The sequence below is a fragment of the Nelumbo nucifera genome, chromosome 4 (genome assembly GCF_055504915.1).
Source record: "Nelumbo nucifera cultivar China Antique chromosome 4, China Antique-T2T, whole genome shotgun sequence".
Taxonomy (NCBI): domain Eukaryota; kingdom Viridiplantae; phylum Streptophyta; class Magnoliopsida; order Proteales; family Nelumbonaceae; genus Nelumbo; species Nelumbo nucifera.
The window spans coordinates 27,319,425-27,462,992 of NC_142652.1; the positions used below are offsets into that span (position 1 = coordinate 27,319,425).

General features: G+C 40.4%; 6 protein-coding genes and 1 pseudogene across 11 annotated transcripts; 4 read left to right on the plus strand and 3 right to left on the minus strand.

Moving 5' to 3' along the window:
• The first annotated feature begins 19,704 nt into the window (after positions 1-19,704).
• On the plus strand, positions 19,705-22,509 carry LOC104602941 (adenylate isopentenyltransferase-like). Its single transcript, XM_010266816.3, has one exon. The coding sequence runs from the start codon at positions 19,873-19,875 to the stop codon at positions 20,887-20,889; it is 1,017 nt and encodes a 338-aa protein (XP_010265118.1). The 5' UTR covers positions 19,705-19,872; the 3' UTR covers positions 20,890-22,509.
• An 18,132-nt stretch (positions 22,510-40,641) lies between these two features.
• LOC104602939 (uncharacterized) lies at positions 40,642-41,705 on the plus strand. Its single transcript, XM_010266815.3, has one exon. The coding sequence runs from the start codon at positions 40,815-40,817 to the stop codon at positions 41,475-41,477; it is 663 nt and encodes a 220-aa protein (XP_010265117.1). The 5' UTR covers positions 40,642-40,814; the 3' UTR covers positions 41,478-41,705.
• A 9,299-nt stretch (positions 41,706-51,004) lies between these two features.
• Positions 51,005-51,976, minus strand: LOC104603107 (uncharacterized). The gene has a single exon (XM_010267053.1). The coding sequence runs from the start codon at positions 51,974-51,976 to the stop codon at positions 51,005-51,007; it is 972 nt and encodes a 323-aa protein (XP_010265355.1).
• An 11,071-nt stretch (positions 51,977-63,047) lies between these two features.
• On the plus strand, positions 63,048-81,665 carry LOC104603106 (MDIS1-interacting receptor like kinase 2-like; annotated as a pseudogene).
• A 246-nt stretch (positions 81,666-81,911) lies between these two features.
• On the minus strand, positions 81,912-89,839 carry LOC104602938 (uncharacterized). Of its 5 annotated transcripts, XR_736131.3 has the most exons (10): positions 88,988-89,838; positions 88,458-88,692; positions 87,967-88,136; positions 86,833-86,975; positions 86,547-86,724; positions 85,849-86,428; positions 85,443-85,555; positions 83,306-83,549; positions 82,282-82,363; positions 82,043-82,179 (listed from the first exon to the last, which is right to left on the minus strand). XR_736131.3 is itself a non-coding variant. In XM_010266814.3 (9 exons), the coding sequence occupies exons 1-9, from the start codon at positions 89,149-89,151 to the stop codon at positions 81,952-81,954; spliced, it is 2,055 nt and encodes a 684-aa protein (XP_010265116.1). In that variant the 5' UTR covers positions 89,152-89,837; the 3' UTR covers positions 81,912-81,951. The 5 variants fall into 5 exon arrangements, 4 of the variants coding, with proteins under 4 accessions (XP_010265116.1, XP_088742653.1, XP_088742652.1 ...); XM_010266814.3 differs by lacking the exon at positions 82,282-82,363 and having other exon boundaries at positions 81,912-82,179; positions 88,988-89,837; XM_088886526.1 differs by lacking the exon at positions 82,043-82,179 and having other exon boundaries at positions 82,186-82,363.
• A 25,392-nt stretch (positions 89,840-115,231) lies between these two features.
• Positions 115,232-116,690, minus strand: LOC104602937 (uncharacterized). The gene is made up of 4 exons (XM_010266812.3): positions 116,341-116,690; positions 115,986-116,259; positions 115,700-115,899; positions 115,232-115,615 (listed from the first exon to the last, which is right to left on the minus strand). The coding sequence occupies exons 1-4, from the start codon at positions 116,679-116,681 to the stop codon at positions 115,294-115,296; spliced, it is 1,137 nt and encodes a 378-aa protein (XP_010265114.1). The 5' UTR covers positions 116,682-116,690; the 3' UTR covers positions 115,232-115,293.
• Positions 116,691-117,695: 1,005 nt separating this feature from the next.
• LOC104602935 (protein DETOXIFICATION 24-like) lies at positions 117,696-121,715 on the plus strand. Of its 2 annotated transcripts, none has more exons than XM_088904161.1 (7): positions 117,696-117,836; positions 119,237-119,323; positions 119,418-119,474; positions 119,619-119,857; positions 119,978-120,095; positions 120,207-120,293; positions 121,176-121,715. In XM_088904161.1, exons 2-6 carry the CDS (start codon positions 119,283-119,285, stop codon positions 120,223-120,225), a joined length of 474 nt encoding a protein of 157 aa, XP_088760287.1. In that variant the 5' UTR covers positions 117,696-117,836; positions 119,237-119,282; the 3' UTR covers positions 120,226-120,293; positions 121,176-121,715. The 2 variants fall into 2 exon arrangements, with proteins under 2 accessions (XP_088760287.1, XP_088760288.1); XM_088904162.1 differs by having other exon boundaries at positions 117,706-117,836; positions 119,242-119,323.
• The last annotated feature ends 21,853 nt before the right edge of the window (positions 121,716-143,568 follow it).

Below are 143,568 nucleotides of genomic sequence, written 5' to 3' on the forward strand. Positions count from 1 at the left end.
GTCTTGATGTAACACAACTATTTCCGTCAACTTGATATCTTGCTACAGTCTAACGATATCTTTAGTCATGAATCACGGCAGCTGGCTAGCTGGGGCAGAAATTCATTCCTCTTAAGTGATGAGACTAAACAATTTCATCCCTCTTATTCATTGGATTTAGATTAGTTTTGGATCAATTTTGGTATCAAATTTGGTTTGGTACCGAATATGAAATAATATAATTAATAAGTTACATTAAAATGGTCGAGATATTATATATTATATATTAATAGAATGAATTAAAAATGATTTTGATATTACATATATGAATAAAATGACTTGAAAACAACTTCTATAAGACTTGGATTTATGAGTTTTTTAATAAACATAAAGTATGTAGATATAGGCACATATTTAAATATGTGAATCCATATTCAATCCAATTCTAAATGAACAAAAATAAATTAAATCACCTATAACTGGATCAAATTCAAAGTTGAATCCATGCAAATAAATAGTGTTTGTAGTCTTAATGGATTGGTTGGATGTGTGATTTATATTCCTCAAAATAGGGCAGAAAATGGTCACTCATACCATCCAGAAGTGGGTCGACATGAATTCATCTAAAAGCCTTTAATATGTAGTTTGTAGGGGTGGTTTTCTCACACACAGCACGTACCCCGGCCTAGACTAATAAGAGGTACATCTACATATACTAGTAGTAATAAGAGGTTTGGGAGGTTAATCAAACCTCTACTAATTCAAGCTTAACCTAATACTAATGGTTGTTGTAGCTATTGAAGATTGTTGTGCAGCGGCTTAAGACTTTTAAGTGATAAATTGTAGGTTTGAGTTTAGGATAACGCTTCTATCATGGTATCATCTCTATCGGCCTGCTGTTAACACAAGTGGGCTATAACATTGGTTACTTTGGGAGGGTTGAAGGTGCAGCGGCTTTTGGCTTTTTTAAGTGAATGGGCTTCACATGGAGAGCTTAGATCAGCTATCATTCCAGTAGCTTAGACTCAGTTTGGAAGCAGTACAAATGCAAATATGAACAACGTAAATAGATACAAAATATAAGGTTTTATACTCTACATATTTACATTTATACTCCTTCCAAACTCAGCCTTATTATCTATTTGAGAGGACTAAGGTGCAATGGCTTCTGACTTTTTTAACTGAATGGGCATTACATGGAGAGCCTAAATCAGCTATCATTGAAAAAGCTTAGTGTCTGTTTGGAAGCACTTTCATGCAGTGGTTTTGGCATTGCAGGGTAGGCCTTAATTACATGCATGGAAAGCTGTAAGTTATGCTCACTGAAAAAATTGAAAAATCCAAATAAACTTACATTTAGCTGAATCTTCAGCTCAGACCACCCAAATGGGGCCTTCTTTGAGTGGGTTAAACCATAATATACCACAGTACCACTAACCCATACTGGAAGGTTCAAAAATTCATTTTCTGTAACTTTCCGAACGATGCATTGATAATAGATGGAAATACGTATTCATGCTTCTAAGCTCAGTTTTATTATTATTATTATTTTGCTACCGGGGTTTGTGGCAATATATCAAGGATGAAAGCATTAGACACCCAACATGCATGTAGTCTACCTATATGAATGAAATGTTTAAATATTGCTTGTAAGATATACAAGGGACAATAATCTATGATTGCCAAGATCAGAGGGTTCACAAGGTCTCAAGCATTGCCAATTTTGTATGCTGATTGCTGATATGGCAGTGTGGGTATGTCAACATTATCATCCATGCCTTATCCTAACCCCAATCATGCATTTGGGATTGGCTACAGTAATTCTGTTCTGCCATTCTAATCTATCTAATGCTGTACTCCTTGTTTTATAGCAGCGCATCTCTCGGCGAATGTTGTATTATGAGCACAAAAAGACAATTCAGGATGTATAATCATTAGAGTGACAAATGTTTTAAATATTGGCTGCCAATCTGATGCAACTCATACAACCTTCCTTGGAACCGGCATTGTAAGACAAGCTCACACATGGCAAAAAGAAAGAAGAAATCTTGTAATTTTATGGACTATTTTGTATATTTAATATTATCTTTTCACCGTCCAAGTGAATACATTGAAATAGAGGCTATTCACTTCACTGTAGTGTCCATCTTTCAGAAAAGAGACAAATAGTGGTTTTGGAGGACAACTAACACTCTTATCTCTCTTGTTTACCATTAATTAATTAATTGCACATCCACAGTTCCGATAAATCATCAAATGACATTTGTCATTTCAAGTTTATTTTATATTTAGGTTGCAGGGCAAATTTATTTGCGCTGATGCAAGATTATATATGATAGTGCATATGGTTTTAGATGTAAATTAATTCTGATTTATATCTAAAATGAAGTAAACTAACACCTGACGCAGAATAAAGTAAAATCAAAACGAAATAAAATTAGAATTCGTGATCTTTTCATTTACACTCCCATGCATTTATATTAATATAAAATAAAATTACATTTCAACCGAACACAACCTTAACTTTACAGGGAGGTAAAAGTCAAAGCTCAACCTTAGATAGCGATTTAAAGAATAATAAATTCAAGAAAAAAAAAAAATTGACAAAAGATTTATAAAAAAATGAAGATTTTATATTTCTTATTTTCCACATAAAGTTGGTTTAAAACACTATAAATCCGACATGAAGAGAAGTTGTGAAAGTCTTCAAAAAGGAGCTGCCCAAAGTCCCTTGAAGTGTTATAGATGGATGTGTATTGGGTATATCTCTTGGTCAATAATACCTTTGTTGGCCAAAAAATCCGCACATTTATTACTTCTCTTAATGTGTGAGAAAATTGAACATTTTAGGCCATCAAAATTAAATCAGCACATTTATTACTTTCTCCTAATTAATGATATAAATTGCTGCCCAGGGATGCTGGCACTACCTTTCATAAAAGAGCCATGAATTCACCAAGCATGACAGTTTTTTGGCCATAGTAGTTATGAAATGCTAAAAGGAAAACACCTCCACCTCCGCTTTGTCCAGGATTACCTCCACTAGTCCCATCCACATTTAGTTTATAGAGAAAAACCTGTGGATTCTTCCAAGAGACCCAAATTAATTGGGTTTTTAGAAAAGGTGTTTTTAATTTATAGGAATATTTAGCAAGTGGAGGATATCATGGGGTTACTAGCTTTGGATAGGGGTTTTCTGTGATGGCATCAATGTTCCTCAACCATTTTTTGACTTTGTTTATCAAGGAGGTAGCAGGTTCACCTTTCCCTTCAAACCCATAAGATTAATTGATGGAATGATATGGTTAACTTGATTTATTTCTAGCAATACTCCACCAATATTTTTATCCTCTCCCAAATCAATTGAGTATGGTATATGGAAATATCTAGGAGAGAGCTGAAATGGTTCCAAACCTTGCTAGCCATGACCCCAGAAGCAAAGAGATGATGAAAACTCTCGACTTTATGATCACCACAGCAACAACATTTTGAAACAAGAGTGACACCTTTCTTAATGATAATCTCATCAATAGGAATAGCTGCATGCATAAATAAATCTCTCAATTCTGGTGATTGAGAGATTAGAGTTCCAAACAAAGGTATGCCAATTTACTGTTGGCAACCGATCCCCAAGGTAAAAGAAAAATCGCCACTTGAGTTAGGCTTCCAAATTAATTTATCATCTTCAGCACTGGGGGAGCAATGAGAGTTAAGAGGTAGATATTTTATGTTCTCAAGGATTGTCTCTAGAAATTGGGTATTCCAAATACCATCTTGCAAAATAACTTCAGGCATTGTGTTAGATTCATAGTAAAGGGGTTCGTACGTACCCGTTCCAGTTGTCGTACCAAAAATAGATATTTCCCTTCCCAAAGATCCATTGATTTTGAGTGATGGCGATTTGTTTGAGGCGTAACATGTCTTTCCAAACCTTTGAACATGAAGGCGGATTTTCAATGAGAGGAATGGGAGTTGATTTAATAAATTTGGATGATATGAATTCCGCCCAAACACATTGACATTGGAGGAGATTGAACCATGATTTGATCCTGAAAGCTTGAACGACTTCATAAATAGATTTGATACCAAGGCCACGGTTTTCAAATTTTTGACCAGCTAACCCGGTGACTAGACCCCTGACCAGTTCAGTCTCCGGGTCGATTTTAAAAACCATGGGTAGTGGAGCACACATTTTGATGAACAATGAAGCAAGACATTTCCTTGTTTATCAAATTGACTAGAGGCCTTTTTCATAGGCAAGAATAAATTCCAAGAGAAATGTTATTAAATCCAAACCTTCGTTGTACCTTGAAAATAAAGTTTCAGTCCATTCTATCAAAAGCTTTTTCTATGTCTAGTTTGAAAATGATGTTTCTTTCTCGACTTTTTCTGTTACGTTCACAAGTCATCTCTTAAACCAGACTTATATTGTCACATATACTTCTCCCTTTTACAAAAATTCCTTGTTCAGGAGAGATGATTTTAGGGAGCAGAATAGATAATCTGTCTGCCATAATTTTGGAAAAAATTTTGTAACAGTAGTTGCACAAACTTATAGGATCTGTAATCAGCAAAAGAAGAGAGGTTTTCTTTCTTTGGGATTAAAACTATGAATGTACAAGTGTAGTATTTTGGTAGTGATTTAGTGCAAAAAATTTCCTTTATAGCTTTGCAAACATCACCACCAATGATATCCCAGCAAAAGGTAAAGAACGTATGAGAGTTGGTTTCACGCATCAACTTAATGTTGGATTCTGAATTTTCGTTTTCCACCTTAGCTTCAGCCTCTAGAACATTTTTGTTCAACAATTTTTACATTTTCGAAGATATCACCAAAGATATTAGAGTTCCAGTCCTTCAAGTTTTGCTTTAATTAATTGCTTCAGCTTTTCAGAAAAAAAAAATGTAGAGAGTGTTCCTTGAATATTCACTTGCCAGGAATTTTTAACTTGTACAAAATCAGGATGTAGAGTCCACATTTTTTTTTGGAATTTAAAGTATTTTAGACCATAGGAGCAGCCATTTATTTATCACCATAAGAAGAGGACAATGATCCGAACATGAGCGGTTGAGGTGGGAAATTTCAGTGTGTTGAAACATAGTCTACCATTGGATATTACTGAAGCAACAATCAAGTATAGCAGTGGAGGAATTCCCATTAGTCCAAGTTTACCTACTTCCATTATAACCCAAGTCAATTAGACCTTGGTCCATGACAAAATCATTAAACTCATTTATTGGAACTATTTGAAGTGAACGACCCCTTCGCTTAGAGGGACTCTTCACCGCATTAAAATCTCCTCCAAGGATCCAGGGTGGTTCCAAAGATCACGACGCTCGATGTAGTTACAACTAGCATAAATGGCAGAGAGATAACAGGAAGACAATAAACCAATGTCTCTAATAGTGATCGTTATGCATGAGAGAAACCTGTTATTAAATTGATCTCTAGTTGTTGAGACCAAAACAACCCAATTTTGCAATTAAAATCTTCCCCATTAAGAGAGTTGGGTAACCCAATTTGGTTAGCAATCTCTCTCACTTTTGGGCATCTACTAACGGTTTCATGATGATAACTGATGAGGGGTAATTTGGCCTGACCTGTCAACACTCGGACATGTGGATCGACCTGATGACATAGGCGATGACTCAGCATTCCCCGTCTCCTTAACATAGCAAATCAGCTCAGATACTTCGGGCGCCACGGCCCAGACCGAGGTCCGAGCAGCTTGTGAGGGCCCGACCTACTGAGGTGACATGTAGACAACTTCTATAAGCAAGCCAATTGTTTCTTACCTCTCCGGGATCGTGCCGCATGTTTGCAAGCCTTACCCTTATCTTGCTCAGATCGGACGGACGCGATAAGCCTCATCAGCTCACACAAAGTTCACCTCCGGGTGCGAAATAGACTCCTGGTAATGTGGGTCGGGGATCTTAGGGGTGTTCCATAAGACCTATGGCAGCTCGCCTATATAAGGGCTTTAACACCAATGCTACAAGGTACATGGATTATTTGCTCACTAGCCTTCTAGTTTATAAACCTTCATCTCACAAATAGTTAATAACGTAAGCATCGAAGCACTCACACCAGATAAGCCACCTCGGGTCCTCTAACCTCGCTTTCTTATAAATCGACCAGCCAGCCTAGCGGACCGACGTTTAAGCTGCCCTCCAGCTAAAAACATCCGGATCGTGCACCATCAATAACCAAGGAGATATTATGGATTTTTATGAGATTCTTGAGCCGCCGAACAGATTTACAATTGCCTATTCCAGGAATATTCCAAAATAGGCTAGAAATCATAATTTAAAAGATGGAGAAAATTGGGCCTGATCCTCCATACCTTTTAATAGGTTTCTAGTTTCTTTTTGGTCTACCGTCAGCAACTATTGGTTCGGCCTCTGGTTGGTTCATTTGTTGAGAGAGTGGGGTGTTTGCAGTATATCTTCTGCAGATTTGGGCATGTTCATCGTTAGTTCAGGAAAAGAAAACCCATTTAAGTTGTCATCTTTTGATTGAAACATAACCGAAGGGCTACTGAAAACACTTTGGAGTGCTTCATCTATGGCCAACCACACTTCGTTGCTTACCTTTTCATTGTTGCAAGTAATGTTAATGCCATTTTCTATGGAATGAATTTCAACCATAGAAGAGTTGGTTGTTCCAGGAGAAAGTTTTCCATATTTGCTTATGGCTCCGGTGGGATGCCATTCTTGTCTGATAACTCTTTTTTTCTTGTTTGCTTGAGGGATAAAGTTTCTGAACATCTCTTCTTTTGAATCTGAAGCTTGTTCCATTGTCTTGTTTGGATCTTGATCCAAAGGATTTCAGCCTGATGTCTAGCTTCTTTAAGCCTTTTTTTTTTTTTGGCAAACCATGGCTTTGTGACCTATCTTGTGGCAATTTTCACAAAAAATGGGGGTGTTTTCATATATGACTCTTTGAAAAAAAAAAAAAACCATCTCTGCCTAAGCCAATCCAAACTTTCTCTACAAGAGGTCTAGTGATTTCTACTTCCACACAAATGCGAGCATATTTGGCCTCAATACATTGAAGAGTAGCAATGTGGATTTTCATAACTTTGCCGACGTTGCCAGCAATGGAGCGTATAAAATCTTCACCAAATAAATAGATTGGAAGCTTTGGAAAAGTAATCCAAATAGGCAGTATTGGGTTGAAAAAACTAAAGAGAAAACCCTTTAAGTAGATTACATCTTTGAGCCAAACCAATAAGAGTTCACATTGAAAGCACAGAAGAAAATGAGTATAGTTGATGACGGAAATAACAACTTCTTTTTGTAGCTTGAAACGGTTCAGAAGAAAGGGAACAAATTTCAGGGATAGGTGGTCGGCCAGAAGAGCATTTGGCAACGAGAGCAAACTCGAAAGGTTCACAAGCCTTTTGAACTTCTTCACCAGAAAAAATATCGTGGGTTCCCCAAACTGCGTAAACGCAGGAGCTTTGACATCGATCTTGACTTTTTCAAGGGCACAGGACTCCGCAACCATGGCAACAAAAGATTTTCGAACAGAGGAATCCATGAGGAAACACCGGTTTTGCTAGCTACCGTGAAAGGAGCTCTCTCCAACCCTAGAAAGACTCCGAAAGCTCATCAGGGATTCATTACTCCTTTTTGTCAAAGGCAGGGGTGTTTATGGGTCGGTTTGAGTCATTTTCTTCAACTGATCCAACTTAGTCGGTTTACCTATTGACTAAACTGAAAGTGGCCGACCCTGAAGTAAAACTGACCTAAACATGAAGGTTCAGTTTAGATCGGTTTATCGGTTTAGTTGGTTTTTATATATATTTTAAACTAAAATATCTATTTATATTTAAGTTTATTTCTTTTTAGTTTTTATGCGGGATCAAAATATATATTTAAATCAATTAATTTTTTATACAAAACTGATTATTTTTGTCAATATATATTTAAGTGTATACAAAACTGAATTAAATGCATGAGATGTAATATAAATTAAGACATAATCTTACAAATAAAAAATAATTAGGAAATTGTCTAATACTCACCATCAAGATTTTAAAAAACGAACCGGAAATAGAATCGGTCAGGGATCGGTTTTCAGTTAAGCGATTCAACCATTTGGGTCAAACAGTTTGATCCGTGACATCATAAATAAATTAAAAATAAAAATATATTTACAAATAATAAAAAATAACATAAGATTAAATAAAAGCAGAAAAATACAGAAAACAAAACTATCTAAATACAAAAGTTATACAGTACAAAATACATAAAAAATATAAAAATAAAATACAGAAAAATTCTAAAAAATACAGAAAAAACACAAAAAAATTAAAAAAAATATAGAAAAATAAAACTTTTTAAGTAATTAACAATTAAGGAAACCGATATAAATAAAATTTAAAACCAACAGATTATTAGATGTCTATGGCATTGTTGGAGGGCCTTAGTAGAACACTAAATCTTATATCCATAAATTGAGAATCTGAGACTGAATTCAATTAGCTTGAAATCCTCATCATCATCTCTAACTCCAAAGACTGCATGAAAAAGAACTAGAGGTAATCCGATGCCAAGTGACAAAAGAAGGTGAATCACAGCATGTGTGCGGATGAGCTCAACAATGGTCACGATGACCAAGATTCTAATGCCAAGGACTAAGCGTTCAATTAAATCGGCGATGGCAACCAACGGGGCAGTGACAGGAAGTCAGGAAGCAACAGAAACTCAGTCAAGCTTGTAATTTGTATCACCGGAAGAACCAGAATATATCCAGTTTTGGAATTGCCACCACCGTCAATAAGGTCCCAAACACCAAAGGTCTTTGCAAGAGGCTCTGAAAGATCATGGCCCAGACACTGAGAGCGTAAGATAACCCCGCCGAATCCTGAAAAATGGGTTCTTGGGGAAGCGTGGTAGGGAAGGGTAGAGGCTGTCGCCGCTTGATAGAGGCAGAAGACAGGGCCACCGGAGCTATCTACGTCGAGTGTGTCGATTGAAAGAGGAGGGGAGACAATTCAAATGCCAGTGCAGACAGAGTCGTGCCATTCAAAGCTTCTAAGATCCATTGCTCGATTTTGCATGCTCTGCTCCCAAAATGCACAGAGACTTGCGAGGGCAGATCCGGATTGGTTGGTCCGGAAAGTCATGGGAGAGGCGGGCTAAGTGAAATAATATACTGGAAACTACGCAAGTTTCTGATGGTTCGCACTGCGGCAGCTTCTGGGTTAATTGGGGCTGCAAATTTTCTGTGTTTTTGAGCTATGAATTCCTTGACATGCTCAAGCTTGGCTATCACTGCCCCCGCCATGGCACTAGCAACAAAGATTGTCACCGCTAGACTTGTTCATAGGTCAGGCCGGGCCGGGCTTTCATTCTGTATTAACAGATTTTTCTAAGGCCCGAGCCCGAGCCCAGCCCAACCATCGGGCCTACAACTTAGGCCTGAGCCCGATCCTCATAAAAAGCCCGAAGCTCGGGCCTGGGACCGAGTCCGAAATTTAGCCCATACTGTTACTACTGCTGAATAGAGAGAGAGAGAGAGAGAGAAATTAAATTATAAAGAAAAGAATAAAAAATGTATATATTATATTATAATATATAAATATTATATTATATTTTATATAATATATAAAATACATATTATATATTTTATAAAATATATAATGCTGAGTCGAGCCGGGCTTTTTTGACAAATCCTGAGCCCGGCCCGAAACACAGTCGGGCTTACTATATTAGGCCCGAGGTCAGGCCCGCGGGCCTAATTACAAGACCAAGCCCGACTGGGGTGCGGGCCGGGCCATCAGGCTACCCGGCCCATGAACATGTCTAGTCACCGCCGATAATGGTGGTGTGACTGTGACGGTGGGCTTGAGCTTAGTCGTAGGTGATTGTCGGACTTGTTACTACCGTAACTATTACTACTAGATGGCTGGACCTGCTGCAAAATCAATGTTGGCCGCCGTAGATGAAGCTGATTGCCGTCGCCGATCATCGTGAATCATCGTCCTCGTTGTGTGTCGCCATCAGACGCCGTAGGTCGTGGTCGGTTGGGTGTGAGGGCTGAGTTCGTTTAACCCTAAGCATTCGTAATATTTGGGGTCAAGGATATAGGAGTCATTTTATTTTTTGTTTCTAAAATCAATGAAAATAAAAAATATAACCCGTGAACCACTGCCCTGGTTCAACGGTTTAGCGGTTCGACTGCTCGGATCAGCGGTTTTTTAACTTTTTCAACAGTTTTTAAGGAATTGCCAGTTTATAGTATAACCGAACCTAGGGAACTGACCGGTTATCAGTTTTTTCGATCCGACCGTCCGATCCGGTCCGGTTTTAAAACTTACCATAACTTTTCAACATTTCTCTTAAACCCACCATAACTTTTCAAAATGTCTAAACCTCACGTGATATCACTAATTTGACATTAAACACACTAACGGTTGTTAATATATTACCATTTTACCCATCGTAGACTACTACAACTGTAGTTTATCCGAATCAAAGAACTTTCCTTGCTCAAGCGGTAATTACGTAGGTTAAGCAACGACCTCTCAGGGTCTGGGTGCAATGTAGATCCAGACACCATTGCTTATCCATCACTTTCCCCACAACCCACCACCACCACTACTATTGTTCCGCTGCTTTTTGCTTGCTCTCATTTGATTTCTAGGGGTTCTAGTTTCATGGGGGTGTTATTAATCTCAACACCATCACCGACGATGAGGAAGCCGCTTTGATAGTAGTGGTTGAGAGTGGACCTGCTTTGCTCTCGTCACCTTCATTGTCATCGGCGTCTTCCACGTCAACTTCATTATGTTCATCATCGTCAGCGGCAGGTGTCTATTTTGGAGCTATTGGAAAATGGGGTCACTGTAACTTTGGAGGATAAACTCTGAGGCGCGTATGAAGATACTGTCTTTAGAACGTTATTTGCCCCCACTCAATTTCACTGAGTTTGTTGTTGGGTATCAAGCAAATCTGTTCCCAGGATACAATAGAGCCTTGGGTAAGAACCTGTAACTAGCAAAGTTGAAGAATCTCCGGAGAAACCTTCTATAAGACTGTAGCAGACCAGACTGAGAGAGAGAGAGAGAAAGTGGATTTTGAAAATTTGTGTTTTTGAAGTCTGATTCATGCTCCTTAAATAGTTTATGAAGAAGTATGAAGAAAATGTAGGTGTTGGTTTAGAGAAGGCACCTTGAACAGTCACAATTTCAAACATTGTGACTATTTAAAAAGTACTTAACAGTTAGTGACTGTTTAAAAAGTAGTTAACAGTTGATCACACCCGATCAAATTGTGACCGTTGATCTCATCAACGGTCAGTATCGCACCAAAACCAAAGTCGTCGTTCGCGAGCCACGCGAAGTGCGCCTCTAAAGCACCTCATTGTGCTGCACATGCGTGTATGCGCGTTGTGTGGTATCAAACCCCCATACTTTCCTCTACTATTTCTAAGGAGTGTAAATTAGCTCCTATTAAAATACTGAAAACAAAACTTATAATTTTCCAATGTGGGACAAGTTCAAAACTGGGTTTTGTAAGAAAAAAGCTAAATTTTCAATCAAGTGTGCAGGTGCAATTTTTCATGTAATTGACCAATCAAACCCATTGGATTTAATCTTTTATGAGATTAAAATCCAACAATCCCCCACATTGATTAATCAATTATATAGTTCTCTCTCAATCCAAACTACTATGACATAGTTATGCATACAAAAAGTGTTTATCAACTTAAACCTTTTGTTAGTATAGATATCTCAAAGCCTTGTTAAAATTATTGGTGGTAAGACCTTAAACTAATTACTCTCAAGATAGATCGGAAACACCTTATACACACAAAAATATTCAGTCTCTGCAAGAATTTCAAGTTTTGCTTAGCATTGTTATGGCCATGTGCTTCTTTCCTAGTTTCATGAATAATCCCGAGAGCAAACCCAAACTTTCATGAGAAATGGCACCACCTCTATGTTCACATAGGTGAAGCTCCACTATGTGCTCTGTTATTTGACACATTTCAGAACTTCATTAAGAGTTTAACTCAACCTCTCATCATAACGAACAATATTGTTTATGTTGTGATGGGAAATTTCTCAATGTCAGCGCTAACAATCACATTGTGTAACTTGTTGTTACCTATTAAACCTAATATTGATGGTTTTTCAATTCAGGTTGGGTTACCATTATATGTGACTAAGTAAAGGGTTTTAATCTCATATCTTTGGTTGTCATTCTTACCAATTCTCTGGCCAATCCTTTGGTAAGAGGATCAACCAAATTTTTACTTGACTTAGTGATGACTCCATCTTGAATTAGTTGCCTAATAAATTCATGTCTCAGACTTATATGTCTGGACTTACCATTGTATGTACCACTGCAGGCTCTTGACAGAGTTGTCTCACTATCATAGTAAATGGAAATTGGAGGCATAAGACTAAGCCAAAGTTTTATATCCAATAATAAATTCCTAATCCATTTGGCATCTTTTCCAGTAGCCGCTAAGGCTATGAATTCGGATTCCATGGTCGAGTGAGATATACAAGTTTGTCTCTTGGATGCCCAAGAGATCGCACCCCCACCAAGGACGCAAATCCATCCAGGGGTGGACTTGTTATCTCCATTACCGATAATCCAACTTGCACCAGTGTACCATTCTAGTACAGTTGGATAATCACAGTAAAATAAGCTAAGTTTCAAGGTTCTCTTGAGATACTCAAGAACTCTCCCAAATGCAATATCAGGTATGGTACAGAGCATATCATACATCAAGCTTCCTACTGCACTAGCATACTTAAGTTGTGCAATTGCTCTACCAGTATTTTCTACTAGCTTTATACTAGAATCATATGGTGTGCTATATTCTTTAAACCCTAAATGCTTAAATTTCTCAAGTACTTTCTCAATATAATTTGATTGGCTTACTGCATAGCTGTTACTATGCTTTTTAACTTTTATTCCCAAGATGGTATCTACTCCTAAATCTTTCATCTTGAAGACAGAGGATAAGTAGTTTTTAGTTTTGTTTATGCCAACCATATTTGTACCCATAATAAGAATATCATCAACATAAAGACATACAATTACTCCATAATTTTTAGTGAATTTTGAGTAGATGCATTTATCAGCACTATTATGTTTAAAACCAAAAGCTAGAATGCAAGAATCAAATTTCTCATGCCACTCTTTAGGTGCTTGTTTTAATCCATATAGTGATTTAACCAGTTTACAAACTTTCTTCTCATTTCCAGGAAGAACAAATCATTCTGGTTGTTTCATATAAACCTCTTCATTTAAATCACTATTTAAGAAAGCAGTTTTAACATCCATTTGGTGAACAGATAAGTGATAAATGGATGCTAATGCTATGAGTGTTCTAATAGAAGTTGTTCAGCTACGGGTGCATAGGTGTCAAAGTAATCAATCCATTCCTTTTGACTAAATCCTTTGGCTACCAATCTAGCATTAAAAGTTTGGACAGTGTCATCAGTGTTGTATTTTCTTTTAAAGACCCATTTACATTTTATTGGTTTTGATCCTGGAGGCAGGTCTACTAATACCCATTTTATTGGTTTTAACAACATGCAGTTTATCATTTTTATAAGTGTTATATTTTCCTTTCGGCCAGGCCATTCTGTTGAGGGGTATAGGGAGCAGAACACTGATGTATTATTCCAAATTCTTCACAGAAAGAATTAAACTCATTTTTAAAGTATTCAACACCCCTATCGCTTCTAAGGATTTTAATTTTCTTTTCTAGTCGATTTTCAACTTTAGTCTTATATAGTTTAAACATGTCAAAGGCTTTATCCTTAGTTCTCATAAAGTACACATAAGTGTACATAGAAAAGTCATCTATAAATGTTATGAAGTATCTTTTATCTCCTCTAGTTAATACACCATTGAGTTCACAGATGTTAGAATGAATTAGTTCTAGAAGTTGAAAATTTCTCTCAACACTAGGGAAATGTTTCATAGCCTTTTTAGATTTTACACGTATCTCACATTTTTCAGTTGATTCATTACTATAACCAATTATACCAAGTTTGCTCATGTTCTTTATGGATTTAAAATTCAAGTGTGCTAATCTATCATGCCATTAAGAGAAAGAATCAACAATATAAGCAGAAATGTTTCCTTAATTAATACTCAATTTGAACATACCATTACAACCATATATCTTCCCAACAAACATCCCATTCTTGGATTGGATAAGTTTATTGGATTCAAAGACAACTTTGAATCCCCTCTTACAAACAAGATTTACTGAGACCAAGTTCTTTATAATGTCAAGAACATGGAGAACATTCTAGAGAGTCAGTGTCTTTTTGGAGGTGAAGTTCAACTCTACGCTGCCTCTTCCAGCAATTTTGGCACATGTTTGGTTTCCCATCTGTACCTCTTGGCCATCAGTCACTTCTTCATATGTATTGAACAAGGACTTGTCTTTGCAAACATGGACTGTGGTGCACGAATCAAACCACCATCCAGAAAGACGATTCTGCCATGTTAGATTCAGTAATCATGGCCACTGGATTGTCTTCTACCATGTTTGCAAGCTTGGTTCCGCCTTTCCGATGTCGGCAGACTCGAGCATAATGCCCATTCTTTCCACAAACATAACAGAATCCTTTCTTATTGTTTCTCTTCTTGAAGTTCTCATCCTTCTTCTTTACTTGTAATATAGGGTTGGTCTTCTTTGATCCGTTTTCCACAAAATTGACCTTAGAGTTCAGCATACCGGTCAGGGCCTTATCCCTACTGTCTCTAATCCGAGACTCTTCTTCAATACGAAGGTGTTGCTGAATTTGCTCCAAGGTAAGTTTTTTAGCCTTGTGTAGAAGCTTCTTTCTGCAATGCTTCCAAGAGGGTGGAAGTTTGGCAATGATTGCTCCCACTTGGAAAGATTCAGGAAGGGTGATGTCAAGGGATCAAATTTTGTTGACTATCACCTGTAGTTCATGAACTTGCTCCAGTATGGGTTTATGGTCGTTCATTGTGAAGTCAAAGTATTCTGTAATAAGATACTTACTCGTACCTGCTTCTTGCACCTTGTATTTGAATTCCAGGGCCTTCCAGATTTCTTTTGGAGATGTAAGTTCCTTGTAGAAGTTGTAGAGCTGGTCTGATAAGGCATTCAGTATGTGTCCTTGGTAGAGAAGTGGGTCTTCTTCTCATTTTGCTCTTTCCTTCTTTAGTTTTTCTGAGTCTTTGCCAATGGGTTCAGGAAGTGATTGCAGATTCGGGTCCAGCAGATAGTATAGTTTTAGTGTGGTTAGAAAGAAGATCATCTTGTCTTGCCATCGGCTGAAGTTTGCTCCATCGAACTGGTCTAGTTGAACAAGATCTTGGTTCATCATCTTGATCGAAGTCATGCTTACTTCCGCCTTCATTGTAGAATAACGTTCTAAAATTGTTGGAAAATGGGGTCACTATAACTTTGGATGAGAAGCTCTGAGGCGCGTCTGAAGACACTGTCTTTAGAACGTTATTTGCCCCCACTCAGTTTCACTGAATTTGCTGTTGGGTTACAGGCAAATCCGTTCCCATGATACAATAGAGCCTTGGGCGAGAATCTGCAACCAGCAAAGTTGAAGAATCTCCGGATAAACCTTATGTGATACTGTAGCAGACCGGACTGAGAGAGAGAGAGAGAGAGAGAGAGAAAGTGGATTTTGAAAATGTGTGTTTTTGAAGTCTGATTCATGCTCCTTAAATAGTTTATGAAGAGGTATGAACAAAAGGTAGGTGCTGGTTCAGAGAAGGCACCTTGAACAGTTACAATTTCAAACATTGTGATATGAGCACAGGTCTCCTTGCTTCCTAAAACTGAGATTGAGAAGAAACTGTTGAGAGGAGATATGGAAGTTGATGGTGAAGACAAAGAAATTGAAGGTTCGGCCTAGCTGACAACGCCTCACATGTTCTGCAAAACCCTCACTGCTTCTGATATGAGCACTAATTGAGGGTTCTCCATTCCTCGACAAGCTACCGAAGACTACTTCCCCCTCTAGATTATAAGCAACAAAGGCCATCCCAATAGCTTCTAGCAAAAGATTTACATGGTCTAGAGTGGAAGTTTTGGCACATCTACAGGCGTCAGCCACGGAGACATTTACTTATAATTGGATGGAGTGCATTTGTCAATAAGAAGAAGCTACTCTTTAGGGAATTGAGATTGGGAATCCGGAGAGTTGCTCAAGTGAAAGGTGGTATTCCTTTTGCAGTTCTCTGTAACCAGATCATGAATGGGGGACTCTTACGGTTGTGGCCAGTGCTATGTCCACAAAGAGTGTATTCAACATTTATTATAACCCAAGGAAAAGCCAGCCTGAGTTCATAGTTCCTTTCCGTAAATATCAAAAAAGCCTTAATCAACCATTTTCTATTGGAAAGAAGTTAAAAATGAGGTTTGAAACTGAAGATATTGGTCTGGTAAAATGATATGGATCCTATTAGATGGCCTTGCTCAAAATGGAGATGCCTATTGGTGAGGTGGGATTATGATCTTGAGACAAATCGGCATAATAGGGTTTCTCCATGGAAGATTGAGCCATTGGGTCTACTTTCAATTTGTAGCAGTTTGTTTGCACTTAGTTAAAAAAAAGGGTAAATTTCTTAAACTACCCTTATGGTTTAGTTAATTGACTAAGTGTACCCTTACTGTTTGAAAATTGACTAACACTACCCTTACTATTTCTAACAATTGACTAACTCTACCCTTGTTTTAAGGTCCATTAACAGAAAGGCAAAAAGACTATTTCACCTTTTATTCGTCTTCAAATTTTCAAAATAAAACAGAAAAGGGGAAAGAAATCTTGTCTTTTTTGATGATTTCTTTAGCATTCGAACAGAAAAATTGATGAGGTCTTAGTATTCGTGACAAAAAAACCTAGAAAATAGAGCAAAAGAATTTTGGAATTTTTGTTCATGTGTTCGGTTTAAAATCTAAGGTAGAAGTTTGATTCTTGAAAATTTTGGTCACATGATTTTAAATAGAGAGCAGAAACCTTGAAATCTTTGTCGTTGTAATAGGAAAAATTGGATTAACACTACGTCGGCAGTTGGGCTGCAGAAAATAGGGATTTTGATCTTCCATCACGAGTAGGAAAGAAGAATAAATAAGCTTAGAGATCAAAGTTTATTAGTGGTTGAAGTGGGTGAGTTGGAGAGATGGGATCATTCAAGGGTCACATTTTGCCAGGGACGTTGTTTCTTCTGGTTGGGATCTGGCACATATGGAGCTCGATGGTGAGGTATGTAAAGAACCCAAAAGGGTTCAAGGTTAGGGTTTGGAACCCTGTACCAAGATTCGACGGGAGGCTCAAGTACACGGAGCTTTATGTGGTTGAAATTGGAGCTTTCATTGACATGTGCATCAAGCTCCTATACTCGACCCACCTCAAGTTCTTCATTAATGGCGTCCTGAGAGAGACAGAGGCAGAGGTGAAGATACAACTGCACACTGCGGCGAACCAGCGGCACCCCCTTCTTACTCCGGCAGTGGCGATGAGCCCTCTTCGAACGAAAACAGAGAGACAGTGGGGAGAGAGAGATGAGAGGTTGAGAATGGAGAGAGAGACCAGAGAGAGACAGAAGCAGAGGTGAAGACGCAACTGCACACTGTGGCAAACTAGTGGCACCCCCTTCTCGCTTCGGCGGCGGCGATGAGCCCTCTTTGAACGAAAACAGAGGGGCAGAGGGGAGAGAGAGACGAAAGGTTGAGAATGGAGAGAGAGAGAGAGAGACCAGAGAGAGAAGAGGTGGAGATGAAGACACAACTGCACACAGCGGCAAACCAGCGGCACACCCTTCTCGCTTTGGCGACGGTGATGAACCCTCTTCAAACGAAAACAGAAGGGCAAAGGGGAGAGAGAAATGAGATGTTGAGAATGGAGAGAGAGACTAGAGAGAGATAGAGGCAAAGGGGGAGGTCTTACAAGAGAGAGGGTGGGGGCTCAGGGTAAGAGGGCAATATTGGGTTTTAAAAAAATTGTATAGGTCACGTGGGATCACATGTGCATAGATTGTGATAGAGCATTAATGGACGTTAATAATAGGGGTAGAGTTAGTCAATTGTCAAAAACAGTAAGGGTAGTGTTAGTCAATTTTCAAACAGTAAGGGTACACTTAGTCAATTAACTAAACCATAAGGGTAGTTTAAGAAATTTACCCTTAAAAAAAAGCGAGGATGACTTTGCCTTAATCCAAAATAGATTTTCCAATTCCTATTGTAACATGATTTTTAGACTTTGGGGAATCCTTAAGGCTCCAAAAGGTCTTGCAAGGTCAAGAAATTCTTGTTCTTTGAAGAAAAAACACTGAAATCCTTCGCTAGGATATATTACCAGAGCTATTGAGATTCAACATCTGATTGATAGTGACAATTTCAGACGCCTGTTGGAGAGAGAGAGAAGCTACCCAAAATGAACCATTCTTTCTCTAATTCGCCAGTTAGGGGTAATTTGATCATGAGAATTGTATTATGCTGATGTAGACAATTTCTATTAGTGAATATTAATAGTGCTTTAACGGAAGGTGAGCTTTGGAAAATAAAAAGTCACTAACATGGTGAGTTTTGTCAGTGAGTTTTAGACATATTTGAAAAGTTATGGTGAGCTTAAGAGAAATACTGAAAAGGTCATGGTGAGTTTTAAACAATTACCCAAATAATTATATATGATATATGATATTCAGATTTAATTTTTTATAACGATTATAGAATCCAACGCAAATACTATTTGATATACATGATTAGATAGATGTGTAGATATTTGTTAGAGATTATTTGGAGTGATAGAGAGAAGTGACTTAACTGCTATCAACTCACCATTAGTAGAGAGAAAAATTATTCTGGTTTTCCATTCATAAATCAGCTTTGATAAGCAACCTTAGTAGCAACTCCTCAACCCATTTTTGGGAGGGCTTGGATTTCAGTTAGAAATGTTTGATTGAAAATCCCAAAAACCCTTATACGCTCTATTTTAACTGAAACTAATTTTAATAGCTTATTCAGAGCAGCTTCTCTACTCAATGAAAGCTGAAGCCCTTCCCTCTAATCAATCAAAACTGATGAGGGGTGATTTGGCCTGACCTAGTAAGTAAAGGTCACGTGGACACGACCTACCAGCAGGATGACAACTTGATAAGGGGAGCCTAGTCAGCAGTTCGGGAGCTTGGGTGTTCGGGCACCTTGGCATAGAGCCACCTCAGCACCATAGCTAGTTCGACACCCAAGTACCGAAGTGACACGTAATCAACTCCAGAAGCTTCTTAGCGGACTTCGAATCTCTTGAGATCATGCCGCATAACGACAAGTTTTATCTTCTCCCTGCTCGAATCGGATGGTAACGATAGGCTTCATTGACTGATACGTTACTCTCCTTCTAAAGCGGAAACAGATCTCATCTGCACGAGTCGAGGATCCTGGAGTTGTTTCGTGAGACCCACGATAACTTAACTATATAAGGGCATCAACCCCTCCAAGACCCAGGTACACACGATTTAGTACATTCTATCTTTCCTTGTTCTCAAACTCTCAACTCGCATATATTATTATTGACTTAACCAACGTGGTTCTCTAATACCTCCCTTTCCTTGTAATTCAAACAACCTACTCGGCAACAGGCATCCGAACTGCCCTATAACTAGAAGCATCCAGGTCGCATACCATCAAAAACAACTGCTGATATAGTGATATTTGCATTTTCTCTTTATTGTTTTCGTTCATAAATAAATAACTCATCAATAATTTATGGTTTGAAAAATAAAATTAATTTAATTTCTATTCAACTTCGCTATTTCTAAGGCCCATCTCTCCAATTCACATCGCAATTCCGTTTCTCTCTAGAAGTGCATAGTTTCCTACTCTCTCCCCCTCTTGCGTATTCGAAGCTCAGCTAGTTTCTTCCTATGAAACTTGTAATTCCCACGGGATACTGCACTAAAGCTCGGTCCCTCGGTCTCTTCCCGGCGATCAAACCCGTGGGACCGAGATACAGGTGGGCCCGCATGGAGTCCACCAACCGTCAACAGTGGCGAAAGGACAAGGGAAAGATGGTTGTCATCATGGGCGTAACCGGTTCGGGCAAATCTCGCCTCTCCATCGACCTTGCTACTCGATTCCCCGCCGAGGTCATCAACTCCGACAAAATGCAAGTCTACAAAGGTCTCGACATTACCACCAACAAGATGCCAATGCACGAGCGTCTCGGCGTTCCCCACCACCTCCTCGGGGTGGTCGACTCGTCCTATGGGGAGTTCTCGCCTTCCGACTATCGCCTATTCGGCGCCTCTGTCATATCTTCTATCTGTGCTCGCCGCCGATTACCCCTAGTTGTGGGTGGCTCGAATTCGTTCATTTACGCACTACTCTCGGATCGATTCAATCCAGATTCAGATGGATTAAACTCGGTCTCCGCCGATTTACGTTACAACTGCTGCTTTCTTTGGGTGGATGTGTCATTAACAGTTCTATACGAGTACCTGTCCCAGCGGGTGGACGACATGCTCGCCGCAGGTATGGTTGAGGAGTTAGCCGAGTTTTACGATCCGGAGGCGGAGTCAGACCCAAAGCGCGACCAGGTGGGGATAAGGAAGGCAATCGGCGTACCGGAGTTCGACAGATATTTTCGGAAGTTCCCGCCGGGAGGACATTTTAGAAGCACGGACATCGAGAGAGATGGGGCTAGGCGGGAGCTTTTCGAGGAGGCGGTAAAAGCAATCAAGGACAACACAAATCAGCTAGCGAAGAGACAGTTGAAAAAGATCATGCGGCTGAGATCGGCCGGGTGGGACTTACGGCGGTTAGACGCCACGGAGGCGTTCCGGGCGGTATTAGCGTCAGATACCGGCAAGTCGTCAGAAATTTGGGAGGAGGAGTTATTGGGACCGAGCGTGAAGATCGTGAATCGCTTCTTGGAGGAGTAGTTTTCCTTCCCCAACTTCTTCCCCACTCTTCAAACTTGATTTCTTGCGCTTCCTTTCTCTCTCCACCCTAACCCAACCCACTATTTTTTCATTTTTCGTTTTTTTCTTTTGTTAATTTTCATCCTACTCAGCTGTCAGAATCATCAGCCCTTTCCTCCTGAGTCCTGGCCGCCACACCACCCCAAAAGCCACTTGGCCCTCCCAAATGGGAGTCCGGATCTGCTCCTCACAATGGGGCGCCTCAGACCGTCCTCACATCGGCTGGTTGAGCCACGCGTCCTGGGTTCGTGTGAGAGCAAAACACGAGCGGAGGGTTGCATTTGGCGCCCAAAACATTCATACCCTTCTTCGTCTAAAGCTTCGATGTTCAAATAGTACTTTAATCCCGACATCATTTGTCTCTCTTCTCATAACCTCTCTAAGAACACTAGATAGACATTGTCTCTGATTCGCTCTTCTTTTTTTGACTTCTGTTAAATTCCTTCACATCTTAGATTTCAATTCTTCCTCCAACCTTTCTTTCAAACCCAATAGCTACCGTCAAAAACAACACAAACCCACAAACAACAACGCCTACAACAAAGCTGGAAGGTCTTTACATCCACGGTGCCAACATGACTGAGAGAAATAGCTTAATAATCGAGAGAAAAAGCAATACGGAAGAGAAGACACTGTATTGGGTTAAGTGGGTTGCCTGAAATCTCAATTCTTATATGAATGTGTGCTTTGGTGTGGCTACATAGAAGTGCAACAGGATAGGTGTGCTGCGTCTTTGAAAGGTGATGGGTAATAAAGTTTCTACTTCTTAATATCAGGACTAAAGTCCTCCCTCCCTCCGTCCGTCCCTCCACTGGTTGCAATCATATTTTCGGCGGTCATTTGCGAGATGAGATTCTGGAAATAGTAGTCAATGGGAGTACTCTATAGTTGAAAAAGAGAAAAACAAAAAACCCCAACGTGAGAGAGATTTCTCAACTGCCTTTTATTCTTAGGATTTTGGGAGAGATTTACGTAGATTTGATTCGTCGGTGTCTATTCTCGCCGGTGAGACTAATTCCTGCCGGAGAGATGAGAGGTTTGGGTCATGACCTGAAGAAAAAAAGGGTTTGAATCCTTCGTGAAGAGAAAAGAACAGGGGTGAGAGATTTGGACAGGTAAAAAAAGAAAATAAAAAACAGAACCGCACGAGTCTCGTCTCATTGGTGACCGCCGGAGATGTGATTGCAACCGGTGGAGGGAGGGACGAGGGCTTTCAGTCTTTACCTGAACAGAGCAGATGCGAGATGCGGGGGTGAATGTGATTGCTACAGTTAATGACGCATGCTCCCCCCTCCGCTCGTGTTTTGCTCCCACACGACCCCGGAGATGCGTGGCGCAACCAACTCTTGTGAGGACGGTTTGAGGCGCTCCGTTGTGAGGAGCAGATCCAGACTTTCCAAATGGACCTTTGGCTTCGGTCCAGTTTAGATCCGGTTCAATCCGCATGCCAAAACCAAACCAGATAATTTCCTTTAGGCTGCGTTTGTTTGCGATACAAATGCTGAACGGGGGTATTTATGCACCTGGAGCATTTGTTTTAAATGTAAAAAAGTATTATCAAAGTAAAATTGCATTTTCTGACATTTTTGTAAAAGACCATTATTGTACCTATTTTTTGGATACAAATTTATATTTATTTGATAATTAATTTTTTGATTAAAGTTGAAATATTAAAGAATAAGATAGTTGGAACAGTTAATGATAAACTCACATCTTTACACCCATTTTAAACAAACAACATGAATGCAAAAACAATTTAAAATATGAATCGTATTTATATTCATGAACCAAAAAATGGATAAATATATAATGTACATGTTTACATTTGCATTGCAACCAAACGCAGCCTATGGGTCTAGATTTGGATGTGAGTGGAGCTGTGGAATGGTGTTACTTACAGCTAAGCAATGGTACCGGAAAATGAGGGGAGCGAAACGGTGTCAGTATGTAGCAAGTGTTGGCTTGGAATAGAAGGTGTCCAAAAGTGGCCTTTTTGTGATTTAGTTCTTTTTTGTAGAGGCGAATTTCGAGGATCATAACATCCTGACGCCGGTTCAGCGCTGAAGATGTCAGTGGGAGTGGGACCACATACTGGATGTCAGACTCAGACACACAGAAAGAGAGAGAGTGTGTGAAGAGATCGTTGGTTAGTACAGTTGGAATCATTGCATTTATTATGTAGAAAAGAAAACAGAAGAAATAGACTTGATTGGGCTGGGCTTTTATACGAGGGATGGAGACGTATGGGAGATGTGATGGGCCTCTTCTTCAACTCGTAAAAGCTTACCCTTCGTACAGATGACGAGTGCTTCTTCGTTTGGGGATGGAGACAGCACGAAGGAAGGAGTAGAGAAGAGAAGAGAAGAGATGCTGTTTCTTGATTGTTGTTTATTCCAGGCTTGCCGACGACGTCCAGTTAATTAAACAGCTTGAATTGGTATGGATGTCCTGGATATGATTTAATGGCCTTCAGAGTTCAAATTCTGAAAATTTGCAGACATGCTACCTGGTATAATCAATCTTCAATTTCCCCACCACAACTAAAGATTACAATCCAATGAATTAATCCTTTCTTTTCAAATCTCATTTATTCCCATATGAGCCAATTCCACCAGAAGAAAATAAATAAATAAATCTTTTTATTTGGTTGGAAACAATTTGATTAAAGGGAGAATGACTGATACCCCCTGTATCAAAATTTGTAAGTTTAATGTACGGTTGGGATAGGTGCCAGATGGGAATTGATACTAATTTACGGGCCAGCATTGATACATAAGAGTGTATAGAATCGGTCCATTTGATGTAAATCAGAAATCTGCATTGGATAAATCCATACTTTTCCGTTGATTTAAATGGGTACCAGAAGCTAAATTTAAATATTTAATTCTCTCTCCCTCTCTATCTGATTGGTACCTGGCAAGTGGCAGCATCATTCAAATGGCAGGTATGAGAAAGTTGGTGAGGCACTGTTTATTTCAGAATCAAACTGTACATATGGCAGGCACTAGAAATGCCTAAGCTTGTTCATTTGTTTGAGACTGACTGCATTGAGTTTGTGGGTATGGATTAGATAAGCCACAAGTTTATATTAAAATTTTGACCTAATTCTATTCTAATCCCTTATATGTTCTGAACTTCTGATAGCTACAGCCTACAGCTCATAAATATATCATGTCTTCATCTTGTAAAATGAAAACTACTCATTGTATGTATTCTCATTTATGATTCTATAAACAATACAACAGTCCAATTGGTGCCAGCTAGCTTTGGGGAATTGAAGATGGATTACAACATTCAATGGTTGTAATGGAGACTTCTGATCAAATTCTGCCATCAGCAAGATTGGAGAGTTTCAGGGTGGTAGAGGATTGTCACATTGTATGACCCATTTGCCTAGCCAAAAAGATATATACTGCAATCCTTCTCAAATGTTACAACGCAAAAGAGTTGATTCAATAATGAATAATCAATTCAATTAATTTCAAAAAATGGTACCAAAAACACGGTATATACAAGACATTAAGCTCAAGCCCATATTTTCTCTTTTAGCATAAACTAGCTCTTATTAACCCCCTCCCTTCTCTCTCTCTCTATCAATCTTTCTCAATGTGAAACTGTGAATCCTCTGTAGCTATTAGGCCACTGATCCTCAAATTTTTTACCTCTTGGGTATGCTGGTCCAATGTAAAGTGTAAGCAGATAGTAAATAAAGGTCTTTGCTCAATGTTGATCCCAGCCATATGAGGTCTTGGGAGGGGTAGATATATATTGGGTACGTATATGGTCCTGACCTTTGGCATTTGTATGCACAAAGAAACTGCGCCTATAAATTTGAACCCATGTTCTCATGCTTTTCAAGCCATGGTTTTACTCGTTAGGTTGTGTTTGGTTGCAATGCAAATAAATTTATACTGCTGCAAAATTATGGCAGTGTAAATGATTTGAGTGTAAATTCTGACCTATTTTTGTTTCAAAGTTTAATTTATTTTGTTTGATTATAGTACAAATGAAGTAAATTAAGATATGGAACAGAATAAAGTAAAACCCAAAACAAAATTAAATAAGAATTTACATATTTTTTCATTTATATTCTCATACATTTGTACTAATGCAAATAAATTTGTACTGCAACCAAACACAGCCATAATATTTTGTGATTTCATTTGCTAAAATGCATGCAATGCATAAAAGTTAAATATGCATTTTCTCAAACATTTGATTTGAATTGTTCAATTTACACTGCCTCTTAATAATCACAAAAGCTTATTTACACATGAGCATGGTACGTGGATGTTTGATTGCAAATTGAGGAAAGCTCATTTGCACATGAGCATGTGCTTGCTGAATCATCATTCAAAGGGAGCCACTGCAAGTAAGAATTGGCTGGGACCAACCACCCCTTCTGAAGGCAAATAGAGAGATGACGTGGTCAACATCCAGAATTCCAGACCATTATAGCCCATGTGTTAAAACTCTGCAAGTCCACATCAGCTTCATTCTTCATTTGGAAGTCTAGAAAACACTTTTAAGAGCTGCTTTTGACTTTGTGCACATGGTGGAGTCTATGGAGCTTTTGGGGTAAATCAATGCAGCTAATTAATACCATAGTAATATGCCATGCACATGTTATATAAGACAGTCATTTCCAAACTGTTTAGACTTGGGGTAGGGTTGATTTGAAGCATTATCCATTTTTAGTTGTGTTTGCCAATTCAAACACATAATTACTTCTTTGGAAAATAGAGCCGCTTTTGTTTTATTTGTTTATTTATTTTTTCTCTCCAAAAGTGTAAGCAACCAAAACCTCCTTTTGGCTGTTGCTTTTAGCGGAAAATAAGATTTAAGAACATTGGGCACAAATTCAAACTTTAAGATTCCTTAATTATAACTATCTAAACAATAAACATACACTTGTAATCCTTCTAATAAATTGCTTGAATATGACTAAGTCCTCATGTCGTCATTGGTTATGTTCAAAAGCTACTTTTTACATTAAAAGAAAACACCAGAATTTTTACTTTTTAACAAGTTGTCATTGGGATTTACACTAGCTAGATAAACCATGAAAATAGTTGAAGCAATGTAAATCAAAATCCATTGAAGAAGATGCTGTTTGTTGTTCATGCCTCATGGGCCAAGCCTAGTAGTACTCTCGCCCAAAACCCATCTTTTCCTTCCTCTTAAGTAGAGACAACGGAGTTGGACTGGGTTACTAATAATAATATCAGAGCAGAACAGGGTGGTTCAGTTTTATTAGTTAAAAACTTGAGTTTCTAAGGCAAAACAGGTCATGGGTCATGGCCTAAAATTTAGGCCCATTACCCTACCAGCCAATGCGAATGTCTACTTTTATAAGAGAGCCTGACTGAAGCAGCCGAAGGCAAGCCCCCAGGCCCAGGAGCACGCGGCGCTTGGGGGTACGCACCTGTCTAGCATTTGCGACACCAAATGTCCTTGACAGTATGACAAATTGAACACTTTAAGCCTTACATTACTTACATGTCCTTCATGCATGAATGTGGGTATGTTGGGTTTAGTGAGGCTGCTCCAGGAATGTTTAATTCTTAGAAAAAAAAAAAAATGAAGAACTCTGTGAATCATGATGGACGCATGAGATGAGAGAGATCCAAGAAGGCCTGACTGAAAGACAACAGCATCGAGAAGGGACTCGGCTGGGTATCCACTCTCCACTCTCCACACATACTTTAATACCAACCCCCAACTTCTTAATAATCAAGTCTTTGTGTCCTAATAAAGGTGAGTGGGTGTGTGTGTGTACAGAGTCAGAGTCTCTGTCTTCCATGCGCGTGCGGCTCCTACGCATGATCCTATACTAGTTTATTTTATGCATTTAAACAAACACATTGGGTAGATACACAGTCTTGAACAGTTGCAGACGTGAAGCTGGAGGTACTTAGAGTGGAACAACTAGTGGACAAGGGAGAATACTCCTGTTTTGTTTATTGATTTCCTATTTCTTAATATGCAAGGGTTGAGAGGCCTGAGGCCCCCACTTCAGGAACTGGACCCCCATTACTCCATTTGATTTGATGATTCCGAAGCGTTTGGTCAAACAATCTGACCATGGCAGCTCGAATTCAGGGACGACTAATGGTTTGCAACTTTGAGTAGAATGACTGAGAAGCTGGGCTTGCCGCTTGCATCCCCCCAACTTGTACAGATTTCGATTCTCGAGGGGCTTGGAATTCAATTGCTAAGCAAACTAGCAATGGCTCCCACGTTCAAGCAAGCGCAGCCAGCCTCACCCTACAGGATTTTATGAGGTTCATGCACTGGTTCCTGGTTTGGGCCTCTAAAGCCCATTATGTTGTTGAAAATTGAAATCAATTCAAATATCTATTTCTTTTGAATTTCAGATGATTAATGCTGTTAGTCCATGTCTACCTGGGAATGTTGCAGAGATGATTACACTGTGTGACGCTTTACAGCCTATTGATATTAATCATTCAATCACGTTGAGTTGTGAATGAACGCATGGAATTGGCCTCTCGAGTGGGACTTTGATGGTGGGTGGGTGCTAGTCTACTCCGTTTGTAGTAGTTATAGTACTACGGACTGTCTTGGGTAATGGGCTGCAGATGCAGAACCTATCTATAGCTTTTACTTGGGAGCACTTGAACATGTTCTGGATCAACAAAAGTTAAATCAAGGCCCATGGTATGGTAGTTCAACTCAACTTTTCACAACAGGCCCATGGGTCGACTAGCAATTGGAGAGGTGTATAAATTTTCTTTGACCTTCAAAAAGTTTAATAGCATTCACGTACTACTCATTAGCTTGTTTTAAATCTTTTCTTCATCTTATAATCTCCCATTTGATTTCCAGAGCAAAGAGAGTATGTATGGGTCTCATACAATCCTAGAAGCCAACTTCTCTGCTGATTGGCTTGCCAATGTGAGGATTAGATCTTGAGATACTTCCTTTGGTCCAGCTTCAATCCCCGTCCTCTTGATAAGTTGTTGGTTTAGATGATAGTCTAGCCATTTGTTTTTTCCGGCCCTGTTAGTTCCCTCTTATTGTACCAAAAAAATAGATAGAGAGAGAGAGAGAATATGAGAGAGTACATGGGTCAGAATTTGCCTCAAAGAAAACCTTAACTAGGGACTAATAGGATACAACACTAAATAGATCTGTCATCTGCGGAGGATTGAACAACATTACTTAAACACAACCCAAGACAGTAACAAACATTGTCGTAGTTTTTTCTTTTTTTTTTTTTTTTATGGGCCATTTCTTAATATATAAAATAGGCTTGTCCCATGTCTCAAAATGTGAGATTATCATATAGTCTAGGCTTTCCCCTAGCTAGGTGTGCAGGTCGAGCCAGTTAGGTCAGGTTGAGGTCACTCTAACAACTCGAGGGATGCGAACTTTTCGGCTTGTCCCAACGTTTCTATTTTCTGTTTTCCAAAACTCAATGGTGAGTTTAAGATTAATGCATTTTAGCATTGGTATATTATATGTAAAAGGACTTAATTATCATGGTTTTGAAAATTTTTTACTTTAAACTTGTTGAACGTCTATATATACACACATACATTTATGAATGTATGCATAAATAAACGTTTGTTATAATATTTATAAAGTTAAATCTGATTTGGGTTTGTTTGTATTATTTCATTGGGTCGGTTTTAAGCTTGTCTATCCCGTAAAAGTGGCCTAATTCCGAAACACTCCTTATTTGAGGTTTTAGAGAACTACCGATAGGATATGATATGATACATACATTCCATATGAATGCATAGCATTGAAATTTTAAACCTTAGGTGGAACGAATCAGCTAACATACTAACTGAGTCATCCCTCAATTAGCGATGTAAATGTTTATGTATAGGGATGTGTTTTATTAAGAATATATTATAGCGATTTGTTGGAATGGTCGGTTATTTATGCTTCATTTAACTTTGACACTAGAGAGCGAGGAGCAAAGTGATGAAAAAGTCTAATATTTTATATAGGGTTTTTAAAATCAAATTGGACAATAAACTGTTTAGGGTCCGGTTTTTAGGTCGAACAGTCTAATCGTTTGAATCGAATAGATAGCCTATTTTGACTAAAAAATTAAAAGAATAATAAAAAACAACCAAAAACCGTTTAATAGTTCAAACAGTTTGAATGTCTAAATCAGTGGTTTGCTGACCAAATTAATACGATTCTAAAGTAAAATGGAATCAGTCAGATTTTTCCAGTTCTTGATTTTTTCTGGTCCGACCGTCCAGTCCAATCCAATTTTAAAAACCATGATTTTGTATATGCAACAGCTAATAAACAACCCCAACTACGTGATTATGCCCAATTAATTTGTTTGGAGGATATGTTTCAGCTGCTTGTTTTGCCTTGTATTGATAATTTCATAGAGCTTGGTCAAAGTTCAAGCTGCTCTTCGTCAAGTCTAAAAACTGGACATACGAAATTAATTAATAAGATTCAATAATCAGTGCCTGAGCCTTGAAAGAAATAGAAAATGGTCAAGCCCAATCTTCTTGTCTTCTTGAGCCAGGTGGTGGTCAAGCCCAACGTTCTTGAACCAGGTGGTGGTCAAGCCCAACCTTCTTGAACCAGGTTATGCAATTCTGGGTCAGGCGGGAAATCAGAGGAAGCGTAACGAGGAATTCTAATAAAGGTGTTTATGCATGCAACACTCGGCAGCTTTACCCAAATATAAAGCAGAGTTGGACATAAATTTTCAGAACTCAGAAGTCTCAAGGAACTTATACAAGGTAAAACTTTAAGCTGTTAGTTGAGGCTCCTAAACCGAGCCCAGATCCCCTGCCAAAAAAACTCTTGTTTATATTACATCTAGCTATCTTAAATTCATGGGAAGATGTTATTAATGTGGGACTGGACTTTCATACTGTTTTTTTATAGTGTGTTTTGTTTGCAAGGAATCTATTTTGCATAAGGTTTTTAAAACTGACCCGGAGAATGAACCGATCAAGGGTCTAGTTCTTGGATTGAATGGTCTGACCGTTCTAATTGATTGGGTCAGAAATTTGCTGACCAAAATCAATAGTTTTGGGGAAAAACGGAACCGGTCACCTGACCAGTTCCCAGTTTTTCTGGTCCGACCATTCGGTCTGGTCCAGTTTTGAAAACTATGGTTTTGCATGAATAGGATTTTATTCTTTAAAATGCCCTCTCATGTACACCAATACCTTGTACAGAAATTTAATTAATTATAATGGGACAAAGGATACACTAGACTAGTGGCATCAATTGGATTGGATTTGGTCCAATCTGATATAGTCCAATGTGAGTCCATTATTAACGAATGAGGTCAAATTCAATGTCTGGACCGTCCAATCTGTTCAAATTCATTTTGATTTAGATTGGTTTCAACCTAAACCCGGTCCATTTATACCTATATTGTTATCTTATATCAATAGATTAGATATTGGCTAATCGAACACAATCCAATGTAAATTTATTACGGACAGACCAGGTCCAATCCAATCTAATAAATATTTTGGACCGGATTGGTCCAATCCAATATGTCTTGTTGGTCCGTCCAATCTGTCCAAAATGATTTTGAACTGAACGGTCCCATCCAAAATCGGTCCATTGACACCCTTACACTAGACCATTTTGTCTAATACCATCTCAATAAACTATTCAACCTAAAATCTTAAGTTGTTAGTGAGGGCAATTCTTCGAAGGCTCAAAATGTTATAAAAAAGTTTTTTTTTTTTTTTGCCTTTGATATTCAAGATGACAGGGAATACTAACACCCCAGAAAAGAGTAGACATTATAAGCCCACATTAAGGGGCATTGTTTTTGAACCGCTATAGACCCGGATGGTTGGACTGTTCGTCCCATAAACCGTCTAGGCAATCGGTTTCGTTTTATCCTAAACCCGATTCTTGGCCAAAAACCGTTGAATTGATCAGGAACCCACTGATCCAGGTGGTCGAACTGCCAATCCATTTGAGTCGTTCAACGATTTTTGACCATTTTTATTTTTTAACTTGGAACACTGTCTGTTTGAACTGGATGGTTGAACCATGAATACAGACACTGGTGGCCAGAATGGTTCTGATTCCATGTCGATTTTCAAAACCTTGTTAAGGGGGTATAAGGACTCATAAGAAGTAAAAATAAAAGGCCTGATTCAATAAGCATGAGAGGGGTCAGAACCATGGTTTTAAAAAATGACTTGGAAATGGAATCATTCTGGCCACCGGTTTGGGTCGACGGTTTGATTGTCCATTTTGAACGGATGGCCCGTTTTGACAAAAAAAAAATAAAAATAATTAAAAATAAAAAACAGTCAAAAACTGTTGAATGGGTCAACAGTTCAATTACCTGAATCAACGAATCATTGACTGATCTAACGGTTTTTGGACAGAAACCAGATTTGAGATAAAATGAAACCGATTGCCTGAACAATTCCCGGCCGAACGATCCATCCATCCGAATCAACTGCGGTTCAAAAGCCATGGTCAGAACAACAGCAGAAAAGCTATCTCGTCAGAGAAACGTACATAGCAATAGAACGGGGCAGCAACAGTTGCAGACCGAGGGGAGAAAGAGTAGTCAACCTTCTGAAACTTAATTAAAGGCCAAATTAAGCATCCACATCAATAATAATTGGGTGAAGAAGATGAAAGCAAATGGAAACTTGACGAGCATCGAGTTTAGCAGTTTCTTTCAACCCCATACGGAAAGCCTCCCTTTCTGCTTCTACGACATAATTGCTGAAGATTGATTCACCATAACCCAACAGAAATCTAGTATTCAAACATGCATGCTTCTTATATTTGGTGACAGTTACCAAATTTTCTACTACAACAAGAAAAAACAATTTTGCACGTAGATACGGCGAAGTCTAGCCTAGCTAGGCCGGAAATGCCAAAATAGTTAGTCGTTGAAGAAAATTAACTAAAAAGTCAAATAAACTGTAAATGTCTACAAAAACAAAATTAATATAAAATGACATTTCATAATGTTAATTAACATTAAGAAATAGGGTGCAGTGCAATTTTCAAAACACTTTTTATTTTGAAGAAAAAACAATTCACCGACTCTGCCCTTTTATATACATGGGGCAAATAACAATCCAGGCTGCATTTGGACCGGTGCAGTGCAATTTTATTTGTATTAGTATAAATACACAGGAGTGCAAATAAATAAAATGCAAATTTTAGTTTAAATTTGTTTTCGGTTTTACTTTATCAAATCATTTGTGCAACCATACTAGCATAGATTTATATCAATACAAATGAATTTGTATTGCAACCAAAACTCAACCTTAAGGCATCTAATTGAGTTGCTATAACAGAACACCATCACGCGGAACTTCTATCTGTAGTCTTATCATGTGAACTGTCAATACAAGCAACTGTTTTATTTATAGATATATACTAGCAGCTAATATAGCCCCGTATGATGTACGGGATGGGGCATTCCTCCCTGTACCTTGCCGCCGTAGTCAACACATTATATCTCATGGTTTTTAAAATCGGATCGGATCAGACGGTTGGACCGGAAAAATCAGGAACCAGTCAGGTGACCGATTCCATTTTCCCCTAAAACCGTTGATTTTGGTTAGCAAACCGTTGAACCGGGTGGTTAACCGTTTGAACCTTTCGAATGGTTTTGACCATTTTTTACTTTTTTGAATTTTTTTTATTTTCTTGTCAGAATGGGTTGAGTGTTCAGTTCGAATGGTCGAACCGTTCGACCTGGTAACCGGATCCCTAACCAGTCCGATCACCAGGTCGGTTTTAAAAACCATGCTATATCTCATTCCTGCTCCGTCCTCGGTGGTGAGGCAGGCTAGAGGCGAGGCACCCATTCCTTAGTGGGGATGGGGAATCCCCAAATTTTCCCCACTTCAAGGCAACCACCTAAAAATGATCTAATTTGTGGATATTTTACAAATAGGATTATGGGAATTTGGAGGTATTTTAGGAATTGGATTATGACGATTTAGGAGTATTTTATAAATGGAATTGTGGGATCCTACGATATAAGAATATGAGGAAAACTTAGAGATATTTTAAAAATCAATATTAAATCTATTGATATTTTACTAATTTACCATTGGATTTGGGGAATTATATGCAAACCCCGTCCCTGATTTGGAGCAAAAATATTTTCTCCATCCCCACCCTGTCTGTTCCCCATCCCTATTTAAAATTTGAGAAAACTTGCCCCATTTAGGGTGGGGCAGGGTACGATCCTAGTTTTACAGGGAAAATTCCCATCCCTACAATTCTAATAATTTTCTATAATTAATTAGTAAATAGTAAATTAAATAACAATAAATTACAATATTTTATGATAATTTCCAAAAAATATTGAAATTGTTGTTGATTAGCAAAAATGATTAGTAAATTAGTTATTTGCAATAACAATAAATTAATGTAAATTCATTACTATTAATCAGTGTGATGTAATTATAGTAAATTAATGTAATTATGGTAAATTACATTAATTTTAATTAAAAGTAAATCATTTTTTGTTAATTAATGTAAAACCAAGTATGGTTTAAGTCAACCAAGTGGTCTAGACTGGTGTGTATAGATTTAATAATTTTCTCAAATTATTTCATAATTATTTACTAAAATAATAATAATGGATTGCTATTTAAATAAATATGAAAAAAATTACTGATAAATTAATTTTCCTAAAATTTTTAATAATTATTTAGTTGAATAATAATAATAATGGACTATTATTTAAATAGTTTTGGAGAATATTTTTTCGTAAATTAATTTCCTAATATTTTAATTGTTATTTATTTATCATAAAATTATGGATTATTAGTTAAAGAGTTTCCCTGAGTTATTTGATAATTGTTAACTATAATTATTGATTTTATAGAAATTAGTAAAATCTTTTATGAATAAATAATTGTTGCAAAAATTTATTAAATTACAATGGTTAATGTAAATTTCGCTAAACATTAAAAATTTGAACATTTATTAATTAACCAATGGTTAGTTTTCACTAACGGTTGGTAAGTTTCGAGTGACCAACTCCCTAACCCAATCAAATCAGTTTGGCTAGCCAAACAATTTCCAACCAAACTGAAATGCATAGTGAATACTCCTAATTTCAAGTAAATTAATAGTCTAATCTCTAAAAAATAATAATAGTTTAATCTCCAAAAATTATTGAAAATTTATAACGAAAATACACAATTGTTGAAAATATATTTATAACAAAAATACAATAAATAATTAATAAAAAGTTTTAATACCTCTAAGTCAATTAATCTACTTCCACTATATCAATAATATTTGCTTTTTCATTTATTTATATCTTATATTCTTATTAATGTTACTATAGAATTTTGTTATTTAATCTATTTTTGTTTTTAAATACTATTTAGAATATGATTTAGTATTCAATTTTTTATATTGAAAACATTTAAATTTTATTTAAAAGTAGTATATAAAACATAAATAATTATTAAAAAATAGTATATAAAACATAAATAATACCTTGCCCCACCCCGAATAATCAAGTTTTCTCGAATCTTAAATAGGGATGGGGAAGAGATAGGGTGGGGATGGGGAAAATATTTTTGCTCCAAATCAATGACAGGGTTTGCATATAATTCTTCAAACCCGATGGTAAATTAGTAAAATATCAGTAGATTTAATATTGACTTTTAAAATATCTTTAAGTTTTTTCTCATATTCTTATAATTTTAGGATCCCACAATTCCATTTATAAAATACCCCCAAATTGTCATAATCCAATTTCTAAAATACCCCCAAATTACCATAATCATATTTGTAAAATATTGATAAATTAGATTATTTTTAGGTGGATTCCTCAGGGTGGGGAAAATTTGGGGATTCCCCGTCCCCAATAAGGATTAGATGCCTCGCCTCCAACCTGCCCCGCCACTATGGCTGAGGCGAGGATGGGGTAGAATGTCTTGACTACATAAGCGAGGGACAGGGTGGGGTGCCATATCCTGTGTAGACCTACTTGTTCATGGGCCGGGTGGCCCGAATGGCCGGCCCGGCCCCCAGACGGGCTTGAACATGCAAATGAGCCCGCGGGCTTAACCTCGAGCCAAAAAGCCCGGCCCGCAATAAATTCGAGCCGGGCTCAGGATTTGCCAAAATAGCCCGGCCTGACCTATAGACTAAACTTAAAAAACCCTAAGCCAAACATCTCTTCTCTTGAATCTCTTTCACCTCTTTCCCCTTAGTCGAACCTCTCTTCTCTTCACATCCTCCTCAGTCCTCACACTCTCAGGCAGCCACACAACCAACGAGGCGGCGAACATTCACCAGCGGTGAGTCCTCTCCTTCTCTCTCTCTCTCTCTCTCTCTCTCTCTCTCTCTTTCTTTCTCTCTCTCGTTCCTCTTCTCACTTCTCTTTCAAATCTCAGACACCAGCGAGGCGGCGAATATAGGCACTAGTGGCGGCAGTGAGTTCTCTCTCTCTCTCTCTCTCTCTCTCTCTCAGACGCGAACTGACACACTTTTCACTGTTGAAATCGTAGCTCACCGCGAACTCAGCTCCGGTGAACACAGTCACCGGCGGTGAGTAAAAGCCCGGGCTCGGGCTTCGGGCTTTTTATCAAGGCCGGGCTCAGGCCCAAGTTGTAGTCCTGTTGGTTGGGCCGGGCTCGGGCTCAAGCCAAACAAATTTCTATTCATGAAGAGTAAAAGCCCGGCCCATGAATAGGTCTAATCCTGTGCATCGCATGGTGTGCCGCTAGTTATAATTACTTTTGTGCTTTTGATAATTTTTTTAAAGTTATAACATAATTTTGTTATTTAATCTATTTTTGTTTTTGAAATAATATATAAGATATGATTTAGTTATTAATATTTTGATATTTATATTATTTAAAAAATTAGTTATTTATAATATTATTTAATTACTTAAATAATACCATCATTTAAAATTTTAAAATATAAAAATATTAATTATTTATTAAATTTACTAATCCATGAAATTATAATTTATACTCTTATTACATAATTTCGTTATTAATTTTGTAAAATATAAAATTTTTATTAATTCAAAATTTTTGAAATCTATTATAATGATTATTCTACTCTTAAGATTTTTTTAAAATTTATTGCATAATTTTGTTATTTTAACTATATAAAATTTAGTTATGTTAAATATTTCATTATGTAAATATTTAAATAATATATAAAATATTCATCTTTTTTGTTTTTGAAATTTTATTTCATTAAAGTTATAGTGTAATTTTAAATATTTTGTTACATAATTATTTAGATATTTTTAATATTTTGTTATTTAAATAGTTTTTATTTATGTTTTTTAAATATTATTTAGTTAATAAATTGAATAATCCATAAAATTATAATTTATATTGTTATTACATAATTTCGTTATTAATTTTGTAAAATATAAAATTATTATTTAATATATTAATATTGTTTAAATCAAGGTTTTTAGAAACGACCTAGAAACAGAACTAGTCAGGGGACTGGTTTCCAATTAAGCAGTTCAACCGTCTGGGCTGAACGGTTTGACCCGTGATGTCATAAATAAATTAAAAATAAAAATATATTTTTAAATAATAAAAAGCAGCATAAAAATAAATAAAATATAGAAAAAAATACAGACAAATACAAAAAATAAAACTATCTAAATACAAAAATAATACACTACAAAACACATAGAAAATATAAAAATAAAATACAGAAAAATTTTAAAAATATAGAAAAAACACAAAATTTTCAAAAAATACAGGGAAAAAAACAGAAAAATTCTACTGCCATGGTGCATGTTGAGGATGCTAGGTAGGTGGTGTTGGTTTATGGGTGCAATTCAGCCAGCACAAGAAGTTAATATGGAAACACGTTGCCCTACTCAAGCCGGTATTCCTCAAACACTATAACAGTATAACAAGTTCTTCGGTTTACAACACAAACGGATGAAAACAAAAAAAGAGGCACAAAAAACTAATGAACTAAAAAAAAGTTCTTTAGTAGAAATAGGGCAGAGAAGAAACTTCTACCCCAAAAAAAGGAGAGGATAAATGGATGATTACATTACAAAGACAAAAAGAAACACTTCACCGGCCGAATAAAATTGAAATAATCAACCTTAGACAATAATGGTTGAGAGAAAGATAAGAGAAGAGAGTTTCATCGACCTTGACAAAACTAGGAGGAGGCAACAGAGAAGCGGCCAAGCAAAACAAAAATGAAGGAAGAACAAAAAACAAAAGTGCATAGGAAAAACTGGTATGCGACCAAACTCACCACCGGTCGCCGCTGTTTCTTGTTGCTCCTGTTGATTAAAAAAAGAAATCCGCCGTAGATGAAACTCACCACCGTCGCCGGTCGTCGTGATTCACCGTCGATCGCCATCGGTCATGGCCGCCGCAGATCGTCTGAAAGGAAGGAACTCAAGGAAGGTTTAGAAGTTAGAATGAAAATGAACTTTCGTTCTGAACTTCTAACGCTAACTCGTAAGATTTGGGAATCGGGGAAATGAGTATCGTTTTTTTTGTTTTTTGTTTTTTAATCTAATGAAAAATAATTTCGTAACCCGTGAACCGCTGCCCGGGTCGAACGGTTTATCGGTTCGACCCTTGGGTCAGCGGATTTTTGACCTTTTCAACGGTTTATTAGGCATTAACGATTTAAGGTATAACTGGACCCGGGGGGCTAAACGATTACCGGTTTTTCCGGTCCAACCGTCCAGTCTAGTCCAGTTTTGAAAACCATGGTTTAAATAATTCCATTATTTAAAATTTTAAAGTATTAACTATTATTAGTTTAATAACCCATGAAATTATAATTTATACTATTATTACATAGTTTCCTTAATAATTTTGTAAAATATAATAATATTATTAATTCAAAAGTTATGAAATCTATTATAATTATTATTCTACACTTATAAATTTATTTTTAAAATTTATTACATAATTTTGTTATTTTAATTATTTAAAATTTAATTATGTTAAGTGTTTCATTATTCAAATATTTAAATAATATGTAAAATATTTAATCTTTTTTGTTATTTAAATTTTATTTCTATAATGTTATTTTGTAATTTTAAATATTTTGTTACATAATTATTTAGGTATTTTTTATATTTTGTTAATTATGTTTTTAAAATGTTATTTAGTTATTAAATTAATTGAATAATCCATAAAATTATAATTGATATTGTTATTAGATAATTTTATTATGAATTTTATAAATATATAAAATTATTAATACTATGAATATTGTTAAACGTATTATAATTATTTTTTGTGTTTTTAATAAATATTTTAAAGTCATTAACATAATTTCATTATAATATTTAAGTAATTGTTAAATGTTTTAATTGAAACTTTCTTTATATAGATAGGGGTTCGACTATGATATGGAAAACATATGATATCCGAAAATCAACTGACCAATAAACCAAAATCATAAACATGGTAGGGAATATGGTGTTATTTATCAAAATTCATGGGTGGGTTTTCATTGGTCAAAACTCTTTCCATACCGTATCTTTTATATCATATAATAGATGACAACTCTCAAACAACATAGAATAGATGACAAATGCAAAAAGGAAATAACCATTTTATGGCTGGGGTGTAAATTGGATTAGATTTGGTCCAATCCGATCTAGTCCAATATGAGTCCAGTATAGATGGATAGACAGACTAGATCCAATCTAATTTTCTGAATACTTTGGACCATTTTGGACCGGTCCAATTCAATGTTTGGATTGTTCAATTTGTTCAAATTGGTTTAATTTAGTTTGGTTCCAACCCAAACCTGGTCCATTGGCACATGTTATCTTATCTTCTATCAATGGATCAAACATTGGTTCAATCCAACCCAATATAAATCATTATGAAACGAACGAAGTCCAATCCAATCCAATAAATACTTTGGACCATTAAATCTAGACTGGTTCAATTCAATATGTCTTATTGGTCCGTCCAATTCATCTAAATTAATTTTGGTTTGGACGAAGTCCAACCCAAAGCCGGTCCATTGACACCCCTACTTAGTAGGATTTCAATAATCAATTTCTTAAATTTGTTAGTTATGTATCATGCCTTCTCTTCTGATATCACTGGACTCATTTGTTAAATTTATAAAATTAAAGGTCATTTACTAAAACACTCCCTATAGCTCACGGATTTACTAAAACCTACCTGTTTTAATTAAAAACTCCTCTTATAATTTGCAATCAATTTGACCACCTGTAAATGTTCAAGGGCATGGGCGTATGTTTATTTTATTTCGAAATAACCTATAATACATTGTATTGAACTTTTAAAATGAATCATTGTTAAATTTTCAGATTTACCACATGATGTTTGATTTCAGTAGAATGAAAAAGAGAGCACAATGTATATCAGATTTAATAAAAATAAAATTTTCCATATTTTATTAAGGGCAAGAGTGACATTTTCATTTACATTTTCTGTGGATTATATTTGCCCAAATAGATTCTAAGGTCAAAACAATCACTAAATAGACCACAATTATTGCAGGAAAAGTTAGCGACCGGCGGGACCTATCAATTACTCACGTGGGTGTTTTGAATTCCAATTCCAAATACATGGAGTCATCGAGATTGGGTGGTCAACGTTTCCCCGATTCTTGTTCAGCTTCGCAATTATGAAATCACAACTGATGTGAGCAGAGCAGGTTGAACCCGTAATGATGTAATATCTATTAATTTATATACCTTTATTAAAAATATATAATGTATTTTGTTATAATACATATTTTTATTTGAAAAAAAAAATAGTGAAACTTATATTAGCGCCTAGATCTCAAAAAATTAGCCACGATAAGAAAAAGATCAAACCATTTGAACAAAAGTTATGTGGCCTTCAAAAGCTTGCATTTATGTAAGTTTCAAAAACAATTGAAAAATGTCGGTTTGTTTGCAATGCGATTTTATTTGCAGTGGTGTTAAAGTAAAGAAGTGCAAATGAGAAGAATGTAAATTTTGGTTTGTTTTTGTTTTACTATGCACTGCAATCAAAGAAAATTAATTTAAGTAGAAACAAAAATTAATTAGAATTTGCACTAAAATCATTTTCACCTAAAAATGGCAATGGGGAGGGGATCATATTCTCCATCCCAATCTCAAATTTGAAACAAATCCCCATCTCCTACCCTGGTTGGGGATAAAATCGGATCCTCCATCCATAATCCCCAACAGAGTTGGGTTATTAATCGAGGACCTGATTCGGTTGGGAAAGCCAAGTACCCAGTAGAGATGGAGAAAATTGTCATCTCAATTTTTACACCACAAATTTTGCACAAGTGCAAATGAATTTGCATTTCCAATTAACCAAGAAAAATTTTGTGTGGTCTAAATTTCTCCACCTACTTTACAACTGCACTACATACTTAAAAGCAGTGTCCAATTATGATTAATTAGTCAGTAATCCTGTCACTGAACACGATAATCATTGAAAATAGTTTCCCAAAAAAGAGAAAATTAAAACTAAAACTCTGGCAGATACACTGCAAATGTAAATGTAAATGCAAACGCAAATGCAAAGCTTGCTCTCCACAGCCACAAAAGGCCAAAACTGAGACGGCATTGTCCAGCCGACAAATGCGCTCAAAAATACAAATGGGACGGGGCTCCATCTCACGTCCCAACCGCTTTTCCGCTAAATCCCATACTTTCAACCCCGCAGCGTCTTCATGTCAACGGTCAGAATTGCTGGCGCTTCCTCCATCAAATAATCGAGATCAGCCAGCCCCGATCGACTCACTTCCCTAAACAAACCTCCCTATCTCTCTCTCTCTCTCTCTCCCTCACCAGTCACCAACTTCTCTCACCAACCCAATTCATAAAAACCCGGCCATCACTACTCTCTTCTATCTCCTTCTTCATTCTTTTAATTAATTTCTTCTCAACAAGAACAATAATCATGAGCCCTGCCCAATCATCTCACCATGATCAACAGCTGAAGAGGGAGATCAATGGCTCACGCCCATCTCCTTTGAAGATCAACAAGGATTCTCATTTCATTCAAAAACCATCTTCCTCCGCCCATTCACCATCTTCAACTTCATCGTCCTCTTGTTTTAGTGGCGTAGCGGCTGCGGCCTCCAATAAACAACAACAGCGGCACCCTCCGGTTATCATTTACACCCATTCCCCTAAGATCATTCATACACAAGCTCGTGATTTCATGGCTCTGGTTCAAAAGCTCACCGGACTATCACGTTCTGAAGATCAGTCGGTGCAATCTCATCAAGACACTGCGGGACAAGTTTCTTCCTCGAAAACTAATAACAATAACATAAAACCAGGTGGTCACGATGACACCGAGTCATCTTCGGTTGTTACTGATGAGAACTGTGTTGGTGGTGGAGATGTTCAGGTCAGCTCATCATCTATTTCTCCGGTCTCTGAAGCGCCCCAATCTTACTTCTCCGACATTCCACTCTTTACACCAAATGCAGCGGAATTATTCTGTGCACCTCGACCGCTTTATAGATATCCTGATACAGTACTCACACCTTCCAATATCGGTAGTTCTATCTCCCCTTCACCTCTGGAGGTTATGAAGGGATTGCAGGAATATTGAGGTCCAATTTATTTGATTTTTTCTTCAGAAAAGAGATATGCTACGTACCGATCGAGTTAGAATCTCTTCTGTTTACATTTTTTTTTTTCGTTTCTTTGATTTTTTTTTTGTTAATTTTTTGGGAGGAGCCAATAACCAATGCTAAATTATATATGATTAATAATTGATCAAATTCATTTTTTTTTGTATGTTCATCAAGACGAGTTCAACATCTTAATTAGCTTCTATCACGTAATGCAATTATTCAAAATTATGTCAGGTTGTTTTTCCTTTTTTTTTTTCTTTTATTCAAAATTAACGGAGCAAGCATCTAAAATATACTAATTTGTTCTAATTATCTCCAGAAAGATATTTATATTTGCGTTGCAAATAAATATACAGAAGTTTTATTGCAACAACATTGAAGTTTATCACATTTAACAAATCAAATTTAACTCGGCTGATGAAAATTTCAATTGGATGGTTAAAATCGGAACCGTACAGAATCGTTTCACTTGAAGAAATATATTCATGAGCCATGAAGTAAAATGCCAAAATTGTTTGCATCTAGAAAAAGGCTTGAGCCTGCTAAAAAAACAGGCAAAACAGTTTGAAAACTGCAACAAATAGATCACCGATGACTAATTTTGACAATGACGGAAGTCCCTAATTTTGACAATGTTTCCTTCAATGGAATCATCATTGTGCATCTTAAAAAAAAAACAAAGAATATATTTCTTTGCCATTTTGGGACTTCACTCGTGGAAAGCACCGCATATAAATATGGTACTGTTTATAACTACACGAATGTGCAAAATAAATAAAAAGGGAGAGGTACAGGCCTAATGCAGATTTCTGATTTCCAATTCAAGTTATAAACATTTAAAAGGACCCACATTCTATGCACATATCCGTCAGTGAATTGACATTAATTCCGAGTTGACACCTACCCCAAATATATTTTGAACCTACAAATCATGACAGTGGGTTGAACAGTTATTCTCCCATGTATAATATAAAATCCTTCCCCTCCCACAATCATATAAACCTTCCTTGTATTTTGACTGTAACAAAAACCTCCACTATCATTTGAAAAAAAAAATGTATAATTGCTTCCCTTCGGTCACTTTTCTGATAATAAAGGCATTGAAATTACAAAATTATCCTTAACTTTAAGATTTCATTGATTGTTTCAGTAAGCAGGAGGGAAACAATGGCCGGTCTCACCCCATTCTCCCCAAAAAAAGTAAGACGGTTCATTTTAAGACAAATTTCTTAAACTATCCTTATGGACAATATGTAAACAGGTAGAGTTAGTCAATTAACTAAATCATAAGAGTAGTTTAAGAAATTTGCCCTTTATTTTATCTTTGAAATCCATCCCTTTCTTCAATAGACTCATGAGAAATAACCTCTTCCTCTAGTTTTTGCTATTCAATTTAAATCTGTCACTGTAAATAATATAGCCCTAGTTCTCATAGCTCAGAAAGTTTCAATACGTCAAATTCTGATCACGTTTTCACGATTAGATTTTTGAGAAACTCCGATTTTTCTAAAACTGACGATAGAGATAGTATTTTGAATTTCTTGTGAAATTGTCCAACTTTGTTTGATACGATTATCATTTTGTAATAGAAGCATCGATCTGATTACGTTCAGGGAGGCTTCCTTCCTTCTGGTTCTAAAATGGAAGGTGATGATACCAGGATGAGGCTGAGGACCCAAGGACATTATAGTTGAAGGAATATTGGGGCTTCGATTGTAGTTGCGTTGGGCGTGCAATTTAGAGCAAACTTATCTCTCTCTCTCTCTCTATATATATATTGTTTCTTTGCAAGCTTCTCTCTCTATATATATATTGTTTCTTTGCCTGTGTTTGGATAGAAAGCTACTTCCGCTAAGCAATTCAAAATGAACCATTACAATTCCTCATCTTTTACCCACACAATTAGTATTCGCTGAAACCAATTCCGATAAATCATTATAATTTCTTTCAATCCTGGTACCCTTTCTAGTGATTTATAGCCTCTTTGTTTTGGTGATCTTGTGGTGTAGCATCTTTTGTTTCTATTATTAATAATAATAATAATAATAATAATAATAATAATAATAATGCAGATGCTTTGACAAAATCACCTCATGCACGAAGTAGTGATCTTAGTCAAAAAAAAAAATGATGGAATCGCCCTTCGAAGAGAAACCATACATAAAAAGGGTGTCTTGATAAGTGATAACCTAATAGTGCGAATTTGAAGAGAAGTGGAGGCACGGAAACACCAAGGTTGGCATGACCGATTTGAGGCCAGAAACCGAGAAAGTTCTCCCACTGGATAAGAAGAATGAATCCAATCTGCTCATTTCCCCATTTTGTGATGTTGGTTTTGGAGTCCCATCTCCTGTTACATGCAGAAAATCATAGCTTGCTGTCGAACAATATGAAGGGTAAATTTGATATTTTGAAAAATAAATATATTTATGTCAGCCTTTTCTTTATTTTGAAAAATATTGAAAGGGAGGAAACTATACATATTTTCAAAACCATAGGGAGGTTTCTGTTACAGTCAAAGCTTAGGGGAAGTTATATGATTGCCAGAATATCCAGGGGAGGATTTCATATTTTACCCATAAAATTAAAACTTAATACATTTTGTTTAGTTGGGACTTCAATTTGGAAAGAGTATAAATATATATATATATATATATATATATATATATAATATAAAAACATACAAAGTATAAGGTTTTACATTCCACATATTTGTATTTGTATTCTTTCCAAATTGAACCTAAAGGGAAATTTCATCAAGGTCTGTAGTGGATGTGGAGGGATAAAGCCATCTGCCACATCGGTTCGGATTTGACCCATTTTTGCACTGGTATATATGAATCCTATTCTATTGCTTTTCAACATAGACAGATTGAGGTTGTGAGAGTGTTTTGGGTGTACAAGGTACAATGGGGGTAGCCCATCCCCTCTCAAGCCCCAATTCTGGTGGCAGCAGGATTTGATCCCAGGTCTCTACTCCGACTAGTCAGAGATCCTACCAACTGACTCACCATCAGTTGGTCACTACATTGTTTTGTTGATGTAGTGGATTTCTGCTCCACCCTCTCCCACGGATGTAGACACAACGCTGAACCACATTAAATCTCTCCGCGCTCTTGAATTGTTATGTTTTTCTATTTCTTTCTGTTTCTCTATTTGTGTCCATCTTTTCAGACCTTGGGCTACTCACAACAAACTTCAAAGACTATTAGCTATGGCATTGTATATACTTTAGAGTTTTAATTTAATTGAATCACCAATTGGCGAAGTAGAACAGTAACGATGCAGAGAAATGTTGGGGGACCAAAGACTAATATGGTATATGCCATAACTGAACTTAAAGCAACTTCCTTCTAACCAAATTAGACTCAAAATGAAAACTCCAGAGCATGGTAAAAGAAGAATGAAATGAGGAAAAGAAAAAGAAAAAAAGGAAGATCATCAACTTTGTGCACCCTACACTCATCTTTTGAAGGAAAAAAAAAAGAATATATGAAGTACAAATAAATCAGAGAAAGATTTGACAAGGAAAAAAATTAATTTGATGGAAGTAAAGAACTCACAAGAAATGTTATAATGATTCCCAATTACATCCTGCTTTACATTAACTGTGTGATAATTCAGTTTGTCTGTGGAGAATACCCTTGGCAAAAATAAGAAAAAATTAAGAAAATTAATCTTAAGCACTCTGCTATAGAATTTTCTTATAGTTTTGGTGAGGGCACAAATAACATTTCTTGCTACAATGTATTGGGCAACAGTGGGAATTATTGATTGATAAAAAAATACATGATTTTAAAACATGAGAAACACTTTTTCTAATAGAACCGTTATGTTGTCCTGTGTCTTTTGCTTTTGTCCTCTTATATGATAAAGTAGTAAATTGAGAAGTTGAGCTAAAGGATCAATAGAACCGTTACGTTGTCCTGTGTCTCATGTACAGGGGATTGGGACTACAACAGATTGAGTCCCATTCAAGACATTGTGTAAATATAGTCAGCATGATTAAATTTTCTTCTTCTTTTTTTTTTTTTGAAAGAATTCCCAAGGCAATTCATTCATCTACTAGTCTCAGACTCTCAGTTAAATCACTGTTCAAATTTGGATATAGAAATTCAGGAAGAGTAGATCAGGTCTGTAAAGAAAGCTCCCCAACTTAGCGAAGCAATGAGCAGCAAGGTTATAGGTCCAGAGACTATTGCCCCATAGGCAGCTGAGACACCCAAAAGGTGAGACAAAAGACTCTTGCAGTTTGCTGAGTGTGATGACACTCCAAGGAGGTTAAGGGGAAATGGGGAACCCTCCAGGCTCCAACAGTGTTTGATAAGGCAGAAGAGATCCCAAGAGAGATGGCAAATCGTAGGCTCTCCAATATAGAAATTGCTTTAGTAATTATGGGTGATTGAGGTTCAAAAGGGATAGCTCGGCCAAAAATCATTTTCCCATGATGATAATTTTTTGAACCTTCTGGTCTAAAAATTATTTTTTGATATTCAACTGGCTATATTGAAGGGTTCTTTACAAATCCCAACGTCTCTTAATGATAGATCAGAGAAAACATGATCGCATTTCATTTAAACGAATGGTTGCAGTAAGGTTTAGTTAATGAATAAGGTAGAAATACACAACATGTTGCATTAAGTCCTGTTTGGTTCATGGGGAATAGAGGTTTGGAATTGGAATCAGAATGGGTCATTTCAATTTTAACTGTTTGGTTAGATAGAATCGGAATATCATTTTCATTTTTGGTGAAATGGTATTCTTCCATTTGAGAGAATGGTCATTCTCTCTCCCTCTTAAAAATGAAATTCTAGTTAATTTCAATTCCAATTTCAAAAAATTTTAATTCCGATTCCAACTGCAAACCAAACAAACCCCAATTGCTTTAATGTTGGGGGGATTATGGATATGGAGGATGGGTACTAGAGAATTACTACCCTACAATTGATCCGGGAGAGTGGGGTCCATCTGATTTTAGATTAATGGTAGCTTCAAGTGGGCCTGGGCTTTTGGTAGTAGACCAATCCTCCAAATACCTATGTAATCCAACTTGTTCAGTTCCGCATATTTGCTTGGAAGGTTAATTGTACTTTCAGGTTGGATTGGACTTTTCAGCACTCCAGTCCAAGCTCAATCTGAAAGATGGAAATGCCAACCAAAACACTAATGAAAGTTAAGACTTTTGTCTGGCCCAAGATGCAAACTAATTTGATTTCTTTGTAGAGAGGAAAGGATGCCAAAATTGGAATTTGGGTACTAGGGCTGCAAGTCGGGCTGGGTTAGGTCGGGTTGAAGCCAATCCTAACCCAACCCTAAGTTCTAAACCCCAACCCTAACCCTAACCCAATCCGTCCTTTAACCCGACTAACCCAACCCTAATCCTAACCCTAACTAAATTCCTTCAACCCTAACCCAACCCAACTCAACCCGAAGTCAATTTTGGGTTGGGTTGGACTCGGGTTGGGTCCAATCCAACCTTCTTCCCATCCCTTAAAACCTCATAGAATTTCTTGATTTTAGATCTTAATTCAACTCTCACTATATATATTAATCCTATATTTCATTAGTATTTGTTTGTTGACATTTTTTTGTTCTTTTGGTACAAAATTGAGAAAAACAACTATCAGAAATGACTATAGTTTATTATGAGTTACGACTTACGATAGATCTTTCTTAAGTGGCAAATAACATAGAAGAGATGAAGAATAAAATTTCAAAAAACAAAAAATAATGTTATTAAGGTTTAGTCTTTCTAATTAAAATTAAGTGAAGTGATTATCTTAAAAGAAATACATGATACTATATGGTGGGGGCTATACAAATATCATGCATCTAAACAAATCAATGTATGTTATATATTACATATAACATATATTTATATATGACGTACTATAGAGTTGGATTCGGGTTGGATCAGATTGACTAACGAATCAACCCTAACCCAACCCGAAGTAAAGTCGGATTCATGAATTTTAATCCTAACCCTAACTCGAACATCAACCCAACCCAACTTTTTCGGGTTGGGTTAGGATTGGGTTCGGGCAAACCCGACCCAAGTTGCAGCCTTACTGGGTACCACTTGCTAGTGGGTCTTCCCCTTCCCCATGAATGCAGATACATCATGGCGAGATCTGTATTTGCAGGGTTTGTTTGGTACAACTATTTAATTTGTCCAATTAGTCACTCATGTCTTAAAATCTTAAAACTCTTAAACATGTGGCTTGTCTTGCCGGCTAAGCAATAATGTTGATGTTGCAATTTGACGTTTCTTAACACAAAGCTAAATACTTTCTCTTTTGGGCTTTCAACCGTAAATTAACAGCTTGCTTTGCCAAAAAAGAGGGAGGCTAACATTGTGTCAATGCGTTGGATCCAATGTTAAAGTCCAGGCCCTCACACCGTTAGAGTTGGTGGATCTGGGTCCCGCCAAGTCCAAGCCCATTGTTCTAGACCCACCTTTGAGTCCCCACATCTAAAAGGCGGTTGATTTGATGAATAAGAGAATTGGTAAAATAAGTGTATAGCTATTAGCTCTAGTCTGTAGACTGTAGATAGTCTCGTTTAATAGTTGGGTCCAATTTAAGGGACACGACATTGGTTTCTTAATGGGCTAAATTTGACCAGACTATGAATGCTTCATATGTTGGGCTAAAACCCTTGTACCAGAGGCCCATATTTATTAACCTTGTGGAGTAGTTACATCTACATGACCTTCCACATCAATCGCGCTGCACTTCTTTTCTTATTATTTTCTGACCAATGAAAACCCATCGTTTGTTTGTTTCCCCTCGATCTTTTTTTTTTCTTGTTTCGTCCTCTTCTTTACTGTTGTGTCATGCAGTTAAACCCTACAATTTATGACAGAAACGACCAAACACTGCCAAGTGCCAACCACACTAATTACAATCTTCAGGACTTTATTATTATAATGTTATTTTTCTTTTCAAAAAAGTAGCCTAAAATATGTCTCTTTAACCACATGGCAGGGAGATGGTAGGAATTAAAGTGCCACATGAAGTGGAGAAATAATAGCTTATAGCCAATTTTTCAGAGATGAAAAACAAAAGGGTAACTTACAGGAAGCCACCCTGTATATGGGGTAGTGACACTTCCCAAAATTTGTTTTCTAACAAAAAACCCTGAATTTTTGGATTTCAGCATTTTATTCCCACCACTAAATATTCTATCAGTTAATCTCATGGAATATTCTATTTATAAAATCCAAACCACCCTTATGTTGTTTTCTGGAACCATTTTCTCTAGTGGTTTTGGTTTCTATAACAAAATCAACTGTCATATCAGAAAAAACTATATAATACAGTTTTGCTGATGTAGTAGTTGATTTTGTTTTAGTAAACAGCCATTCCCATTGTTGAACACCCCCCTACATTTTTTAAACATACTAAGACTCTCTCACGTTTCTCTCAACTTTCTTTCAATAGAATTTATCTTGAAAATACCTCCAGAATGATTTCTGCAATAAGGGTTTGACTATAACAATGAACTTATATGAATCAATCAGATGGCATTTACAAAATTTGATTGTTGGTAGGTGATAGAATATGAAATGTGCAATTTAATAATCTTATTAAATATAGGGGTGGTTACGAGGTGAGTTCTTCATGAGCTACTCGAGTTTGGCTTGTGAAAAGTTTGGTTCGGTTCGATTGAAATTGAACTTCGAGCTCAATTTGCAGGCTCGTTTATTAATTAAGCCGAGCTTAAGCCTAATAAATCTCAGCTTGTAAAACATGCGAGTTAGCTCGTATAGTTAGCTAGCCACATATATGCATACATACATACATACATACATACATGCATATATACATACAATAATAATAATAATAATAAATTATAGAAAATAATATATATAATAAAAATATTATAGATATAATATTTTTATTTTTATATATAATAATAAATAATTATTATTTAAATATCAAATAAAAATATTTTATATAATTTTTTTAATTTTATAAAACGTTTTTCTCAAGTCAACCTTGAGCTCATGGTTCTAACTCCAACCGAGCTTGAATAGCTAACTGTTCAGCTTAGCTCAGCCCGAATCCACCCCTAATCACAAAACAAAGTTTGGGCCTTGGGGGCTAAGTGTTACTACGCCCTAACTAGATGGTGGCTATCTTTAATTCACCCAAAACAAGATGATAAGAGGAGGAATGAGTGATCTTGGCAATATGTGTACCTGATGTGGCTCGATCTACTCAAGTCCTAGTGTGAGAGTAAGGAGTGGCACGAACCTTGTTTAGTGGCTTGTAAGAAAGAAGATGTCAGAGAGCCTGGGTTGTGAGCCCGAGAGAGGAAACTCCAATGATCAAGTTAGTGTTGAGCTAGATGATCTGAAAGAAAAGTCCAAGCAAAAAGAGCAAAGTAAGCTAATTCTTCTTCTTTGACAGCATACCTTGTGAAGGTGAATGTCTCCCACTTTTATAGAGGCGAGGGGTGATCAAAGATTCTCGAAAGTAATGGACCTTGACGATTGAATTCTAAGGAGCCCTTGGGAGTGTTCTTCGGATGAGCCACTGGCACTTATCGTTTCTCTAAAGCTGAGTTTGGAAGGGGTACAAATGCAAATATGTAAGATTAAAACCTTATATTTTGTATGTATTTATACTGTACATATTTATATTTATACTCTTTTCAAACTGAGCCTAAAAAGTGGGGACACTCTTGTCGTTACCGCCGGGTGTTGGACATGCCTCCGATGATTTCAGAGGCGTTGAGTGCCTGAAAACGCATCACTCGTGCTGATGTGGCAGGTCGAACTTATGTTATGTGGCCGGAGTATCGATCTGGTGCCTGATCCATCTGATGCCCTGATGGCGGATGATTCCCTACCTGTCGTTACTACAGGTCCACGCAGCGTCAGATGATCGGTGTGTTGGTTTTGCCCATCAACATACCCATCGGTGGGTCCTCTTATGTAAGACCGTCCTCTTCTCTTACAGCCTTGCCTACAAGTTGGAAGTACTGTGAAAGAAAAGGTGATAACCAAGTCCTTCAACATGACTGTCTAACCATTAGGTACAACCAAACCAAACGCTTCCCCACGCTTGCCCTGAAGAAACCTTCTATTATAGGGTAACCCTAATAGTGGGGCTCCCAGATATTAGGTGAGGCGCCATGCATCCAATCATTGTCATAAATAATAACAAAATAGTTCGTTTTCATAAAAATGTATTTACTTAAAATCACCGCCAAATGGCAAATTTCATTTGATAATCAAGAGAAATTAAGCAAGGTTCAAGGCTGTCTATCGCCGTTGTTACGACTTGCGAGTTGGGTACAGTGATATTAATAATTTAATTATTTACAAATAAGTCCCCCAGCAGCAGCGGGATTTGGGGATTCCGGTGGGTTTCTTTGCTTGTCCGGCTTGGAAATGTCTAAAACAGGTACAATTTCAACGCGTCGCGACACCGTGATAGAACGCACTCACGGAAATTCCCCGGTGACTCTGTCTCTTCCAAGCAAACCCCTTTCACTATTCACTGTCACGATCGCCGTCCGATACGATAACGGCGTTGGCATTCCACCATGTGCCTCCGTTTGATTCCATCAAATCTTCGTCCTCCAGAGGCAACTGAAGGTTCCTCAAATCTCGAACTGCAAATGAACCCGCGTCGTCTCTGACGAACACCTTCTCCACTCCGCCGGAACCTACACCCGTTATCTTCCTCCGCCGAGGCTGCCATTCCGCAAAAATCGCCGGAATCTGACGTCCCACTCTCGCGTCCCAGACTCTCAACGCCGCGTTGCGACTGTTCTCCAGTCCCGCCGACAGAACCATTGCCGGCGACGCTATTGATACTGACGGGAACTGACACATTCCCCCAACAAATGAGCATATGGTTTGCTCTTTGTTCAAATCCCGCACAGAGATGCGGCTCTCCGACGTGTTCCGAAACCCTAGGCCTAACCCGTCCCACAACTTGACGACGCTCTGGCTGTTGGTGAAGCCGGACCAGGAGAACCAATCTTCGCAGTTGCTGCGTCGTCGCCGGTGCCTCAGTTTAAAACCTTCCCCTCGGTCTTCGTTGTAGTTACCAGAACCCGCCACTCGAAAATCTTCATCAACGGGTCTCGGATTCTCAAATGGCGAAAATGATTCGTCTTCATCATCGTCATCATCATCCGATGAAGATGAAGTCGAGAAGATCTCATCTTCATCTTCATCTTCTTGGTCGTCGTCCGCATCGGCATCGACCAGCGGTCTGAAAATATGTTCTGATCTAGTCCTCCAGATTCTGAAAATTAGGATTTGGGTTCTCTTGATTAAGCTACTGAAGGTAGCGAGGAAGGCGACAATCAGAGCCCCCCACGTCCAAAGACTGTAATTTAAATATATATCTTCGATTCCCGCGAGATGAAAAAGCCGGGAAACGAACGATGGGTTCTGTAAGCAGTTTATCCCCGCTTCAAAGCCGCTTATCCTACTGATAACAGGTATCTCCATTGCTATCATGCGCCAATACACCTAGCAAAAACGAGAGATACAGATTCTAGCTGCAACGAAAAGAATAGAGCTTCTCAATTGTTTCATATGAGCGAAAGAATGACAAACCAGCGAGGGACTCAGGGAGGAGAGACGAAGTGGGAGGTGGCTTTTAATAATGGCGAGACAGAGAGAAAATCATAATTTTTAGATGTTGACGTGGAATATGTTGATTTGTGATGTGGTTCCAGAGAGAGGAGGAATCTAAATCACGTCATAAAAGGAAGCTGGGCTTCTGGAGCGGATAGATTGGGTCGGATGAGTCAGCAACTCAGAGCACGTGAGCGATGTTGTCAATGAGTCAGCAACTCAGAGCGCTTTCATCTGGTCCTTTCATTTTTCATCTGAACTTCGAACGACAATCTGTGCCTGAAACTACCTATGGCTACGGTTGTGAGGGTCGTCTTCCGTCCTCGTGGTGGTCGGAGCTCCTTAGCGCCGGGTTGCTAATGCTGCCAAGTTGCTAATGCTGCCAAACTTCCATTAGGTGTTTCACGTTTGTCAGTGACGAACTATATACACATTGTGGTGGTCCCAGTGAAGTCGCCTGTAAAATATAAATTAGTCTTATTTCTTTTTTGTTTATTTTTTTAATAGTCTTTTTCATTAATTTATTTATACTTTTGATTGATGGATTACCATCCAACGGTGCATAAGACGCCCTGCTTTGATCAAGTCACATCACAATGTAACGATCTTGATCACCGGCTTATCATGGTCGGTGGTGTGGCTGTGAGCCTGAGCCACACCCTACAGTTTTAGTAATTAGCAGTTGTTACTAGAAGATCTTAATCTGGATTTTAGATGACTTAATTTTATTAATCTTAGAATCTTTTTAATAATATCTGTATTACCCAATTATAAAATGAGGATGGTGGCAATGTTTGGTCAAAAAGACTAATTTTTATTTTCTAATTTTATTTTTTATATTTATGTTTTTTTCAATTTTATTTAATTAATGGTTAATGCTTGTAATAAAATAAAATAAATAAAATAATAATAAAATCGTTGTAGAACCTACTCCTCCCTCCCCTTAAACAAATAATTAATTAGATGATTAAATGAAGTTTTTTTTTTTGTTTTCTTCTTGTTTTTTCAGATATTTTTTTTCTCATTTCCCCTTTATTTCGATTTGTCTCCGTTAACATAATTAGAGGTAAGCAAAAAACAAACCGACCGAAACTGAACCAAAAAATCAGTTAACTGAACCGGTCGATTCAGTGTTTTAAAAAACTGAAGGTATCAGTTCAGTTTCAGTTAACCAATATGGTCAAAACACCTTGATTATATATTATATATATTTATGTATATTATATATTTTTTATATATTATAAATTCATAAATATGTATTATATATAAATATATATTTATAATATATTTAAAAAAAAAATGAGAATGTTGCAATTAGTTTGGTCAAAACACCTTGATTTTACTTTTCAACTTTACCCTCAACTTTCTATTTTTTTTCAGTTATATATATTGTCATTGCAAAATAATTATGAAAACCATAAAATGAAGAAAATAATATAAATTATAAAAAAACAAAGAAATACATAGAAAATTTACAAAAAATATAGAAAATCATAGAAATTTCTATACCATACTAAAAAATGAGAATGTTGCAATTGGTTTGGTCAAAACACCTTCAACTTTCTATTTTTTCTGATTGTATATATGCCATTGCAAAATAATTGTGAAAAAACACATAAAATGAAGGAAATAATATAAATTACAAAAACAAAGAAATACATAGAAAATTTACAAAAAATATAGAAAATCATAAAAATTGAAGAAAAATAACATAAATTACAAATCTATACCATACTGAAAAATGATAATGTTGCAACGGTTTATGACCATTTATTTATTTTTTAATTATTATTATTATTATTATTTTTTAATTTTTCTATCAGAACGAACCGTCCATTCGACCAGACGGTCGAACTGTGAACCCAGAAACCAATGACCAAAATGGTTCTGTTTTCGAATCATTTTTTAAAACATTGGTCAAACATCACCATCAATATCAAATACCCATGCATTGCACGGGACACTCAGTAGCTGTTAAATAAATAGCAAGATACAAAACTTATGCCACGCTTGCCTCTCTTTGTGTGTTCTTTGGGACATTTATATTTTATAGGCAGTTGTTGGAAATAATTTTTTTTCTTTTATTATTATATAATTGGGTATTTGGTTGGTTAATGGATTCGTTAGTAAATAGTAAGTGTTTGGCTGTCGGAAGTTGTAGTTGGATGGTGGATGTAATTAACGGCTGCCGTCCAAACATCTATTAATTTTGTCTGGGATAAACCTGAAAAGGGAGTGGGTTAAAACGGTGGTAACCGTTAAAAACCGCCAGGCTATGTCCCCGTTATCTCGTCGTTTCATAGAAGAATCCTCAGGAAAAATGATCTGTGGTTTGATAAATGGCGACGTGAGAAAGTAAAGAGAGAAGAAGAAAGAGCAGCGTGCAAGTATAAGATAAGACAGAAGACTTGCTCAATCCAAGAGGACCAAGAAGACTTCCCCTTTCCCAAACAAAATTAATTACCCTTGCAGAGAGAGCTGAACAAACAATCCATTAATTCCGCACCTTAAAAAATTTTAAGTCTATCCATATAAGGCAGGACACGTGGCTCATTCATTCTTCAATCTAGACAATTCAACTCTCGAATGAAAGGATAGCAGCCAATTTTGTAGATTTGAACATCCACGCCATCCAAACGCGGTTATGAATGAACATAGTGTAAAACCATCACGTTTTTCTCCATAAATCCCAAAACTGTAGTAGTAAATGAAGTGAGAAGAGAAAAGTTTAGTCAAATATTTTAAATTAATTTCTACAACAATTTCTTTTCTTGGATTTTGCAATTTAGACTGTGAACTGGTTCCCAACTTTGAATGTGAATGCCTACATTTGTATTCTCTTCTTTAATTTTCGCCTTTTTCAGAGCAAAACAAGGCTTGTTGCTTTGACTAATCACGAAAACCCTTTAACTAAACAAGAAAAGACTTGCTGGGTTTGGCTTGCTGCTTTGATGAAACACAGGATCTCAAAATTTTCTTGTCCAACTTAGACACGACACAAAAGGCTGAAAAGTCCTACAATCCAACTGCCCAACAACAGAGAAATAAATGATAACGCAGAAATCCTACATAAACAAGCAAAAATAAATGTTTCTTGTGTTTGTCAAAATTGCTTTTCCTACTCCTTTTCTACTTTTTCTATAAGAAAAGAAACAAGTAATTAATTTAAATGCTAGTGATATTTAAAACATAATAGTTTGATCAAAAAAGTGTCTACAAAGTGATAACACAGAAGTAGAGAGATCGGAAAGTTTTCAAAAATTTTGTGAAGAAGCAGATTTTATTTAGTGGATAGTTGTAGGATATGATCATGCGCCGGAGACTATATCAAATCATACAAGCTTTATTTTATTTTATTTTATTTTTCTTGCAAGAATAAATGCATTTTGTTCCCAAGAACCGATTATTCTACAATTTCTGTGGTGTGATTCCCAAGAAACTATGGATGGTGTGAACCGTGTGATGGTTTCTCCTTTGGCAAGTGGGCCATACACTTCATATTAACAGTAATGGTGGGACCTACCTATAGAGAGTAAAGTTACTTCTTTGATTTCAAAACATCTAAAAAATAGGGCATTAGCTTAGTCAACCTCCATTCTTTTGGTTGGTTTCCAGGTATCAGATGGTCCATATTTTGGATGCTTGAAAGAATTTCCCATGTTTATCATGCCTTCATTTTTTGAATTTCGTTGAAGCAATTTTGATTTTAGTTGAACAATATATATAGTGAGGTGAGTCTCTTTCCACGATTGTTTATTTGTTTTCAGTCCTAATCTTCCAAAATTGTGGGGTCAATCCGTAGAAATTTTGTAAAGAAAAGTAAAAAAAAAAATTAAAGAAGTAACAAGGAAAGGCTTAAGTTTAAAGGAACGTTTTTTGACATTAAGATGTGTGTTTTTCATACTCTTACTCTTTTTCTTTTTTCAATTTCAAGTACGTGTAGTAATAATAAAGCTCTTTAAATTGTGTTACTCCCTTGACAATTAACACATCTCTAATTAATTAGTCATTTAGTTTTTTTTTTTTTTTCACTGCAATTTTATTTGCATTATTATAAATGAAATGATGAGAATATACTAAAATTAAAACAATGAAACTTTTAGTTCACTTTTATTTCAGGTCTTACTTTGTTTTAGCTTTTATTTAAAATTATCTGAATGTAAACAAAGAAAACAAGCAAGCCAAAATTTGCACTCACATACTTTTGTTTGATGTCAATTGGTTATAGTTGGTAATGGTTGAAGAAAAGACTTGGGATCCAATCCCACCTGCATCAGGGTTGGTGGGGTTATAGATGACATAGTAAAAGGATTAGCCAAAAAATAAATATATACATGTTTGATACATTTTTAAAAAGCTACAGAATGAATATGTAGTTTTCCTCCCATATTTAAAATAAATACATATATTATTAATGTGTTTTATGTTCTCCAAGAAGAATTATTCTGTTTATCCCTATATTTGAATAATTCAGTATTAGGTAAAAATGAAAAGTATACATATAAAATATGGTCAAGACATGGAGAGAGAGAGATCATGGAATTTGTTAATAACTAAAGTGTGAATTTGTGTTTTGACACTTTCAATTCATAGTCATCCTTTGTGTGTATTGACCCAAAAGCATTTGAAAAATAGCCCCATTGAGTTTCCCTATCATTCCCCCTTGCATTGTTAATTTGGTCAAGACGAGAGAATATGTGATAGAAGTATTGTGTTCAATGTTTCACCTGCTGGTTCACGAGCACAACTAATGTGTTTTGCATGTATGTTCTTGTTGGTTCTAGCTAGTCTACAACCATGCATTACTGGTGTGGTTCCAAAACAAGCAAAGTAGTAATCCCTTTTTTCTATTTTTAACACAACTTTTTATAACTCTCTCAAACATGAAACATGGGTTGTTGATGTAAACATGACATGATGTTTCAAACCAATATGGCTCCAGTCAGTCATAAGGTCTCTGCTATTTGATGATGATGATGATGATGGTACATCATCAAAAGTAGATAATGAAAGTATTTATACACATGAATCATACAACCAATGCTCATATGTTATGATTTATTGACACCCTTCTTTTCATTTTGTGGTTAAAAAATAAGTTTCATTTTCAAAAAAGCACCTTTTTTTAAAACCAGGAATGCAACACCAACTTCAAGCCTATACCTGACAGTTTCTACAGGGCTTACTAGAAGGAAAATGGATTTGACTAATCCCTACTTCATGAAGCAGAGAGAGAGAGAGAGACTATATATGCCATTATTTTGGGCACACTCAAAGTAGGGTGAGCAGTTGGGTAGGTTTTACTCGGAACAAAATGGAATTGATCTTGAATCGGCCTTGAACCAACATTATTCGATCTGTTATAAGGTAGGATCCGGTTTCAAATTCTTGGAACTGATTCCACGCAGTATGATTCCAAAGTCAAGGGGTATGCCCTACCCGAATCAACCCAATGAACCAATCTTGATCAGCATTAGTGGAATTGACCTTGGTGAAACCTGCCTTTCAACCAAATTTTTGCTTTGAACCAAACTTCACTACGGTTCATTGCTGTGCTTACACACTAGGCTACCCTTCTCCGAAAGTTCCGCAGGACCAGCCACCACTAGTCTTCGGCCGGAGGGGTTTATTGCACAAAAACGCCGGGATGCAGGAGTTCACACATGCAGAAAAATTTCTACATCCGCGAATGAGAAAGCAGCACGTCACTTACAGGTTTCAAGAGTAATGGAGTCCAGGTTTAACGGACGTTGGACTAAGATATTGGAAATTTATTAAAAGGTAAAACCCGCCCAAATCCCAATCCCCTTTTGTTTGTCTGGACACGAAAGTCCTGTTCTCCTAACTTTTCCTCGCTCTCTCCCTGCCTCCGCTGTCCTTCTCAGGCTCTCACAACCTACCACCGTCCAGGCGTCCACTGTCCAATTAGTGCTGGACATTGATTGCAATGATAGACATAGAGATACTCCCTACAAGATGGTCCGAACATTGAATTGGACTGAACTAAAATGGTCCAAATTATTCATTAAATTGAATTGGACCTGGTCCATTCGTAATGGACTCACATTGGACTGGATCGGATTGGACCAAATCCAGTTCAATTGACACCCCTACTCACAAGACCTAGGGCTGCAAGTTGAGTTGGATTAGGTCTGGTTGAGGCCAACCCTAGCCTAACCCTAAGTTCTAAACCCTCAATCCTAACCCTAACCCAATGGATTGCTTTTGCTTTAGACTTGACTCCATTTTATTTGTTTGTGAAAAATAAACTAGTAAAGCAATAAGTAAAATGGCATTGTCCCACCTTATATGCAAGAGAATGGAGATAAGAGAAGCATTATTTATTTCTAAGGTAAGAACCAAAATGATGTAGACTCCACTTTACTGCTAGTAAGTATAAAACTTAGACTTAAACCGCTAGTATGTATAAATAAAACAAATAAGTATAAATTTTGTATCAAGTAGGAATACAAATCATAGTTACAAACAAATAGAATCAAATCTAAAAAAACAAAGAAACAAAATCAAAACTAACCCAAATGCAAAATTTGTATATGATTTAGATGTGAACTGCAACCAATCGCAGCCTTATCTGCATAAGGCATTAGTAATTCTAGAGTTGTTAATTCCCTATTTTCTTTTGTTTGTTTTAGGTAAATGGGCTACGCAGCACAGGATTTCTGTTTGGAGACAAGAATAAAAAGGACATTTTATATATTTGAGAATTGATATCGAAAATACAATCCATTAAGTGACATAAAAAAGTGCAGGGCAAGCAACTTGTTTCAGTTTTCAACAAAAGTTGATCGGTTCTCATTATTTAGGGTAAAATATAAAAACCTCCCTTGAAGCTTCTTACATATATAATTCATTTTAACAAAAACTAACCTTATAGTTTTGACAAAAAATACAGTTACCTCCCTTTCATTATTGTTTCAATTCATTAAAAAAAATATTGTCTCGATAACAGACTTTGAAGTTACAAAGTTGCCCTTACTATTTGTTAGGACATCTTTCAACATAATTTAAAATATCAAATTTTTCCTTTTATATTTTCACTCAATCTTAATAAAATTATTTTACTCTTTTCAATCTGTCAGGGAATTTTTTTAGTTAAAAATTAAAATTTCATTGGGGGTATTTTAGTAAATCTCTATCTGATTTGATAAACTAATGGGTAAAATGGGTATTTTCAAAAAAAATAATATATTGACCCAACGTTTTCTGGTTGGGACAATGATAGAAGAGAGGTACATGCAAGATTTTTCAAAATTACAGAGGAGTTTTTCTTTTTTTTTTTTTTGAAATAAAACTTCAGGAACTGTTTTTATGATTGTCAAAAACCTCAGGGAGGTTTTATATTTTACCCCATTAACACGCTAGTTATTCTAATATTAAATAGGTTATGTGATGGTAATCGAATTGCTGAAACAAAGCCAATGAACCAATTCTTTCATGTTCTTCAACGCATTAATGCAATTTTCCTAACAGAAAGGAAAGACAGTTAGGTTGTATTTGGATTGAAGGAAAAAATAGGGAAATGTAGAGAAACTTTTACAAACCTTGTATAGGTTTTCTTACCTTTCCTTACTTTTTCCTTCAAACCAAACATAGCCTTAAGGAATTCACGTGTGGGAAGTTGGTGAGTAAAAAGAAAAGCAAAAAAAAAAGTGGAAGCAAAAAGAATAAAAACATATTTGACCCTAATGTGGTGAAAATCATCACAACTAAATCAAATTAATATTAACTTCGATAGATTGGTTTGAAAGGAGGTGTTACTGCTATTGGATGGGCTGCAAGAGATAACACTAAAAACTTCGGGCCCATTTGGCAAGTCTTTCCACGTCGTCTTCTGTCTGTTTAGAAGCTTAGAAGACCACTTTTTGGTTTATTCCCATTTGGTTTGTGGAAGATCTAGTCACCAAAAGCTGGAACGTCGAAAAGATGCAAGAAGCCCATTTTGGACTGATTTTGAGAAGCTCTAAGTGGAGCTTTTTGCATCTTTTTCGCTTTATTCTCGCACGGAAAGACACAAGAAGACATATGGAAAGATGCACGGTAGCCAAACTAACTTCGAGCTGCTCAGATCTTCAAGCAAAAGCTCAATATGTCTTTTGATTGACAGAGTTACCAAAAGATCTTTTCAAAAAGACTTGCTAAACAACCCCTTCATCAACACTTTAATCATGTAGTAGAGGCGTGGTTTGCAAAGGAAATAACCATGGTGATTGACCTCAAGAATTTAAATTTTGCAACATATTAGAGTATATTGGCTGATACATATCATATCAATAACCCTCCTATACACTTCTATAGTAACTCTTTCTAGGTTTGACCTGTTTCAAGGGATAGACCTGACTTATATCAATCCCTAACTAGTTTGAAAAAAAAAAAAGAAAAAATTAAAATCAGGCAAAGATACAGGCCGGTATGCCCCATCCAACATATTGACCTGTATTGATATTTAAAACCTTGGTTGACCTCAATCACAATGAAATAATTGTATATTGGAGAAGACTCCAAACTCGTCTCAACAAAAAGATAAGACCACCTTGAACAATTGCAAACATCAAGGGTGTCTGATATAGTGGCGTTGTATAGCCGTTGTGTTTTGTATTGATCAATACAAATTTGTGAGAAAAATATACTACACATCATATGTGAATGTATTTTTTAACTCAAAAAATTCTTGTGCATGAGAAACATTGAATTTGATGTTTTAGCTAGAAATAACAATTTGTATTGATCACCGCCTGGCAAACCAATTTGGTGTGCGTATTATGAGCCGTACTAAAAGATATCTTGGAGGCCCATTTCTCTTGGGTAAATCCAAAACAATGGAATGGAATTATCTATTAGAAAGATTAAAATTGAAATTAAGCAGTTGGAAAAAGAAAACTCTTTCTCATTCTGGTAGAACAAAACTCTAATTAAATCCACTCTCCAAACTATACATTACATTATGCAGACTTACCTCTTGCCTAAAAGGCTAAAACTACATGTTTGACAATGAGCAATGTTTGTCAGGACTTCTGGTGGTTAGACTCTGATGCTAAGAAGCTTCATTTTCGTTTGAGATACTTTTATGAAGCCAAAATAAGAAGGCGGCCCTTGGTTTTCGAGATTCCAATATTCAAAATATAGCTCTGATTATCAAATTGGTATGACGATTCCTGTCTTCTCCAAATGCTTTATGGGTGAGAGTCTAACGCCAGGTATATTCAAAATAAAAATTTCTGGACTTTGTCCAAGAATTCCAACAACTCCTACGTTTGGAAAGGCATTCTGCAGTGTCGTGATGATCTTCGTAAAGGATGCCTATGGATCATTGGCAATGGTTGGGACATTAATGCTTTCCATGACCCTTGGATACCCAAGGGTGGTGCAAATCACCCTCCTACACCTACTATTGAGGAATCAACAGCTCTAGCTAATGCCACTACAGAACTCACGAGGCTTTATCTTGTCTCTGATCTGGGTGTTAAATCCCAGTCGCCACCAATACTATATTGCGATAATATTGAAGCCACATATTTTGTAGTACATCCTATATTTCATGCCCATACACATAGAGGTCAATTTTCATTTCTTACTTGACCTTATTCTCAAGAAGTCTTTGGTAGTCCAATTTCTTCCCACTCAAGATCAAGTTGCTTATATTTTCACTAAGCATCTTTCTTCTCACCGGTTCGAGTGGCTTCGATCAAAGGTTCATGTGCTTTCAATCTACTTTCGCTTGAGGGGGTGTATTGAGGAATCGACCAGCTCTAGTCCTCATACCAAAGAGACCTCTAGTCCTCCTATCAAAGAGAGTATTGTTACTTTAGAAAGAATTACTACAAAAGATGGACCAGCTGTTATAGAAAGAACTCCTACCAAAGATGGAGTTACTATAGAGAGACCAATCAGAGTAAAAAAGGAAACTTTCATCTTAGGAAGTTTCCTTACTAGACCAATTCCCTTAAGGCTATGCTTGGTTTGAAGGAAAAGATAGGGAAAGGAAGAGAAAGGTAGGGAAACATATACAAGGTTTGTAAAAGTTTCTCTACCTTTCCCTATTTTTTCCTTCAAACCAAATACAGCCTAATTGAATGTTTCTATTCTTGTAATTATTTTCCAGTTTTATTCATTATTGTTTTGTATATAAACACCCTTGTACAATCAATCAATAATTAATGAAATTTGACCCATTCTTGTGAAAACATTGTATCCAAAAATTTTAACTAGAATGTTTCCTTTTTCTTGAGAGAAAAATAGAGAGCTCATATCAGAGGTATTTTTTGACACATAATAATATAGATGAGATGGCATCAAATTGATTAAAGTTATTTTTATTTATTTAAAAACAAATATCTAATTTTATAAATAAATGAATTACATCATCTCATGAATTTAGCATTGATCTACAATCAAGCTTCATCCCACCTGTATGGTGGAAATAAGATTTTTAGGGGTGAACTGTACAGTAAAAACCCCATAAGGGACAGATAATCCTTGCAGCCCTAAGCTTTTCATGATGGAAAAAGGCGATAACGGACAGTTGTTGAATATGACTATCATACTAATCCGATTGGCATGTAAGACTATAGTATTAAATGCAATCCATCTAAGACAAATGCCGCAATTTCACTTTGCCACATGTATGATGCATCCTAAGTGTAACAGTACCTTCTCATCCGTGGACATTGACTCTTTAGTCGACCCGGTCTACTTGCCGATTTTTCTTGGAAGTTGGATTTGTAAAATGAAGCAAAATGAGCTGCAGCATTCACAAGTCACAACTATCATGGCTGCTATTGATCAGTTGCTAGTAGTTGTAGTGGTAGTTATGTTGGTTATATCGCTTGTTTGGGATCCTCTTCTAGCAGTCTCTTCTGAATCGTCAATAGAAGCAGAGGCTCTCCTGAAATGGAAAGCCAGCCTTGGCAACTCTGCTGCTTCTCTCTCTTCATGGACCATGGCTCCACTGTCAGACGACAACGCTACTACTACACCCAGCCCATGCAGCTGGTTTGGAATAGCTTGTGACAATACGGGAAGCGTATCCCAGGTAAAGCTGCCGGCTGCCGGCTTGCAAGGTAAGCTCGACAATTTCAGCTTTTCCTCCTTCCCAAACCTTGTCTATCTAAATCTTAGCTTCAACCAACTCACGGGACCCATCCCTCATCATATCGGCCGGCTGTCGAGACTCACCCACCTGGACCTGTCTACAAATTTGCTCTCCGGTGGCTTACCCCTCTCTCTGGCTAATCTCACCCAGTTAATCGAGCTCAACATCGCCTCTAATTCAATAAATGGTGAAATAGCCCAACACCTCGTCACCAATTGCACCAGACTCTCCTCTCTTGATCTACGTAAAAGCAGAGTTTTTCTGTTCGGTTCTTTTCTTTCCATTATTCATTGAGAATTCAAATATATATACATGAATACAACCACCGAATTCCTAAACTTATGGCAACTAGAACTCCCAAGTTTATAGGGACTCAATATTTCTTATCCTATCTGAACTATTCATGATAAGGAAAGAAGATATATACAAAGAGGATATATACATGAACGGACTTCTAATCTTAACACCCCCCTCAAGTTGGAGCATGCAGATTGTGAATGCCCAACTTGCGGAGAAAGTATTCAAATTCTCTGTGACCCGCCTTTGTAAAAATGTCAGTCAGTTGAACGGTAGTCGACACATAAGTAGAATGAATGCAACCATTTTGAATCTCATCACGTACAAAATGACAATCAACTTCAATATGTTTCGTACGCTCATGAAACACTGGGTTTGCTACAATATGCAAGACTGTCTGACTATCACAATATAATCGCATTGGGTTTGAATGTGTAACTCTAAGTGTCAATAACAATCCCTTCAGCCATTTTAATTCACATGTGGCCGTGGCCATAGAACAATACTCTGCTTCTGCTGAAGAACGAGACACAGTGTGTTGTTTCTTAGTTTTCTAGGAAATCGGCGATTTCCCAAGCAGAATAAACCATCCAGACAGAGAACGTCGGGACAAAGGACAGGTCGCCCAGTCTGAATCACACCATGCATATAACTACAAGTCACAATCTGAATGCAAGAGAATTCCTTGACTAGGATTTCCTTTCAAGTAGCGCACCACTCGCAATGCAGCCTCTCAATGTCTTTCTTGTGGTTGCTGCATAAATTGAGACAGAACATGCACGCAATAAGACAACTCTGGACGAGTTGCTGAGAGATAAATAAACCTACCCACCAAGCGCATGTATCGCTCAGGGTCAGATAAGAGAGGCCCATCTGTCAAGGCGAGATTGTGATTTTACTCCAGAGGAAAATGAGTAGGTTTTGCACCAAGTAATCCAACTTCATAGATAATATCCAAAGCATACTTTCGTTGAGACAAAAAAAATTATGTTGAGTTTCGGGCAACTTCAATGCCCAAAAAATATTTCAATGGTCCCAAGTCTTTCATGTGGAAGCAGTCACTCAAATATTTCTTGATGACTTGAATTGCCATACGATCATTACCTGACACGATAATGTCGTCCACATACACGAGAACAAGCACATGCACCCTATCTTGACGAAAGGTGAACAGGAAATAATTTGAACATGATTGTTGAAACCCATATGTTTTCAAGGCTACGGTTAATTTAGCAAACCAACATCTCGGCGTTTGTTTCAAGCCATACAAAGATTTTCGCAACCGACACACCATACCTAGTTTATCTGACTGAAAATCAGGAGGCATTCGCATGTAGACTTCCTCATGAAGGTCACCATGCAAGAATGCGTACATCCATTTGATGAAACTCCCAATTTCTAACTGCTACGACTGCAAGAAAGGTACGAATAGTAACCATTTTTGCAATTGGGGCAAAAGTTTCATTATAATCAATTCCCTCAACCTGCTTGTTCCAAAAAATCACGAGACGGGCTTTGTATCTTTCCACTGTCCCATCAGCGTTATACTTGATTTGATACACCCATTTGCATCCTATGGCTTGTTTTCCAAATGGCAATGGCTCCATGGTCCATGTCTGATTATTTTCAAGTACCTGTATTTCTTTCTGCATTGCATCCCTCCATTTTTCATCCTTTACAACCTCAACAAAAGAAGTATGTTCAACTCCTACAGTAATAGCTACCAAGAAAGTGCGATGTCGACAAGAAAAATTGTTACAGTTTACATAGTTATCTATGGATAAGGGCTACCTGCAGAATGTGATTGGCCGAGTAAGCTTGCAAAGGGACGTGGAGAGGGACTCAATTGTTGTGTGGTGTGAAGCACATAATCTTTCAACCTTGTGAACTGCTGTTTCTGTCGATGCCCACGCCCCAAATGAAATTCAGAGTGCTGTTATTGCTCAACATCGCCACCCCCCCTTACGTTAGAATTGTCTTCGCTTACATTTTTTGTGGTGGCGTCACAAGAATGCATGGGTTCACCAGCATTTGCATTCGGGTCTACGCGGGTTCCTTCTTCTCCTTCTTCAACGAGTTCACCTCGCTAGTCAATCTCCATCTCACCATTTGCTTGTCCTGGTAAATCAGTGGACGGCACCAATACCTCATCTGTCCCACCTATTCCACAATGAAATTGGCCTTGTGCTTTGTTTGGCTGTTCATCCTCCTTGCATGCATAAGGGAATTCATCCTCTAAAAAAGTAACATCTCTTCATGCAAAGAACGTGCCAGACTCTAAATCATACAAGTTTCATCATTTCTTTCCAAAATGATACCCAACAAAAACGCACCGTCTACTTCGACTAACAAATTTATCCCCTCCATGTCCATGATTGTGTGCATATGCCAAGCAACCAAAAACCCACACATTAACATAAGAAGAAGGTCGCCCAAATAAAACTTCATAGGGAGTCTTTCCCTTCAACAGAATGGACGGTGTCCGATTGATCAAATAACATGCGGTCAATACACATTCCCCCCAAAAATCAATAGGCATGCTAGCTTGAAAACGCAATGCTCGGGCAACATTGAGTATGTGGCAGTGTTTGCGTTCAACCCTCCTGTTTTGTTGAGAGGTCCCGACACAAGTGGTTTGATGAATAATACCATGCTGAGCAAAATAACTAGCCAAGCAGACAAACTCAATCCCATTATCAGTACGAATCACTTTGACAGGTTTGTTAAATTGCCTTTAAACCATAGCAAAAAAATTTCGAAGAACTCGTCCCACTTCCGTCTTATCAGTCAGAAGATAAATCCAAACACCTCTAGAAAAATCATCTACTATTGTCAAGAAATAATGAGCACCACAAGAAGCTACAGTTCTATAAGGACCCCATAAATCACAATGAATTAACTCAAAAATATCGGATGCTTTATTATTACTAGAAACAAACTCTTCTCGACATTGTTTAGCTCGGAAGCATGCATCACAATCCTTAATACTGTCATCCTTATTATTTTTAGTACTAACAAAAGGCAGCAACTTAACAATTTTATGAAAATGATGCCTTAACCTTTGATGCCAAATATCACACGTCCTACTCTTTGTAGTCTTCATTGCTCTTGTTGATGCAATGCTCCAAAAATAATAGAGTCCCTCTCGCTACTCACCCTCTCCAATCAGCATCCTCGTAGTTCGGTCCTGTATCACACAGAATTTATTAGTGAACTGAACAAAACAATTCAACTTCTCAATCAATTGTGACACAGAAATTAGATTGCAATTCAAACTAGGCACATATAAAACATTAGTCAGTTTCAAATGATCGTCCAGCGCAACTGTGCCTTCTTTCTTTGCTATTGTCACTTTCCCATCTAGCAGATCGACAGAGCATGGAATGACGTTCTTTATGTCTCTCATCAACTCGAGGCTTCCTGCCATATGATGAGAAGCCCCTGTGTCTATTATCCACTCTGACATTTTTCGCTTACCACTTAGTTGTTGATTCCCCTCTTTCTGTGTGTTCAAAATGTTGAGTAACATGTTCCACTACTCACTACTTAGTCCATTTAACCCAATATTGACTGCATCGATCGATTCTCCTTGAGACGCATTGCCTTGCGCAGAGACTTTGGTTGTATTGGCCCTAACTTGGCCGCCACGACCTTTTTCTCCTGCCCCTGCTCCTTGTTTCTGTTCATCCTATTCTTTTTCTTTGTTTTCAGCCATACCGACTACTGTGTCTGAAAATCCACAATCGGCAGCAGAATCGCTACAAAAGACAGAGAACCGATCTCCGGATTTCCCTAAAGAGACAATCCTCCTCGATAGCTGCAACTATGAGCATTGGCTCATCGTCATGGAATTCCCCGATGACCCTAAACCCTCCGAAGACGAGATGATTGCCACATATGTCAAAACCCTTCTGCAGAGGAAGACCGAAGAACTCTGCTCCGTGCGGTTCCCTTCTCTGAAACTGACCCACCGAACCCTTATGCTTCCTCTGAATTTGATTATGTGCCTCTTCCTACTTTCGATGCCTGATTTCTTCTCCGATGATCTTACCTCTGAATTTGACCCAGTCGCCGTCCCCTCAGTGTGACGGTGGCAGGTACAGAGCCGTCTCTGTAACTGGAGATGGCGGTGGCAAGTGACGGTGGCAGGTGGCCGTTGAAGTGCGGCTGTCAAGCGTCAGATCCCAAGTCAGTCAGGTGCGCCGCCTCTGGATACGGACTCCTTCGGTGTCAGGTACAGTGTGGTTTGTCTAGTTCAGTGTTCTGGAGGCGAAGTGCTGGAGCGGTGTGCAAGGCGGTCTTGAGTTCGGATAGGGCAGTGTCCCGAACTGCCATGAGGCGGGCCAGTTCGGGTCACTGCTTTGTGTGGCTCGGGGTCAAAGGGAGAGTTCGGGCTCCTCGTAGGGAGTTCGAGCTCTTAGTAGGGAGTTCGAGCTCTTAGTAGGGAGGTCGGGCTCCTCGTAGGGAGTTCGGGCTCCTCGAAGGGAGTTCGGTCTCCTCGAGGGGAGTTTGGACTGTTGGTTTCTTCCCTTTGGTGTTTGCACCATGGGTACGTTGCTTTAAGTGCCGAGCTACTTGTTTTTTGCCATGTGGCGTGATTGTGAGGTCAAGCCAAATCTTCCTTCATCAATTGCCCCCCACTCCTCGCGCCAAGGGTCTTGCCCTGGCGCGGGGAGTTCGCAAGGTGTCAAGTAGATTTGCCCTGACCTTGGATCTTGGTTCTGATGGCGCGAGGTGCGTTGTCAGGGTTCCTTGGGTTTCTTCGAGCGTCCAAAAGGCGGGAAGCGTGCCGGCCTGCCTAAGCCCCGATAGATGTGACGACGCGTGCTTTAATTCAAAATTTCAAAAAAGCGCACTAGGGAGGCGCAATAGCAGGTGTCTTTTCAAATTTGAAAAAATGTTCCGCTGCCGCTTTTATTGAGGAGACGTGCGCTGGCGTTCCGTCAGTTTCGAAAAGACGTGCACCGGCGCCCTGTCACTTTCAGAAAGACGTGCGCCAATCACGTCTCGGTCTCAGGGGACGCGCGGTCGATGCGGCTATGGGCCGTCGGATTGGCTTTGATCTAAGCCGTCGCTTTTCGATCACTGTGAGTATAAATAGCAAGGGGGACCCCAGTCGCTCACTTTTGTGTTTCTCTTGAGGTCGCGTCCGAGTTTCAACTCGCATCCAGTTCGCGTCCAGGTTTTTTCAGCTCGCGTTCAAGGTCTTTTGCTCGTCCGAGCTCCTATGGTCTACAGCCTTTTTCCAGGTGAGTACTTTCCTGGATCCCATCTCACTCCCCGATGTCTAGCTTGGATAGCTCAGATAGTCCTTCCAGCGGGTCTGATGCAGGTTCTACGAACCGAGTTGCATCCCCTGATAGCCCTAGCGAGCCGGAGGTAGAGCTCGACGAAGAGTTCGAACTCGTAGGCCGAGGCGCTTCGGGCAGTTTGGCGTCCACCTCTCGTCGGGGTCGGATGTTAGACATGTTTGGTCCTTCGACCATGACGCTCGAGGGGCTTCAATCCCTTATTACCTACTATAACTTGCCTGGGGAGTATGCCTATTTCATACCTTCGGGTAGCTTTCCTTGGGAACACGGTCCTGATGAGATCGTGATATTCCGGGAGCAGCTCGCCACGGGGCTGCAATTGCCTTTTCATCCCCTCCTTGTCGAAGTCTTGAACCATTTCGGCGTGACGGTCGGCCAGCTTCACCCGAACTCCATTCGAAATTTGGTGGGGACAATCTCCTTATTTTGCGAAGAGAGCTTTCCTTTGGACTTGGAGATTTTTTCTTCAATCTTGATGATTAAGAAGCAAGCGGGTCCCCTCCCTGGGCGTAGGCGGGCATACTACCTGTCTCCTCGCCCGGGCTTTAAGCTTTTACATGAATTCCCCAACAAGGTCCCAGCATGGAAGCGGGACTATTTCGGGGTGCGAAGTATGCTGGGGTGGCCGTTTCAGACCGGGTGGGGGATGGCCGCTCCTGACTCCGGGGTCACGCTTGATAAAGAGACAGCAAAGGGCCTCCGGCAATGGGCGTGGCTTGGGCTAAAGTGTCAACAGTATCTGACGGAGGCCAAGCTCATTGCAGCCGGCCTGAGCTCGGGTAGGTTCTTTACTTAGAGATTCTGTCTTGTTGTCTTTCTTGCTTTTTACTAATGGCGAACTTCTTTTCGCAGGTGTGATGGATTCTCGAGGGACCCGGGGTGGGCACTTGTTCCAAGGCATGAAGAGGAGAAAGCGGGTTGCCAAGCGAACTCACGCCGAGATGCCCCGGGATGCAGAGCCCGAGGTGCTGGACTATCCGCCAGAAGATCTGCCCAGGGAGCCCGAGATGGTTCCTCCAATGCAGGAGCCAGCAGGGGGCCCTTATGCTGAGACTACTTACACAGGGGCTCCTACATACTCCAGGTCTGCTCATACACGAGCTGGGCCCTCGGGCTTGGGGGCCCCGGGGGATTTCAGGAGTGTGCTGTCGCCGGCCCATGCTCTTCAAAAGAGTAAGGAGGCTATTTTCCCCGAGGAGGTCGCGGCGTGGACTGATCTCCCTCTGCATCAAGTGGCCTGTCGTGTCGTTACCCATGCCATGGTGGTAAGTGTTCTCCCTTTTTTAGAGCTCTTTGGCTTTCATTTTGTTGGTTCTTTTGATCACTCGGTTCCTTTTGGTAGGTGAATTCTTCTATTCACGCCTTGGCGGCTCAGGTGGAGAGGAGCTCGAGGCAGGCGCGAGCTGCCGAAGAGGCTCGTCGCGCTGCCGAGGAGGCTGCTCGTGTTTCACGGATCAGGCAAGCGAGGTCTCAGAGAGATGCCGAGGCCATGGGAGTGGTGGTGAAGCACATGGCGGACTTGAGGCTGGATCTACAGCATCAGGTCGAGTACCTTCAGGAGGACATCAGGGAGAGGACACAGATCTTTTCTCAAGGTATCGAAGATGCCAAGAAGAAGGCTGTTGATGAGTACATTGCTTCGCCAGGCTTTGATGATCTGATGGTGGATTCATACAGGAGGGGTTTTAAACTAAGCCGGTGGATGATCTGGAATACGTACCCCAAGCTTGATATTAGCGCCATATCTACTTCGCACATAACTCAGGAAATGGCCAATGCTGCTGACGGTGAGTCAGACTCCGAGGGCGAGGCGGGGCCTTCGGGTATTGCTGAAGTGCCTTCTGATAATGACGAAATAGCTCCGGGCTTGTAAATTTTTTTTTTTTAAATGTACTACCTTACTTTTGAAATGGAATGACTTTTGGTTAAGTGTTGGTTGTTCTTTCTCCCGAACTGAGCATATTTTGCCGAACTAATCATACGTCCGATCTGTTTCCTGTCCGGGCTACCGCACTCGCGCGGCTTGTTTTGGTGGTGATTTTATCCACTTTGCTTGGCGGTCTATAGGTAGTATCGCCTTAGGTTGACAATGTTCCATGCTCGGGGTACTTGCTTACTCTCTAAGGTTTCGAGCTCGTATGCCCCCCCGAATGCTTTCTTTACTCTGTAGGGTCCTTCCCAATTTGGTCCGAGTTTTCCCACGCCGGGTTCGGGTACCATGATCTTACGGAGAACCAGGTCGCCGACGCGGAAGCTCCTCTTCTTTACTCTGGCGTTATAGTACCGAGCTACCTTTTACTAGTAGGCCGCAGTTCGGATGTGCGCGAGGTCTCTTACCTCATCCAGTAGGTCAAGGTTGGTGCGTAACTCGTCTCCGTTTGTCTGCTTGTCGTATGCTTCTAGTCGCAGTGTAGGTACTTCGATTTCTGCCGGAATTACCACTTCGGTGCTGTAGGTGAGGTTAAAGGGGTTCTCTCCCATAGCGGTTTTTTCCGTAGTTCGGTGAGCCCACAGGACACTTGGTAGCTCGTCCACCCACAACCCTTTAGCTCGGTCTAGTCGTGCTTTCAGTCCGCGGAGGATGGCTCTATTCATTACTTATGTCTGACCGTTTGCCTGCGGGTGTGCGACCGACGTGAAGTTCTGACGAATTCCCATACTTTGGCACCATTCTTGGAACTTGATATCCTCGAACTGTTTGCCGTTGTCGGAGATCAGTACCCGAGGTAGCCCGAAGTGACATACTATGTTCTTCCAAAAGAAGTTCTGTATGTTTCGGGTTGTAACTGTTGCCAGAGGTTCAGCTTCTATCCACTTTGTGAAGTAATCTACTGCCACCACTAGGAACTTTCTCCCACCTATTGCTGGTGGGAATGGCCCCAGAAGGTCGATGCCCCATTGTGCAAAGGGCCATGGACTGGTGAGGTACTTGAGGTCGGCAGTAGGCTGATGGTGGATATTGGCATGCTTCTAACACTTGTCGCATTTTCTGACGAGCTTGACGGCCTCTGCCTTCATCGTTGGCCAGTAGTATCCTTGTCGAAGTGCCTTTTGAGCGAGGTCTCTGCCCCCCAGGTGTCCGCCGCACAAACCTTCATGAGTGTCGCGGAGTACGAGCTCGGCTACGGCATGTCGCAAGCAACGCAGGTAGGGGAGCGTGTAGGATCGTCGGTACAACCATTCGTCTATTATGACGTATTTGGCTGCCTGGCGCTGCACCCTCTTGGCTGCATTGCGGTCTACAGGGAGGATTCCATCTAGCAGGAAGCTCGCGAGTGGGTCGATCCAGCTCGGCTCTGCTTCAAGGACGGGAGCGACCTCTTCTGCCCCATCGAGAATGCTGGGCCGAGGTAAGTCCTCTATGTACGCAGTTCTCATGGCATTATGACTCGTGCTGGCTAGTCGGGACAGGGCGTCGGCCTCAGTGTTCTCTGACCTCGGGATTTACCTGATGAAGTGTGACTGGAAGTTGAGTAGAGCCTCCTTTACTTTTGCCAAGTATGCAATTATAGTGAGCTCGCGTGCTTCGTACTCGCCTATAACTTGGTTGACCACGAGCTGCGAATCACTGTAGATAACTACGTGCTTTGCTCTGACCTTGTGTGCTAGGTTCAGCCTGGCTATCAATGCCTCGTACTCCGCTTCATTGTTGGATGCCGCGAACTCAAAGCGTAGTGCGTATTCCAATTTTGTTCCGCTCGGGCCGCGTAGCACTATTCCAGCCCCGCTACCCTGCTGGTTCGAGGAGCCATCTACGTGAAGGATCCAGGGCTCCTCATCCCAGTTCGCGTTTGGCCTAACCAGGAGAGATGCTACACTGGCTGCTACTTCATGGGGTTCGGACTCTATTGGCTTGGGAACTCCGAGCTCGCCCGAACTGGGGATCTCGGGCTCGACTAGCTCAGGGGCTTCGAGGCTAAACGTGCACTCGGCGATAAAATCTGCCAAGGCTTGGGCCTTAATAGCAGTTCTTGGCTTGTACTGGAGGTCATACTCGCTGAGTTCGATGGCCCATTTCGTCAGTAGACCGGAAACCTCGGGTTTGAATAAAACTTGCCTCAGAGGTTTGTCAGTCAGGATGATGACGGTGTGAGCCTGGAAGTACGGGTAGAGTTTCCGAGCTGCTATCACCAGTGTGTATGCTAGTTTCTCTATCTGCGGGTACCTTTTCTCTGTTCCCTGCAAAATTTTACTAACATAATAGATGGGTCTCTGGACCCGGTCTGCTTCTTTTATTAGTACCGAACTGACAACCTCATCGCTTGCCAAGAGGTACAGTTCTAAGACTTCGCCCTCCTCGGGCCGGGCTAAGGTTGGCACACTAGCGAGGTAACTTTTTAGCTCGTCAAACACGAGCTGGCAGTCTTGGGTCCATTCGAACCCTTTGCCTTTGATTGCTTTGAAGAAGGGTAGGCAGCAGTCTGCTGATTTGGACATGAAGCGGCTTAGAGCGGCTATGCGACCGTTTAGCCTCTGAACTTCTTTTACTTTTCGGGGTGGTCTCATATCTAGGATGGCTTTTATCTTGTCCGGGTTGGCCTCAATACCGCACCGATTGACAATGTACCCTAGGAACTTGCCCGAGGTGACACTGAAGACACATTTGTTAGGGTTCAGCTTCATGCTAAATTGGCGCAGGATTTGGAAGACAGAATCTAAGTCTTGTATTAATTCCTGTGAAAACTGTGTCTTGACGACCATGTCGTCTACATAACATTCTATCTTCGTGCCAATTAAGGGCCGAAACAGCCTATTTACAAGTCTTTGGAAGGTTGCCCCGACATTTTTTAATCCGAAGGGCATGACCTTGTAGTAGTACAGGCCGAACTCGGTTATGAAGCTAGTTTTTTCCTCATCGGACTGGTCCATCCTGATTTGGTTGTAGCCTGAGTAGGCGTCTAGGAAGCTTAGCAACTCATGTCCCGAGGTCGCGTCCACTAGGCGGTCAATCCTGGGGAGGGGGAAGCAATCTTTCGGGCAAGCTCGGTTCTGGTCAGTGTAGTCGACGCACATGCGCCACTTGCCATTTGCCTTTTTCACCAGCACTGGGTTGGCTACCTAGCTCGGGTAATGAACTTTCCTTATGAAGTCTGCTGCGAGGAGCTTCTCGACCTCCTCGTCGACTGCCCTCCAATGCTTTGGGGCTAAGTTGTGTTTCTTCTGTCTATCGGGTCTGACTACAAGGTCAGTATTAAGTTTGTGAGTTATCAGGCCGGGGCTAATACCGGGCATGTCAGCCGCGGACCAAGCAAAAATATCTAAATTTTGAAGCAAAAAACTCACCAGTTCGGTTCGCAGGGGTTCCTCGATGGAAGCACCGATCTGTAGTGTGCGAGCTGGGTTTGTAGCCGAAGTCGGGACTGCGACCGTTTCCTCTATGGGCGAAACTCGTTCCTCGCCTTGCTCTGCAGGCCGCTCCAGTTCAAGGGCGTCGGCCACCTTGGTTTTTCCCTTTAGAGCGGCAACATAACACTTGCGGGACTCGAGCTGGTCGCCCCGTGCTACCCCCACACCGAAGTCTGTAGGGAACATCATGGCCAAATAGTAGCTGGAGACCACCGCCCACAGGATATGCGTGATTGGCCGCCCTATTATGGCATTGTATGGGGAGGGGGTCGCAACCACCAGGAAATCATGGTTGAGTCTGACCGCACAAGGCCATGTGCCGACTTCCACAGGTACTGTTATTTTTCCGAGGGGCCTGACTTCCTCTCCGCTGAAACCCACCAGAGGAGCGTTCGCGGGCTTCAACTCGCTCCTCTGTAACTATAGCTGGTCAAATGCTGATTTGAAGATGATGTCTGCTGAGCTGCCCGAATCTACGAGTACGCGACTAACCTCGAAGTCGCTAATCCTTAGTTTAATGACAAGCGCGTCATCGTGGGGGTAGTGGACCCCTCGCGTGTCATCTTCCGTGAAGAAGATTGGTTCTTCGGTCTTCAGTCTTTTTGGGGGGTTCCGTTCTTCGAGGGCCGCTTCGCGAACTGAAGTCCGGGCTGCTACCGAGGTACACCCTGCTACCACCGAACCTCCCACAATTACATGGATGGTTCCCCGAACTGGCCTCTCTTCCGGAGGCTGTCGCTACAACGGTTCGGCAGGTTTGCTGCTAGATTCGGGGGCATCCTTTTTGTGCTCCCCTTGCCAACCTGCCTTATTGTTATTATTGTTATGCTGTACAAAATTTCTTAAGTATCCGCGACGGATGAGTCCCTCTATCTCGTCCTGGAGATTATTACACTGTTCGGTACTATGACCGTGGTCTCTATGGAAACTACAATACAAATTCTTATTTCTCTCATTCGGATTTCCCTTTAGGCGAGGTGGCCACTTAACGTATGAGGCGTCCTTGATTGTCATTAAGATCTCGGTCCGCCTCGTGTTTAACGGCGTGTAATCCGTTCGAACTGCTAGGGGAGCCCGGAACGACTAGTTCGGCTTCGGCTCTCGGGCCGGGTTTTTTCTGTCGACTAGGTTGGAGGGCTTGCCTTCTCTCATTCTTTTCTCATTCCCGCTTTCGGTGATTTCTTCCTCTGTCCTCATGAACTTGTCCGCGAGCTTAAGGAATTCGGCCACGGTTGCAGGCTGGTTAGCTACCATGTGCCACTTGAACTCTTTGTGCATTACTCCTCTCTTGGTCGCCGCGAGCTGCACCGCGGGGTCTAACCGCGGTATTTGTAAGCATGCTTCATTGAATCGCTTGATGTAGCCCCGAATGGATTCTCCTTCCCTCTGGACTACTTCGAAGATGCTTTCCTCTGTTCTAGGGCACCATTTGCTGGTGACAAAGTGTGCGTTGAAGACTTGCACGAACTGGTCGACCCGGGGGCCAGGTTCCTGTACCAAGTGCGGGCTACCCCCCTGAAGGTGGTGGTGAAGGCCACGCACATGCACGATTCACTGGCCCTAGCGAGGTGCATTTGGGACTGGAAAGTGTCAACGTGGTTGTTGGGGTCGAAGGACCCATCATACTTGTCCAAAGGTGGGAGCTTGAAATCCCTGGGTAAGGGGACCGCCAGGAGTTCTGATGCAAGGGGGGAAGGAACTGAGAGAATCGGGGCAGCTCCTACCTCGTCCGAGCTCGTCTCTTCCTTGCCTTTGAGCTTTGACAGGACACGGGTGGCAGTTCGGCGACTTCGCCAGCGCCTTCGTTGTTGAGTGGGCCTGGTACTGACGCTGCTGGCCTCTGTGTTGCCGAGCTCGATGGGCCCGGAATGCTGGTAGTCTGCTGCCAGGGCGCCGAATCGGTTTTCCGTGAGCGGGAACTCGGGCTTGGAGCGCCGAGGTGCCGATCTTGTGGGCGAGGTTCCTGACCCGCCTGCGAGCTGCGAGGCGGGGATGATTTTTCTCTCTCTTCGGCCTGGGGACGAGGCCTGACTGTTAGGGGGGTTCTGGGGCCGGGAGGCCTTTCCCTGGTGGGGGCATCCATCCTGTGGGGAGGCCTTAACCGGCCTCGGAGCAGGGTGCCGAGGTGGAAGTGGTGGTTGGTTCAGCGGCAGTTGGGGGAACTGCTGTTGATAGTGATACTGGGAGATGTTGTGCAGTACTTGGTGCTGATGAAGCTGGTGTTGCTGGAACTGTTGCATTTGGGCTTGCATTGCCCGCATGCACTGCATCAGGTCGTCCAACCGGTTTTGGCTGGCTCGCAGGGGGACGACAGTTGGTTCAGTGAATGTTGTCTCAATAAGGGGAGGAAAGGGGATGCTCATGGCAGGAAGGTTTGCGGGCGCCACTACTTGTGGCGCATTCAAGCTGGGGATCCCATCCACCGAGAGGGGGATGGTGAACTGTCCAACGCACACCACGGGGACTTGAAGTTGTTCCCCGGTGGTGTTTGTCTCCGTGCCATGTCCAGCGTTGCTGGAAGAAGCCATGAGCGTTGGGTTTTTTGAAGAAAAGAGGTTTTGTGAGTTTGGAGGGAGGCTTTTTGAAGCGTTTCCCACAGACGACACCAATTGATGGTGCGCAATCCGGTCGGTCTTAGCTATCAACGACCTTGCCTCTGAACTGAGTAGCAGGGAACCTGAAACGGAGAAGATGAGGAAGCTCCAGGGGGAACCCGGTGTAAAGGCTCCGAAGCTCAAGTTAGAATCCTTCAAAGGCAAGATAAACCCAGATAGCGCAAAGTTTGCATACCATGTTCTTGGGGGGTAGAGAGCCTTTTATAACCACCTCGCGCACTCACTCCTAGGCTTCTATCAGGTTGGGTATGATTACTTCTGTGCTTCTGCCAGTTTGGGTGTCATCACCTTTGTTGGAGCAGAACCGCCATTGCTCTTTTCGTCGGAGCCGTCTCTGTAACTGGAGATGGCGGTGGCAAGTGACGGTGGCAGGTGGCCGTTGAAGTGCGGCTGTCAAGCGTCAGATCCCAAGTCAGTCAGGTGCGCCGCCTCTGGATACGGACTCCTTCGGTGTCAGGTACAGTGTGGTTTGTCTAGTTCAGTGTTCTGGAGGCGAAGTGCTGGAGCGGTGTGCAAGGCGGTCTTGAGTTCGGATAGGGCAGTGTCCCGAACTGCCATGAGGCGGGCCAGTTCGGGTCACTGCTTTGTGTGGCTCGGGGTCAAAGGGAGAGTTCGGGCTCCTCGTAGGGAGTTCGAGCTCTTAGTAGGGAGTTTGAGCTCTTAGTAGGGAGGTCGGGCTCCTCGTAGGGAGTTCGGGCTCCTCGACGGGAGTTCGGTCTCCTCGAGGGGAGTTTGGACTGCTGGTTTCTTCCCTTTGGTGTTTGCACCCTAGGTACGTTGCTTTAAGTGCCGAGCTACTTGTTTTTTGCCATGTGGCGTGATTGCGAGGTCGGGCCAAATCTTCCTTCATCAGGAACTAAGTAGGCTATCTGTTCTATACAACTTAAACCTACAGGACAACAGAATTTCGGGTCATTTGCCACATCAAATTGGAAGGCTATCCAATCTGGTGTACCTAGACCTCTCGGCAAACAAGCTTAATGGACCAATCCCTGGGCAGCTTGGTAATTGCTCCAAACTACAATACTTGAGCTTGAGCGAAAATTCTTTGAATGGGAGAATTCCTTCTCAGATTGGTCACTTGGTAGACTTACAAGGTCTACTTGATTTAAGTCAACTCACTCAGTGGAGAAATACCACCGGATCTTGGAAAGCTGACTATGTTACAGAGTTTGAATCTGTCTCACAATGAGATCACTGGGGCCATACCCTCTTCTCTGGGCGAGATGATTAGTTTGTCATCCATTGATTTCTCCTACAATGAGCTGGAGGGTCCTATTCCTAGCAGCAAGATTTTTCAAAATGCTTCACCAGATGCATTTAAAAACAACAGAGATTTGTGCGGCAAAATCCAAGGCTTGGCGGCCTGCAATCCATCTACCCCCAACAGGAATTCAAGTAATGACCACCAAACCATCACCTGCAGTATAATGTCTCTTTTGGGTATCTTGGTTCGTATACTAGTTATTGTTGGAGTTGTCTTCCTCCGGCGAAAGAAGCTGACAAGTTTGAAGACAGAGGTAAGTACAAGTGACAGAGATGTGTTTTCAGTTTGGAATGGACACGGTAAGATTGCATACGGAGACATTATTGAAGCAACAAATAATTTTGATTCCAAATATTGCATCGGGGCTGGAAGTTATGGAAGAGTTTACAGAGCAGAGCTGCCTACTGGGCATGTAGTAGCAGTGAAGAAACTTCAGCCATTGGAAGGAGGTGGACCATCTGAGATGAAAAGCTTCATGAATGAGATACAGGTATTAACAGAAATACGACATCGGAACATTGTGAAGCTTCATGGGTTTTGTTCCCATCGACAATGCAGATTTTTGGTGTACGAGTACATGGAGAAAGGAAGCCTATATAGCATTTTGAGAAATAAAGCAGAAGCCAAGGAACTGAATTGGGTTAAGAGAGTGGATATTGTAAGAAGTGTAGCCCAAGCTTTATTATACCTGCACCATGACTGCATCCCACCAGTAATTCGTCGAGACATATCAAGCAGCAACATTTTGTTGGATTCAGAGCTTGAGGCTCGTATATCTTGACTTTGGCATTGCTAGATTGCTAAAGCCCGATTCATCCAATTGGACTACATTTTGTGGCACATATGGATACATGGCACCAGGTATATCTTATTAACTGCAAACATTTTCTTTTTCTTTCTTTTGGAATTACATAACACACATTATAGGGGGGATCATGGAATAGGCATAGAACAGGGTACATGTGAGGTCCACTGACCCCACCATACAGAGATTGCACATAGGCGACGCGGGTTTGATCCTATGCCTCCTCTTTTAGAGGGATGCTGAATGACGGACCACCTGAACTACTGGGTTATCAGCCTTTAGTCATGTAAACACAAGTGCCATAGTTTCTGCAGCCCAGAAATAAGGAAGGATCACATATTTCTCTCCCCACCCTCCATTCATGGGGAAAGTATCAGGCTTTTTGCAACACCATAGTCTAGGCCTGATATACCTTCTTGGCATGAATTGATAATAACTTTAGGAAAAGCTCTGATGCAAGGTGGAAAATACAAATAATGTGAACTGAGTGGGGCATTGTACACACAACACCCCTAATCTGATGATTGGCTTGGATTTAACACGAGATGACATCCTTTCACTTGTCTCAAATGGGGCCAAGTGGTAGTAGAGAAAAAGTCTGATTGACCAATGAACTTTTTCTCATATTAGGGATTTCTTTTCTGATGCATAAGGGGAGAAACTAAGACCAGTGGGAGAGAGCCCTGCCAGCCAAATAAAGAAGAATTAAAGCCAGAGAATTCTTCATTTTTGTCTTGACCCCTTGTTCACGCTTAAATTTTCATTTCGTACTTTCATTGTCGCTCCATCTGAACTATAATGTTTAGGACTTGTAATGATCTTTTATGTTTTATTTTTAATCTTTTCTTTAATGAGTCTTTGAGCATTTGGAGGGACTAGGGAGGTAAACCTTCAAGGACAGCCATTTTAGAAAAGTAACGAACATCTAAAGCAATTACCGTGGTGAGAAAAGATTTTCCAAGTCGATTTCTATAAATCCACTGGTGCTTGTTGATGTATTTATTAAAATACCATTAGTTTCCACTTTCCAGATGGTGATTGGTGGCCATAGTTGATCTGCAATGAGGGCTTATTTCTCCAAAGGTTCCCAGCATTTATTAAAATAACCCTTACTTCACAACTCCTCCTTGCTAAAACAGTAAATAGAGCTTGGATTGGCTCCCCACACAGTGAGCTCCATATATAGCACGATCCACCCGTGCATTCTAGGGAGATGTTCCCAATGCACATCTGGATTGTGCTGTGAGGAGCCCCTAAGTGCTCCCCAAAGTTTATTCCCAATACTGTTTTTCATTCCCTTCTCACTTTTCTGTGCTTTCAGAGTTGGCTTATACCATGGCTGTCACCGAAAAATGCGACGTTTACAGCTTTGGGTTGGTTGCACTGGAAGCAATAATGGGACGACATCCAGGGGAATTCATTTCTTCTCTATCATCATCAGTAGGCCAAAACAGGCTTCTAAAGGATGTTTTAGACTCGCGTCTTGGTCCTCCAACTCCAACTGACCATCAGGTTGCACAGGATGTGCTTATGGTAGCGGCCCTAGCACTTGGCTGCTTGCAATGCAACCCCACATCCAGGCCAACCATGCAGCGTGTATCACAGGAGCTACTTGCCTATCATCGACCAATTTCTCATCCTTTTAATGAAATTACAGTGGCCCAACTTAAGGACATCATTACACGTTAATTGGATATGGATAAACGGAATTTAATCAAACTCAAGCACTGGAGACATGGCATAGATGTCAACATACTGTATTAGATTAGATGTTCCTGGTGCACTTAAACGTAAAAAGAAACCATTAGGAGATGTGGATTTTTCAATTTGGTTATAGAAAACAAAGAAGTAGCTGGCTTGAGAAAACTATCTTGTGTTTTAATGGGCTTCAGTCTACGATCCCATGGTGAATAAATGATGGTTTTATTTCAATTAATCTCTTGCTTTATTCTATTCTCCATCCAAATATATTGGTAGGGTAGTTAATTAATTCCAACCACTTCCCATTTAATCAAGAAAAGAGATGAACAAACTTTCAGACCAAGAATGAGAAACCTTCCTAATAATAGATTTCAACCAAAGGTTCAAGATATCTTGAAAACAGCCTCTCTGTATGTAAAGCTGTAAGCATCTCTGTCCCTCCACAGACCCTGCATTGCAGGAGCCTCGTGCACTGGGCTGCCTTTTTAAAGACATAACATCTCACCGGATTAAAAAAAAAAAAAAAGTCTCTCAGATGGTAATCTAATAATTTAGACCAATCTCAGGCTGTGCTGGGACTTAGAAAGAAACGACTAGTCATCGAGACAAAATCTGAGTTCCCTAAAAAATTGCTATGTCTTGGGGATGTTAATACCATTAATGGATAATTGGATAAGTGTTTTTCAGTGATTCCCACCACGCCTATTAGCTATTACGTAATGCTTGTATTGTATAAAACTTCACGAAGTGATAGATAATGAACTCAAAGAAAGTCTCCAAAAAAGGGAAATCATCAAAAGTACTATTATGCAATTTTATCATTCCCAATAGAAAACCACTTCATGTGTGTGTTCCTTTTCAGGTAATTTTCGTGAGAGATTTATAATCACATCACTTATATACAGATGAGGGCCATTACCTAATGTGCGCATTTTTTTGCACAAAGTGACCACCCTCAGACGAGTTCACATCGGGGTGCCCTACAACATCCCACAGCACATCCCCGCTATGTATTGGGAACATCTCCCGATGATGTACCAGAAATGATCCTTTCATCATCGGGAGATGTTCCCAATACACAGCGGAGATGTGCTGTGCAATGTTGTGGGGCGCAGATCTGAACTCCCCTCAGACTTGAACCCAAGTTCTCACACTTGTTAACCAAAGATTTTACCATTACACTAAGTAATAGCCCCTATTGTATAGAGATGCAGGGAAAATCTATAATATGGAAAAGACATGGTACTGGAATAGCTTTGATCAATCAAAGCACACCCGTGAATTGTGATGAACACCTGATTGCTCACCTTTTTTATGCTACCAGTTGATTGGATGTGAGTTCTTACAGTATCATAGTCGAACCCAGAGATGCAAATTTGTATTTAGCAAAGCATCACTTACACTTCTTTTCCTCTTTGATTCTTTCAAGAACAATAGGAGCTGCAGGAATGCTGAACCACCATTCTCTCAATCTCCTTTTCAATCTCTCACTGCTTACTTTCCTTTGAGGTGAATACCTCGTAAACATTTCTAGAAAGATTAGAGTAACTATGCACTTGGAAGGCAGTGAAGCCAGAATCAAGGCCGTTAGCAGCAGCCCGAATGCAACTCTCAAACTTTCCTGCTTGTAAGACAAAGCCATTTGTAAGTCACCATAGAAAACTCCATCAACTCAGGGAAATTCATTAACCAAAACTATGAAATTAGAAGAAAAGTGTCCAACCAGAAGCAGGATAACTTCAAATTTAAGCAAGCAAGCCTTCAATAGTTGGCAACATTGCCTACTGCAACCATGCACAGCACTCCTGCTAATAAGACTTGTTAACATAAAAGGCATTACACGCTTTAACTAAATCTTCATGAACCTTGACATATTATACAAGGGGCACCAATTTCCTACAACTCAAGGCTCTGCACCATCCGATCTAATCTATCGATACTACCTATCAGACAAAGCACAGGCACAAAACCAGAGAATCTAACTTCTCAAAGAGGCCATTTGGTACTGTTGTTGCATCTTGCATGAAGTCCCAACCTTTGTACTTGAGCCTCCACGTAAGCACCATGTAGGCATTTTGACTTCACCAAACGTACATCATGTTTGGTTGGGCAGATTCAAGTATAAATCTTTGTACCATCCTTCACATGGGCTAATGTATGAGTAAGTCACTTTTGGAGAAAACACCTTTTTGACATTTCCTCCTACATTCTGGTGCTTCCACTTCTAGTGTCCCATGTGGCACCTAGTGGCAGATGTGTTTGAAATTATGCCTTGAGGTATGTGCAAAACGTCCTAATTTCCTGAACTCCAATACTAAAATCAAGTACAAACATTATCACTTCAACCAAGCAGAACCCAATGCTACTCTTTAAACTAGTTGATAGAATAAGTTTGACAATGTCCAGAGAAGTTTCTAGTTGATTCCAGTCAATGATATTGAGCTAAGATTCAACCAATAGAGGAATGACCACTGACGGAGACAAATGAGAATACTTGTATCTATACAGTATAGGGAGCATTGAGAATGGTGGACCTCAAAAGTCTTATCCATTATACTTCTACCTTAATAAAGTCTGGATTCATTTAAGGCATTATAGGTTGTTCTTAGTAGCAATCATGATTTTTAGCATGACGAGTAATCACTGCTACCACCAAGAACATGACAACACTATTATGCATAGGCTATAATGCCAAAATAGGAAGGAGATTGCATAAGCTAGCAATTGCAAAGAAAATAGAGCAAGACCTGAGGGAAAAGAGAAAGGAGCAAAGCTCGCAACTTGAGGAGAACAACATTCCCTTCCTGGATGATTTCTTCAACTTGGGAAATTGCATGTTTAACTGCCAAAAGTTGTTCCATTGTGTTCATTGTTTGAGGTGCTGTTACTTTTACCTCATCAACAGGCTCCCCTTGGCGACAGCATTGTGTAAGCACCATAAATACTGCAATGAACAGAAGCAGCAATGCAAATGCATACCCCAGCCATCCCCTGAATAAATTCATTTCCACAATAGATCAAATTGCAAGTCAAAAATTGCACAATTCACTTTGCAAAATAGAAGCAATGGCCAATATAATATAAGTAAAATGTCATATTCAATGATTTGTGAGTTTCTTAAGAACCATAGAGCAATGGCCAAATATGAGTTTCTGATTTATGCAACCCATAACTAAATGGCTTTCTTCTAAAAGCCCAAAAAACAGTACTGTGGGATTCATTGTGTTCTAATTCATGAGAACATCCAGTACGTAGCTTATGACATTTGCGGGGTCAATGCACTCAAAATGTGCAATCTATAAAAATGTGAAGATGTAATTAAACAGGACTGTCCAAAAAGAAGAAAGGTAACCTTTTGGAATGTGAGAACAAATATGATAAGGCATCTTTATTTAATAAGTTTTTGGAGATAGATCCAATCAAGGGTACAAGCTTCACTGGTGAAGTATGCATCTGAGATTTCTATCTCAACACCGACGTCCTAATTATAGTTCTGGAAATGCTGTGCATAATCAAGGATTATTTGATTCTAGAATAAAAGTTGATTAAATTGTTAGCAGAGGTTGATGATGGATATGCTGGATTTCTCAGTTGGGTAGTGATGTAGGGTGATTTGGCCTGACCTCGTAGCACAGGGACACGTGGACATGACATGGCTTAAGTGACAATTCAGCATGACAGCCTGGCCACTACTCGGTGCAGCGAGCTCGCCGAGGCCCGACCAAACAACTCAGCGGGCGTGACAGCTCGTCAAGAAGCAAGGCCCAGCTCGCCCCAAGCCTGAGGGTGGAGCACCCCAAGCTCCCCCATGCAAAGGGACCCGAGCTCCTCCTAAGGGACTCCGAGCTCTCCCTTCCTAAGAAGGAAGCACCCCAACTTTTGGCTAAGTGTCCCGAGGGAGAAACACCTCGGGACAGCACCATCGAGACCCCTGTTCGTACTTGCTTAAGGCTCGCCTCCAATGCGGGCACCTCGGTGCACGGCAAACCTGCCCCAGGTGGTTCGGTGCACAGTAGCTCGGTAGACTGCAGGGATATCTGCCTAACATCCGTGCCTGCCTGATATCCATACCTGTCGGATCCAGTGGCAGTGCTCGGATCCCTTGCCAGGCGGCATTCTGCCTGCCGTCTCTAAAAGGCATGGCACGCCTGACGAGTTCGTACCCTGCAATAGAAGCTTGTAGCAGCAGCCTGCACCTGCCACCCCTGCCTTGGCAGTAACGGCTATGGCAATGACCGAGCTCCGGTATAAAAGGACCCCGACCCTCACAAAGCAAAGGTATTGAAGCTAGCACTTTCAGCACTTTTAACTCTCTGTGTTTTCTTTGAGTTTCCTCTGAGTTCTAACTTAGCCATCGGAGTGTCCCCGTCGGGAGAGCTCCCCAGGAACCCTTCACCTTTCTCTTCCTCTCAGGTGCCGTCCGTCACAGTTAGGAGCCAACTCTCAGCCAGATAGGAGTGCCCAGATTGTGCTGCATTAGGTAGTTATATTTCATCTCTTCCAATCAAAAACTTGATTAGCAATTAACCAAAAGGAGGCACTCATTTAGTGATTAAAAACTCAAGTATGCTTTCTTTATGTATGCGTCACCTAATTTGTGGAGATTGACCTACTCAAGACGTGAAGCAGTCCTTGGCAATCCAAGTGGAGTGGAAGCAACTATGGCAATCCTGCATTAGGTCACTAATGGTTAATAATGTAAGATACCACCAACAACACAAGAAACTTCCCGTTTGCTTGCAAAGGAAAAACGTCTACATCATGTCAATGGTGTCAGTGGAACTAATGGGTGGGTTCTGCATCGCCAGGTGTCTTAGCAAATTGTTCAATGAGAATAAGCGCATGAATATAACAGATTATAATGCAGTCAAATAGGCATTTTACCTAGAAATTATGTAAGTTGATGCACAACAAAACACCAAAGACTTCATAGGATCATCCCACGATGCGAGAAAAGTAAGATACTTTACTAATTCTGTAACAGGAAAGAGCAATTCCTGCAAATACAAGATTTGTAAAGGAAATTATAAGATTGTGGGGCATATTTACCACCAATATTAATATTCATGGATGTCTTTTGTGCCAGTTCATGGGTGTCTGTCTTACCAAGTATGACCAATATCAACATTCCATTTTTTATTGTTGAATATAAAATATGAAACAATCAAAAACCATAAAAAAAGATTCATAGTTCATAATTTGTTGATTCAGTTAATGAAAGCAAGAAAAAGAATAAATCAAGATGGTAAGATACTGAAGAACCCATCACATAAAGTACTATCTGCAATACCTTCATCACTGCCAAATTGGTATCAATGCCCTCTACTTTGACCCTATTAACAGTTTCTTGTGCTAGTTCCACCTTTTTAAAGCTATTTCTTGAATCTCTGACTATTCTCTCCAATGCCGTTATCTCCCCAACAACCATTTCACCCACAATAAGTCTGGTTTCTTTAGGAATAATTGAACTCGTTCCAACTGCATCTTCTAAATTAGACATCATTACCAAAGCTGATATTGAATACCTCGAACTTCCATCAGTAGAATTGTTAGTTCTGTCCAAATCCATTGAGGAAAACATCCTAGCAAGTGTTTCCAGTATTAAATCACCTCCTGGAATCTGATCACAGAGATTGAACATCAGGAGTGCTTCATTGCGAACAGATCCTGTGTGAGATAATTCTTGAACAGCTTGTAATCGCAGTATTCCAAGTACAGCCCTAGAGAGTGCTTCATCCCTTTGAACTCCTTTGAACTGGAACTTCTTGGCAAACCTATGAGCATATAATATTTCTCTGATAATGGCTAACCAGTAGTCACGACGAGTATGACCTTTCAGTTCTGGAAACTCCATTACAACTGGTTCTGGTCTAAAGAAGAAAGCCAAAACAAAGGTTAATCAGTCATAACAATGATTACAGTAGTTCATGATTTGCAAGGAAATGGCCAAAAACATATGAACAGAAAAATAAAATGTCCAGAACTTACAAAGAAATGGCTTTGTACATGACTGCCTTATCAAAAAGTCTTGTGCCCCATGGTCCTATTAACTCAGGTTTAACAACCTGTTTTAAATCACCTGATAGGTCATATGCTTTTGGCTTATTAAAGGACATAACTTTTAGAGGTTCAAAGTAAAGTGCATGATCAGTCAATGTTAATCGGCCTGCAGTTGGTAGAAGTAAGTCAGAATACAAATTAGAAATCTATAAAAAATAATGCTAATCTAAGGATAGATAACAAAGTTCAGTAACAAAATAACTGAGAAACCTACCAGGCCATGTAGCAGTTCCAACATGCTGGAGAACTGGTTGGGTTGTAACTGTGCCATCCACCTCAAGGATCTTTTCGCCTTTTGGTGATCGGAAGGCAGAAAGAAGGGATGATTCTGATTGAGTCTTAAATTTTCTTGTTGCTCTGTGAGGTAAAAAAAGATTTCAATATTTAGGGTTGTGGTGCTCCTTATCTGAAGCACATACATATGCATATCACAGTTATATACAAGCATAAAATTGAACATGCAACATGAAAATTTCAATTATGCACCTTCTACAAAAATGAAAATGGAAAAAACTTGACCAGCCGTGAAATAGTCATCTCAATATTGTAGAGCCGACAGAAATGATAAAATAACAAATAAGTTGATTGTTGACCAACAAACTAGAATGTCTTTATGGTAATAAGTTGCTTGAAGGAATGGTTGATAGGCATGGTGGACAGTTGTGATATTAAGGATATCAAAAGTAGTTCTACAAAAACAAAAGGATATCGGAAATTTTCTCATGGCTTCTCCCCACCTTGAATTCATCTACTATACAAAGATGATTCACATCCAAACAATGACAAAACCTCTGCTCCAGGAAACCATTTACAATATACCATGCCTCCAAGAATTCTATCATTCATGGTTCACTGTACCTTGAATGTCATGATTGTCACCCTAGATTTGTTAGTCTGCATATCAGTATCCCTATAACTGATTGGCTTTGTTATTCTGGAAAAATTATTATTGTTCACCACTGTTATCATTTATGTCAATATTGAATCTTCAAAAACTGCAAGTCCCAAAGTAGTCTCTAGTAAACAAAAGCTTTCTTCTAACTGCTATATCAAGGTGCTGTAAGAACAGCCACATCCCTTCTTTTAATCCAAAACCCACTCATGTTCAATCATGCAGTCAAAGCATGTCTGCAAGCATGCAGTAAAAGAGGCCAGGAACCTAGTTATTTTATTGCAAAATTATACGCATATAAGCAATAATGTAGCACTTTAGATGGTACATAACAACATACACTGAAAAATGCATAATCATTAGAAATATCTATATACTAATTAGGATTTCTAAAAGGAAAGACAACTGAAATTGTAATAGTTATCTGAAGAGTAAAATGAAATCAAGAGAGCTAACCTTTCCAATCCATTAAGGTACTTCTCATAGACAGAGAACTGAAGCCTCCCCCCAGTTGATGTTGTAAGTGCATTAAAAAGATTGTCACTAGTAATTACATCAGCAATAAGAGGAATAGATGGTGCTATTCGAGAAAAAGATTCTCCACCCACAGTTCTCTCCTCGTCCAACTGTCAAGAAAAGGCGATGGCAATGAACTTTGGCATTCATCCCATTTGATGGTTTGTTTCTTTACAAAACAAAACCAACTATTTTGGAGATCTAAAAGAGTTAAAGTAAGTAATTTGACTATTTTGAGGATCTAAAACCCAACAAAGACAACTACTAACTAGCTACTACATACAAACTATTAATAGATCATCAAAGGATCTCCTTTACACCTTCAGTTTAGAAAAAAGATACGCAAATATTGTACAGGAATAGCTCTCTTTTGATTAATTAATTCTCTTCTGTCACAGGGAAAAGGATATAAAACATCAACAAACATTTACCTTGGGAAAGGGTTCGCTGGAAGCTGCAGGTGCTTCCCATGCTAGCATCATATCATACGTTAGGCGTGGGAACTTCTTATCGGCAATATAATCGTTCACTTGCGTAGACAGAGCAAGAGCTCTGAAACAACAGTATTCCAAAAAGTTCCTTGCATACCTCGATGGATTCTTTATACTATCAGACGCCTCAACACCAAAGTTGTCACGGAGGTTATCCAAAGAAATTCCAATAATTCTACATATTTGTTTTTAGTTGTTCGTCAGGAAACTAACAACCATGATTAAATTGAGATTTACACCAGGAGAGGAATAAATAAATAAATAAGCAACTTGTCTTGGAAAACATGCACAACAAAACTCACATGAAATAAGTTTAGATCGTGTTATAAGATCATGAAGCAAAGCAAGACTAAGGAACGAAGCATAAAGGAAAAAAGAATTAACCATCGAATCTAAATCGCGTTTCAGGATTTTGAACTTAAGAAAAGAGTAAATCATTTACCACACGAATTTACAGTATCGACACACACCTTGAGCATCGGCGGAGAACTACATTTGCAATCGGAGAGAACTCCAGTATCCAGTTTCTTCTGGCAGTCGGAGGCTTTGACATATCTTCGAATTCCTCATCAAAGGAATTTCGGTTGCCGAGTAACCATTTAAATGATCCTTCTTTTACGAGACCCTCCAGCATATTTCCAGTTTTAATTTGCTTACTATGGTATTCTAACTTCCTCTTTGAAAGGTTAAGTTAAGCTCCCTGCCCTGTTTGGTCAACTGAAATCCCAATTTCACCAACAGTTTTCTTAAAATCACCGCACTTTCTCATTATAACAAGCCGAGATTACACTAATCAACCTTTCGTTCAAAACCCAGATCATAATTTCACCAAAATGCCTCTAAACCGCAAACCCTGCAACTTAGTTTATGGCCGCATAACCGTAGATTACGTACGCTTATTTTCGACAAAGTTCATCACAATTCGTGCAACTCTACCCTGGAGAGACAAAGCTCATATATACTTCTCTGAACCGATATCCACGGACCCATTTCACGAAATGGCGAAATATGAGAACTGGAGTCATCCCGTCAATGAAGAGCGGAAAATTAAGCAATATTAAAAAAAAAAAAACCGAAAACCGACGGCTCTAGCAGATGAGGTTCATGGAATTATAAGCTGTTTGAGGAGAAAATAAATAGAGAATGGATAAGGAGAGAGGAGGGGAGGATAAATGACGCCATAGAATGAGGTGTGCTAAGGAACCCCCGCCAATCCGCCATTAGAAGTTTCCTTTCGCGTTCTTCTACTCCAAGGTTCCTTGCTTAAAAGGGAAAGTCCATAAGGCTGAGGCATGATCAGAAGCAAAAGTTTTGAAAACGAGTTGGCACAAAATAAAATGATAGGAAGGAAATGTCAACTCTACAGCTGCCAAGGGCATTTTCATAAATAAACCATTACCAATGCCACCCTCCACAATTTTTTTCGTTTGAGATATACAGCTGGATTGAGGTGGGGGTGACAAGTATGTGTTTGGTTCCTTTACTTCTTTTCAATCAATGTTTGTAATTTGTAAAATCGAATAAATAATATGTAAAATCGAGAAAGATAATAATTAAAACCTTGAAAAAATTATACGCCATTAAGCACTACATCAGTATTATCTAACTGTTTGACGAAGCTTTAAAAAATAACTTTTCTAAACTGTAGGTATACATCTTTTATTATTTTTGATGCATGTAACAACATAAGAGAGAAACGGCTGAAATGATACTTATGTGACAACATTTATTAAATAAATATCTACAGTTCCAAACACCCTACAAATAATCAATAAATCCATAAATGAGTAAATGAGTAGGTTTTACTCAGAATTGAATAGAATAGTTTTGAAAATAATCATACCCAATAAGGGTTGTCCCATTCGAACCTACCAACCTTGGTTGGTTTTGGTAGAATTGGTTTTGGAAGCAATAATTCTCGTATTATCTTAAGGATATGAAGATTTGAACCTAGCGCTCTTGGTTATAAAAATTATGGTATTACTGTCACTTAAGTTTTTCAAAGTAATATTTACAGAATTTAAACTATAATAAGAAGTTTTATTATTATTAAAAATCAAGTTTTTAAAAATAAAACAAATTCTTTTAGGAGGATAAAAAAAGAACATGATTCACAAATAGACCAAAGGTTTAAAGTATCAAATTGATACTCTCAATTTAGGGGGTATCCATGGGCCCATGGCCATAAATACACCACAATTACATTTTGTATCTCATGAATCATTCATATCGGCATGATATGTCTTCATATCAAGCCATATCGTGTTGTATCAGTGGATACAGTTTGATACGTATCAATATAGAACCGCAACTACATTTTGTATCTCATGAATCATTCATATCGGCATGATATGCCTTCATATCAAGCCATATCGTGTTGTATTAGTGGATACAGTTTGATACATATCAATATAGAACCACAACTACATTTTGTATCTCATGAATCATTCATATCGGCATGATATGCCTTCATATCAAGCCATATCGTATTGTATCAGTGGATACAGTTTGATACGTATCAATACAGAAGATTAATGGTGTCTACTTTGACAAAACTGTATATTAATCATCATATCTTTCTAGATCCGTAACTTTATGTGTTGACCTTATGAGTTTTGATAATAATAAACTCACTCAAAATACTAATAGTTTGATTTAAGTGTGTAGCTGTATCAAGTGATCTTTCAAGGGGTTTCTTGGAAGAGTTTGGGTGAGCAAAAACAGGCCGGAAATTCCTCTATTACAGTTTACAGACAACTTAGGTTTTTTCTGCAATGCATTCAGGGAGTAAATTGATAACCTAATGGCCATTCTTTGGTGGTTTGAAGTGGTTTTGGGGTTACACTTGAATGCTCACAAAAGTGAACTCGTGTCAGTGGGAAAGGTTCAAGAGGTGCAATCTTGGGTTAACTCTTGGGGGTTTAAGGTAAGAAGGTTCCCTTTAAAGTATTTGGGAATGCTCTTAGGGGCTAAGTGTAATTCCAAGTCTTTTTGGGAACCCATTTTGGAAAGGATTAAGAAGAGGTTGGCCTGGATGGAAATTGAGGTACCTATCAAAGGGAGGTAAGCTCACACTTGTTAAGAATGTCATGTCCTCCCTCCCTGTTTTCTTTCTTTCCCTATATCCAATTCCAGCTGGGGTTGCAGACCAGATTGAGATGAAAATTGAGAGTTTCTGTAGAAAGGGTGAAAGGATAGTAAGAAAATTCATTTAGTTAATTGGGGAAAGGTGTGCAAACAAGAAGAAAAAAAGAATGGAGGGATGGAAATAAGAATAATTCAGGAAATGAATTTAGCCTTACTTGGCAAGTGGTTCTGAAGGTTTTGTCAGGAAAGGAATTGCTTATGGAAGAGAGTAAGCAAAATATGGTTTAAGAAATGAAAGATGGGTCCCTAGAGATGCAAATCAGTCATATGGTGGTTCGCTTTGGAAGGGAATTGGAAAAAGCTACAATTCTTTTAGCAAGGAAATCAAGTTTGTAGTGGGAAGCAGGGGTACTTAGAGTAAAATTTTGGTTGGATTGTTGGTGTGGTAACAATAAGCTGAAGGATGATTTCCTAGAATTATTTGCAATCGCCGTAGACAAGGAGGCAAAAGTGGTTGATTATGTCTAGTTTCAAAATGGGGTGCTTGTCTGGAGTCCTCTTTTCAGAAAGGCTTTGAACGACTGGGAGATTGATCCATTTGGCAGGATTCTTCCAAGGCTGTATAACACCCAAGTCGACATCAACCCAGAAAATAAAAGGGTATGGTTAGCAGATAGAAAAGGTCATTTCTCGGTGAAATCTTTCTATATATAGTAAACTGATTCAAGAAGAACGTGAATCAGTAATTAGGTGCAATGCATTGCATTCCACCAATGCATCTTTCTTTATTTTGGCTGTTTACCTAATTAAGATTCCTACAAGAGACAACTTGATTAGTAGGGGTGTGTTGATTGATTCTAAAAGGTATGTGTTATGCAACAATGCAGCAGATGAATATGTTGACCGCCTGTTACTGCATTGTGGCTTCACTCACAAAATTTGGGTAAAGATTCTCAGAATTTTTTTCTATTAGAAGTAGTTGCCCTGAATCAGTAGTTGATTTTGCAAACAACTAGAGGCTACAAGGCCTAATCAAGAAAGGGAAAATCTTAAGGCATTTGATTCTAGGTGTTGTGTTATGGTTGATATTACAAGAAAGAAACTTAAGCATATTTCAAAACAAAAGTTGTCAAGGAGATGAAGTGTGACATAAAATCGTGGGGAAGTTGTATTCTTGGTCTTGCGCTCATATAAAAGTTGACAATTCTTTCTATAGTTCTCTTTTTTATTTTGAAAGTTTATTTGTATCTCCCAATGGGATGGTGGATTGAATTTTTTTGTACCTCCTTTGTACAGTCTCTGGTTGTACTTTTATCTTTTTAATGAATTTATACTTTATTTCTTCTCAAAGAAAAAAAAAAAAAGTGATTCTTATAAGGTGATCTAAAATTGTTGATAAACTATTTTCAATAGTTCCAATGATTTGAGAAGTAGTTGTGTAAAATGATGAACTAATTACTTTCCGAGAAAGAAGATTGCTACCAAGAAGAAGAAAAGAAAGAAGAAATCAAGTTATAGCTTCTGACTTGTGTTTATTTATTTTTAGGATTCTATGTAGTCATTTACAAGAATGGATAAGATTTCTCCATACTTTATAATGAGCATAAATGAGAAAATTCCAAATGTCGAGACCTAAGGAGTCAACTCCCAAATGTTTGGAGTTTCCTACTTGAAGTTTTTAAGGAAAGACAGTCATTAATTGACTATTCGTAAGGTAGTAGTTAACTATCTCTGATAACTAAGATTTGTGTCTTTGAGTAGTCAACTACTTCTCAAAGAACAAGAAATTTTGGTCATATGAAGACTCAATGGCTCTATTCTCTTTTGGTAAACTTTCAAACTTAGGAAACAAGCTCTAAATATTTTTAATAATGGTTTAATCCATTTCCAATAGATCTATAATGATCACAAGCTCTCTAAAGTTTGATTTATATTATAAATGCACGAGTTTAAGCTGAAAAAATTGAAGTGCACTGAGTTATATTGCGAAAGAGAAAAGAGAGCAATTGCAAGAGAGACCAACCTAGTTTAAAGAGATTATAATCTACAAGGGCTTTTAACCTTGGAGAAAAAGCTTGAAAAAGTTATCAATGCTTTACTGATTCTCTCCAAAAATCTTTGATCTCTTCAAGTGTATTAAGCCCATATTTGTTTATACACATTCTTGTATTTAAATAATTTGTTTTGTATTTTCATATCAAATTAGTTAGTGGCATTCATTATCATGCTTTAATTGTTTACATCCGTTGTATTTGATCAAGTAGTGATTAATAACTTATAGTTGCTAATATTCAATGATCAAACTTTGGAAGTATTAGGATGACACTTAGGAAATCCAACTATTGTAAAGGCCTTCTTGGCACCTATGAAATCCAACTGTTATAAAGGTTTTGTTGGCACTTGAGAAGTTTATGTCAATGTTCACACGACCAATAGAGAGGGTTGAGGTACGATCCCATCATCATCATCATTATTATTATTATTTTGCCAAGTCTTATTTGTTAATGATAGAAAATTTCTTAAACTACCCTTATGGTTTAAGTAATTGACTAACTCTGTCTTTATGCTTACATATGGTCTTAAAGTACCCTTACTGTTTTTAACAATTGACATCGTTGTTAATTGTTAGCGGAAAAAATGAAATGTCAAATTTACCCTCCACTATTTCTCAAATTTTCAAAATAAAACCCAATTGATGAAAAATTCTAGGAATAGGAAGTAGATCGCTGCATTGTCTCCATCCCTGACTCCATCTCCATCTCCGTCCTTGTCGTCTCTCTCACCTGAATCGAAGTGGCATCCATTTGCGAGGTTAGACACCAATGCCTTCCCCCTCCCTCTCTCTCCATCATCATACAACAGGAAAAACGAAGAAAACCAGGAGGCCCTTAAATCCCACTTCGATCCCCAAAATTAAAATCTCCATGAAAGTTCGATCTCTCAAACTACTAGTTTTCATCTTGCCTCTTTTTACTGTGCAAAATACAGAAAGAGTGCTACTGAAAACACCGGAGCTCTTTCTGGCATATCCGCTCAGGAGCTCTTTCTCTTGCTCCCAATGAAGGATATTCGATTGACATCCTCGGCTCTTTCTTCTTGTTTCGTTTTTTCTTTTTTTTTCTGGGTAGTCTGGTTAATTTTTTATGGAAGCAAACTATTTATTGGGATAGATTCCATTCTGTTTATGGAGAAACATAAGAATACATAATTTCTTCATGTTTAATTTTTATTCTTAGCTGTCGTGAGCAATCTAGTTTTGTTTCTTGATTTATGCTCATCTGCTTGATTTGATTTTTACTTTTATTTTCAGTTAATATGTTTAATCGGGATGACTTTGGTTTTGGCTGCTATTAATTTTCTTTTAAATCTCTTCTAATCAATTGTAGAGTCAATCCAGAAAGCTTCGCCATGAACTTGAGGAGGAGATGTCTAGAGGGCTGTTCTGTACAATGAAACGAGGACGATTCAAATTTCATGATTGATCAATCAACTTATTGCAGGTTTTCTTTCCCTTGAGGAAGCGGGATCTGCTCCTCACAGGCACATCCACCATGCATTGGGAGAATCTCCCGTGAATAATAATTAATAAATACGGGAGATGTTCCCAATGCATGATCCTGTCTCTCCCTTGAGAGGATGTAGAGCCTAATTTGGTAGGTCTTATGTGTCCATGGTGTGTGCTTGCTTACAGTATAGTACATACTAGTTGGGCCCGCTGCTTCTATCTGCACGGGGAGGAGAAAAGAATTTTTGATGAAGGGGAGGACGAATCAGGGTTTTGAGTTGAGGTGACTTTGGATGATAAATCTGCTAGAATACTGTTTTACTCTTTGTGATCCTATTATCACATGATATAGATAATTGACCAAAGTCTTTGTAAATGTAGGTATTTATTTGTTTGTCTTTGCATTATCAGTGAATGTTTTTAGATTGAGGTAAGAACTTTTCTTTTGTTTTGTTTTTGATTAGGCATTCACATTCAGGTCTGCCCTGCTTTCTTATTTATAGCCTTAAAGAAACAACTTCCTAATCTCATTAGGAATTTCAAACCAATTTGGATTGGGCTTGACACAAACCAAACCCAGTTCAATTGGGTCAGGATCAGGATTATGGTTAGAGAATGCCAAGTACAAAAATGGGCTGTGTTGCATCAAAATTAGATAGTGTACCAAAGTTGACTTCACGTTTTGTATTAGAGCAGATTATGATGGAACCATAGTGGTAGGGGAGTACTTAATCAATTGTCAAAAAACTTGGATGTATTTCAAGACAATATATAAACAGTAAGGATAGAGTTAGTCGATGCAACTAAACAATAAGGGTAGTTTAAGAAATTTGTCCTTTAATTTTTGAAAACTGAATTTCAAATATGTGATGTTCAGTTATAGTTGTGTTGTAAGCTAGTTTTTTATTGTTTTTTCTTTTTTGTTATTTCTTGTTAATAGGGTTGTTCATCAAATCAATGAAACTAACCAACCTAACCCGAGTTGGTCAGTTTTCTAATTATTTCGATCAGTTTTGGTTTAGTTTTTATACTAACCCAAGAGGTTGGGTCGGTTTCAATTTGATAATTTGTAAACTGATTCAAATCGATACAATCTGAGTTGATCAGTTTTCATCATTGGTCAATCAGTTTTGGGTGACTAACTCCTCAACTCGACTAGGTCAGTTCAGTTGGCCAAATAATCTAAAATCGAACCGAACCAACCCATGAACACCCTTACTTACCAGTTTATATTTTTTTTCTTTGTATTATTCGATTTGATTTTTATTGATTGGTTTAGTTTAAAAAGAGAAAAAAAAAGGATATTTAGTGCTTAGTTTTATTGAACAAACTATTTAGGAAGGGTAAAATTGTAAAATATAAAGTTCTCATATAACCAAATAGTTTCACTATATTTAGACGATTAAAAATGCAATCTTTTGCTTCCTGGTGATCTGGACTTTTTCCTTTTCAGAAATCAAAGATCAATTTGGTCAAACACCACTTAAGGCAACAAACACACAACATAACATCATAAGACTAAGAAGGATAACTAACAAATAAACATAAATAAACAAAAAAACAAAAAAATAAAGCAGTATTAGGAGGACAAGGCCTCCAAATTAGCTAGCTTCTTCTAAACCTTTCCAAGCAGTCATATGGGTTAGGGGTGAGCATTGTTCGGTTAAAATAGAAAAACTAAATCGAAACTTTTGGTTTCGGTTTGTTTGATTCTGTTTTTGGTTAATTGATTTTAAAAAATTTCAGTTTCGGTTTTGATTTTCAGGATTAGAAATTGGATTAACCGAAAAAATTAAATTAACCAAAATTTATTATATACATAATATAATATATATAATTAATATGTAAAACATAATATATTATAATATGTATTAGTATAATATTAATAAAATTCGGTTTTAACCAAAAATTTTGGTTTCGGTTTTTTAATAATTCGATTCAGTTTTTTTAAATTTGATTGGTTTCACTATATTTTATAAATTCGGTTTTTTTTAAATTTGGTTTATTCAGTTCAGTTTTTAACCGAATGCTCACCCCTTTGGTTTTCAGATCTCCTAGCATGTATTCTAAGTGCACCCTATAAATGTTAAATCTTAATATTTTAATAGCATCATATCATATACGGTTAAAACTAATACACAATAATTATTTAAATTTTTTAATCTTTAAATAATCTAAATTGCCTTTTCATCCTTTTAGTATATGTTTGGCATTGACGCTACAAATACAATACCATTTTATCAGAAAATGATGTTTATGATGTGTGGGTTGGAAACACCGTTTTCTGAGAAAACTGTCTTTTTTTTGTTTGGAAATGTTGCTACCAAGTAGGACATTTCCTAGAGCAACAACAACACTTTCTGTTTGGTACAAGATGAGGGGTAATTTGACCCAACCTATCAATACCCGAACATGTGGAAGTGACTTGATGATTGGATGATGACTCGGCATTTCCTGCCACGTCAACGAGCTAGATCAGCTCAGGTACCTCGTGCACCTCGGCCCAGACTGAGGTCCGAGCAACTCGTGATGGGCCAACCTGTCGAGGTGACACGTGGCCTACTTCTGGAAGCTAGCCAGCTGTCTCCGACCTCTTTGGGATCACACTGCACGTCTGCAAGCCCTATCCTCATCCCACCCGGATCGGACGGTCTCGATAAGCTTGATTAGCTAGCACGAAGTTCACCTCCTGGTGCAGAACAGACTCTTAGTAGCATGCACTGGAGATCTCGGAGGTGTTTCGTAAGACCTACGGAAGCTCACCTATATAAGGGCTCCAACCCCAATGTCTTAAGGTACACGTGATTAATTGCTCACTAGCTTACTTACACTCAAACTTTCAACTCGCGTACCAAGAGTTATAACTTAAGCATTACCCACACCGAGTAAGCCACCTTGTGTTCTCTGAGCCTTCTTCTTTTGCAGTTTGACCAGCCAGCAAAGCAAACCGACATTTGAGCTACCCTCTAGTTAAGAGCATCCAGATCGTGTACTATCAGTATCAATGCTTCATATCTATTTTTAGCATTGATACCCATTATAGGAAGTTCATGTCACTGCCACATCATGTCCTCATTGGCAGCAACAAGCTCCAATATGAGAAAACATCAAATTTGGCGTGATTCCAAACCACGCTTTCTCGATTTTCAAGGCATGACTTAGAGCACTGTTTTTTATGAAAAACGGTTCCAAACATATTAATGTTTCCTGAAGCACCATTTTTTCCAATGTAACACTGATGTATCTCCGTTTTCTAGAGCAACGACATCGATGCCAAACCGACGCTTAGATTTTATCCTTTTGTCTTTTGTTTTTTTGAGTAAAGAAAAAGTAGAAACACACCGCTGCTAATAAGGTGTTCTCCTTCCCCACAAATTACAAAAACAAATATAATTAAACCGCTAAACAAGCCTAATCTGCTGCCTAGATAAATCTGTATTATCATTCTCATGACCAATTAACTATAACATTCACACACAGACAAAACAAATATGGTGATGTATTTTTTTGGTAGAACATATGGTAATGTATTTTCCTTTTTTTTCTTTCTTTTTTTGATGCAAGAGGAAGATCTCTTTCCTGTCTTTCGTTGGGCAACCAATCCGTAACAGTGTAACCTTACCGGTGAATGTGCTTGTACAGTATGTCTGCTGAGGATTTACACTTCAAGGTCTTGCAGTAGTCTTGTAGGAGAGAGAGATGCAAGTTTATGGGCTTTGAGAGCAGCCCATATTTCCGCAATTGTAATTCTCTCCTTTCCAATTTCTTAATATGCAGCCATAGGCACATCCCCATCATCTTTTGCAAAAGCATAAAGAATTATTTTCATTTCTTTAGGGTTTTGAGGGGTCCATATCCATTTGATCCATTTCAATTCCTTTGGGGGCTTTTGATCTCTGTCGTTTGAATGACAGGTATTGGATTCAACAAATTCCTTGAGGCTGGCCCAAGATCTTGCCACTGCCTCTTGAGAAGAAGCTGATCAGTTGTTTAAATATCTTGTCATTCCTATTTTTCCATAAGTGCCAAAACATAAAAGGCTATGCTATTTTTTTCCCAAAAACATTGAAGTTGTTCACTATTCTTTTCTTCTAACATCATTTCCCACCACCTAGTGAGCTCCCATTCTGGGTCCCCGTATGATGGTCCATTTATTCTCAAAACTTGGCTCACCATATCGCATTTTGCTAATATATATATATGTCATGAAAGTTAAATTCAAATATCATATATCGTATATATAGTTAATTCTTACATATATACTCTTATACTAATATATAAATTGGATATTTGTCTTGATTTTTGTGTATATATAAAAATTAATTTTAATTATACAACATTAAACTTTACTTGATACATGTGCATTCAAAATACCTTTAAATAATGCCAGTTTTATATATGAAAAAATGCAATCAGCCAAGAAAAAGAACAAAATATCACTTATTTATAGTTGAGAAACCAATTCAAGTGGCAAATTGTTGAACACTGTGGACATATCAGTGTTAATGTTGGTACATTAAATGGGCGGCCATGATCAATATTTAGACTTTTGCAACTATGCAACTCAGTTTAATATCTGTATTTAGGCATACCAATGGACATACGTGCTTCAATGAATTCTTATCGACGTATGAGTATAATTTGCATAACTGAATAAATCTATTCATCGGCAAAAACAATTAAGTTTGAGTACAAATATAAATATGTAGCACTGGACATACGTGCTTCAATAAATTGTTTTGGGTCACTTTCATTTTCATTTAATAAATAAAAATAAAAAATAGCATCTCACTCACTTTTTTGTGGGTGATGGATGAATTATCCAATAAATGTGTTCTCAATTCACCACTTTGTCTCCCACAATTTTTTTTTTTTTTGGTAACTGCCACTCACCATCCATTTTTCATTTCTAGTGGAAAAAGAGGTGGCGTTTAGTGTGGAACTGTGGATTAACCATAAAAAAACAAAACAACGGAAGAACTGTGGATGGATGGTGGTGGGTCGGTGACAGAGTATATACTATCCACCAGTTATTAGGTAAGAAGGTAGGCAAAGATTTTGTATTCAACGAGATGAGATGGGGCTCTATTGATGACAGATAGGAATCTTCTGAATGTATCTCCCACCTTCTATTGTCTTCACTTGACTTCAATCTCGCACTAATCCAATGGTTGAAACTTGAAAGCACTCTTTCATAATACATGGGAATGGGACTATGGGAGGGGACCTCCTCATCCAATAATGGTTCAGCAGGTACAATGTAAATTATTAACTGTTGCGAATTGTGATTTGTGAAGCGAGAGCATGACCATCGTCGATCGCTAGCATTGGCAACTCTCACGTCCCGCCTCCCCAAATCGGCACTGTGGGGCGGCCTGACTTTCTTGGTGGATCGGCATTACAAGAGATTCTCCATTCTCCAAAGTCCAATCAGGCGAGACCCATATTATGGTTTGTAGGTCCAGAGTCCTGGGTAGTGGCAATGGCGGAATGGTGGTGGAGCCTTACTGCTTTTGGGTCAACGAAGGAGGAATGGGATGCGGACTGGGCACACCGAAAAGTGAAGACTACCCACGTGTTCATCGACCAAAAAACACACAGGAATGCAAGTTGCCATGAACGTTGTCTGGTTTAATTTGGCCTCCTGCTGAGTGCGCCAATTACCCATTTAACTTCTCCGAGCTGCGTGTCCGTACTCCGTCTCTCCAGGAGGGAATCCCACCTCACTGTGTTTTCTTGTGTATTTTAATAAGTGGGAAATGGATCCCAATAAACGAATTAAAGAAGAAGTCACTGGTGGTAGACTGGTACTGGTGTTAGGCAACTTGATTTCCCGGAGGAGATGGCCCCTTCAGCCTTTTCTTGTCATTCTCAAATCTCACTCAAGGTCTGTAATTCTGTATTCTCTACGCTTCTATGCTTTCCTTCAATTTTCTGTTTGGGAAGGAGGAACTTTGATATTTGTTTTGATTTGGTTTCTTTTCTTTTCTTTTTCCTGGGTGTTTGACTGATATTTCTCGATATCTGTTCGGTATGCAAGCTGATTTGATAAAGGCATGGTTTGATAAATGTTCAACGGGAACGTTTCTGCTGTTCGGTGAGAAAAACAGTAGTTATTTTTCTATTTCTTGAACACCAGAAATGTTCCAATGGAACCTTACCGAGCGCCACCTCATTCTGATCAATTGGAGTTGGATACTTGTTATGTTTTCCGAAACTTCTTTTTTTTTTTTCGTTAGCTACATTTTATGCTTTTGCTTTGCTAAATTTCTTGTCAAGTTGAATTGGGTGTTTGCTAAACTTTCATTCTTTCTCCTCCCCAACTCACTGCATTAAACATTTTTCTTTTACATTACTTCTTTTTTTTGTCTTCAACTTCCAGACCGTTAGTGAGCTTCTGGAGACTTAAAAATCAAGGCAATAAGTGATTGCTATACTTTTCAGATTTAAACACCCCATCCTTAGCTAAGCTATCTGCTACCGAGTTTAAACTTCTTGGGATCCAACGAAAGAGGCAGGCAACAAACTTGCAATGTTCCGAGCTTCATACAAGAAATGATTTAACCTCCGATGTCTACAATTCTATAATTTCAACCAGTTGATAACATTGGCTGAGTCACCCAGCACCAACAAAGAGAGTGTTGTGTTGGTGCCTTGAATTCCGGTTGAGAGTCGTAGAGACAATCAGACAAGTGGGGAACACTAGTATCCAGACTCGTAGACAGGAGGGATCGATGATCTCTAGATTCGTAAGGGTGATCTTGTAATCTCTAGACTAGTATCCAGACTTGCGCAAAAAGTTATCTTGTATCTTGTAGGTCAAGAAAGAAAATGAGAGTGTGTGAGAGACAGGGGAATGTGAACTTCAGGTGTATTGGGAGACAGAGTTTTGCTGTGAGGCTGTGAACATTTTAACTATAAATCTCCATTGCTGATAGTGGATTTGTTCTCCTCTAACCCGTAGACATGGGCTATTAGCTGAACCACATAAATCTCTGTGTGTTATTTGTGTGCTTTGCTTTGCGTTTTTCTTTCCTTTTTTCCTCTACTTGCCAACCTATTTCAATTCCTGGCCTACTGGGTTTGTTAGAACCTCAACAGAGAATAAACCCAATCTCTTAGCTAATCAGAGACCGGCAACAACTGCTAAGACTTCAGCTTTCATAGCATCTGAAAGGCCAATTGGGCAGCAGAAAGCCCACAAGACTGCACCCCCAGGAGAGTAAAGAACGCCTCCAATCCCCCCCTGGAGTCAAAGGTTATATTGATAGAAATATCTGGATTTCTTTCTTCCTTAATTGGGTGCCTGGAATGCTGGAGTGATTTAGGAGGTGTTTGACAACATTTGCAATTTTGTTTTTCAAATGAAAACAATTAACACAAATAAATTGCATTTTTTTTGCTAATCTCAAAGTTGTTTTTTTTTTGTTTTAAAAAACAAATTCATACATGTTGGCAAACATCCCCTTAACGATCTGCTTTCTTTCTTTTTTATCTAAATCCCTTAATGACTTGCTTTTTACATGTTATATTTCTTTTGTTATGCACATTTTCCATCTTGTTGGTTTCAATGCATTGCAGTTTTGGCTAAAGTTTTGATAAATGTTAACATGGGTAATTTGCTTAATTATGCAATCCTGAATTTCCTTTTATAGTAATTTTGTCAAATATCAAAGCTACAAATCTTATCTCTTGTGTATTTGAGGTTATCTTTTTCTGCTTCTCTTTCACGAGAATTTGATTAGGTGTTTAGTACGTCATGGAACTCAAGTCAACAGAGCCTTATCCCAACTTTTTTGGTTGGATACAACCTACAAGAACGTAATCCTGCCTTTTTCTCTCTGTCAAGAGGCATCCTGCATTCTCTCCCTTCATCTGATTACTTATCGGGACTACTTCTAAGTCTTCCCATATGTGTTCTTTCTAATTCTATTATTCCTACTGTTGCCATTCGTCCATCTTGGCATCCTCAACTGAATTGCTCATATTTTCTTGCTAGGCATTGTTTCTTCACGCTTATAGAATTTGATGGTATCTAGTTTATGTTTTAGGCTTTTTTTTTCTTGGGACAGATTTGTGTAAATGATAATTGCGATGATTCAGAGCAGTCTTTTATTCCAATGGGTATATAAAATATTAACTAAGATAGACATTGCATATGTATCATCATATTATGATATACTAAACATGATATACACAGGTCTCAGTGCCATGATCATCAATCTCTTCTTCTCCTCTTCTCTCAGCTTTGTATTTCTTCATTTTTTCTTTTGTAGTTTCTTTTAATTTCTCTTGTTTGACTTTCTATCATCTGGATCATACTATATTACAGCAGAGCATTAATAGATAAGTTATGAGTCTGGTGTGTCTATGTGATTTTATAATGGTATAGAGTTATCTGTTGTAGGCTAATTGGTTTTGGAAGATAAAGCAACCTCGTTCTACTCTTCAAATGGAACAAAGATCCATGGTTACTCTTAGAGGTATGAGTACTGGACTTTTTGGTCAACAGGTAGAAAGAATGGGAAACATGCTGCACAGTGAATGGAGTTTCATAGGAGGATCAAGAGTTGTCCTCAGTTCAAAAGTTGCAAATTTTGTTCCTCGCAGAAAAGGCCCTCGAGTATATGCTTCATGTAATCATATTTCTTTTTTCTGCAACATCTCTTTGTCATTGATTGTGGTCTTTTCCCATTTGGATGAAGTTATATTGAAAAAGTAATATAACTGGTCCGCTTTATTGCCTTACAAACTTATATTGTTGAAATTTCAAATCTCCTAAATTCTAGCTAGGTTGCTTACTTCATACTCATTGATTGTTACAGAAAACTCTACTGTCGAGATTAGGCTTCTTCTAGTTAACACCTTTCATACTAATTTTTTTTTGTTAGACAACCTACCCAAATTAACATAATAAGAACAAAATATAAGAACTCCCAGGTGGCTGGACAACATGCTATAATGTAGCTTTGTTGGCTTTACACAATTTTCTTATGGGGAGGAGATATAAATTTGTTGATACACCCCAAAGTGTATACTTGTCCTCCTTATCTAAGTATGTCATGGTGTTCATGCCATTCTCCCTTGCAGAAATTATTAATGGGGACAAGGAAAGAGTATAAATCATAGTCTCATTTTTTTGAGAAGAAATTAACTTTATTCAAAGATAGAAAAGGTACATGAGGAGATGTACACAGAGACTAAGCACTCAAAGAGTTATACAGGAAGAAAAATATCACTAAAAATGTAATCCCTGTGAACACCAGCCTTTGCTAGACCATCAGATACAGAGTTTAGCTCCCTTGGGACCCAACCCAAATGTGCATTCAAATTGGAGAGAGCATGTCTTGCTTCAGCCAAGTAATGAGCTGAGGCCCAAGGACCACTGTCAGGATTAGCTAGCGAATTAATAGTATTGGCAGAATCTCCTTTGATAGTGAGGTTCAAATAACCCAGGTCTCTTGAAATCCTGATGCCAGTTAAGGCTGCCAATACTTCAGCCTTTGTTGAAGAGGCTATCCCAATAGGTTCACTAAAGACCCAACTATTGATGCCATCTCTTCTTCTAAAGACACCTCAGATTCCTGCTGCACCTGGATTACCGAAGGCACTTCCATCAAAATACAAGGTTGTCTCCCCTTCCTCAGCATCTCTGAAGTTGCAGGGAGTGGTGGAGTATATATGTTTAGAATGAAGGAAGTTTACGGCATTCCTTTGAAGGTCAGAAATGGAGACACTTCTAAAATACTCTGAACTGGATGTCCACAGGAAGCATCTATAGGAAATGATAGTGTTAAAGTGAGCCGAATAGGGGTAGTTTAGTCATCTCATGTTTGTTAAGTACCTTGCTTATGTGGCAGTTTTATTAGAGATACTCTGCCCCACACTTAAGTAAGGGCAGTTTAGTCTTTGTAAATGTTATTAGAACCTAATAAACATTAGGGGGTCGAATGAATAGTGAATCAATGAGTTTCGACTAAACCCTCCTGTTCTCTCTTTCTCTTTTCTTCTTCTTCATCTTCTTCTTCCTTCTCTCCTGGTTCGGGTTACTGTAGCTGCATTCGAAACATGGTATCAGAGCGAGGTTCCTGACCTGCTTCAGTTTGTAAAGCATCTCAGCTGTGTTCGTGACACCTTCTTCTTCATTTCTGGTTAGTTAATGGAGAGAACTGGTTCGCCCTAGGTCTGAGACATCACAGCTCGTTTCTCTCTGCTGCGCACAGTCTTCTTCATCAAGGAAAGTGGTTTCAGCAGTGAATGGTTGGTTGATACTCTCAAAGGAAGGTTGGTTATCTAGTCCTTTTGTGTTGCTGGTATTTCTGGGTAGAAACCCTTCAAGAATCAGTTAGTACTGATTAGAACCTAGAGAACTAGGTTCATTGTTGCCCTAGAACGGGCTGTGTATAGTAGCCGAATGGTGTAGGGGCTGCTGTAAGTGGTTGAGTGGGTTAGGGCTGCTGCAGGTGGCCGAGTGGTGTAAGGTGTAATGCAGTGACCTTGCCGAGTTCTTTGTGGTTGTGGTGCACAACTTTTATTGAGTGGTTGTAAGAGGGCCTACATGTGATTAGTGAGTGCTAAATTGATGCTTATGTGGTTCGTGGGTTTGTGAAGTCAGTAGTAGTGTGAATAAGAACAAGGCGTGGGCTCTCACTGTTGTGTTTAGGGGCTGCAATAGGTGCTAAAATATCAAACTGTTAATAACATCAGTCAGCTTGTAGCTGAGAAGTCAGGTTAGAGGCAACTGTGAAAGAGTACAATGCCAGCAATAGGAGATGGGTACAATGATCAGAAACCTAGTGTGGTGGTTTCCCCTGACTACCTAGGGGTACAGATGACCTCAATTAAACTGAATGGGGAAAACTACGTTCCATGGGCTAAATCTGTGGAAGTTTTTCTCAAGGCAAAGAGGAAAGTGAAGCATGTAAAAGATGAGAAGCCACCGGCTGACTCTCCAGGGTTTGATGATTGGGAACAAGAAGATGCTCAAATCATGACTTGGCTGTGGAATAGTATGGAGCCCAAAATTAGTGTCAACTTCATGTTCCTTGATACGGCTAAGGATATATGGGAGCATGCTAAGAAGCTATATTCTGGACAAGATAACACAACAAGAGTATATCAGCTTTATCAGGAGTACTTTGATTTACAACAAGGAACTAAAACACTAGAACAGTACTATGCCTACATGAAGAATATAAGGAATGAACTCAATGTCTATCATCCCCTCACTCCATATATTAAAGTTCAGCAACAGCAAAGGGAACAACTAGATGTTACAAGATTCTTGGTGGGGCTGAAATCGGAGTATGAACCAGTTAGAGCCCAAATATTAGGGAGCTCCACCCTTCTTACACTTGAGGAAGTATTCTCACAGCTTCGCAGAATTTCTTTGGGACAGACAGAGAATCCCACACAGTCTGATAGATCAGCACTTGTGACAGCCAGAGGAGGTGGACACAGTACAAGAGGGGGAGGACATGCCTCCCAAGGTGGCCGTGGTAGTTCCATGATTGGTCGGGGTGGTCGTGACTCAGGGGGAGGCCGTGGCAGAGGGAAGAATAACTCTGCAAGGAAGTGTACTCATTGTGGTAGGGAAGGACACACAGTGAATTTCTGTTATGACCTACATGGCCCTCCCTCCAAATGGGCTAATCATGTTGTAGCAGGTAAGGTTGACATCAGTGACAGTAAACAGGCATACCGTACTCCTCTCCCATCTACATCTACTTCTGGGAGGGAGATGGTGAGTGTACCGCGTGATGAGTATGAACGGTTCCTTCAAACTACTTCACAGTATACCACTGCCACACTTGCCCACTCAGGTATTGCTTGCATGTCATCTAAAACCTCTCCCTGGATTATTGACTCTGGAGCCTCAGATCATATGACCGGGACTCCAGGTGTGTTCTCTTCTCTTTCTGAAACCTCCACATCACAAACCGTACACTTGCCAATGGGTCCTCATCGCCCATCTGTGGTGTTGGTAATGTTGACATGGCTTTTGTGCCCTTATCATTTGTTTTATATGTACCTAAGTTTCCATTCAATCTTATGTCTGTTAGTAAAATAACCAAAGCTCTTAACTATTCTATTACCTTCTTTCCTTCCACTTGTGTTTTTCAGGATCTCAAGACGGGGAAGAAGATTGGTGGGGGGCATGAAGCTGGTGGATTGTATTATCTTGACGGTGGTGGATCTTCAATTGCTCTTCAGACTTCACTTACTACTCTACAATGGCATTGCCGACTGGGACATCCATCTCTCAAGGCTCTCAAGATTTTGGTTCCGTTATTGAGTCATTTGTCAGTTTTGCAATGTGAGTCATGTCAGTTTGGGAAACATCGTCGTGTGTCCTTCAATCCAAGAGTTGAGAGTCGTATGTTGAGTCATTTTTCTTTGGTTCATTCAGATGTTTGGGGTCCAATCAAAATAGAGTCTTATAATGGGTACAAGTATTCTGTCTCCTTTATTGATGATTGTTCAAGAATGACATGGATTTACTTAATGAAAGAAAGAAGTGAATTGTTTTCCATTTTTCAAAAATTCCATGCTGAAATATGCACACAATTTGGTGTTCCAATCAAAATTCTCCGTTCAGATAATGGTCGTGAATACTTTCTTATTTCATTTCAACAGTATTTAGAACAACATGGCATTATTCATCAGACCTCATGTGCATTCACCCCTCAACAAAATGGGGTAGCTAAACGGAAGAACCGTCAGCTTCTTGAAACTGCTCGGTCTATTCTTCATCACATGAATGTTCCTAAACGGTTTTGGAGTGATGCTGTATTCACTGCATGTTTTCTCATTAATCGGATGCCCTCTTTCATCCTTCATGGTCGGTCCCCCTTTTCTATCTTGTTTCTCACTTTATCTCCATTCCCATTAACTCCTCGTGTCTTTGGTTGTGTGTGCTTTGTCCACAATCTGAGTCCTGGAATAGACAAGCTAGATGCACGCTCAATTAAATGTGTCTTCCTTGGCTACTCACAGACTCAAAAAGGGTACAAGTGTTATAATCCCATTACTCGAAAGTGCTATGTCTGCCCTGATGTCACCTTTTTTGAGTCTGTCCCTTCTCAAGCCTTGAAGCACCTTCGTCTCCACCCGTACTTCCTCTTCCTCTTCCTGTCAGTGATCCTGTTCCAGATGTTGTTGTTGGAGTAGCCTCATCACCTCATCCAGTGCAGATCACTACCGAACGGCCACCAATCCGGCAAGTGTATACACGTCGAAAGACATCGGCCCCTCCTCCAGCTTCTACCTCATCTGCGCATCCTCTCATGGCTTCTATTGTTGAACCTTCAGACCTTGACCTACCCATTGCCTTACGGAAAGGTAAACGTAGTTCTACCCTCCATCCCATTTCCAATTTTGTTTCATTATCTCGTCTTTCTACCTCACATCGCCAGTTTGTTTCACTTTTCTCCTCTATTTCCATACCTAACAATGTTCAAGAAGCTCTTAGTTCACCTGGGTGGCGGCGGGCAATGGAGGAGGAACTTTTTGCTCTTCAACATACTCAAACGTGGGAACTTACTACTCTCCCACCTGGTAAGCATGTTGTGGGTTGTAAATGGGTGTATACTGTGAAATACTTGCCAGATGGTAGTGTGGAGCGTCTAAAGGCCAGACTTGTTGCTAAAGGTTACTCACAGTTGTATGGAGTGGACTACATGGAGACATTCTCTCCGGTGGCTAAGATTGATTCTGTTCGTATACTAATTTCCCTGGCAGTTATGTATGATTGGCCTCTGTTTCAGCTTGATATAAAGAATGCCTTCCTCCATGGTGATCTTGTGGAGGAGGTATATATGGAGCAACCACCTGGGTTTGTTGCTTAGGGTGAGGATGGTAAGGTATGCAGATTGAAGAAGGCAATTTATGGGTTGAAACAATCGCCGCGTGCTTGGTTCGGGAAGTTCAGTGAAGTGGTGAAGAGTTTTGGAATGAAGCAATGCCAAGTTGATCACTCAGTGTTCAGCTATGACTCAGAAGTTGGGAAGATCCTATTAGTGGTCTATGTGGATGATATTGTCATTACTGGCAGTGATAAATTGGGGATTGGCAAACTAAAGGTATTTCTGCAAAATCATTTCCAAACAAAAGATCTTGGAACATTAAAGTATTTCTTGGGAATAGAAGTTGTCAGGTCAAAACAAGGTGTAAATCTATGCCAAAGAAAATATGTTCTTGATCTATTGGAAGAAACAGGACTGTTAGGTGCAAAACCGGCTAAGACCCCTATGGAACCAAATGTTAAGTTGAGCAGTGATACAGGAGAAGTATTTGAAGATCCTAGAAGGTATAAACGACTAGTGAGGAAGCTGAACTATCTGACTATCACGAGACCTGACATATCCTTTGCAGTCAGTGTGGTGAGCCAATTCATGTAGAACCCTCGTATACCTCACTAGGATGCAGTTCTTAGAATTGTAAGGTATCTGAATGGAGCTCCAGGCCGTGGACTATTGTATAAACCAGGAGGAAAACTTGAAGTGGTGGGGTATACAGATGCAGACTGGGCAGGCTCGGTGAATGATAGAAGATCTACTACAGGCTATTGCACATTCCTTGGAGGAAATCTTGTGACGTGAAAGAGTAAAAAGCAGACAGTTGTGGCCAGAAGTAGTGCTGAAGCTGAGTATAGGGCCATGGCACATACTACCTGTGAGTTAGTGTGGTTGAGGAATCTTCTACAAGAAATTGGGTTTCACATGGATAAACCTATGAGACTGTATTGTGACAACCAAGCTGCACTCCATATCTCATCCAATCCTGTATTTCATGAGAGAACAAAGCATATAGAGGTTGATTGCCACTTTGTGAGGGAGAAGGTCCTTGCTGGAGAGATAAACACAGAACATGTGGGCTCGAATGATCAATGGGCAGATTTGTTTACAAAAGCTCTAAGCTCAGGGAAAGTGAACTATCTATGTAACAAGCTGGGATTATATGACATATTCTCCAGCTTGAGGGGGAGTGTTAAAGTGAGCCGAATAGGGGTAATTTAGTCATCTCATGTTTGTTAAGTACCTTGCTTATGTGGCAGTTTTATTAGAGGTACTCTGCCCCACACTTAAGTAAGGGTAGTTTAGTCTTTGTAAATGTTATTAGAACCTAATAAACATTAGGGAGTCGAATGAATAGTGAATCAATGAGTTTCAACTAAACCCTCCTGTTCTCTCTCTCTCTTTTCTTCTTCTTCATCTTCTTCTTCCTTCTCTCATGGTTCGGATTATTGTAGCTGCATTCGAAACAGATGGAAATGAGCTCTTCATAGTTTCTAGTTCTGTTGTTGAACACAATTATTTCTCTCTTTCCATATGCTTCAAAGAATAGCATGGGAAGTAGATTGCTACAATGCTTTCCCTCTTTTGCTTAAGCCTCTTCCTGTCCATTGTCCTAGACAGTCTACCACATGTCCTGGGAAGACCCAACTATGAAAAAGTTCCAAAGTTTTCTGGTTTCCTCACAGTGAAGCAGGATGTGGTTGGAAGACTCCCTAGCTTTTAAGCAAAAGCAGCAGACATGAGGAGAAATATGATCTTCTAAGGTTCTTTTTCTGAAGAAGATCTTAAATGTTGATTCTCTTCAAGCTGGCTTCCCACACAAAAAAGCAAACCCTAGAGGGGATATGGGAGCACCATACTCTCTTGAGTCTTGAAGGGGAACCGAGCAAAGGTTTGTTCTTCCTTAACTAAAGCCTTGAAGCACATAATATTATTAAAACTATCAATTAATATTTGTTGTATTTAAATTTCTTTTTTTTTTAGTGTTTATTAAGTTTGATTTTTAAGTGGAATTGAAATGTTTTTAATTTTTACTAAGTTTTGTTACTATTTAATAGTTTTAAGTGGAAGTTTAATGGATTTTTAAATTAATAATTTTTAAAATAATATTTTTATTTCTGTTTTTTTATGTTTGATTGTTTAACCTCAACCTATTTATATTATTTGATTTATTAATATTTTACTTTATTATGTTGTATTACTATTCCCTCACCCCCCACACTTTCTCTCTTAAATGTCTTTTTTAAATGTAATAATAACATGCATTAAAATAAGAGGCCTTGGAAAACCAAGAGGTCTCTCTTTCTATCTCTCTCTCTCTCTCTATAATAGTGTACAACTTTATTGATCCAATGAAAATAAACAATGATTACTTTTTGTATTTCTAAAACAAAAGAAAATAGGAAAAATGCAAAAAATGGAGAAAATAGATAAATAGCTTCTCTCAAAAGAGAGACATGCTGACATGGACCGTCCTATTTTATTTTATATATAGATAGATAGATAGATATAGATATAGATATAGGGTCAAATGGTTAACAAGAACATGACAATAAGAATACTTTGGGTTCCATGAGCTAAAAAGGGGTCAATAGGGGACAGTTGTATTGGGCTCTGTAGAAAATTGTTATATTGTGGAGAGGTAGGTAAGCAGACCAAATGGTTATGCTGGGTGAAGGTCCAGATGCGAAGGTCAGGGGAATTTGGGGAGAGGTATACCTCTCTATGGGTGTGCAAAAACCTACTGACTTCACTGAGTTCCAAATCCCTTGGCAGTCTTCTAAGGTTTAGGTTCTAGTTGAAATGAGGGAAGAGGGCAAAACCTGGGAGTAAATTGTCATAGTCTCTTTTCTTAATTTTAATATCATATTAGGAATGACCTCAGTACTAAGTACAAGACCATTAATCTGAATTATTTCAAAATTTTAAATTATTTATATTAGACATTTAGGTTAGGCTTTTTACTTGATTTAAGAGACTTACCGTGTTTTATCTAGAGAATGACCCCATACTAAGGGGCAACTACAGTATCATTTAATTTGAAATTTACTATTTAACTATAAAAGTTAAATTAGAAAAATTAACATGGGTCTTACATCTTTGTAATTGACAATCTATTCTGAATTACTTTGTTTGAAAGTCACTATTAATTTATGTTGTTTTTAATATGATTTGAGAGATTAAATGAGGTCTTATTTGTAAGCAGTAACCCACTTTATTTGGTATTTACTATTTATTTGATAAATTTATTTTTAAAAGCTAAATTAGGTTATGCTTCCAAAAAATGTTAAATCTAGTTTGCAATTAATAAACTATTTCATCTAAAGGAATGAAACTCACACCATTTGTATTAATTGTTTAGTCATTTTTATGAATTTCATTTATTTTTATTTTTATCCATTTAATATTTTGAATATTTTTAAGTTAAATTGTTTGTTTAATCATTACTTTTGAAATGGTTGTGTTTGAGTAAAATTCTGTTACTACCATAACATTTGAAGTGGCCACTTTTTAGAGATTAGGATGCTACGTGTGTGAATTTTAAGAGAGTGGAGTTATCACTTTTTTGTGAGTGGATAGACTTTTTTAAGAGTGAAAGTTTAACCTCTTCTAAGATTCTATCTATTGAAATTTTACAATGCTACATGTTTGAAGAGTGGGGGCTGTTGCCTGAAGACCTTCCTTCAATATATATATATATATATATATATACTAGATGGCAGCAAATTGTCATTGCTTGCCATAAATAAAAATCGCAGGTTTCCATGTCACTTGCAATAAACTGATATATTCATCAAAATATTGGCCTATAAATAGATGAATATACTGTTCTCTTACAGCTAGTGTATTATGCAAGGAACTTCTGGATTGCCTTGGCCAGCTGGAACATATCCAGCCAACCTCTTGGAATGGTACTGCACTTGTTGAACACCATGTATACAAACTCCTGCAAGGGGCTGTTCAGTATCCTGCTTGTGCTTGTCCAAACACCTTGATTAGGGAAGGAAAAGGGATTACTTTGGGGAGGCCTGAAATGTTGAGTGGTTGTAAAGATGGGAGTGGCTTCATTGATTTGAGTATGTGCTTTTAGGAGATTGCTTGAGTTTTGAATCTTTTGATTCCTCCTGTTTTTTGCAGTGAATTGTTAGGGAGGATGCATCTTTTGGGGTGGTTTTTTTTTCAGATTTGTTTTAGGGTGGTGCAGGGTGTTTTGTTGGGATTGAGTTCTCTTTTTCTTTTTTGTTGGGGACTTGGGGTCATTTCATCACCTGCTTCTTTATTGTAATCTGTGTTTTGTTTCAATAAAGTTTCTTTTTAATTTACCTTAAAAAAATCTAGGCTTCCTTGTTTCCTGTAGTTGGTAGAGGGTAAAACAATCATGCTTGGGCAAAATGATATGCTTCTCCATCACAAGAAACTCCATTGAAAAAATATTCTCTGATTTAAGTTAGGAGAGGTATCTTTAGAAACTCATGGAACAATGAGCTTCACTTGGGCCAGAACTTGTAGAACCCTTTGTACTGGAATATATTCTCCTGCTTTTTAGAAGCTTCACTCCTGGCAGTAGAGCCTTAGCACATTTTATCAATTTTAGAGGGGGGTGTGAGTTGGGAGGACATTCCTAATCACTAAAATATGCTTTAAAATGTAAGAACACCTTTCTATATTCACTTTTATCATTACAAATTAGTTTTTTATGGCAAACAACTAAATGCTGGAACCTGGAATTCCTGTTATATGCATTTTTTTGGCAGTTATTGGTGGTCATCATAATGATCAAGGCCAATAAATGTTATTTAAAATGTAAAAATGACCTTGGACTGTTATTTCAAATATACTGTTTTTATTTCATTTTCTCCAAAGAAGTTCTGCATTTGCCATTATTAACACCCTAAAGAATTTTTCATGGGTTATCCTTTGAGCCAACTATGTCTTCTCCATTTATTTGGCCTTTTATATCAGTGTTTCCTTTTTCCTCCCTCCAAATATGGCCCAAGAGAGGTGTGAAACAGAGATCTGAACTTGGGACCACTTGATTCATTGCAAAATTGAGTTAAAAGGTTGAGTTGATTATAAGATGCATGCCATATTCATGATAATTTGAATCAGACTGAAATGAGCACAAGACTAGGGGCTTTACTTTCTTATGTTAGCTATTTTTCAAGAGTTGAATGCTACTGCAATAGTAATCTTCTAGCTATTTCTTAGTCAGTTACTTCCTTTAGGTTCATTATATAGTTGTTGTTGTCATTGAGGAATATCATTTATCAGAAAATGCATTTGGGTTGTAAGAGTAGAATATGTCCTCAGATTTCATTCAGATCATAAGCTGCAATATTAGCACTATTGAGAACCTAAGTGTTGCTTCTAGGAATGGATTCTATAGCCATTTAAAATATTATTTTCTCTTTCAGGGCTTACAAGTTCTCAACTTGCTAGCAGTGTTTTCACTGTGGCAACAGTTGCCGTTTTGCCATTTTATACCCTCATGGTTCTGGCACCTAAAGCTGAGCTGGTAAGTTTTCTGTGATTGTTTAGGTAGCTTAGGTTAACCACATTGAATTAAAAGTCAAATGATATGTATCTTTTTGGCCTCTTTAAATGCAGACTAAGAGATCCATTGAGAGCACTATGCCATATGTTGTCCTTGGACTTCTTTATGCATACCTCCTATACTTCTCCTGGACACCTGAAACCATACGGTTTATGTTTGCAAGTAAATATTGGCTGCCAGAGGTACGTACTTAACTAGCATATCCCTATGATTTTCAAGAAGGCTATGCTATCAGAAAGGGAAAAAAAAAGGAAAACTAATCTTGGTTGTCATCTCCAGTTTCTTTCTTGGTGATAAACCTTTGCTCATTGCAGCTGTCTGGTATAGCAAAGATGTTCTCAAGTGAGATGACTTTAGCTTCTGCATGGATACACTTGTTGGCTGTAGACCTCTTCGCTGCAAGGTCTCTCTCTCTCTCTCTCTCTCTCTCTCCTGCATTGAGTGGGATGAGTGGATCTTTACTGGTGACATGGTGACAGGATGACATGATAATGAAAATGTATTTTTGATTATTACCGATAAAAAATTATTTTGATTGAAATTCTAACTTCCCTCATTCCTGCAACTCTCCAGGCAAGTGTATCTAGATGGACTGGAGAATGAGATTGAGACCCGGCATTCAGTTTCTCTGTGCCTACTGTTTTGTCCAATTGGAATTGTTACTCATGTGATCACAAAGACATTGACAAAAGGAGCTCAGGATAGTGAGCAAACAATGTAAAAACAACACTATTGTGCAAAATGTTTGGATCTTGAATAACAAAACTTATCTGAGAATTCAAATTTGAATTTTTATTCATTGTCAGCAACAACCTTTCTTCTCTCTCTGTTTTTTCAACAAATCTCTAATTTATCCTTGTCCCTTGAATATTTACAGAATGGACCAACATATTGTATTTCTTCTTGGAGTTGTATTCCAAATTTCTTTTTAACTTTTGCCTTAACCAAGCCAATAAGTTCAAGCATCTCTCGGGAATTTGAGCTGCCGGTATTGATGAAGAAGTTAGCATGAACTTTGGAAACCTCTGCACTGCCAACTCTGAAGCCTTTCAGTCCAGCCTTCTCAATAAGCTCCCCTGCTGAAATTCCCATGCCAGGAGGATTTCTGAACACCGATCCAGCAGTTCGTTCCCCCACAGGCTGAGACAATCGCCTCCTGTAAATAAAACCATATATCCCATTGGCATCTCTGAGGAGAACAATGAAGAATTCAAGAAGCAAAATTTGAAATCCTTGTTACTTTTTCAGGTATGCTTGTTGACGCTCCTTTGCTGATGCTGAAGGCAACAGACAAAATGTTACGGCCACAATTGCTGCCAAATCTTGCATTGCTTGAAAGGGTGACATGCGGTACCCAAAGGCGAGATCACTTCTGTACAAAATTTGATGCCTCCCATCCACTGTAACGATCTCAACTGTATCAATGGCATCGGCAGTCTCCTATATAATAAACATATAAAAGATCATAGACCCTCACTGGTGTGGTCTCTTGACAAACAATTCCAAGCAGGTCGGAGCAGGATTACCTGTCCATTGGCTCCAGCGTTCATGTAAGCAGCTCCACCTACGGTCCCAGGAATCCCAGAAGCAAATTCAAGACCAGAAAATCCTTCATTAGTGCACTGCACGCCTAACCGATTGAACTGGTAACCACTTCCCACTCTGTAGACGCCGGGTTCGATCCTCTCAAGGAAGTCAATCCGGTTCAGAATAACACAACCTTCAAACCCAGAATCATCGAAAAGACAATTGGAGCCATTACCGACGATAATGAAAGGGATGCAGCGCTCACAACAATATCTGCACTGATTGTAAAATCAAATCAACTAAATTAATAACGAGAGAATGTAGCAACTAATATACTAGAACAGAGCAACACACCGAATAGCAGAAGCGAGTAGGGTTTGATCGGAAACTTGGACGAAGTAATTGCAAGGGCCTCCGATGCCCCAAGTACATAGTTCACTAAGGAGCTTCTTCCCACGAATAAAATTCAAATTTGTCCAATTCTCTGTTTCATCTTCTCTCTTCTGGCTAATGCAATTGGAAGCGGTTCTTCTGGGAATTCTTGTGGATGCATTTTGCAGGGGATAGCAGTGGTTGGAGAGAAAGGAGAGAGAGGGTTTTTGGTTAACCTGAGAGCGGCTGAAGGTTTTCTGGTTAAGCTTGAAGGACATAATCCGGAAGCTGAGCAAGGTTGGTGTGGCTCTGTAGCAGCGCATTGTCTGTGTCTGTGGTCTAACATTCACTCTCTCTCTCTCTCTAATGACGTTCTACGAGGAGGTGGAAGCGGAACTGGGGAGGAAACTCACAAGTCCCAATGTTTCGGCCATGAAAATCCGCTCCTTTCTACTTTCTGTCTTAAAAACAAAAGACCACCCCATAATATTTTGTTTGGTCACTTCAACCCTAATGGCAAGTCTTTTTAGAAGATCTATTGAATCAAAGTATCAATGGAAGTCTTTTTAGAAGATCTATGATACCAGAAAGACACACGGTATTACTAATGAATAATGCAGTGCTGGCTTGTCGTAAGTCGTAACCAATAGCAATGATCGTAGCTTTTGCAGCTTCCTTGTATTTTGGTTGCTTCCGAATTTAGGCAAAAAGATTCCAAATTCCGTTGCACGCTCCGGCAATCAAATATTTAATCATTTAATGCTATTAAATAAGATACGTTTCTGTTATTAATGTCTGGACTCTGGAGAGTATCTTTCTCTCTTTCTCTTTGGTATATACCTACCATTTAGACACAACATCAAGCCAATCTAGTTTTCTTTTGCATCATTCTTGGCCTCTGAGACCAGAAGGAAACGATGAACTTCAACAGGTTCCACATATTTGTTCTTCTCTCTTTGCTATTCTTCTCTCTCTCTCTGCCAACAATCCACGGTTGGGGAGTAGATGGGCATCTCACGGTTTGCAGGATTGCTCAGGTTCTTTATTCAATCTTTCTCATCACTTTTTTTTGATGAATGATCTTTCTCATCACTTTTTGAACAATGCTAGATATCTTTAGTTTAAAACCTCTAAACAATGCTAGATATCTCAGGTTGGTTCTGTGACTTCTGTCCATGACTTCTGTTGGTGTCTAGAGCCTCAAACTAACCATAAGTTTGTTGGTTTTAAAAATGATTACTTTGTGATTTCTACATGGTCTCTGTTCATTTCTCTGTAACTAATACAACAATTGTTTCTGTTGGCGTTGCAGGCTCGTTTAAACAAAGCTGCGGCAGATGCCGTGAAGCAACTTCTCCCAGACTACGCAGAGAATGATCGGAAGTCTCTGCTCATGGGCAGACCATGTCAAATTTAGGTATCACTGGTCATCTGCCCTTCACTACATCGATACTCCTGATGCAGCTACCAGTATAACAGTAAGTTTCCTCTTCCTGAGATGTGACGAACCAGACTTTTTGGCTTTGCGTTTGTAGTCATAAAATGGAGCATGCTTACGTATTTATTCTATGCATATGTTCAAATGAAATGGATATGTTATGATTGCCATGACCACAGATTCTACAGGATAGATTTATCTTTGTTAAAATGAGTACTTGTAGCAACCTTGGTTTATTTCATCTCTGATTTGTTTCTTTATTTTTTCTATTACTATTAGACTGGTTTGTTATTGACTCTGTTATATACCTGGGAGCTGGGATCTTGCAGGCAATATGGGTAAATGTTATTTATTTATCTTTTCTTGGGATTCATTATTGAAGAATATTTACATACCAGACAATGTTGAATACTGTAATGGTCATGGCTTGTCACTTTGTCAGTTTTGGTGCTGAATGACCATCTATCCTGGTGGATGGTCATGGCTTGTCACCTTGTCAGTAATGGTCATGGCTTGTCACCTTGTCACTTCGTCAGTCATGGCTTGTCACTTTCCAATCTACGGTTAAAATTTTAACTTTTGTAAGTCAAAATTGATTGTCTAAGGGTAACCACTGGGAGGGAGGGAGGAAGGTCTCCATTCCATAATTTTTATTTATATTATCTCCTTTAATAGGAACAAAAATTCCATGCTCAGGCCTTGTTTTTTAGGTCTGTTTTCAACCTCTAATGTCTTAAAAGCAAAAGACTCAGACATCAAGCTGTTATTTTAATACTTCTTACTTTTCAAACATCAGAAATTAGACCTGTGAACTTCGTTGTTTGTGCTTTTGCACAATATGATTTAAGGCCCCTAGAGCTTCTATTTTTCTTACTAGTGTCTTCCTTCACCAAATGCATGCGGTTTTACCTTCGACAATAGCCCATATAGCTTTTTGGATTCTGGAGTGTCTAGTTCTTCTCCTTTAGTATTTTCTCATTATTGTCTCCCCATCCATCTTGGGGCAAAATTGCTCTGTGTTCCTAGTTCTACCACAGTGGTAATATACATTTGGAAATTAACCTTTCATAATTTAATCCACCTAGGTAGCCACATGTTCAGATTATTGGTCAATGAGTCCAATGAGCAACCAGCCAGGCTGAGATGATGTCCATAGGTAGATTGTTCTAGTGAGGAGCAAAATGGTCACAGTACTGTTCAATAAAGTTATAATTAGTGTTCACTTGCATGACTGGTTAAGTCTTTGGCGATTCAGGGGATATGATATCCTCAACTCATATACTTCCAAGAATGAGTTTGATCAGTGTTTGTCAGGGGATATGTCATAATAAGCATGAGTTTGATCAGTGTTTGTTTTCATTGAATTTCACATTTACTTCTTAAAAACAATAATATTTCTGTACATCTTATTTTACTGACTTTTATATCCTAATTTTCTAGCCTAGAATTGTGGTACAATGCAGTTCTAGTATTATTAGCGGGCTACATGAAAAATGCTACGGTTGATATATCTGCTTTCTCAATTTGGTAAGGTTTTACTATTTGTGTCTCTTCTTTTTCACATTGTCATTTTCTTCTAGAATATTTTGACTAAGCGCATTTAATTAATTTGAACTTGTAGCCTCAACATCACTTCATGGGAGTTTATGATATCACTTGGATTCTTGTCTGCAGCTTGGTATTGATCCACTTTCTCTCTCTCTCTCTCTCTCTCTCTACACACTCAACCAATCAAAATTCTCCCACTTATAAAAGACAATCATTTAATTTCCATTTTCAATCAGTGACTTTCTTATATATATATATATATATATTAACACAGTGTGCGAGTAGCAAATGAATTGGGAAGAGGAGATGCAAAAGCTGCAATATTCTCAATTAAAGTCAATCTATGCACATCATTGTGTATTGGATTGCTTTTCTGGGTTCTGGCTTTGGTCTTTGGTCACGTCATTTCTTATGCATTTACATCTAGCACAGAGATTGCCAAAGCTGTGTCAAGTCTTTCCGTCCTACTGGCTTTCTCTATCTTGCTCAATAGTATTCAACCAGTACTCTCAGGCAAGTATATCACTAGATAGCTTCTGTTTTCTGTTAATATTGAAACTTATTGGTACAAATTAATAAGCAAATGGTTTAACTATGTATGTGCTTTATATGTTTCATAAACTATGTGAACAGGAGTGGCTATAGGTGCTGGTTGGCAAGCTATAGTGGCATATGTCAATATTAGTTGCTACTATGTTGTTGGAGTTCCTGTTGGGATTATTCTTGGATATGTTGCTGGGCTGGAGTTAGGGTAAGAAACCACTTGTCTAGTTCTAGACTTGTAGTGACCACAAAAAAAAAAAAAAAATCCAACCCATTCTACCAAGAACTTATCTGATTAATTGTTTCATTAATTGCTCAGGGTATCTGGATTGGAATGATATGTGGAGTTGCATTACAAAATCTTATGCTTATTTTAATTACTTGGAGAACTAATTGGAATGATCAGGTAAGAAGATACATCTTATTAAGACTTATAAATGAGATGGATAACAAGATGTTGGTCTCCTTTTTTAGGAGACCTTTCAATTTTCTAACATAGTTATGGAATATAAAACATAAAATGGAGAGCATGTAAATATTGAAAAAATATGGCCGGATTTTATATTTTAAAATCAGTTTTAGGCTGCATTTGGTTTGGCATTCCTTATTTTAAAGACTTATCTCCTTTCTGCAGTCAAAATGCCTCTATGAACACTGAGTTTTTAACTGCAAAAAGGGGATAAGTCTCTAAAATAAGGAATGCCAAATGCAGCCTTTGTTTGTTTGCTTGCAGTTCAAATGCATGGGAGTATAAATGGGCTGATTGCAAATTCTGGTTTACTTTTGCTTCAAATTTGATTTTGTCTTGTTTGTTTGTGACGAGTAAAATAGGAAATAAAATAATGTGATCCCCACCTTATATGATAAGTAATGGAGGTAAGGAGGAAGGTTATTTGTTTGGCAATAAGGTAGGAAGCAAAATCATGTAATCCCCATTTTATATGAGACAGAATTGAAGTAGGAAGTAATGCAAAATTTGCATCATTTTTTGAGATGAAAAATTTGCATTGCCAATGAGTGCAAATGAGATAGAAAGTACAATTTTTATATCAGGCAAGAGTGCAAATCATAATTACAAACAAATGGATTCCAAACTGAATCGAGTGCAAAATTTGTAATCGGTTCAGTTGTGCACTGCAAGCAAACAGATCCTTGGGTGTTAAATCATTTTTTAAACCTTGGATACTTGCTAGGCCCAGATTGGAGTTTTGTTTTCATTTCCATGTTACCTTGGTTTCACTTGTAACTTTTTAAGTTTCTAATATATATACTTTGTTTTCTCATATAGGTTAAAAAGGCACATGAACGCCTTAACCGATGGTTCTTAGCACCTTCTGAAGAGTCCAATGAGAATACGAGCCCCTGATCAGTTACCTGATTAATGACTAAAATAAACTGGTGCAACTAAAAGTGAGCTTCAATCTCATTCCAGCCAAAAGTTAAATTTAATTAATAGTTTATTAGCAAGTTTTGTAAAGATCCAGAGTTGTTCTGAACAACAACATCTCTCTACAAGCTTTTCAAATCAAGGAACAGAGGAAAGTATTAATGGTATGCTCCTCAACAAAGGTTATCCTCCTTACCACCTACAGTGGCATTTTTGTTCTTGTCCAAGATCCAATTGAGCTTTTGGTGGAATTGGTAACAATAATCTTGAATTATTTCTTAATCTTTTGTTCAATTAAGCAAAGATTTTATTGGGTTAAAGTACAAATACTCTTGATTCATCTAATGTTTAATTGATCATGTTCCCTTGGGATTTTGCTCTTAGTTCTCAAATCAGGACTTCCAAATTTTATTTGATTCATTAGGGTAGTATTTTATGATCCATGTATTACTTGTTCATTCTTGGTTTTCTTCTTCTAAAATTGAAAATTTTAAATAAGGCTGTGTTTGGAAACAATGCAAATGGAGTGTAAATCCCAGTTCAGGGTAAATTTGCACTCTGGTTTACTTTTGCCTGTGTTTGGCAGCATTACATTTATGCATTGACAAATGACAAACCAATGCATATTTACATTGATAAAAAGATGTAAAAGGACATCAATAAAAAAGAAGTAAATTTGCATTCAAGTGGGCTTTTGATAAAAAAAAAAAAAAAAAAAAAAAAAACATATGCTTTATTGGAATTCATGGTTGCATCCATTACAGCTAAAAGTCTGTTTAGTAAGAAGATAAATTTGTTAGTGCAAAACTAACCCAATTTTGCAATTTATATAAACCATTTTACACTCTACATATTTGCATCATTTCCAAACGCAGCCTAAAGAGAAGGTTAATTACTTGTATTGATTTTCTTGTATATGTGTACATCCCCAAGATAGAGATACAAGAAGATATGTACAGGAAACAAGGTTTGAAAATCAGACTGGACCACATACACCATCCACTCGCATTAATTAATCACCTCCCTTCTTCCCCCTCCACATAACATGCATGCAAGTACCATCCCCACCCAACGCACAATACTCACAAATACAACCCCCAACCCAAGCAATCCATCTCGACCGCATGCACAGCTTCATCTACACACCGACTCCCAAGAGCAATTGAATGCTACAGGTTTTTACAACAATGGTGAGAAACTTTATTACATCACCAAAACGGGAGGCCTAGGCTTCATCCATCTCCGCACAATGAAGAGAAAAAGAGGACATGAACGAACAACGGTAGAACATCTTAACAGTAGAGGATGGTCAAATAGTGAATCTCTTGGATACAATATGGTGGAAGGAAAACCTAAACATTCAAGTCAAGTCCACCAAATTCACAAGCACTTCATACACCTAACAATAAAGAATCTCCCAATGAACTCCCCTTGGGAGTTGGGACATGAACGACATCCATCTCCCACAAAACCACTAGAACTTCAGAGGCTCCTTGCCACGCTTATCAAAACATATGGACAGGTTCATCAAAAACTTTAACCTAACTGGTTACTGATATGGATTTTGTGGGTTCCCTACTTTACATGGTCATCAAATGGTCAACAAGACCACCTCAAAACCCTGGAAAGACTAGATAGAACTTTAGTCACCCAGGAATGGCTCCAACTGCCATCAACTTTCATCTACCCATAATTAGGGGTGTCCACGGTTCGGTTAACTGTGGTACATGGCACTTTTTTGTAAACCGAACCAGTGGTACCGGTTTCTCTAATTCTCCAAACTGAAACCGAACCGGTACCACCGATTAACCGGTCCATCGGTTTCGGTTTTTGACCGGTTCGGTTCTTCAGTTTTTCAGTTTTTTATATTTATAATATATATTATACAAATATATATATATAATATTATATTATAAATAATAAATGATATATAATATGTTTAAAAATAGATCATTATAAATATAATATAAGTATATATTTTATATATAATGAATATATATTTATATATAATACATAGAAAATATGACATATATTAAAAATATATATAAAATATACATAAAAATATATATACCAGTCGATTCAGTTAATCGTCGGTTTTTTTATAGGTTAACCGAAAACCGAACCGGTCCTTTAGTTTTTCAAAAATCCCAAACCAATCAGTTCGGTTAACCGCACTTTGCAGTTTGGTTTCTCGGTTTTTCAGTTTTTCATAGACATCCCTACCCATAATCTCCTTTGACTATGGTCCCTTGAAGCTCTCCACACACCCCATTCACCCACATAAACACTCACTATTCCACTACCAACCTTTTTGGGCTAAACATCCATGCTACAAACAAGTCATCCAAGAATTGTGGAATGCCACTTCCCGTTCAATACCCTCCAAACTCACAAAGTGCAGACAAGCCTTATCCTAATGGAACCAAACCCAGCATGGATGCATCCAAGATCACCTAGCAACCCTCACCTCACAGATTTCAAATCTACAAATGAAGTCCCTCTCTCCTTCGGAGGCCCAAAAGCTAGAAGAGCTCCAAAATCAATATCACTACTAGCTACAAAAGGAAAAGCAACTATGGCGACTCAAATCCAAAGAATTGTGGCTTCAAGAAGGCAATAAGAACACCAAATACTTCCACCACATGGCCAATCACAAGAACATTAAAAACAACATCTCATGGATCAAGGGCACTGATGGTCAATGGACCTCCAACAAAAAACAAATAGCAGATATCCTCAAACAAACCATGGAAAGTATAGGAGGGGAAAAAGAAACTTTCAACCCTGCTTCCCTCTCCTAGATCAACCTCCCCAAAATTTCAGATGAATAGGCTCAATCCATCCTCCACCATCCAAATGAAGAAGAAATATCTCAATAGTTAAGTAGCTCAATCCAAATAAAGCATTGGGCCCAAACGGGTTCTCAGCCCATTTCTACCAAAAGCACTGGGATATCGTGGGTAAAGACATTCATGAGATGGTGTTAAATTTATATAACAAAGGAGAACTCCCTGTGGGCCTAAATAACACCTGATGTTGCTCGATTCAAGGTAGTTTTTGAACCGAGGTCGCAGTCAGATAATCCTGCCAACTGGGTGGAGCCGAAGTGGAAGGACAAAGCCACACTCCAAGATCTGCAAGCAAGAAAGCAATCAAAGGCCTGAGGAGTTATCCCCGGGTAGATACTCCGATGCTCAAGTTAGTCGAGGAAGGTGGGTGGTCAGGCTGAGCAGTTAGAGAATAGTGTTGGTCTGAGCAAAGTAACAGTATGGGAGTTAAGAGTTGGATCCCTTACCTTGAGCGGTAGGTACCTTTTTATAGCCAAGGATCTGTGTCCTGGTCAGATGAAGCTTCCAGTGTTGTCGGCATGAGGTTAACCGCCAAGGTCTTCAGGAAAAGACCTAACCCCCAGTGGGGTTGTCCCCATCCACTCTCTTGTCTTGGTCGCGCTTATCCACATGATGTGGTGCCAACGTGGCTAAAGAGATAAAGTGGGACGCAGAGGTGACGTGGCACTAACATGGTCGAAGTGATAAGGTAGGCCGCGGAGGTGATGCAGCACTGACATGGACAAGGTGATTGGGCAGCCACGAAGGCGACACATGGCATTCGGGGCTAGCTCAACCATAACCTGAACATCAACCCCCCAGTTTCGAAGTCGAGGAGCGTAGTGCTCGATCGCGGTGTGGCGTGAAAGAGTTATTTGGTTCTCGACTGAGGAACTTGAAGTTGAAGTTTGGTTGAGCATGCCATGTGAGCGATGGGCCTTAGGGTTGAACCGGTTTCTGAGTGGACCGGCTGGTTCGGTGCTTGTGTCATGCTGATGGAAGCGGCATTTTGCTTTCCCAATGTTTGGTGCGTGCGGAAGTCAGTGGCATCGATTGGACATTCCCGAGCTGTCAAAACGACATTTGATCATCGCCGTTGATCTAGATCATTGGGGGGTCCTATAAATAGGGGGAGAAGAGCATTTCTCCTTTGTCATTTGTGAAGGAAGGCACTTGTAGAGCTTGGCGAGAAGTAGTTCTCAATGCTCGATGTTTGCTTCAGTTCTGCAACCTTTATCTCCGAATTTAGGTAAGATGTCTTCTTCGTCTTCCCATTCTTCTTGTTCTTCTGCTTCCACTGCTTCCTACTCAGAGTTCGTGCCGCGGTCTCTCATTGAGGCTGCTGCGTTCAATGTTCGTGAGGCTGAGGGCTGGGGGGGTAAGGCCGAGGACTTCGAGGGGGTAGATTCTAAGAGGGTTGTCGAGGCCGAGGAGGCTGAGGCAGGGCCATCGACCGTGGAGGTCAAGCTTCCTGCACGGGCTGGTCGCTAATTTGGAACCACTCCATGTTGTCTGACTCTCGGGGATATGACTCAGATCCAGGCTCTATACTGCATCCCCGCGAAGTATATGTTCAGGTGTCCGAGGACTGGTGAGAGGCCCAAAGATGCTCGGTCGGACGAGCTCTTTGTATATGAGAAGAGTCTGGAGTCTAGGTTGAGGTTCCCGTTGCACGAGGGATTGGTTGAGGTGTTCACGTGGTGTCGGGTATTGTTGGTGCTGTTGATGCCAAACTCCTTCAGGTTCTTGATCGATCTCCTGTCCTACTGCTTTATCCATGACATAGAGATTACTCTAAGGACGGTCTCTTATTTCCTCCAATTGAAGCACCACCAGTAGGGGTATTACTACTTCTCGACCTGACAGCATATCAAGGTGTTAGTTAGGACCTTGTCCTTGGTGAAGCACTGGAAGGAGAAGTTCTTCTTTGTGCGCTATTCCGGAGGCTCACCTCTGTCGGCCAAGCTCTAGATGCCGAGGACGAAGGTAAAGAAGCCTGAGCTGAGCCGCCTTACTAAGGGAGAGAAGGCGACAATAGGGATGATAGAGGATGTTGATGTGATGTACTATACGTCCTTCTCAATGTTGATCCGCATTGGGCTGATGAGTGAAGAGGTCGGTCTGTTTGTTGTTCTTGATTTGCCGATCTCTTCTTTTCTAAGCTCTTGACTTGTACTGATTAGATGTTTATTTTGGTGTAGGTGCTGAGATGGCGAGTCATGAAGAAATTCTCCACCAGATGAGGGTTGGGCAAGACAGGCACAGCCGAGTTGTTCAAGGGGCCCAGCCCCGATCCGAGGCGATGCCACTAAGGTCTATCGAGAGGACTCCTCGGCAGCAGAAGAGAGCGTGGTAGTGGGTGGCCGAGGAAGAGGTCGTGGTCAACTTGGAGGAGGGTGCCCAAGCCGTCCACTCCCCTTCCCCGAGGGGAATATGCTAGAGGGCGGCAGTCTGCCCATCCACATGCCGTAGTGGAATGCCCTTTCCAAGGACGGGCTCGGGACTGAGGGTGTAACCGAGCAACTTCTCCGCGGCATCTTGACGCAAACCATGAGGCAGGAGGCAGCGGAGTCCATGAGCGGCACCCTAGAGAGCACGCCCATTCTTCAAGCCGCATCGGTAGGTCTTCTTTTGTACTTAATTTCTTTTTTGGTTGGTAGAAATTGTTGTACTGACTCTTGGTTTCCTTTTTGCAGAATACTTGTTCGGCGGTCGCAGTGGTCAACCCTCTTCAGTCAGTGCGGTGTCTTTACGAGGCAAGCCACACCGAGGTCTTGAACTTGAAGGCTTGGTTGGCCAAGCTCGAGGTAGAAGGTGCGTAGACGGTCGCGCTAGAACCTGAGGTTGTTGAGCAGAAGCACGAAATTAAGGAGCGATCTAGACGGTACGTAGGCTGAAGGGGCGCGTCAATGAATTAAAGGAGGTGCACAAGAGGTTGCAGAAGGAGGCTCGGGCAAGGGAGGAGGCAATTGCTCGGTTCAAGGCCTCCCAGGAGTATCAGCACGAGCTAGATGACTTCGCAACACGGACCTTCGAGGCGGGATTCAACCTTTGTCGGAACAGGGTTCTTCGGCAGTTCCCCGACACTGCTGAGACCACGTAGGGCTTGAGCCCTTATGATCCTAATACTCCAAACAAGGGTGACACCTGATGAAGGAAGATTTGGCCCGACCTCGTAACCACTCAACACGTGGAAAAGGCAACAGCTCGGCACAACAGTACGCCCAAGGCACGAGCTCTGAAAAGAGGAACCCGTGGTCCAAACTCCCCACAAGGAGCCCGAGCTCTTCCTTAGACCCCGAGCCTTACGAACACAAAGGGCAACAACCCAAACTGGCCCACCCCATAGCAGCTCGGGCCACACCTCTATCCGAACTCAAGACTTCACCTCGCACACCACTCCAGCACTTTGCCTCCAGGACGCCGAACTGAACAATCATACCGTACCTGACACCGAAGGAGTCCATATCCTGAGGCGGCACACCTGACTGACTTGGGATCTGACGCTTGACAGCCGCACTTCAACGGCCACCTGCCACCGTCATCTCCGGTTACAGAGACGGCTCCGACAAAGAGAGCAGTGGCGGTTCTGCCCCAGCAGAGGTGATGACACCCGAACTGGTTATAAAAGGCCCCCTTCCCCCCAAGAAGAGAGGTATGTGATAACTTTGCGCCATCTGGTTTTATCTTGCCTTTGAGGAAATACTAACTTGAGCTTCAGAGCATTCTAACCGGGTTCTTCCCCAGAGATTACTCGCTTTCTCCTCCATTTCAGGCACCTTCTGATCCAGCCTGAGGCAAGATCGTTGACAGCTAGGACCGGCCGGATTGCGCTCCATCAATTGGCGCCGTCTGTGGGAAACGCTTCTAAAAGCTTCTTCCAGCAATGTCGAACGTGGCACGGAGATGAATGCCACTGGGGAACAACTTCAAGTCCCCGTGGTGTTCATCGGACAGTTCACCATTCCCTTCCGGTGGATGGGATCCAGAGCCTGAATGCGCCACGAACAGTGGCGCCAGTGAACCTTCCCGCCGTGAACACCCCCCTTCCTTCTCTCCCTGTCGAGACAACCTTTACCGAACCAACTGTTGTTCCCCTGGCGACCAGCCAGAACCAGTTTGATGACTTGATGCAATGCATGCGGGCAATGCAAGCCCAAATGCAACAATTCCAGCAGCATCAGTTCCAACAGCACCAAGTACTGCACCACATCTCTCAGTATCACTATCAGCAGCAGTTCCCCCAACTGCCTCTGAACCAACCACAGCTTCCACCTCGGCACCCTGCTCCAAAGCCAGTTAAGCCCTCCCCTCAGGGTGGATGCCATCACCGAGGAGAAGCCTCCCAACTTCAGAACCCCCCCCAAGAGCCAGGCCTCATCCCCAAGCCGAGGGGAAAGAAAAATCACCCCCGCCTCGCAACTCGCCGGCGGGTCGAGAACCTCGCCCGCCAAATCAGTACCTCGGCACTCCAAGTCTGAGCTCCCGCTGACAGAGAACCGATTCAACATCCTAGCGACGGACTACCAACAGTCCGGGCCCATCGAGCTCGGAAACACAGAGGCCAGCAGTGCCAGTACCAGGCCCACTCAACAACGAAGACGCCGGTGAAGTCGCCGAACTACCACCTGTGTCCTGCCCGAGCTCAGAGGTAAAGAAGAGACAAGATCGGATGAGGTAAAAGCTGCCCCTATTCTCTCAGTTCCTTCCCCCCTCTCATCAGAACTCCTTGTAGTCCCCATGCCCAGAGACTTCAAGCTCCCCCCTTTAGACAAGTATGATGGGTCCTTTGACCCCAGCGACCACGTCGATGCCTTTCAGTCCCAAATGCACCTAGCTAGGGCCATTGAACCGTGCATGTGCGTGGCCTTCACCACCACCTTCAGGGGGGTGGCCCGCACCTGGTACAGGAACCTGGCCTCCGGGTCAATAAGAAGCTGGACCCAGTTCATGCAGGTCTTCACCGCACACTTCGTTACCAGCAATCGGTGCCCCAGAACCGAGGAAAGCATCTTCGAAGTAGTCCAGAGGGAAGGAGAGTCCATTTGGGGGTACGTCAAGCGGTTCAATAACGCGTGCTTGCAGATACCGCGACTGAACCCAGCGGTGCAGCTCGCGGCGGCCAAGAGAGGAGTAACACACAAGGAGTTCAAATGGCACATGGTAGCTAGCCAGCCCGCGACCGTAGCCGAATTCCTCAAGCTCGCGGATAAGTTCATGAGAACAGAGGAAGAGATCAACCAAAAGACCGAAAGCGGGATCAAGAAAAGGAAGAGGGAAGGCGAGCCCTCCAACCCAGTTGATAGAAGAAAAAACCCGGCCCAAGAAACGAAGCCGAGCCAGCCGTTCCGAGCTCCCTTAGTAGCTTGGACGGACTACACACCCTTAAACGCGAAGCGGGCTGAGATCTTGATGACGATCAAAGATGCCCCATACGTAAAGTGGCCACCTCGCCTAAAATGGAACCCCAACGAGAGGAACAAAAACTTATACTGCAGTCCCTAGGCCGGTTGAGCCCGAGATCCCCAGTTTGGGTGAGCCTGGAGCTCCCAAGCCAATAGAGTTTGAACCCCGTGAAGTAGCAGCCAGGGTGGCATCTCTCCTAGTTAGGCCAAATGCGAACTGGGATGAGGAACCCTAAATCCTTCACGTAGATGGCTCCTCGAACCAACAGGGCAGCGGGGCTGGAATAGTCCTGCGCAGCCCGGGTGGCACGAAATTGGAATACGCACTACGCTTTGAGTTCGCGACATCCAACAACGAGGCGGAGTATGGGGCATTGATAGCCAGGCTGAACCTAGCGCAAAAGGTAAGAGCAAAACACATGGTTATCTGCAGTGATTCCCAACTTGTGGTCAACCAAGTTATGGGCGAATATGAAGCACGCAAGCTGACTATGATCGCCTACTTGGCAAAAGTAAAGGAGGCTCTGCTCAACTTCCAATCACACTTCATCAGGCAAATCCCGATGTCAGAGAGCCCTGAGGCCGATGCTTTGTCCCGGTTAGCCATCATGAGTCACAACGCCATGAGAACCGTGTACATAGAGGACTTACCTCGGCCTAGCATTCTCGGTGGGGCAGAGGAGGTCGCTCCTGTCCTTGAAACAGGGCCGAGCTGGATCGACCCACTCGCGAGCTTCTTGCTAGATGGAACCCTCCCTGTGGACCGCAGTGCAGCCAGGAGGGTGTAGCGCCAGGCAGCCAAATACGTCATAATAGACGAACGACTGTACTGACGGTCCTACACGCTCCCTTACCTGCGTTGCTTGCGACCTACCGAAGCCGAGCTCGTACTCTACGACACTCATAAAGGTCTGTGCGGTGGACACTTGGGGGGCAGAGCCCTCACCCAAAAGGCACTTCGACAAGGGTACTACTAGCCAACGATGAAGGTAGAAGTCGTTAGCTCGTCAGAAAATGCGACGAATGTCAGAAGCATGCCAATATCCACCATCAGCCTACCGCCGACCTCAAGTATCTCACCAGCCCATGGCCCTTTCCGCAATGGGGCATCGACCTCCTGGGGCCATTCCCGCCAGCAACAGGTGGGAGGAAGTTCCTAGTGGTGGCGGTAGATTACTTCACAAAGTGGATAGAAGCTGAACCTCTTACAACAGTTACAACCCGAAACGTACAGAACTTCTTTTGGAAGAACATAGCATGTCGCTTCGGGTTACCTCGGGTACTGATCTCCGACAATGGCAAGCAGTTCGAGGATATCAAGTTTCAGGAATGGTGCCAAGATATGGGAATTCAGCAGAACTTCACATCGGTCGCACACCCGCAGGCAAACAGTCAACCATAAGTAATGAACAGAGCTATCCTCCGCGGACTAAAAGCGTGACTAGACCGAGCTAAAGGGTTGTGGGCGGACGAGCTACCAAGTTTTCTATGGGCTCACCGAACCACGGAAAAAACCGCCACAGGAGAAGCCCCCTTTAACCTCACCTACGGCACTGAAGCGGTAATCCCGGCAGAAATCGAAATACCTACACTACAAATAGAAGCATATGACGATCAGACAAACAGAGACGAGTTACGTACCAACCTCGACCCACTGGACGAGGTAAGAGACATCGCGTACATCCGGACCGCAGCTTACCAGCAAAGAGTAGTTCGGTACTACAATGCCAGAGTAAAGAAGCGGAACTTCGCGTCGGCGACCTGGTTCTCCGTAAGATCATGACACCCGAGCCCGGCGTGGGCAAACTTGGACTGAATTGGGAAGGGCCCTACCAAGTAAAGAGAGCGCTCGGGGGGGCATATGAGCTCGAAACTTTAGAGGGCAAACAAGTACCCCGAGCGTGGAACGTCATTAACTTGAGACGATACTATCTATAGATCACCAAGCGAAGTGGACTAAGTCGCTACCAGAGCCTTAAGGCTAGAACACCGAGCTAACAAGGACCTCGGCATAGGCAAGCAAAGGCAAAACAGGCCGCACGAGTGCAGTAACCCGGGCAAAACAGATTGGGCATATGGTCAGTTCGGCAAATACGGTCAGTTCGGGAGAGAGAGTGACCAACACTTAACCAAAAGAAAGTCATTCCATTGCAAAATAAGGGAGTGTACATTTCCAAAATATATATATATAATATATCGAGCTCACAGGCCCGGAGGTACTTCTTCACCATCAGAAGGCACTTCAACGATACCCGAAGGTCCTGCCTCATCCTCAGAGTCCGGTTTACCGTCTGCAGCGTTGGCCATCTCCTGAGTAATGCGCAAAGTGGTTATGGCGCTAATATCGAGCTCGGGGTACATATTCTGGATCATCCACCAGCTTAGTTTAAAGCCCCTTTTGTACGAGCCCACCATCAGGTCATCAAAGCGCGACGAGGCGATATATTCATTGGCGACCTTCTTCTTGGCATCCTCGATGCCTTGAGAAAAGATCTCTGTCCTCTCCTTAATATCCTCTTGAAGGTAAACCTGACGTTGCAAATCCAGCCTCAGGTCCGCCATATGCTTCACCACAACTCCCATGGCCTCGGTATCTCTCTGAAACCTCGCCAGCCTGGCCTGTGCAGCGCGAGAAGCCGCCTCAGCAGCTCGAGAAGTCGCCTTGGCAGCGTGGGAAGCCTCTTCGGAAGCTCGCGCCCGCCTCGAGCTCCTTTCCACTTGGGCCGCCAAGGCATGGATAGAAGACTTCACCTACCAAATGGAAGAATAACAAATGGTCAAAAGAACGATAGCAAAGAGCCCGACAAGAAATCACTGACTTACCACCATAGCATGAGTGGCAGCACGACAAGCTACCTGGTTCAAAGGAAGCTCAGTCCATGCTGCGACCTCCTCAGGGTAAATGGCCTCCCTACTCTTCTGAAGAGCGTGGTTCGGCGACAACACGCTCCTGAACTCGCCTTGGGCTCCCGAGCCTGAAGGCCCAGCTCGCGTATAAGCAGACTCAGAGTAAGTGGGAGCCCCCGTGTAAGTAGCCTCGGCGTAAGGGGCCCCTGCCGCTTCTTATACTGGAGGGGCCATCTCGGGCTCCCTGGGCGGATCCACTGACGGGTAGTCCGATACCTCGGGCTCCACATCTTGGGGCAGCTCGGCACGAGTTTGTTTAGCGACTCGCTTCCTTCTCTTCATGGCGTGAAACAGGTTCCCACCACGAGTCTTCTTTGCGTCCATCGCACCTGCAAAAAGAGCTCGACATCAGGAAAACGAAAGAATAGAGCAAAACAAAAGGCAAGCCTCTGAGTAAGGAACTTACCCGAACTCAGACCGGCCTCGATGATCTTGGCCTCCGTCAGATAATGGTGGCATTTTAGCCCAAGCCATGCCCATTCCCGGAGGCCCTTCGCCGTCTCCCTATCAAGCATAACACCGGCATCAGGGGCAGCCATCTCCCACCCGGTTTGGAACGGCCACCCCAATGCACTCCGCACCCCGAAGTAGTCCCGTTTCCACACCAGGACCTTGTTGGGAAGATCGTGTAAAAGCTTAAACCCCGGGCGAGGAGACAGGTAATACGCCCGCCTACACCCGGGAAGGAGACCTGCTTGCTTCTTAAGCATTAGAATGGAAGAAAAGATCTTCAGGTCTAAAGGCAAGATCTGTTTGCAAAATAGGGAGATTGACCCCACCAAGTTACGAATAGAATTCGGGTGAAGCTGGCTGACAGTAACGCCGAAGTGGTTCATAACCTCGACAATGAGGGGGTGGAAAGGCAGGTGCAACCCAGCAACGAGCTGCTCCCGGAATATCACGAACTCATTAGAACCGTGTTCCCAAGAGAAACTGCCCGAGGGTACAAAGTAGGTGTACTCCCTAGGCAAGTTGAATTGGGTAATAAGGGAGTGAAGCCCCTCAGGCGTCATGGTCGAGGGCCCAAACTTGTCTAACATCCGACCTCGACGGGAGGAGGACGCCAAACTACTCGAGGCGACTCGGCCTATGGGTTCGAACTCTTCCTCGAGCTCTACCTTGGGTTCACTAGGGTTGTCGGGGGATGCAGCTCGATTCATAGAACCTACATCTGACCCCCTCGAAGAACTATCTGAGCTATCCGAGCTAGACATTGGGAGAAGAAGGATTCCAGGAAAGTACTCACCCAGAAAAAGCAAACGGACTACGGGAACTTGAATGCGAGCTAAAAACTTGGACGCGAGTTGAAACTTGGACGCGAGCTCAAGAAGCAAAACACAGGAGAATGACAAAGCGACTGGGGTCCCCCACAATTTATACCCACAGTAACCGAAAATCAATGGTTATGATCAAAGCAAATCCAATAGCCCGCAGTCGCGCTGACCGCACGTCTCCTGAGACCGAGACGTGACTGGCTGCACGTCTTTTGATGAAGGAAGAGCACCAGCGCACGTCTCCCCGCGTTAAAGGCGGTAGCGACACATTTTTTCAAATTTGAAAAGGCGCCCGCTGTCACGTCTTCCATCGGTGTGTTTTTTAAATTTTGAAATAAACGCGCGTTGTCACGTCTGTCAGCATTTATAGACGGATTGGCGTGTTTCCCGAATTTTTAGCGCTCGAGAAACTCGGAAAAATCCTGACGAATGTCACTTCGTGCTATCAGTCAAACCAGTTCGAAGTACGGGTCAAATCCACCTACCACCTCGCGAACTTCCCGCGCCAGGGCAAGTCCCTTTGCACGAGGAGTGGGGGCAATTGATGAAGGAAGATTTGGCCTGACCTCGTAACCACTCAACACGTGGCAAAGGAAACAGCTCGGCACAACAGTACGCCCAAGGTGCAAGCTCCGAAAAGAGGAACCCGCGGTTTGAACTCCCCACAAGGAGCCCGAGCTCTCCCTTAGACCCCGAGCCTTATGAACACAAAGGGCAACAACCCGAACTGGCCCACCCCATGGCAGTTCGGGACACACCTTTATCCGAACTCAAGACTTCACCTCGCACACCACTCCAGCACTTCGCCTCCAGGATGCCGAACTGAACAATCGTACTGTACCTGACATCGAAGGAGTCCGTATCCTAAGGCGGCACACCTGACTGACTAGGGATCTGACGCTTGATAGCCGCACTTCAACGGCCACCTGCCACCACCATCTCCAGTTACAGAGACGGCTCCGACAAAGAGAGCAGTGGTGGTTCTGCCCCAACAGAGGTGATGACACCCGAACTGGTAGAAGCACAGAGGTAATCATACCCGACCTGACAGAAACTTAGGAGTGAGTGCGCGAAGTGGTTATAAAAGGCCCCCTTCCCCCCAAGAAGAGAGGTATGTGATAACTTTGCGCCATCTGGTTTTATCTTGCCTTTGAGGAAATACTAACTTGAGCTTCAGAGCATTCTCACCGGGTTCTTCCCCAGAGATTACTCGCTTTCTCCTCCGTTTCAGGCACCTTCTGCTCCAGCCCGAGGCAAGATCGTTGACAGTTAGGACCGGCTAGATTGCGCACCATCAACACCGTTGCTACCGAGGTGCCCGAGGAGCCTGAGGAGGACGTGGACCGCTTTGCCGAGGATTGAGGTGCTTGACTTGTTGCTAGTGCTGGCCCCTTTTTTTTTGTTCTACACTATCGATGTCACCTTTTTTTTCTTAATGTAAACGTCTTGGTATGCCAAGCCTAAAGCTATGTACAAACTCTTTAATTAATGAGAAATATGCTTTTCGGTTCTGAGCTTGTATACTTATGCCGCTCTCTCTTTTATTTTGCTGAACCAAGTTGTAGGTCTTAGTCTTGTAATGGCCAAGGTCCGATGTGGCCGAGATCTTCGGTCTTTGGCTTTCTTGGTTGAAGTGTTTTCTGAGCTCTCATCTCTTGGGGGGTACTTAGTTGCGGGTCTCGGAGAGCTTTTTGCTCTTCGTGGGCTATCCGTTCCTTAGCTTGCTCTAATCTGACGGTTAGTCAGCAGGGTGTGCGTAGTTTGATGACCGACCTCTGGCCTTAGGAGGTGGGGGCATTCTTCCCCGCTTTGGGCTCTACTGTCAACGGCCGAGTTAGTTGAGTTGGTCAGCTATACGCTGTTAGGCTAGTGTGTCACTATGCGCTGCAGGCTCTGGCCATTATAGGTCAGTCGAGTCAATGTGCATCATTCTAGCCATTGAGAGTTCAGCTGGATGATGTGCGTTGCGTGGCACACATTGTGCAATATGGTAGGTTGTGTGTGTCGTGCAGTGTGTGTTGAACAACTGAGTGCAAAAGAAAGTTGTCTTCATTGATGTGGAATCATAAGTAGTACATTCCTGGTATTCCAACTCTTCGGTATGTGCCTTCCATCGTTAGGATTTCTGCAGTTGGACGCTTTCCTCGGATCGAGTCGCTCTCTTCTTTGGCAGTCATCCCGCTTGAGATCACGGTGATGACCCTGACAAGGGGAGCCCGGGGTGGAGGTCTGCCTGCTGGCCGTGGTTCCTCTGTTTTCTCATCCTTGTTGTCGATAAACCCACTGAGGTATTCGCACCTGACTAGGTCCTCGATGTGGTGGCATAGATCGTAACAGCCATTGGTATCGTGGTCGTGGTCTTGGTGAAACACACAGTATTTGTCGCAGTTCCTCTTATTGCTCTCGGGCCATCAGACGTAGTTATGGTCACGAATCTACATCAGAATTTTAGACTACAGTGTATTCAGCAGTGTGAAATTTCTGTAAGTTGGTGGCAAGGTCTGTTATGGGCCCGGGCGTAGGATCTCGTCACGGGGCGGTTTGTGGGGGAAACTCCTTGCCTTCCCTTGCCCTTCCCTTTGCGAGTTGACCCTATGGTGGCGAACTGAGGGGGGGTGATTTGTTCAAGAGACCACCCGAACTCTCTCACTCTTTTCTTGACTAGAAAATTGAATGCTTTATTTCAATTCGTGGCTCCTTAAATAGGAGATTATAGAAGGAAATTCCTAATTAAACTCAAACTACTAATTACCTACTCCTAATGGTAACACAATTCTTACTTACGATAGGGATAAGGATAAGATAAGATAAGGGATAAGAGATAAGGAAGGCTGGAGGTGAGTTATCTTGACGTGTCCAGATAAGGGTGGCCCACCTCTATGAGTTGTCATGTGGGCCCCGCTTTGCTACTGCTGCCGGGTGCGTGCGCACGGCTCGTGGTGCCTCCGCCGTGCAGTGCGTACGTGCGGTGCCGCTGCCACGTAGTGCGCGCGCGCGGCTCATGGTGCCGCTGCCGTGCGGTGCCGGTCGTGCGTGCGGTGCTGCCTCTGCTGCTGTCATGTGGTGCAGGTGCTCATAACATCACTCCCCTCCTGGACTACGAGCTTGTCCTCAAGCTCGAGGTCTAGATAGGCGTTGTGGAGATCGGACCAGGGGATCCAAGTGGCCTCTACTGAAGGTAGTCCTTCCCATTCTACTAAAACCTCGAAGGTGCCCTGATTGATGCGTGACTGGACAAGAGCTCTAGGATGGAGGATGGGTTTGCCGTCCTTGAGAGGGGGTAGAGGAGGCACTTGCGTTGGGGGAATCCCTGTAAAAGGCTTCAGTAGGGACACATGGAAGACGTCATGGATTTTGCTGAGCTCTAGCAGTTCAAGTTGATAGGCAACCTTCCCGATTTGTCGAAGGACCTTGAAGGGCCCGTAAAACCTTGGGGTCAGCTTTTGGGGGCCCCGTCGCCTGAGGGAGAGCTGCCGGTAGGGCTGGAGCTTTAGCCAAATGAACTGTCCTAGCTGGAAGGTGACCTCGCGGCGGTGCTGATTGTAGGCTATCTTCATGCGTGCCTGTGCCTGCTGTAAACGTAAAGAGACTTCAGCCAGTAGGGCATCGCAGTCTTGGAGGCTGCGGTCTACTTCTTCCAACCGTGTTGATCCCAGTTCGTAGGAGAGAAGACGAGGAGGGTCTCGCCCATACACCACGCGGAAGGGAGTCATGCCAAGGGACGAGTGGTAGGATGTGTTATAGCAGTATTCAGCCCAAGGAAGGTAGTCCACCCAACATCGTGGTTGGTCCCCTACGAAACAACGGAGGTCCATTTCTATGGTGCGATTGACAACCTCCGTTTGCCCATTCGTCTGTGGATGATAGGTGGAGGAAAAGGCTAGGGTCGTGCCCTGTAATGTAAATAGCTCCTTCTAGAAGGTGCTGGTGAAGACTGCATCTCTGTCACTGATGATGGACTCGGGCAACCCATGTAGGCAGAAGATGTGTGTGAAAAAGGCGTGGGCCACAGAAACTGCGCTGTAGGGGTGGGACAATGGAATGAAATGAGCATATTTGGAGAAGCGGTCCACCACTACGAATAAGATGGATTTCCCACCGACTTTAGGCAAGCCTTCAACGAAGTCCATAGAGATATCGACCCAGATCTGCGTTGGGAGTGAAAGAGGCTGTAGGAGTCCTGCTGGGTGTAAGTTCTCCCACTTTTGTTGCTGACATACGGAGCAGTTCTGGATGAAATCCCTAACCGAGCCTCGCATACCATGCCAATGAAAATCTGCACGGGCGCGGTGTAACGTCTTCTGAACCCCTTCATGGGTGGCGTTATGGATGCTGGCGAGGATGTCTGGAATCAAGGGACAATCGGTTGGGAGATATACCCTTCCTTTGTACAGCACAAGTCCCTCGTGGATGGTCCAGTTTGGTTTGGTCGTGCCAGACCGCAAATCTTGTACCAAGTCTCTCCATGCTGGTGATTGGGGCAACATGCTCCTTAGGTCCTCCAGTAGGGTCACGCGGGGCTGGGAGACTGCGCAGAGGTGTGTCGTGTCCTCTTCACGCCTGGACAGCGCATCAGCGGCCCAGTTAGAGACTCCCGCCTTGTGGTCTATGCGGAAGTCAAACCCTAGCAGTTTGCTTGCCCAGTGTTGTTGGGGTGGAGTAGTAAGCCACTGCTCTAGAAGGTACTTGAGGCTGTAGTGATCTGTCTTGACAACGAAGGGCCTGCCCCACAAATACGGCCTCCAGTGTTGGACGGCCTTGGCCAGTCCGATCAATTCTTGCTCGTAGGCCGGTAGCTTGAGGTGCCGATCTGCTAGTTTGCGGCTGAAGAAGGCTATGGGGTGCTCTTGCTGTTGTAGCACTGCGCCGATGCCTATGCCAGACGCATCACACTCCACCATAAATTCTTGGTCAAAGTTTGGTAGTTGCAGCATGGGGGTAGTGGAGAGTGCGACCCTTAGGTTTGTGAAGGCGGTGTTAGCTGCTTCATCCCATTGAAATGCATTCTTCTTTAACATCTTGGTTAATGGGGCCGCCAGGAGTCCATAGTCTCTTACAAACTTGCGATAGTAACCCGTGAGTCCCAAGAACCCGCGGAGAGCCCTAATGGTCTGAGGCTTGGGCCATTCCCGAATGGCTTGAATCTTGGAATTATCTACTGAGACTCCTTCCCTGCTGACTATATGGCCTAGGTAAAGGACCTGCGGCTCTCCGAAGGAGCACTTGGTTCGTTTTAGGAAGAGCTTGTGTTGTCGTAGCAGCTCCAGAACTGTCCTTAGGTGACAAACGTGCTCCACCCACGACTTACTGTAAATTAAGATGTCGTCGAAAAATACTAGGACGAACCTGCGGAGGTGGGGCCAGAATACCTCGTTCATCAGGGCCTGAAATGCAGATGGGGCATTGGTGAGACCAAAAGGCATGACCAGGAATTCAAAGTGGTCGTGATGTGTTCAGAAGGCTGTTTTCTCCACATCTTTAGGGGCCATTCGGACCTGGAAGTAGCCTGACCTGAGATCCAGCTTAGAAAAGTACTGAGACCCGTGGAGCTCATCTAGCAATTCGTCTACCACCGGAATCGGGAACTTGTCCTTGACGGTTCTATTGTTGAGCTCCCTGTAGTCCACACAAAATCTCTAGGTGCCGTCTTGCTTTGGCACCAACAAGACTGGTGAAGAGAATGGAGAGCAGCTGGGACATATGATTCCCTGTTCCAGCAACTCTGTACACTGCCTCTCTATCTCGTCCTTCTTTAGGTGCGGGTAGTGGTACGGCCTCACGACAACGGGTCCTGCCCCTGGTATTAAGGGAATCCGGTGGTCACACGACTGGACAGGTGGAAGGCCCTTGGGCTCTGAGAACACGTCCAAAAAATCGGCAAGAAGCCTCTCCATCTCTGCAGTGTGCAAGGCATCGCCATGGAGAGTATGCACCTGTGGTTTTCTTGCTCTCATCTTGGTCCCTTTTCAGGTGACCTGTTTCCCATGTAAGTCAAACATCATGGTCAAGGCACTGAAATCCCATAGGATAGGGCCGAGGGTGATGAGCCACTTAATTCCCAACACTATGTCGAACTCATCTAGGGTCAGTACAAATAGATCTGCGATGAATGGTTCAGAATCCACCTGGATTTGGACGCTTCGGCAGATCCCTGGACTGTGAACTCTCTCCCCATTTGCTACAGCCACCTGGAGCCGCGGTCTGTCTTCCATTGGTAGCTTCAGTTGGAGTGCAGTCTGCTTACTGATGAAGTTGTGGGTGCTCCCTGAGTCAACCAGAATCCGTACCTGTTTTCCTGCCACTTGGGCATGCAGCTGCATGGTTTGGGAGCTTTGGATTCCAATGATGGCATGGAGGGAGATCTCGGGTTCTAGTGCCGCCTGTTCCTCTTCTTCCTCCTCCAACTCGTCTACCAGAAGGCAGAACAACCGCTTGCAATGGTGGCCGATTGAGTACAACTCGTCACAGTTGAAGCATTGGCCCTTGGCTCAGCGCTCGGCCATCTCAACCCTGGATAAGCGTCTGATGGGAGGTGTTGTCATGCTGCTCCCCATGCTAGTTGCAGATCGGGTAGTGTTGCTGGTGAAAGGGCGTTGTTCCCAGTTGGCAGCCATCAACGGCCCTCCTGTAGTAGACCTAGGGTTCGTCCAAGTTGTTGCAGGACACCCCATGCTAGATGGCCCTCGGCTGATCTGCAACTTGCGCTCGAAGGCTCAGGCTAGATTCATTGCTGTGACTAAGTTGGGTGGGCTCTACATCTCCACATCAACTCTCAGAGATTCAGATAGGCCGGCTGTGAACATATCCACCTGTTGGTCTGGCCGAACTAAAGAGGCTCTGGCAAGAAGGGTCTGAAACTGCCGCTGATACTTCGTGACAGTACCGGTTTGCTTGAGGTTAATGAGCTCCCCCAAGGGGTTGCTTGTTAATGGGGGTCCAAACCGGAGGAGGCAATATGATTTGAACTGGTCTTAACTAAGGCCTGGTTCTTCCTGCTCCACTCGGTAGAACCAGAGCTGTGCTTCATCGGTCAAGTGGAATGCTGCCAGGCTGACCTTGTCCTTCTCTTCCGTGCGCTGATTACGGAAGAATTGCTCACAGCGGTACAGCCATCCAAGTGGGTCACCGCTGCCACTGTATGAGGGGAACTCCAGACGACTGTATTTGGGTATGACTGCTGCTATCGGGGTGTCGTTTTGTCGTTCATCGGAGCCCTCTGCCCGATCTAGGCAGCGGCTGTTGTTGGTGGCTGCCCCTTCAGGGCTCCTTTTCCTAGTGGAGAAGTATAGCTCCAGTAGATGCCGAAGTTCCCTGACGTCCTCTTTAACTTCTCTTACCTCCGCGTGATTTTCCACGAGACGGTGTTCCAGCTCGTGAACCTTAGATGATAGTTGCTCCATGTCGCCCATGACACTTGGCTCTGATACCAAAATGTTATGGGCCCGGGCGTAAGATCTCGTCACGGGGCAGTTTGTGGGGGAAACTCCTTGCCTTCCCTTGCCCTTCCCTTTGCGAGTTGACCCTATGGTGGCGAACTGAGGGGGCTGATTTGTTCAAGAGACCACCCGAACTCTCCTCACTCTTTTCTTGGCTGGAAAATTGAATGCTTTATTTCAATTCGTGGCTCCTTAAATAGGAGATCACAGAAGGAAATTCCTAATTAAATTCAAACTCCAACTTGAACTCAAACTACTAATTACCTACTCGTAATGGTAACACAATTCTTACTTACGATAGAGATAAGGATAAGATAAGATAAGGGATAAGAGATAAGGAAGGCTAGAGGTGAGTTATCTTGACGTGTCCAGATAAGGGTGGACCCACCCCTATGAGCTATCGTGTGGGCCCCGCTCTGTTGCTGCTGTCGGGTGCGTGCGCGCGGCTCATGGTGCCGCTGTTGCGCGGTGCCGGTCGTGCACGCGGTGCTGCCTCTGTTACTGTCGTGTGGTGCAGGTGCTCATAACAAGGTCCTTGGTCTTCGGTCTGACCAGCAATCTTGTCTCTTGTTGTCTCAGTCCGTCCTCTCTATCTTGCGTTCCTCAGAATCTCGTCTCTTTCTGTCAAGTCGTTCCTCCTCGCCTCTCTCCTGTGCTTGTGCTTCTTCTGCATTGATGTACTTTTGTGCATGGTTCATCCACACGACTATGGTCTGCGAAGGATTCTTGGAGATTGAAAAGTTGAAGGGAGAGGGGCGGAGGCCGTGCTAGATGGCGGTGACCGCTATTGACTGGTTCAAGGACCGGACTTGTAGGGCTTCGGTGTTGAACCTCATGAGGTACTCTTGGAGAGACTCTCCCTTCCTTTGTTGCATTTGCATGAGGGTTGTCGTAGTCTTCTGGTGTTTTTTATTGGCCATGAATTGGGCCAAAAAATTGGTTCTCCATCTGCTCCCAAGAAGAGATGGAGAACGGAGGAAGGGAGGAGTACCATGTTAAGGCCACACCCTTGAGAGTCGCCACGAAGGCTTTGCACATCAGGCCTCCGAACGTTCCATGCAGCATCATTTGGGCTTTGAAGGCTTCAAGATGATCGTTTGGATCTCCCTTTCCGCCATACCTCTCGAACTGTGGTGCTCGCCAGCCAACTGGGGGGAGCTCGTCCACAATTTCTTGGGTAAAGGGGGGCACCTTGGCGGGCTGGCTATTCAGCTCCACTGGTCGGACCGCCGACGGGGCCACGCTTGAAAGCACTTTTATAAAAGTACTTTTATGAAAACACTTTTACAAAAGTACTTATAAAAGCACTTTTGCGAAAGTACTTTTATGAAAGCACTTTTGCAAAAGTACTTTTATGGAAGTATTTTTATGAAAGTACTTTTATGAAAGCACTTTTACAAAATCACTTTTATGAAAGCACTTTTATGGAATTACTTTTACGAAAGCACTTTTACAGAAGTACTTTTACAAAAGTACTTTATAAAAGCACTTTTATGTACAATTTATATGAATATGAAGTAATAGGAAATAATTCTACAAGTTGTACAACCGCATCTTCTACTTTGGAACTTGAGCCCAGTAATAGAAGATAATTTTTTTTATTTAATAAGTAGAAGGCAGAAGTTTGCTACATCAACAACAAGTTCATTTACTGAATTTAATTTTTATTTACAAGAAAATTTTTCTACTTTAGGTGGGGGAACAAATAATTTTGATATTATAACTTGGTGGAGTGAACATTTAAAAAATTGTTTAGTTCTCACGTGCATGTGATCTACTAACCTCTCCGGTATCTACAGTTCAATCAGAGTCTTGTTTTAGTACAGGTACTAGAGTGTTGGATGACAAGAAAAGATGTATGAATGGTGAAAGTATAAAGATGTGCATCTACTTTAAAGATTGGTTGGATGCTAAAGACAGATTACAAGACAAAGGTGGGCATGGCACTACACCCGATATTTCACCTGAAGAAGATGATGAAAGTCATGAATAATAGGAGAAAATCAGAAAATGATGAAGTCAATATTTTTTGTATACTCACTCAATAGTTGTATAACATTTTTTTTCAAATTATTGTAAATTTTGTTTTAATTTATTTAATTTATTTGCTATTTTTTAACAATGTAATTTTGCATTTTCAATTTGTAATTATATTGTATTTTTTTATATTTATTAATTTATTCCATTTTCCAATTTTCATATTTCATTCATCCAAGTATCCAACCATTGTATGCTTTGTAATTTGTATCATTCAAATTTAAATGAAATAAAATTCCTATTTTTCTTCCAATTTATTATTCCATTCTTATTTGAGTATTTTTTCATTTATTTGTTAGATTCCTCATTTCTTATTTTTTCAAATAGTTCCCAAAGCCCAAAGGAAAGTTGAATATTTTAGTTTTACACTTACTTAGCAAAGAAATAAAAAATCAATAATGTAAAAA

Coding starts and splice junctions, on each gene's coding strand:
- LOC104602941 (XM_010266816.3), top strand. CDS start 19,873: ATGAAACTTGTAATTCCCACGGGATACTGCACTAAAGCTCGGTCCCTC.
- LOC104603107 (XM_010267053.1), bottom strand. CDS start 51,976: ATGGAGATACCTGTTATCAGTAGGATAAGCGGCTTTGAAGCGGGGATA.
- LOC104602935 (XM_088904161.1), top strand. CDS start 119,283: ATGAAAAATGCTACGGTTGATATATCTGCTTTCTCAATTTG. Junction 119,324..119,417: donor ATATCTGCTTTCTCAATTTG/GTAAGGTTTTAC, acceptor TTGAACTTGTAG/CCTCAACATCACTTCATGGG. Junction 119,475..119,618: donor GGATTCTTGTCTGCAGCTTG/GTATTGATCCAC, acceptor ATATTAACACAG/TGTGCGAGTAGCAAATGAAT.
- LOC104602937 (XM_010266812.3), bottom strand. CDS start 116,681: ATGCGCTGCTACAGAGCCACACCAACCTTGCTCAGCTTCCGGATTATG. Junction 116,260..116,340: donor CTACTCGCTTCTGCTATTCG/GTGTGTTGCTCT, acceptor CAATCAGTGCAG/ATATTGTTGTGAGCGCTGCA. Junction 115,900..115,985: donor ACGCTGGAGCCAATGGACAG/GTAATCCTGCTC, acceptor TTTATTATATAG/GAGACTGCCGATGCCATTGA.
- LOC104602939 (XM_010266815.3), top strand. CDS start 40,815: ATGAGCCCTGCCCAATCATCTCACCATGATCAACAGCTGAAGAGGGAG.
- LOC104602938 (XM_010266814.3), bottom strand. CDS start 89,151: ATGCTGGAGGGTCTCGTAAAAGAAGGATCATTTAAATGGTTACTCGGC. Junction 83,550..85,442: donor TCAACTTACATAATTTCTAG/GTAAAATGCCTA, acceptor GAATTTATTCAG/GGGATGGCTGGGGTATGCAT. Junction 82,180..83,305: donor TCCTTTCTCTTTTCCCTCAG/GTCTTGCTCTAT, acceptor TCTTACAAGCAG/GAAAGTTTGAGAGTTGCATT.